Below are 144,179 nucleotides of genomic sequence, written 5' to 3' on the forward strand. Positions count from 1 at the left end.
TTTCAAGCAGTCATAGAAGTGGGATAGTAACACTGACGATAGCGTCATCAGTGCTTGACTTGTCGGTGGAGTACTCGAAGCAGCGCAACACGGCACACATGTCACACCTGGAGGGTCACTCGTTGTGGTGAAGTGGTGGTGGTCCGCAGAGCCACTGACCAGTATGTGCTGCAGCTGGAACTTCACTATTGTCTGCTTCTACTTGCATAGTCTCTCCAGCATAAGTAAGATGGAGTTCCACCTAGTGTGTACATTGCATTTGAGGTGGGGAGTGGGAAGGCAAAAGTGATGCTGCAGCGCAGGCAGGCAAGCAGCAGGGTGAGAGAGATGAAAGCTCACAGACTGTCCGCGATTTAAGCAGCAGATCTGACCAGGGGCATACATAGAAATCATGGGTCTCCACAGCAGAAGTTCTATTTACCCCACCCCCAAAAAAAAATATTTGTCAGGGTCACATCCCCCCAAAAAAATATTTGTCAGGGTCACATAAGAGCATATCTTACAACTTTGCAGCCTTTACAAAGAAATTTTTCTCCTACTAAAGTCCTAAATTCCTCTTTCATTGCCCCCATAAAGTATGCCAACCAAAGTGCTCCCCAAACACAGAACGATACCTATATGGTGAAATCCTCCACATTAGTCTCCACATGCACATTTTAATGACCCCCACTCAGCTCTCCATGCAGTGTTATGAGCCAACATACAGTATAATAGCCCCACACCTCTACACACTGTTTAATGGCCCACACTATCTATCCATACAATATAATGGCCCCCATACAGTTTGATGGACCCTACACAAACATTCACACTGTATAATGACTTGCATAAAGTATCATGGCCCCCAAAGAACCCTCCAAATATTATAATGGCCCCCACATAGCAATCCAAATACTATACTGTCCTCACATACACTTCCATATAATAAAATGGGCCCCATATAGTCCTTAATACAGTGTAATGTGCCCCCCATAATCCTCCATATAGTATAATGCACTCTCCATAGTCTCTATATAGTATTATGCACTTCCCATGATGCTCTATAGAATATAATGCTCTCCCCATATTCCACCATAGAATATAATGCACCCCCCATGGTCCTCTATAGAACATAATGCACTTCCCATGGTCCTCCATGGAATATAATGCTCTCCCCATGGTCCTCCATAGAATATAATAATTACAATTTACCAAAGGCAACTAGACCCTAACTAAAGGTTAAGATAAATCAAAACTTTTAATTCAACTATTAGGCTAGGTTCACATTGCGTTAGGGCAATCCGTTTAGCACTAGCGCTAGCGGATTGCGCTAACGCAATGTTTATTTAGGGGCCACGTTAGGGGTCGCGTTAACGTCCCCGCTCTCGCAGATCCCCGATCTGCGAGAGCGGGAAAGGACCTCGGGCGCGCCGCGGACGCTGCAAGCAGCGTCCGAGGTGCGCCACAGAAGAACGGCACATCGCTAGCGCGAGCCGAAAAAGGCAAGCGCTAGCGATGCGCTGCAGGTGAAATTTACATTGCTGTCAATGGGTGCGCTAACGGACCCGTTGCACGGCGTTAATTGTGACATTTTCGCCGTGCAACGCTGTCCGTTAGCGTGCACACATTAACGCAATGTGAACCTAGCCTTATAGAATAAATTTAAAATTTCCTAAACCAGTGGGTATCCAATATTGGGATATTATTATATGAATTCTCAAATCCTCAAAATGTTACTCCAATATTTTATCTATTATGATTTCCCTAGTGTTGGTGCGGCCGCTACCACTACTCTCCTTGGGAGTTTATGCGCACTCCACTGTCTAGCTCCTAAAAGCAATTCATAGGCCTCCCCTACATGTTTAGTTGCCTTTGGCAAATTGTAATTATTGTGTTTACCCTATGCTGGTTTTCTGAACAGCAATTGTTGTGTATTTGTCCATAGAATATAATGCACTCCCCATGGTCCTCCATAAAATGTAATGCACTCCCCATGGTCCTCCATAGAATATAATGCTGTCCGCATGGTCCTCCATGTGATATAATGCACTTCCCATTGCACTCCATATAGTATAATGCACTCCCCATGGTCTTCCGTAGAATATAAAGCTCTCCCCATGGTGCTCTGTGAAATATAATGCATGCAACATGGTTTTCCATAGACTATAATGCATTCTCCATGGTCCTCCATACAATATGATGCACTCCTCAAGGTCCTCCATAATTATAATGTACTCCCCATGGTCCTGCATAGAATATAACGAACTCCTCATGGTCTTCCATGGTATATAATGCATTCACCATGGTCCTCCATAGAATATAAAGCACTCCCCATCATCTTCCAAAGAATATAATGAGCTCCCTATGGTCCTCCATAGAAAATAATGCACTCTCCATGTTTCTTCTTAATATAAAATGCACTCACCATGGTCCCTCATAGAAAATAATGCACTCCTCATGTTTCTTCTTAATATATAATGCACTCACCATGGTCCTCCATAGAATATAATGCACTCCCCATGTTTCTTCTTAATATATAATGCACTTCCCATGGTCCTCCATAGAATATAATGCACTCCCCATGGTCCTCCGTAGAATATAATGCACTCCCTATGGCCCTCCATAGAATATAATGCACTCACCTTAGTCCACATGTGAAGAAGACTTGGGTATACTAATAGATCACAGACTGCACATGAGTCAACAGTGTGATGCAGCAGCAAAAAGGCAAAAAACTGTACAAGGATGTATCAAGAGAAGCATAGAGTCTAGATAATGTGCAGTAATTATCCCCCTCTACTCCTCCTTCGTCAGACCTCATCTGTGACCAATTCTTGGCATCACATTTTAAAAAGGACAAACTCACATTTAGTGGCCAGTGTCAGGCAGCTGCTACAAAGGCAAATAAAATAATGGGATGCATCAAAAGAGGCATAGATGCTCATGAGGAGAGCATAATTTTACCTCTATACAAGTCACTAGTGCGACCACTCTTAGAATACTGTGTACAGTTCTGGTCTCCGGTGTATAAGAAAGACATAGCTGAACTAGAGCGGGTGCAGAGAAGAGCAACCAAGGTTATTAGAGGACTGGGGGGTCTGCAATACCAAGATAGGTTATTACACTTGGGGCTGTTTAGTTTGGAAAACCGAAGGCTAAGGGGTGATCTTATTTTAATGTATAAATATATGAGGGGACAGTACAAAGACCTTTCTGATGATCTTTTTAATCATAGACCTGAGACAGGGACAAGGGGGCATCCTCTACGTCTGGAGGAAAGAAGGTTTAAGCATAATAACAGACGTGGATTCTTTACTGTAAGAGCAGTGAGACTATGGAACTCTCTGCCGTATGATGTTGTAATGAGTGATTCATTACTTACATTTAAGAGGGGACTGGACACCTTTCTGGAAAGGTATAATGTTACAGGGTATATACACTAGATTTATTGATCGGGCTTTGATCCAGGGAACTAGTCTGATTGCCGTATGTGGAGTTGGGAAGAAATTTTTTCCCCAATGTGGAGCTTACTCTTTGCCACATGGTTTTTTTTGCCTTCCTCTGGATCAACATGTTAGGGCATGTTAGGTTAGGTTATGGGTTGAACTAGATGGACTTAAAGTTTTCCTTCAACCTTAATAACTATGTTACTGAATTGGTGATAGCTATATTCACAAGGGGTTAATTTAGGGTGGGGGCTCATAATTAAGGGTTTATAAGGGGCAGCTGGTTGGGGCCCAAGTCCTTTTTGGGAGTGCATTGAACAGCAAGGTGGATGGCTGCTGAGGGGAAGAAAAAAAAATCTCTTTAAATCTTCAGCTTAGAGTGTGAACGAGCTGAGTGTGACCTGAACGGAGGTAAGTGTGAACGGAGGTAAGTGTGTGACTTGTGATTCAGTGACTTTGGATTCAGGGAGTTTCCAAGGGAGAAATTACTAAATTGCTGTCTGTGTTTTATTAATACTTTGCATTTATGTTTTATTTTAACTTTTCTGTCTGGCGCAATCCCCATTAGGAAATGTGCTCCACTATTGTTAATGCCATCCAGTGCACATCCTGCCACATGTATGCAATCTTTGATCAACCGGTCGAGGGTGCATACTGCTGTGCGAGATGTGAGCACATTGTGCATTTGGAATCCCAGATTCTGAATCTAAATGTGCAGCTGGCAACACTGAGATCCATTGACAATATGGAAAGGAGTCTTCTGCTCACTGAGCAGACACTCAATGGGATAGATGAGGAGGGGGATGGTAGGATGGAGCTGCTGGACAGTGAAGCAGCAAGCTGGGTGACAGAAGGCCGGGTAGAGGCAAGAGTGCCAGGGAGGCTAGTCCTGATCTGGCACACCCCAATAAGTGTGCTAAGTTGGTAGATGAGGGGGGTGCCAGTACAGGGGTAGCACTGCTGCAGCCAGGCATGTCCTCTGAAAGCCGGAGGAGTGACTGCTCCAGTAAGGAGGGAAATAGGAGAGCAGGGCAGGCCAGACAGGTGCTGGTAGTGGGGGACTCAATTATCAGGGGAACAGATAGGGCAATCTGTCACAAAGACAGGGATCGTTGAACGGTGTGCTGTCTACCTGGCGCTCGAGTTCGACACATCGCTGATCGGGTGGACAGATTACTGGGAGGGGCTGGTGAGGACCCAGCGGTCATGGTGCACATTGTCACAAATGACAAAGTTAGAGGTAGGTGGAAGGTCCTTAAAAACGATTTCAGGGAATTAGGCTGCAAGTTTAAAGCAAGGACCTCCAGTGTGGTATTTTCCGAAATACTGCCTGTACCACGTGCCACGCCAGAGAGGCAACGGGAGATTAGGGAGGTTAATAAGTGGCTCAAGAATTGGTGTGGGAAGGAGGAGTTTGGGTTCCTGCAGAACTGGGCCGACATCTCAGTTGGCTACAGGTTCTACTCTAGGGACAGGCTGCACCTCAATGGGGAAGGTGCAGCTGTGCTGAAGGAGAAAATGGCTAGAAGGTTGGAGGAGTGTTTAAACTAGGAATGGGGGGAGTGTATTAATTTTATAGGAGGGGAAGATAGTGCAGATAGAGAGGAAGCTGGGGTGGCGTTGGCATGGGGGGTGGGGTTAGAACAATTAATAATTCGAGAAAGAATAGAGGTACAGAGAGATACATAAAGTGCATGTATACTAATGCCAGAAGCCTCGCCAACAAAATGGACGAATTAGAATTAATGTTCTTGGAGCATAATTATGACATGGTGGGTAGGGTTGAGCGAAACGGGTCGGCCATTTTCAGAAGTCGCTGACTTTTGGCAAAGTCGGGTTTCATGAAACCCGACCCGACCCCTGTGTGGGGTCGGCCATGAGGTCGGCGATCTTCTGAATCTGGTATCGGAATTCTGATACCGAGTTCCGATATGTTTGCGATATCGGAACTCGGTATCGGAATCCACATTTAAGTGTAAAATAAAGAATTAAAATAAAAAATATTGATATACTCACCTCACTGACGCGCCCTGGTAGTAACCGGCATCTTCCGGTCCTAAGAATGGCGCTTGAAAGACCTTTCGAATGCTTCACGGCTTGTGATTGGTCGCGGCGGCCCACGTGACCGCTGAGCGACCAATCACAACAAGCCGTGACGTAATTCTCAGGTCCTAAATTCCTCATTCTAGGAATTTAGGCCATGAGAATTACATCACGGCTTGTGATTGGTCGCTGAGCGGTCACGTGGGCCGCCGCGACCAATCACAAGCCGTGAAGCATTCGAAAGGTCTTTCAAGCGCCATTCTTAGGACCAGAAGATGCCGGTTACTACCAGGGCGCGTCAGAGGGTGAGTATATCAATATTTTTTATTTTAATTCTTTATTTTACACTTAAATATGGATCCCAGGGCCTGAAGGAGAGTTTCCTCATTTAAGGCCCTTCACGCGCTAATTCTTAAGAAGGAAGGCTGCCGGAAAGAAGCCGAGGGTGAGTATATTCCTATTAGGTATATACTCACCCTCGGACGCACCCTGCTTCTTTCCGGCAGCCTTCCTTCTTAAGAATTAGCGCGTGAAGGGCCTTAGATTACGTCATGGCTTTGTGATTGGTCGCGGCGGCCCACGTGACCGCTCAGCGACCAATCACAAGCCGTGATGTAATTCTCATGGCCTAAATTCCTAGAATGAGGAATTTAGGACCTGAGAATTATGTCACGGCTTGTTGTGATTGGTCGCTCAGCGGTCACGTGGGCCGCCGCGACCAATCACAAGCCGTGAAGCATTCGAAAGGTCTTTCAAGCGCCATTCTTAGGACCAGAAGATGCCGGTTACTACCAGGGCGCGTCAGAGGGTGAGTATATCAATATTTTTTATTTTAATTCTTTATTTTACACTTAAATATGGATCCCAGGGCCTGAAGGAGAGTTTCCTCTCCTTCAGACCCTGGGAACCATAGTATCCCATTGCACTGCATTGGGTTTCGCGTTTCGGCCGACCCCGACCCCGACCCCGACTTTTTTATAGGATCGGCCGATTTCACTCGACCCGACTTTTGAGAAAGTCGGGTTTCGTGAAACCCGACCCGATCCTATAAAAATAAAAGTCGCTCAACCCTAATGGTGGGGATATCTGAGACGTGGCTGGATAAGAGCCATGACTGGGCTGTTAACTTGCAGGGCTATAGTCTGTTCAGAAATGACCGAACAAATAAGCGAAGGGGAGGGGTGTGTTTATATGTAAAATCATCCCTAAAACCCATCCGGCGTGATAATATGAAAATGTAGAGTCCCTGTGAGTGGAGATAAGGGGAGCAGGAAAATATAATAAATTACTGATCGGGGTTTGATATAAGTCCCCCCAAATAATGGAAGCGACGGAGAATATCCTCATAAAGCAAATAAATTAAGCTGCGACTCAAGGAGAAGTCATTATTATGGGGGACTTCAACTGCCCTGAAATACATTGGGGAACGGAAATCTGCAGTTCCAGCAAAGGTAAGACACCTGAGACAGGGACAAGGGGGCATCCTCTGCGTCTGGAGGAAAGGTTTACTATGGAACTCTCTGCCGTATGATGTTATGTGAGTGGTTCATTACTTAAATTTCATAGGGGACTGCATGCCTTTCTTGAAAAGTATAATGTTACAGGTTATATACACTCACCGGCCACTTTATTAGGTACACCATGCTAGTAACGGGTTGGACCCCCTTTTGCCTTCAGAACTGCCTCAATTCTTCGTGGCATAGATTCAACAAGGTGCTGGAAGCATTCCTCAGAGATTTTGGTCCATATTGACATGAGGGCATCACACAGTTGCCGCAGATTTGTCGGCTGCACATCCCAAAGATGCTCCATACAAGGCAGGATGGATCCATGCTTTCATGTTGTTTACGCCAAATTCTGACCCTACCATCCGAATGTCGCAGCAGAAATCGAGACTCATCAGACCAAGCAACGTTTTTCCAATCTTCTACTATCCAATTTCGATGAGCTTGTACAAATTGTAGCCTCAGTTTCCTGTTCTTAGCTGAAAGGAGTGGTACCCGGTGTGGTCTTCTGCTGCTGTAGCCTATCTGCCTCAAAGTTCGACGCACTGTGCGTTCAGAGATGCTCTTAGGCCTACCTTGGTTGTAACGGGTGGCGATTTGAGTCACTGTTGCCTTTCTATCAGCTCGAACCAGTCTGCCCATTCTCCTCTGACCTTTGGCATCAACAAGGCATTTCCGCCCACAGAACTGCCGCTCACTGGATTTTTTTTCTTTTTCGGACCATTCTCTGTAAACCCTAGAGATGGTTGTGCGTGAAAATCCCAGTAGATCAGCAGTTTCTGAAATACTCAGACCAGCCCTTCTGGCACCAACAACCATGCCACGTTCAAAGGCACTCAAATCACCTTTCTTCCCCATACTGATGCTCGGTTTGAACTGCAGGAGATTGTCTTGACCATGTCTACATGCCTAAATGCACTGAGTTGCCGCCATGTGATTGGCTGATTAGAAATTAAGTGTTAACAAGAAGTTGGACAGGTGTACCTAATAAAGTGGCCAGTGAGTGTATACTACATTCCTTGAAAGGGCGTTGATCCAGGGAACTAGTCTGCTTGCCATATGTGGAGTCTGGAAGGAATTTTTTTCCCCAATGTGGAGCTTACTCTTTTTGGCACATGGGGTTTTTTGCCTTCCTCTGGAACAACATGTTAGGGCATGTTAGGTTAGGCTACGGGTTGAACTAGATGGACTTAAAGCCTTCCTTCAACTTTAATAACTATGTTACTATGTTACTATGTAAAAACTGGAGCAATTTCAGAGAAGAGCTACAAAGATAGTGAGTGGACTGCAAAGTATGTCCTATGAGGAAAGGTTAAAGGATCTGGAAATGTTCAGCTTGCAAAAAAAAAAGATGAAGAAGAGACGTAATAGCTGTCTACAGATATCGGAAGGGATGTCACATTGTATATAATGCACCCCCCATGGTCCTCCATAGAATATAATGCACCCCCCATGCTCCTCCATAGAATATAATGCACTCCCCATGGTCCTCCATAGAATATAATGCACTCCCCATGGTCCTCCATATAACATAATGCACCCCCCATGGTTCTCTATAGAATATAATGCACCCCCAATGGTTTTCTTCTGAATATAATGCACCCCCATAGTTCTCTATAGGATATAATGCACCCCCATGGTCCTCAATAATATATAATGTGCTCCCCATGCTTGTCCATATAATATAATGCACACCCCCATGGTCCTCCATATTATATAATGCACACCCCCATGGTCCTCCATATAATATAATGCACTGTCCATGGTCCTCCATAGAATATAATGCACTCTCTATGGTCCTCCATAGAATATAATGCACTCCCCATGGTCATACATAGTCTATTATGGCCACCAGTCACTTATTTTAAAAAAAAAATAAAATTCTCACTTTTCCTCATTCCACCCGATGCTCTGGTCTTCTGAGCGTGTGGTTTGAAGCGTTGCACATCTCATCACAACCAACGTGCTGTAGAGGCTTCATCACACCCGCTGCGCTGAAATGTCAGACACCAAGGAAGAATGTTGGGGAGAAAGTGTCAGCTGGTGCTCCCTCCTTCATCATTATTGCTCACGATTGCTGGCACCAGACCCCCTGACTCAAGGGCCCCATAGCAGTCAAGTGGCCTGCTGCCATTGACGGTACGCCACTCTACTGAACAAAGTTGACCATTCCAAGACCAATATACCAATATTACCACATGCAAAATGCAAATACCGCCATACCATGATCATATATTATTACTACTTGATGTCCGAATATAACATCCTTCCTATTAGTGAGAAAAATCCACTCTTCAATATATGCATGGAGAGCCTGTTTGTTGGGCTCTCCATGCATGTGTCATGACTGCTACACTGCTGTGACACATGCAGCTGCGGTGCCAATCAGCTGATCGGTCGACGGGTTCCAGGAAGCCGGGTTTCCTCTGCAGCTTATTCAGCAAGCGCTATAGCTTGCTGAATAAGAGGGAACCTGAGCAAAGTCGTTCATGTCTAGTCATAATTGTTCAGACCCTTTGCTCAGACACTCATATTTAAGTCACATGCTGTACATTTCCTTGTGATCCTCCTTGAGATGGTCCTGCTCCTTCATTGGAGTCCATCTGTGTTTAATTAAACTGATAGGATTTGATTTGGAAAGGCACACACCTGTCTATATAAGACCTCACAGCTCACAGTGCATGTCAGACCAAATGAGAATCATGAGGTCAAAGGAACTGGCAAAGGAGATCAGAGACAGAATCGTAAGAAGGCACAGATCTGGCCAAGGTTACAAAAGAATTTCTGCAGTACTCAAGGTTCCTAAGAGCACAGTGGCCTCCATAATCCTTAAATGGAAGAAGTTTGGGACCACCAGAAGTCTTCCTAGACCTGGCCGTCCAGCCACACTGAGCAATCGTGGGAGAAGAGCCTTGGTGACAGAGGTAAAGAAGAACCCCAAGATCACTGTGGCTGAGCTCCAGAGATGCAGTATCACTGCAGCCCTCCACCAGTTGGGCCTTTATGGCAGAGTGGCCCGACGGAAGCTTTTCCTCAGTGCAAGACATATGAAAGCCCACATAGAGTTTGCTAAGAAACACAAGAAGGACTCCCAGACTATGAGAAATAAGATTCTCTGGTCTGATGAGATGAAGATAGACCTTTTTGGTGATAATTTTAAACAGTATGTGTGGAGAAAACCAGGCACTGCTCATCACCTGCCCAATACAATCCCAACAGTGAAACATGGTGGTGGCAGCATCATGCTATGGGGGTGTTTTTCAGCTGCAGGGACAGGATGACTGGTTTCCATTGAAGGAAACATGAATGCGGCCAAGTACAGAGATATTCTGGATGAAAACCTCTTCCAGAGTGCTCTGGACCTCAGACTTGTCCGAAGGTGCACCTTCCAAAAAGACAATGACCCTTAGCACACAGCTAAAATAACAAAGGAGTGGCTTCAGAACAACTCTGTGACCATTCTTGACTGGCCCAGCCAGAGCCCTTGATCTCAACCCAATTGAGCATCTCTGTTGAGACCTGAAAATGGCTGTCCACCACGTTCACCATCCAGCCTAATGGAACTGGAGAGGATCTGCAAGGAAGAATGGCAGACGATTCCCAAATCCAGGTGTGAAAAACTTTTTGCATCTTTCCCAAAAAGACTCATGGCTGTATTACCTCAAAAGGGTGCTTCTACTCAATCCTGAGCCAAGGGTCTGAATAGTTATGACCATGTGATATTTCAGTTTTTCTTTTTTAATACATTTGCAAAAATTTCTATATTTCTGTATTTTTTTCAGTCAAGATGGGGTGCAGAGTGTACAATAATGATAAAAAAATGAACTTTTTTGAATTTACCAAATCGCTGCAATGAAACAAAGAGTGAAAAATTTTAAGTATGAATGCTTTCTGTACCCACTGTATTATCACCACTCATTCCTAATAATACCAGCATACTAATTCTTAATAAATACCACAGTACTAACATTAATGTTACCCTCATTTATTGATCGTCTGGTCGAAAGTATCAGTATGTACAGTCAGGGCTGCCAACAGGAATTCCAGGGCACCATACTGGCAAAATTTTCGGGCCCCCTTGAGACTCCGCTAAGGCTTTATCCCGCGCACCTTCCACAGTCCCACTGCGCACTCCTGGAAAAACTCCACTTCTGCACCATGTCCTCACCAATCGCACAATAACAGTTCCCATCACCATATCACATACATAGCCAGTAGCTTTTGTTTTGGCCAAAAAAAATTTTAAGCCACCACCATGACAATGTACACTTTTGCCCGGGCCCTACTCTATTCTAACCTATTAAACAGTTTTTAAAATACCTAATCCTCTTTTTAGGTATATTTATATACATTTTTCTTTAAGGGAATGTGTCACATACATATTTTTTTAAATGACCAATAACACTACAAATACTGTCACACAATGGCAAGACCACATATTACCACCACATAGTGACTCAATAATACCCCATACAAGTGACAAATACCATCACACAATAGCAGGATCACATATTACCTCCATATAGAGACTGAGTAATACCACATACAAGAGAGAAATACTGTCACACCATGCCCGTACCACATATTACCACCATATAGTGACCAAATGATACCACATACAAGAAATACTGTTACACCATATCCGGACCACATATTACCACCACAGAGTGACCAAATAATACCAAAAATAAGGAGCAATTATCGTCACACCATGACCAGATCACATTACCACCACATAGTGACTGAATAATACCACATACAAAGAACAAATACTGACACACCATGACCGTGTAATAGGGTGCAGGGTTGAGTATGTCACCACGGAACAGACAGACCAACCGTTGAGAGGAATTTATTAACAGGAGTAAGATTCTCCTCGCAGGGAGTAAACAGGGGGTTAATATAGGTAAATCAAACAGTAAACAGTAAAGCGAAAACAAAAGGGTTAATGAGTGCTCTTGTAACTTATCAGTCCAGGGAGGTCCTGACTGGAGGGTCCTAATTCCAGTGTGGGTACAGTCACCAGCAGAGTCCGCTTTCATGTACTCACAAGATGCAGTCTTTAGCTCTTACAGCACAGCCAGCAATCAGGGGCTCCGCACTGTTAAGTCTCTCACCAAGAATCACAGTCTCTGTACTGATACTGCGGGGACCAGGGGATCGAAGTCTCTTCTCTGTTTCCTGGGAACTGGAAACTCCGGGGTTAAGACTTTTCTCCCAGTGAAGCTGCAAGCAGGAAGTCACACAGCCACTCTGATGCGAGTCTCCGTACACCTGGCTGACAGTCTCTCTCTGCAGCAGAAATACACACACACTGAGCAGTTTCCTTAGTCACACTCAGGGGTCCTGGCTTGTCAGTGCGGTTACTGGGGCTGCGCGCTCAGGTCACTGTAAGGGGATACGTCGTCTCTGATTATGGAGGCTTCCAAGTCCCACTCTCACTCCAGCCTTAGTGCCCTTACAGGGAGCACTCTGTCATGGGGAGTGTTGTGAATTCTGCTCTTGGGCTCCCTCTGGTGGTTATAAGTGGTAGCGCTGCTGTCTTTGGATCGCAGCATTCATCAGGTGTGTCCACTTTTTGCAATTCTGACTGGGCTATTTAGTCTTGCTTGACCCTTTAGTCAGTGCCAGTTGTCCATTGTTCCTGGAGGATTCACATCCCTGCCTGGTCTCTCCTGCTTTGCTGTTCATTTCAACAAAGATAAGTTCTGGCTTTGTTTTTTGCAGTCCACATGCTGTGGGCTTTATTGTTCAGTTCTTTTCCATGTTTTGTCTTGTCCAGCTTGGTCTGTATAAGGATTTGTTCAGCCAAGCTGGTATCTCTGGAGATGCAGATATACCCTCCATATCTTTAGTTAGATGTGGAGATTTTGTATTTTCTGTGGTGGATATTTTCTAGTGTTTTAATACTGACCGCATAGTACTCTGTCCTATCCTTTCTATTTAGCTAGAGCGGCCTCCTTTGCTAAATCCTGATTTCAGTCTGCGTATGTTATTTCCCTCTCCTCTCACAGTCAATATTTGTGGGGGGCTGTCTATCCTTTGGGGATTTTCTCTGAGGCAAGATAGTTTTCCCTTTTCTATCTCTAGGGGTATTTAGTCCTCCGGCTGTGTCGAGATGTCTAGGGAGTGTTAGGTACATTCCACGGCTACTTCTAGTTGCGGTGTTAAGTTCAGGGTCTGCGGTCAGTACAGGTACCACCTTCTCCAGAGTACGTCTCATGCTGCTCCTAGGCCACCAGATCATAACAGGGGAGCGCGGCACTGCAGCCTGCTTTCTCTCTGGCACGCTGTCCCCTCTGTTGTGAATTCTATTTTTGGGCTCCCTCTAGTGGTCACAAGCGGTACTGTGTAGTGTTGTCTTTCTGCAGGTTGGCTGCATCAGCTGGTTCGTTATCCTTGGTTGGTTTCCTATTTAGCTCACCTGGAGACTCAGTTCCTTGCCTGCTATCAATGTATTCAGTGCTCTTCAGATTCCTTGTGTCTACCTTGCTCCCAGTTTGTTATGACCCCAATGGCGAGGGTCTCAGAGGAACGTGGAAGTCTGCAGAATACAAAAATCCAGCTCATAGGGCAGTGGTAACTGGGTTGACCATATATCTACTCCTAACGCCAACACTAGAAGTAGCCGGGGATCATTCCTACGTTGATTCTAGATGACACGCGCCAGCCAGAGAATCTAGCTACCCCTAGTAGAGGAAAACAAAGACCTTTCTTGCCTCCAGAGAAGGGGACCCCAAAGCTGGATAGAAGCCCCCCACAAATAATGACGGTGAGGTAAGAGGAAATGACAAACACAGAAATGAACCAGGTTTAGCACAGAGAGGCCCGCTTACTGATAGCAGAATAAAGAAAGGTAACTTATATGGTCAACAAAAACCCTATCAAAATCCACACTGGAAATTCAAGAACCCCCGAACCGTCTAACGGTCCGGGGGGAGAACACCAGCCCCCCTAGAGCTTCCAGCAAAGGTCAGGATATAGATTTGGAACAAGCTGGACAAAAATGCAAAACCAAAACAAATAGCAAAAAGCAAAAGGCAGACTTAGCTGATATAACTGGAACCAGGATCAGTAGACAAGAGCACAGCAGACTAGCTCTGATAACTACGTTGCCAGGCATTGAACTGAAGGTCCAGGGAGCTTATATAGCAACACCCCTAACTAACGACCCAGGTGCGGATAAAAGGAATGACAGAAAAACCAGAGTCAAAAAACTAGTAACCACTAGAGGGAGCAAAAAGCAAATTCACAACAGTACCCCCCCCCTTAGTGAGGGGTCACCGAACCCTCACCACGACCACCAGGGCGATCAGGATGAGTGGCATGAAAGGCACGAACCAAATCGGCCGCATGAACATCAGAGGCGACCACCCAGGAATTATCCTCCTGACCATAGCCCTTCCACTTGACCAGGTACTGAAGCCTCCGCCTGGAGAGGCGAGAATCCAAGATCTTCTCCACCACGTACTCCAACTCGCCCTCAACCAACACCGGAGCAGGAGGCTCAGCAGAAGGAACTACAGGCACAATGTACCGCCGCAACAAGGACCTATGAAATACATTGTGAATAGCAAACGACACAGGAAGATCCAGACGAAAAGATACAGGATTAAGGATTTCCAATATCTTGTAAGGCCCAATAAAACGAGGTTTAAATTTGGGAGAGGAGACCTTCATAGGAACAAAGCGGGAAGAAAGCCATACCAAATCCCCAACGCGTAGTCGGGGACCCACACCGCGGCGGCGGTTGGCAAAGCGCTGAGCCTTCTCCTGTGACAACTTCAAGTTGTCCACCACATGATTCCAGATCTGCTGCAACCTATCCACCACAGAATCCACCCCAGGACAGTCAGAAGGCTCCACATGACCCGAAGAAAAGCGAGGATGGAAACCAGAGTTGCAGAAAAAAGGCGAAACCAAGGTGGCGGAACTAGCCCGATTATTAAGGGCAAACTCAGCCAACGGCAAGAATGTCACCCAATCGTCCTGATCAGCAGAGACAAAACACCTCAAATAAGCCTCCAAAGTCTGATTGGTTCGCTCCGTCTGTCCATTAGTCTGAGGATGGAAAGCAGACGAAAACGACAAATCAATGCCCATCCTACTACAAAAGGATCGCCAGAACCTGGAAACGAACTGGGATCCTCTGTCTGACACAATATTCTCAGGGATGCCGTGCAACCGAACCACGTTCTGGAAAAACACAGGAACCAGATCGGAAGAGGAAGGCAGCTTAGGCAAAGGAACCAAATGGACCATCTTGGAGAAGCGATCACATATCACCCAGATAACGGACATGCCCTGAGATAGCGGAAGATCAGAAATGAAATCCATGGAGATATGTGTCCAAGGTCTCTTTGGGACAGGCAAGGGCAAGAGCAAACCGCTGGCACGAGAACAGCAAGGCTTAGCTCGAGCACAAGTCCCACAGGACTGCACAAATGACCGCACATCCCTTGACAAGGAAGGCCACCAAAAGGACCTGGCCACCAGATCTCTGGTGCCAAAAATTCCCGGGTGACCTGCCAACACCAAGGAATGAACCTCGGAAATGACTCTGCTGGTCCACTTATCCGGGACAAACAGTCTGTCAGGTGGACAAGACTCAGGCCTATCAGCCTGAAATCTCTGCAACACACGTCGCAGATCCGGAGAAATAGCTGACAAGATAACTCCATCTTTAAGAATACCAACAGGATCAGCGACTCCAGGAGCATCAGGCACAAAGCTCCTAGAAAGAGCATCGGCCTTCACATTCTTTGAACCTGGTAAATACGAGACAACAAAATCAAAGCGGGAGAAAAACAATGACCAGCGGGCCTGTCTCGGATTAAGGCGTTTAGCAGACTCGAGATACATCAGATTTTTGTGATCAGTCAAGACCACCACACGATGCTTAGCACCCTCGAGCCAATGACGCCACTCCTCAAATGCCCATTTCATGGCCAACAACTCCCGATTGCCCACATCATAATTTCGCTCGGCAGGCGAAAACTTCCTAGAGAAAAAGGCACAAGGTTTCATAACAGAGCAACCAGGGCCTCTCTGCGACAAAACGGCCCCTGCCCCAATCTCCGAAGCATCCACCTCAACCTGAAAGGGAAGTGAGACGTCAGGCTGGCACAAAACAGGCGCCGAAGTAAACCGGCGTTTCAACTCCTGGAAAGCCTCCACGGCAGCAGGAGCCCAGTTAGCTACATCGGAGCCCTTCTTGGTCATATCCGTCAAAGGTTTCACAATGCTAGAAAAATTAGCGATAAAACGACGGTAGAAGTTAGCGAAGCCCAAGAACTTCTGAAGACTCTTAACTGACGAGGGCTGAGTCCAATCAAGAATAGCTCGGACCTTGACTGGGTCCATCTCCACAGCAGAAGGGGAAAAAATGAACCCCAAAAAGGGAACCTTCTGTACACCAAAGAGACACTTTGAGCCCTTGACAAACAAAGAATTTTCACGCAAAATTTTAAAGACCAACCTGACCTGCTCCACATGCGAATCCCAATTATCAGAAAAAAACAAAATATCATCCAGATAAACAATCAAAAATTTATCCAGATACTTCCGGAAAATGTCATGCATAAAGGACTGAAAAACTGAAGGCGCATTGGAGAGCCCAAAAGGCATCACCAAGTACTCAAAATGACCTTCGGGCGTATTGAATGCGGTTTTCCATTCATCACCTTGCTTAATGCGGACAAGGTTGTACGCACCACGAAGGTCTATCTTGGTGAACCACTTGGCACCCTTAATCCGGGCAAACAAGTCAGACAACAGCGGTAAAGGATACTGAAATTTGACAGTGATCTTATTTAAAAGCCGATAATCAATACAAGGTCTCAAAGATCCGTCCTTTTTTGCCACAAAAAAGAATCCCGCACCAAGAGGGGAAGAAGACGGACGAATATGTCCTTTCTCCAGAGACTCCTTGATATATGAACGCATAGCGGTATGTTCAGGTACCGACAGATTAAACAGTCTTCCCTTAGGAAATTTACTGCCTGGGATCAAATCTATAGCACAGTCACAGTCCCTATGAGGAGGCAGTGCACTGGACTCAGACTCACTGAAGACATCCTGATAATCAGACAAATACTCCGGAACTTCCGAAGGCGTAGAAGAAGCAATAGACACAGGCAGGGAATCCCCATGAATACCACGACAGCCCCAACTTGAGACTGACATAGCCTTCCAGTCCAGGACTGGATTATGGGTCTGTAACCATGGCAGCCCTAAAACAACCAAATCATGCATTTTATGTAAAACCAGGAAACGTATCACCTCGCGGTGTTCAGGAGTCATGCACATGGTAACCTGTGTCCAATACTGCGGTTTATTTGCTGCCAATGGTGTAGCATCAATACCCCTAAGAGGTATAGGATTTTCTAATGGTTCAAGAGTAAAACCACAGCGCTTAGCAAATGAGAGATCCATGAGACTCAGGGCAGCACCTGAATCTACAAACGCCATGACAGGATAAGATGACAGTGAGCAAATCAAAGTTACAGACAGAATAAATTTAGGTTGCAAATTACCAACGGTGACAGGACTAACAACCTTAGCTATACGTTTAGAGCATGCTGAGATAACATGTGTAGAATCACCACAGTAGTAGCACAAGCCATTCCGGCGTCTATGAATTTTCCGCTCATTTCTAGTCAGGATTCTATCACATTGCATTAAATCAGGTGTCTGTTCAGACAACACCATGAGGGGATTTGCGGTTTTTCTATCACATTGCACCGAATTAGGTGTCTGTTCAGACAACACCATGAGGGAATTTGCGGTTTTGCGCTCCCGCAACCGCCGGTCAATTTGAATAGCCAGTGCCATAGTATCATTCACACCTGTGGGAATGGGAAAACCCACCATAACATTCTTAATGGCTTCAGAAAGGCCATTTCTAAAATTAGCGGCCAGTGCACACTCGTTCCAATGTGTCAGCACGGACCATTTCCGAAATTTTTGACAATACACTTCAGCCTCGTCCTGCCCCTGAGACATAGCCAGCAAGGCCTTTTCTGCCTGAATCTCAAGATTGGGTTCCTCATAAAGTAAACCGAGCGCCAGAAAAAACGCATCAAGATCAGCCAATGCCGGATCTCCTGGCGCCAGCGAAAAAGCCCAATCCTGAGGGTCGCCCCGTAAGAACGAAATAACAATTTTTACTTGCTGAGCAGAATCTCCAGATGAACAGGGTCTCAGGGACAAAAACAATTTACAATTATTCACGAAATTCCTAAACTTAAACCTGTCTCCGGAAAACAGTTCAGGAATCGGTATTTTAGGTTCTGACCTAGGATTTCTGATAACATAGTCTTGTATGCCCTGCACACGAGTAGCCAGCTGGTCCACACTTGTAATCAAGGTCTGGACATTCATGTCTGCAGCAAGCATAGCCACTCTGAGGTAAAGGGGAAGAAGAAAAAAAAAACTCAGAATCTTCTTTCTTATAATCCCTCTTCTGCAATGCATTAAACATTTAATACTGGCCTGGCAAACTGTTATGACCCCAATGGCGAGGGTCTCAGAGGAACGTGGAAGTCTGCAGAATACAAAAATCCAGCTCATAGGGCAGTGGTAACTGGGTTGACCATATATCTACTCCTAACGCCAACACTAGAAGTAGCCGGGGATCATTCCTACGTTGATTCTAGATGACACGCGCCAGCCGGAGAATCTAGCTACCCCTAGTAGAGGAAAACAAAGACCTTTCTTGCCTCCAGAGAAGGGGACCCCAAAGCTGGATAGAAGCCCCCCACAAATAATGACGGTGAGGTAAGAGGAAATGACAAACACAGAAATGAACCAGGTTTAGCACAGAGAGGCCCGCTTACTGATAGCAGAATAAAGAAAGGTAACTTATATGGTCAACAAAAACCCTATCAAAATCCACACTGGAAATTCAAGAACCCCCGAACCGTCTAACGGTCCGGGGGGAGAACACCAGCCCCCCTAGAGCTTCCAGCAAAGGTCAGGATATAGATTTGGAACAAGCTGGACAAAAATGCAAAACCAAAACAAATAGCAAAAAGCAAAAGGCAGACTTAGCTGATATAACTGGAACCAGGATCAGTAGACAAGAGCACAGCAGACTAGCTCTGATAACTACGTTGCCAGGCATTGAACTGAAGGTCCAGGGAGCTTATATAGCAACACCCCTAACTAACGACCCAGGTGCGGATAAAAGGAATGACAGAAAAACCAGAGTCAAAAAACTAGTAACCACTAGAGGGAGCAAAAAGCAAATTCACAACACAGTTTCTCCAAGACAAGCTAAGTTTTTGTTTGATCATTTTTTGATTATCAGTGTTCATTATGTTTTTAGTCCAGCTCGCTAAAATGTGATTTCCTCGCTTGCTGGTTGCTCTAGGGGACTGAGTTTCTCCCCCCACACCGTTAGTTGGTGTGGGGGTTCTTGAAATCTCAGAGTGGATATTTTGTAAGGGTTTTTTACTGACCGCATAGATTCCCTTTTCTATTTTCTGCTATCTAGTATTAGTGGGCCTCATTTGCTGAATCTGCTTTCACCCCTGTGTATGTGCCTTCCTCTTACCTCACCGTTATTATCTGTTGGGGGCTTCTATATCTTTGGGGATTATTTCTCTGGAGGCAAGAGAGGTCTTTTCTTTCTCTCTAGGGGTAGTTAGTTCCTCAGGCTGGCTCGAGACGTCTAGGATTTTTAGGCACGTTCACCGGCTACTTCTAGTGTGTTTGGATAGGTTCAGATTTGCGGTCAGTCCAGTTTGCCACCTCCCTAGAGCTTGTCCTATGTTTGTTACTTAGCTGGAGTAATTTGTGATCCTCAACCACTAAGGATCATAACAGTATAGCAGGCCAAAAAGTGTTTAATGCATCGCAGAAGTGGGATAAAAAGAAGACCTGAGTACATTTTTTTTTTCTTTTTCCTCCCGCTTTTCCTTTGCTGCAGTCTGTTTAGCTTCTTTCATCCCCTTGAACTCTGGGTGGTTTTGAGCTCAGCTGCAGACATGAATGTTCAGACTCTGACTTCTAGTGTGGATCATCTTACTGCACGGGTGCAAAGTATTCAGGATTTTGTTATTCATAGCCCTATGTCAGAACCTAAGATACCCATTCCTGAGTTGTTTTCTGGAGATAGATCTAGGTTTCTAAATTTTAAGAATAATTGTAAGTTATTTCTATCTCTGAGACCTCGTTCCTCTGGTGATTCCGCTCAGCAAGTTAAAATTGTTATCTCCTTGTTGCGTGGCGACCCTCAAGATTGGGCTTTCTCTCTGGCGCCAGGAGATCCTGCATTGCTTAATGTAGATGCATTTTTTCTGGCTCTTGGACTGCTTTATGAGGAGCCTAATCTTGAGAATCAGGCAGAAAAAGCGTTGCTGGCTATCTCTCAGGGTCAGGATGAAGCAGAGGTGTATTGTCAAAAATTTCGGAAATGGTCGGTGCTTACTCGATGGAATGAGTGTGCCCTAGCTGCAAATTTCAGAGAAGGTCTTTCTGAGGCCGTTAAGAATGTTATGGTGGGGTTTCCCACCCCTGCAAGTCTGAGTGATTCTATGGCTTTAGCCATTCAGGTTGATCGGCGTTTGCGGGAGCGCAAATCTGCTCATCCTTTGGCGGTATTTTCCGAACAGAGACCTGAGTCTATGCAATGTGACCGAACTCTGACCAGAATTGAGCGACAAAGTCATAGACGTCAAAATGGGTTGTGCTTTTACTGTGGTGATTCTACTCATGTTATCTCAGCATGCTCTAAACGCTTAAGAAAAAAATCTAAACCTGTCACCATTGGTACTATACAGCCTAAATTTATTTTGTCTGTTACTTTGATTTGTTCTTTGTCGTCCTACCCGGTTATGGCTTTTGTGGATTCGGGTGCTGCCCTGAATCTGATGGATTTGTCGTTTGCCAGGCGCTGTGGTTTTGTCCTGGAGCCTTTGGAATTTCCTATTCCTCTGAGGGGAATTGATGCTACGCCATTGGCTGAGAATAAGCCTCAGTATTGGACGCAAATGACCATGTGCATGACTCCCGTACATCAGGAGGTGATGCGCTTTCTTGTTCTGCATAACTTGCATGATGTTGTCGTTTTGGGTCTGCCATGGCTGCAAGCTCATAATCCAGTTTTAGATTGGAAAGCTATGTCTGTGTCAAGTTGGGGTTGTCAGGGAATTCATGGCGATACTCCGTTGGTGTCTATTGCTTCTTCCACTCCTTCTGAGGTCCCTGAGTTTTTGTCTGACTACCAGGATGTATTTGATGAGCCCAGGTCCTGTGCCCTTCCTCCTCATAGGGATTGTGACTGTGCTATAAATTTAATTCCTGGTAGTAAATTCCCTAAGGGACGACTTTTTAATTTGTCTATACCAGAGCATGCCGCGATGCGGAGTTATATAAAGGAGTCTCTGGAGAAGGGACATATTCGCCCGTCCTCTTCCCCTCTTGGTGCAGTTTTTTTTTTTTTGTGGCCAAGAAGGACGGTTCTTTGAGACCTTGTATAGATTATCGTCTTCTGAATAAAATCACAGTCAAATTTCAGTATCCCTTGCCACTATTGTCTGATTTGTTTGCTCGGATTAAGGGTGCCAGTTGGTTCACCAAGATAGATCTCCGTGGTGCGTATAACCTTGTGCACATTAAGCAGGGAGATGAATGGAAAACAGCATTTAATACGCCCGAAGGCCATTTTGAGTACTTGGTGATGCCTTTTGGACTCTCTAATGCTCCTTCTGTGTTTCAGTCCTTCATGCATGACATCTTCCGAGAATATCTGGATAAATTTATGATTGTTTATCTGGATGACATTTTGGTCTTTTCTGATGATTGGGAGTCCCATGTGAAGCAGGTCAGGATGGTGTTTCAGGTCCTGCGTGCTAATGCTTTATTTGTGAAGGGCTCAAAATGCCTCTTCGGAGTACAGAAGGTCTCCTTTTTGGGTTTTATTTTTTCTCCTTCTACTGTGGAGATGGACCCAGTCAAGGTCCAGGCTATTCATGACTGGACTCAGCCCACGTCTGTTAAGAGTCTTCAGAAGTTCTTGGGTTTTGCTAATTTTTACTGTCGTTTCATCGCTAATTTTTCTAGCGTGGTTAAACCTTTGACAGATTTGACCAAGAAGGGTTCTGATGTGACTAATTGGTCTCCTGCGGCCGTGGAGGCCTTTCGGGAGCTGAAGCACCGGTTTTCTTCAGCTCCAGTCTTATGTCAACCAGATGTCTCTCTCCCCTTCCAGGTCGAGGTTGATGCTTCTGAGATTGGAGCAGGGGCTGTTTTGTCGCAGAGAAGCTCTGATGGCTCTGTGATGAAGCCATGTGCTTTCTTTTCAAGAAAGTTTTCACCTGCCGAGCGGAATTATGATGTTGGTAATCGGGAGTTGTTGGCTATGAACTGGGCATTTGAGGAGTGGCGACATTGGCTCGAAGGAGCTAAACATCGTGTGGTGGTCTTGACTGATCACAAAAATCTGATTTACCTTGAATCTGCCAAGCGCCTGAATCCTAGACAGGCTCGTTGGTCGTTGTTTTTCTCCCGTTTCAACTTCGTGGTCTCATACCTGCCTGGTTCAAAGAACGTGAAAGCTGATGCACTTTCTAGGAGTTTTGTGCCTGACTCTCCGGGAGTTTCTGAGCCGGCTGGTATTCTCAGAGAGGGAGTGATTTTGTCTGCCATTTCCCCAGATTTGCGACGAGTGCTGCAGAAATTTCAGGTGGATAGACCTGACCGTTGTCCACCAGAGAGACTGTTTGTCCCGGATAGATGGACCAGCAGAGTTATTTCCGAGGTTCATTCTTCGGTGTTGGCGGGTCATCCCGGGATTTTTGGTACCAGAGATTTGGTGGCTAGGTCCTTCTGGTGGCCTTCCTTGTCGTGGGATGTGCGTTCCTTTGTGCAGTCTTGTGGGATTTGTGCTCGGGCTAAGCCTTGCTGTTCTCGTGCCAGCGGTTTGCTTTTGCCTTTGCCTGTTCCGAAAAGGCCTTGGACGCACATTTCCATGGATTTTATTTCGGATCTTCCAGTATCTCAGAAAATGTCTGTCATCTGGGTGGTGTGTGATCGTTTTTCCAAGATGGTCCATTTGGTGCCCTTGCCTAAGTTGCCTTCTTCCTCCGATTTGGTTCCTCTATTTTTTCAGAATGTGGTTCGCCTGCACGGCATTCCTGAAAATATTGTGTCTGATAGAGGATCCCAGTTTGTGTCCAGGTTTTGGCTGACTTTTTGTGCTAAGATGGGCATTGATTTGTCTTTTTCGTCGGCCTTCCATCCTCAAACTAATGGCCAAACCGAGCGAACTAATCAGACGTTGGAAACTTATTTGAGATGTTTTGTTTCTGCTGATCAGGATGATTGGGTGACTTTTTTGCCATTGGCCGAGTTTGCCCTTAATAATCGGGCTAGTTCTGCTACTTTGGTTTCGCCTTTTTTCTGCAATTCTGGTTTCCATCCTCGTTTTTCCTCGGGTCAGGTTGAGCCTTCTGACTGTCCTGGGGTGGATTCTGTGGTGGATAGGTTGCAGCAGATTTGGAACCATGTGGTGGACAATTTGAGGTTGTCACAGGAGAAGGCTCAGCGCTTTGCCAACCGCCGCAGCGGTGTGGGTCCCCGACTTCGTGTTGGGGATTTGGTGTGGCTGTCTTCTCGGTATGTTCCTATGAAGGTCTCCTCTCCTAAATTTAAGCCTCGCTTCATCGGTCCTTATAAGATCTTGGAAATCCTTAACCCGGTGTCTTTTCGTTTGGATCTCCCAGCATCGTTTGCCATTCATAATGTGTTCCATAGGTCTTTGTTGCGGAGGTATGTGGTACATGTGGTTCCTTCTGTTGAGCCTCCTGCTCCGGTGCTGGTCGAGGGCGAATTGGAGTACGTGGTGGAGAAGATTTTGGATTCTCGTATCTCTAGACGGAGGCTTCAGTATTTGGTTAAGTGGAAGGGCTATGGTCAGGAGGATAATTCCTGGGTTGTCGCCTCTGATGTTCATGCGGCCGATTTGGTTCGTGCCTTCCACGCGGCTCATCCTGATCGCCCTGGGGGTCTTGATGAGGGTTTGGTGACCCCTCCTCAAGGGGGGGGTACTGTTGTGAATTCTATTTTTGGGCTCCCTCTAGTGGTCACAAGCGGTACTGTGTAGTGTCTTTCTGCAGGTTGGCTGCATCAGCTGGTTCGTTATCCTTGGGTGGTTTCCTATTTAGCTCACCTGGAGACTCAGTTCCTTGCCTGCTATCAATGTATTCAGTGCTCTTCAGATTCCTTGTGTCTACCTTGCTCCCAGTCTCTCCAAGACAAGCTAAGTTTTTGTTTGATCATTTTTTGATTATCAGTGTTCATTATGTTTTTAGTCCAGCTCGCTAAAATGTGATTTCCTCGCTTGCTGGTTGCTCTACGGGACTGAGTTTCTCCCCCCACACCGTTAGTTTGTGTGGGGGTTCTTGAAATCTCAGAGTGGATATTTTGTAAGGGTTTTTTACTGACCGCATAGATTCCCTTTTCTATTTTCTGCTATCTAGTATTAGTGGGCCTCATTTGCTGAATCTGCTTTCACCCCTGTGTATGTGCCTTCCTCTTACCTCACCGTTATTATCTGTTGGGGGCTTCTATATCTTTGGGGATTATTTCTCTGGAGGCAAGAGAGGTCTTATCTTTCTCTCTAGGGGTAGTTAGTTCCTCAGGCTGGCTCGAGACGTCTAGGATTTTTAGGCACGTTCACCGGCTACTTCTAGTGTGTTTGGATAGGTTCAGATTTGCGGTCAGTCCAGTTTGCCACCTCCCTAGAGCTTGTCCTATGTTTGTTACTTAGCTGGAGTAATTTGTGATCCTCAACCACTAAGGATCATAACAGTATAGCAGGCCAAAAAGTGTTTAATGCATCGCAGAAGTGGGATAAAAAGAAGACCTGAGTACATTTTTTTTTTCTTTTTCCTCCCGCTTTTCCTTTGCTGCAGTCTGTTTAGCTTCTTTCATCCCCTTGAACTCTGGGTGGTTTTGAGCTCAGCTGCAGACATGAATGTTCAGACTCTGACTTCTAGTGTGGATCATCTTACTGCACGGGTGCAAAGTATTCAGGATTTTGTTATTCATAGCCCTATGTCAGAACCTAAGATACCCATTCCTGAGTTGTTTTCTGGAGATAGATCTAGGTTTCTAAATTTTAAGAATAATTGTAAGTTATTTCTATCTCTGAGACCTCGTTCCTCTGGTGATTCCGCTCAGCAAGTTAAAATTGTTATCTCCTTGTTGCGTGGCGACCCTCAAGATTGGGCTTTCTCTCTGGCGCCAGGAGATCCTGCATTGCTTAATGTAGATGCGTTTTTTCTGGCTCTTGGACTGCTTTATGAGGAGCCTAATCTTGAGAATCAGGCAGAAAAAGCGTTGCTGGCTTTCTCTCAGGGTCAGGATGAAGCAGAGGTGTATTGTCAAAAATTTCGGAAATGGTCGGTGCTTACTCGATGGAATGAGTGTGCCCTAGCTGCAAATTTCAGAGAAGGTCTTTCTGAGGCCGTTAAGAATGTTATGGTGGGGTTTTCCACCCCTGCAAGTCTGAGTGATTCTATGGCTTTAGCCATTCAGGTTGATCGGCGTTTGCGGGAGCGCAAATCTGCTCATCCTTTGGCGGTATTTTCCGAACAGAGACCTGAGTCTATGCAATGTGACCGAACTCTGACCAGAATTGAGCGACAAAGTCATAGACGTCAAAATGGGTTGTGCTTTTACTGTGGTGATTCTACTCATGTTATCTCAGCATGCTCTAAACGCTTAAGAAAAAAATCTAAACCTGTCACCATTGGTACTATACAGCCTAAATTTATTTTGTCTGTTACTTTGATTTGTTCTTTGTCGTCCTACCCGGTTATGGCTTTTGTGGATTCGGGTGCTGCCCTGAATCTGATGGATTTGTCGTTTGCCAGGCGCTGTGGTTTTGTCCTGGAGCCTTTGGAATTTCCTATTCCTCTGAGGGGAATTGATGCTACGCCATTGGCTGAGAATAAGCCTCAGTATTGGACGCAAATGACCATGTGCATGACTCCCGTACATCAGGAGGTGATGCGCTTTCTTGTTCTGCATAACTTGCATGATGTTGTCGTTTTGGGTCTGCCATGGCTGCAAGCTCATAATCCAGTTTTAGATTGGAAAGCTATGTCTGTGTCAAGTTGGGGTTGTCAGGGAATTCATGGCGATACTCCGTTGGTGTCTATTGCTTCTTCCACTCCTTCTGAGGTCCCTGAGTTTTTGTCTGACTACCAGGATGTATTTGATGAGCCCAGGTCCTGTGCCCTTCCTCCTCATAGGGATTGTGACTGTGCTATAAATTTAATTCCTGGTAGTAAATTCCCTAAGGGACGACTTTTTAATTTGTCTATACCAGAGCATGCCGCGATGCGGAGTTATATAAAGGAGTCTCTGGAGAAGGGACATATTCGCCCGTCCTCTTCCCCTCTTGGTGCAGTTTTTTTTTTTTTGTGGCCAAGAAGGACGGTTCTTTGAGACCTTGTATAGATTATCGTCTTCTGAATAAAATCACAGTCAAATTTCAGTATCCCTTGCCACTATTGTCTGATTTGTTTGCTCGGATTAAGGGTGCCAGTTGGTTCACCAAGATAGATCTCCGTGGTGCGTATAACCTTGTGCACATTAAGCAGGGAGATGAATGGAAAACAGCATTTAATACGCCCGAAGGCCATTTTGAGTACTTGGTGATGCCTTTTGGACTCTCTAATGCTCCTTCTGTGTTTCAGTCCTTCATGCATGACATCTTCCGAGAATATCTGGATAAATTTATGATTGTTTATCTGGATGACATTTTGGTCTTTTCTGATGATTGGGAGTCCCATGTGAAGCAGGTCAGGATGGTGTTTCAGGTCCTGCGTGCTAATGCTTTATTTGTGAAGGGCTCAAAATGCCTCTTCGGAGTACAGAAGGTCTCCTTTTTGGGTTTTATTTTTTCTCCTTCTACTGTGGAGATGGACCCAGTCAAGGTCCAGGCTATTCATGACTGGACTCAGCCCACGTCTGTTAAGAGTCTTCAGAAGTTCTTGGGTTTTGCTAATTTTTACTGTCGTTTCATCGCTAATTTTTCTAGCGTGGTTAAACCTTTGACAGATTTGACCAAGAAGGGTTCTGATGTGACTAATTGGTCTCCTGCGGCCGTGGAGGCCTTTCGGGAGCTGAAGCACCGGTTTTCTTCAGCTCCAGTCTTATGTCAACCAGATGTCTCTCTCCCCTTCCAGGTCGAGGTTGATGCTTCTGAGATTGGAGCAGGGGCTGTTTTGTCGCAGAGAAGCTCTGATGGCTCTGTGATGAAGCCATGTGCTTTCTTTTCAAGAAAGTTTTCACCTGCCGAGCGGAATTATGATGTTGGTAATCGGGAGTTGTTGGCTATGAACTGGGCATTTGAGGAGTGGCGACATTGGCTCGAAGGAGCTAAACATCGTGTGGTGGTCTTGACTGATCACAAAAATCTGATTTACCTTGAATCTGCCAAGCGCCTGAATCCTAGACAGGCTCGTTGGTCGTTGTTTTTCTCCCGTTTCAACTTCGTGGTCTCATACCTGCCTGGTTCGAAGAACGTGAAAGCTGATGCACTTTCTAGGACTTTTGTGCCTGACTCTCCGGGAGTTTCTGAGCCGGCTGGTATTCTCAGAGAAGGAGTGATTTTGTCTGCCATTTCCCCAGATTTGCGACGAGTGCTGCAGAAATTTCAGGCGGATAGACCTGACCGTTGTCCACCAGAGAGACTGTTTGTCCCGGATAGATGGACCAGCAGAGTTATTTCCGAGGTTCATTCTTCGGTGTTGGCGGGTCATCCTGGGATTTTTGGTACCAGAGATTTGGTGGCTAGGTCCTTCTGGTGGCCTTCCTTGTCGCGGGATGTGCGTTCCTTTGTGCAGTCTTGTGGGATTTGTGCTCGGGCTAAGCCTTGCTGTTCTCGTGCCAGCGGTTTGCTTTTGCCTTTGCCTGTTCCGAAAAGGCCTTGGACGCACATTTCCATGGATTTTATTTCGGATCTTCCAGTATCTCAGAAAATGTCTGTCATCTGGGTGGTGTGTGATCGTTTTTCCAAGATGGTCCATTTGGTGCCCTTGCCTAAGTTGCCTTCTTCCTCCGATTTGGTTCCTCTATTTTTTCAGAATGTGGTTCGCCTGCACGGCATTCCTGAAAATATTGTGTCTGATAGAGGATCCCAGTTTGTGTCCAGGTTTTGGCGAACTTTTTGTGCTAAGATGTGCCTTCCACGTGGCTCATCCTGATCGCCCTGGGGGTCTTGATGAGGGTTCGGTGACCCCTCCTCAAGGGGGGGGTACTGTTGTGAATTCTATATTTGGTCTCCCTCTAGTGGTCACAAGCGGTACTGTGTAGTTTTGTCGTTCTGCAGGTTGGCTGCATCAGCTGGTTCGTTATCCTTGGTTGGTTTCCTATTTAGCTCACCTGGAGACTCAGTTCCTTGCCTGCTATCAATGTATTCAGTGCTCTTCAGATTCCTTGTGTCTACCTTGCTCCCAGTCTCTCCAAGACAAGCTAAGTTTTTGTTTGATCATTTTTTGATTATCAGTGTTCATTATGTTTTTAGTCCAGCTCGCTAAAATGTGATTTCCTCGCTTGCTGGTTGCTCTAGGGGACTGAGTTTCTCCCCCCACAACGTTAGTTGGTGTGGGGGTTCTTGAAATCTCAGAGTGGATATTTTGTAAGGGTTTTTTACTGACCGCATAGATTCCCTTTTCTATTTTCTGCTATCTAGTATTAGTGGGCCTCATTTGCTGAATCTGCTTTCACCCCTGTGTATGTGCCTTCCTCTTACCTCACCGTTATTATCTGTTGGGGGCTTCTATATCTTTGGGGATTATTTATCTGGAGGCAAGAGAGGTCTTTTCTTTCTCTCTAGGGGTAGTTAGTTCCTCAGGCTGGCTCGAGACGTCTAGGATTTTTAGGCACGTTCACCGGCTACTTCTAGTGTGTTTGGATAGGTTCAGATTTGCGGTCAGTCCAGTTTGCCACCTCCCTAGAGCTTGTCCTATGTTTGTTACTTAGCTGGAGTAATTTGTGATCCTCAACCACTAAGGATCATAACACCCCTCTGTCTGGTGCGCTCTGCTCTCCCGCTCTTTTCTGACCACACCCCACTCTCTTCCTCTCTGCCTCCAGCCGTCACATGGTCCCTTCTGTCCAGGGCAGAAAGTCTTCCCCCCGACAACCCAGCTGTCTGACTAAGTGGTTCCAGGTAAGGAGCAGGGAAAGCAACCTCCTTACATTCATACCACATATTACCACCACATAGCGACTGAATACTTCAATACTGATCATTAATTAAAAAAAACTCAATACTAATATTATCATATGTGCCATTGTATACAGAAACTCTGTACATAGTATTCAGTGTCAGTGTACAGGTAATAGTGACTCATCAGTGACATATAGAAACCGAATAATACCACATACAAGAGAGAAATACTGTCGCACCATGGCCGGACCACATATTGCCACCATATAGTGACCGAATAATACTACATACAAGGAACAAATACTGACACACCATGGCCAGACCACATATTACCACCACATGTCGATCGAATCATATCACATACAGGCACAAATACCACCACACCATGACCACACCACATATAACCACAACATAGTGACTGAATGCTGCAATGCTGATCATTTATAAAAATAATAACACAATACTAATCTTACCACGTGTGCCATTATATGCAGGAGCTCTGTACATAGTATACAGTGTCGATGTACAGGTAATAGTGACTTACCAGTGACACTATACACAGGAGCTCTGTATATAGCGTATAGTGTACAGGTTATACAAGGATCATCAATAACATTATACACAGGAGCTCTGCATATAGTGTCAGTGTACAGGTAATACAGTAATCACCAATGACATTATACACAGGAGCTCTGTAGTGTCAGTGTACAGGTAACACAGGGATCACCGGTGACATTACACACAGGAGCTCTGTATATAGTATATAGTGTTAGTGTAAGTGTAGAAGTAACACACTGACTTACAAGTGATGTCTCTAGTTGAAGATATTCATCTTCGCTTTGCTTCTCCATCCAGTGCAGACAACCATCACTTCTACCAGCCAGAACTCGTCTCTGCAGAAAACAGCACAGTTATCTAGGGCACATGCCCCAATTTTGCCCCAACTTCTACACTATGCCAGATGAAGTAAAAAAAAACACCTTCTCCAGAGTACGTCTCATGCTGCTCCTAGGCCACCAGATCATAACAGTACAACTGGCCAACAATGAGTTAATCACATCTCAGAAGAAGGGAAGGAAAGTGCTGAGCCACTTTTTTTTTCTGTAGTCTGTTGTGTCTTTTTTTCCCTCTTTTCCTCTGGGTGGCTCAGGAGTTTGGCGCTGGCATGTATGTTCAGGGATTGGCTTCTCGTGTGGATCAACTTGCTGCTAGAGTATTTCCGATTATATCGTTCAGACTCCGATTTTAGAGCCTAGAATTCCAACTCCTGATTTGTTTTTTGGGGACAGGTCCAAGTTTTTGAGCTTTAAAAATAACTGTAAATTGTTTTTTGCTCTGAAACCCCGTTCCTCTGGTGATCCCATCCAGCAGGTTAAAATTGTCATCTCTCTGCTGCGTGGTGATCCTCAGGATTGGGCATTTTCCCTGGAATCTGGGAATCCGGCTTTGCTTAATGTAGACACCTTTTTTCAGGCGCTAGGGTTATTGTATGATGAACCTAATTCAGTGGATCATGCTGAGAAGACCTTGTTGGCCCTGTGTCATTGTCAAGAAGCGGCAGAATCGTATTGCCAGAAATTTAGAAAATGGTCTGTGCTGACTAAATGGAATGAGGATGCCTTGGCGGCAATTTTCAGAAAGGGTCTTTCTGAATCCGTTAAAGATGTTATGGTGGGGTTCCCCACGCCTGCTGGTCTGAATGATTCTATGTCTCTGGCCATTCAGATTGATCGGCGCTTGCGCGAGCGCAGAGTTGTGCACACTATGGCATTGTCTTCTGAGCGGAGTCCTGAGCCTATGCAGTGTGATAGGCTTGTGTCTAGAGCTGAACGACAAGGATTCAGACGTCAGAATAGGTTGTGTTTTTACTGCGGCGATTCTGCTCATGTTATTTCTGATTGCCCTAAGCGTACCAAGAGAATCGCTAGTTCCGTTACCATCAGTACTGTACAATCTAAATTTCTGTTATCTGTGACCCTGATCTGCTCATTATCGTCATTTTCTGTCATGGCATTTGTGGATTCAGGCGCCGCTTTAAACTTAATGGACTTAGAATTTGCCAGACGTTGTGGTTTCCCCTTGCAGCCTTTGCAGAGTCCTATTCCTTTGAGGGGCATTGATGCTACACCGTTGGCTAAAAATAAACCTCAGTTTTGGACACAGCTGACCATGTGCATGGCGCCAGCCCATCAGGAAGATTGTCGTTTTCTGGTGTTGCATAATTTGCATGATGCTATTGTGCTGGGTTTCCCATGGTTACAGGTGCATAATCCGGTATTGGATTGGAAATCTATGTCTGTGACTAGTTGGGGTTGTCAGGGGGTTCATGGTGACGTTCCTTTGAAGTCAATTTCCTCCTCCCCCTCTTCTGAAATTCCTGAGTTTTTGTCAGATTTCCAGGATGTATTCGATGAGCCCAAATCCAGTTCCCTTCCACCGCATAGGGACTGTGATTGTGCTATTGACTTGATTCCAGGCTGTAAGTTCCCTAAGGGCCGACTTTTCAACCTGTCTGTGCCAGAACATGCCGCCATGCGGAGTTATGTTAAGGAGTCTTTGGAGAATGGGCATATTCGGCCATCTTCTTCACCATTGGGAGCAGGTTTTTTTTTTGTTGCCAAGAAGGATGGCTCCTTGAGACCCTGTATTGATTATCGCCTCTTGAATAAGATCACGGTCAAATTCCAATACCCTTTGCCTTTGCTTTCTGATTTGTTTGCTAGGATTAAGGGGGCTAGTTGGTTTACTAAGATTGACCTTCGAGGGGCATATAATCTTGTTCGTATTAAACAGGGTGACGAATGGAAAACTGCGTTTAATACACCCGAAGGCCATTTTGAATACCTTGTGATGCCATTCGGGCTCTCTAATGCTCCATCTGTGTTTCAGTCCTTCATGCATGATATATTTCGGAATTATCTTGATAAATTCATGATTGTATATTTGGATGATATTTTGATTTTTTTCAGATGATTGGGAGTCTCATGTGAAACAAGTCAGGATGGTATTTCAGATCCTTCGTGATAATGCTTTGTTTGTGAAGGGGTCTAAGTGCCTCTTTGGAGTACAGAAGGTTTCTTTTTTGGGCTTCATTTTTTCTCCCTCATCTATAGAAATGGATCCGGTTAAGGTTCAGGCCATTCATGATTGGATCCAGCCCACATCCGTGAAGAGCCTTCAGAAATTTTTGGGCTTTGCTAATTTTTATCGCCGTTTCATTGCCAACTTCTCCAGTGTGGTTAAACCCCTGACCGATTTGACGAAGAAAGGCGCTGATGTGACGAATTGGTCCTCTGCGGCTGTTTCTGCCTTTCAGGAGCTTAAACGCCGATTTACTTCTGCCCCTGTGTTGCGTCAGCCGGATGTTTCTCTTCCATTTCAGGTTAAGGTTGACGCTTCTGAGATTGGGGCAGGGGCCGTTTTGTCTCAGAGGAATTCTGATGGTTCCTTGATGAAACCGTGTGCCTTCTTTTCTCGAAAGTTTTCGCCTGCGGAACGCAATTATGATGTCGGCAATCGTGAGTTGTTGGCTATGAAGTGGGCATTTGAGGAGTGGCGACATTGGCTTGAGGGGGCCAAGCACCGTATTGTGGTCTTGACCGATCATAAGAATCTGATTTACCTCGAGTCTGCCAAACGGCTGAATCCTAGACAGGCCCGATGGTCCCTGTTTTTCTCCCGTTTTGATTTTGTGGTCTCGTATCTTCCGGGTTCTAAGAATGTTAAGGCTGATGCCCTCTCTAGGAGCTTTTTGCCTGATTCTCCTGAGGGGAGACCATTTTTTCTTATACACAGTATCTCGGCATACAGAGAGGTCATACCCTGCCACTGCAGGTGACTTCGTTCGGTTTTCTTTAGCCCGGTTAAACTTCCCCTGATGAACCCCCCAAACGGGTGGGGAAACGCGTAGGGAAGATACACACTTTTGTTCAGGGAGGCTATATCTGACCAGGGGCACTGAAAAATAGGCTCACACTTGGGTACTGCCCTTGTAAGGGCGGGAGCTGATTGCAGAGGGCACGACAGGGTAAAAGAGGCCCCCGTGTTCCCCACTCCCCCCCTATGTCGTTTATTTGGTCTTGATGTCCTTTCTCCCCATCATCTGGTCTCTTGGTATATGGAGCAGTATCTGAGGGCCAGCTAACAATTTGGGTGAGATTGTGCCATTTTTTATCTAGTGCACTGTTAATCATGAGCACTTTATGTATACAATTTTGAATTATGTTTTTATTTTTAGGTGTATTAATAAATGCTAAGTTTTACTAGGATTTAAAGGGCTGACTTTGCTGTTAATTGATTCTCCTGAGGTCCTTGAGCCGGTCGGCATTCTGAAGGAAGGGGTGATTCTTTCTGCCATCTCCCCTGATTTACGACGGGTTCTTCAGGAATTTCAGGCTGATAAACCTGACCGCTGTCCAGTGGGGAAAACTGTTTGTTCCTGACAGATGGACTAGTAAAGTGATTTCTGAGGTTCATTGTTCTGTGTTGGCTGGTCATCCTGGGATTTTTGGTACCAGAGATTTGGTTGGTAGGTCCTTTTGGTGGCCTTCTTTGTCACGGGATGTGTGTTCTTTTGTGCAGTCCTGTGGGACTTGTGCGCGGGCCATGCCTTGCTGTTCCCGCGCTAGTGGGTTGCTTTTGCCTTTGCCGGTCCCTGAGAGGCCTTGGACGCATATTTCTATGGATTTTATTTCAGATCTTCCGGTTTCCCAGAGGATGTCGGTTATCTGGATGGTTTGTGACCGGTTTTCTAAGATGGTTCATTTGGTACCTTTGCCTAAATTGCCTTCCTCTTCTGATTTGGTTCTGTTGTTTTTTCAGCATGTGGTTCGTTTGCATGGCATTCCGGAGAATATTGTGTCCGACAGAGGTTCTCAGTTTGTTTCTAGGTTTTGGCAAGCCTTTTGTGCTAGGCTGGGCATTGATTTGTCTTTTTCTTCCGCGTTTCATCCTCAGACAAATGGCCAAACCGAGCGAACTAATCAGACTTTGGAAACTTATTTTGAGATGCTTTGTGTCTGCTGATCAGGACGATTGGGTGGCTTTCTTGCCATTGGCCGAGTTTGCTCTTAATAATCGGGCTAGTTCTGCTACCTTGGTTTCACCCTTCTTTTGTAATTCTGGTTTTCATCCTCGTTTTTCTTCAGGGCAGGTTGAGCCTTCTGATTGTCCTGGGGTGGACTCTGTGGTTGACAGGTTGCAGCAGATTTGGGCTCATGTTGTGGACAATTTGGTGTTGTCTCAGGAGGAGGCTCAGCGTTTTGCTAACCGTCGTCGGTGTGTTGGTTCCCGGCTTCGGGTTGGGGATTTGGTCTGGTTGTCTTCCCGTCATGTTCCTATGAAGGTTTCTTCCCCTAAGTTCAAGCCTCAGTTTATTGGTCCTTATAGGATTTCTGAGATTGTCAATCCGGTGTCTTTTCGTTTGGCCCTTCCGGCCTCTTTTTCCATCCATAATTTTTTTCGTAGTTCTTTGTTGCGGAAATATGTGGTGCCTGTTGTTCCCTCTGTTGATCCTCCTGCCTCGGTGTTGGTTGATGGGGAGTTGGAGTATGTGGTTGAGAAGATTTTGGATTCTCGTTTTTCGAGGCGGAGGCTTCAGTATCTTGTCAAATGGAAGGGTTATGGCCAGGAGGATAATTCTTGGGTTGTTGCGTCCGATGTTCATGCTGACGATTTGGTTCGGGCCTTTCATTTGGCTTGTCCTGATCGGCCTGGGGGCTCTGGTGAGGGTTTGGTGACCCCTCCTCAAGGGGGGGGTACTGTTGTGAATTCTGCTCTTGGGCTCCCTCCGATGGTTATAAGTGGCGCTGCTGTCTTTGGATCGCAGCATTCATCAGGTGTGTCCACTTATTGCAATTCTGACTGGGCTATTTAGTCTTGCTTTACCCTTTAGTTAGTGCCAGTTGTCCATTGTTTCCTGGAGGATTCACTTCCCTGCCTGGTCTCTCTTGCTTGCTGTTCATTTCAACAAAGATAAGTTCTGGCTTTGTTTTTTGCAGTCCACATGCTGTGGGCCTGATCATTCAAGTTATTTTCCATGTTTTGTTTTGTCCAGCTTGGTCTGTATAAGGATTTGTTCAGCCAAGCTGGTATCTCTGTAGATGCAGATATACCCTCCATATCTTTAGTTAGATGTGGAGATTTTGTATTTTCTGTGGTGGATATTTTCTAGTGTTTTAATACTGACCGCATAGTGCTCTGTCCTATCCTTTCTTTTTAGCTAGAAGTGGCCTCCTTTGCTAAATTCTGATTTCAGTCTGCGTATGTTATTTCCCTCTCCTCTCACAGTCAATATTTGTGGGGGGCTGTCTATCCTTTGGGGATTTTCTCTGAGGCAAGATAGTTTTCCCTTTTCTATCTCTAGGGGTAATTAGTCCTCCAGCTGTGTCGAGATGTCCAGGGAGTGTTAGGTACATTCCACGGCTACTTCTAGTTGCGGTGTTAAGTTCAGGGTCTGCGGTCAGTACAAGTACCACCTTCTCCAGAGTATGTCCCATGCTGCTCCTAGGCCACCAGATCATAACACTGGACTGTGAAAGAATCCACGACCATCTGGTGAGTGACCGCTGTACATAAAGGACTCTTATATATCAGTTCATTGTATCTGATGTTATATAGCGGAATGGTTCATTATAAAGACCATTCCCCTAATGTAACTGAAGATCTGGTAGGTAGAAGATTTCCAGTCTTCCTCTTATGTCTTGCAGGATGAGCCCGTGCCAACTGCTCAGAACTTCATGCCTCCTCACCCGTGCCTCATGTCTCTGCTGCTGTATGACACCTCGGCTGCCCTTCAACATCATCTCTCTATACCATCTTCATGCCGGACCACTGCCATTGCTGCCCCAGACCCTTGACCTCCTGGGCTGGCATCTAACATCCCTCCAGCCCGAAGATCTTCTACCCCAGGAGCGGCCTGTGCTAAGTTTCCATCTGGTGAGTTCAGGAACAATAGTCTCACCTTTCAGTCCTGGGGCCGCTGAGCAGCAGAATGTAAGGAGCGGCCATTATCCCTGAACTCACCGTAGTACAGGCCTGGTAAGTATCGCACCCATCACACATCACCCACACTACATGATCAGTGCAGGTCCCCACACTACATCATCAGTACAGGCACACACATAGCACACAGTACATATCAGCACATAGATGTAGGACATAGATCGGCTTCTGATCCTGGGATTTAATCCGATCGCCATATTTGGGGTCAGGAAGGAAGTTTTCCCCCTAATATGAGGACAATTGGTTTTCGCCTTCCTCTGGATCTACAAGGCCATAAATAGGTTTAGAATAAAAGATCAATAAGTAGAATCACACACTAGTAGCGTAAGAAACAAGTTATAATAAAATAAACATACCTTAGTTTAAAATAAAAATTAGATCCAATGAATATAAACAATAATTAGACTAAGGAAATAAAACATTTTTTTTTACTGGACAGTTACATTACACAGGTTAGGTACATTACACAGGTTAGGTACATTACACAGGTTAGGTACATTACACAGGTTAGGTATCAGCCTTTGATCTTGGGATTCATTCTGATCGCCATATTTGGGGTCAGGAAGGAATTTTCCCCCTGATATTAGGATAATTGGCCGATTCCTCACAGGGGTTTTTCGCCTTCCTCTGGATCAACACGGCTCATAAATACATTTAGTGTGATACATTAATAAATAGGTGCATACTTTCAGAACATAAGCAAAAAAGTACAAAATAACCAAAATAAAAATAAAATAAAAATAAATAATAATAATAACTAGATGGGCATTTCCTGAAGGAAATACATGGTGCTTGAACAGCGCTGCCAGCTTTACAACAGCACTTTTCACACACGGGACCAGGGGGGCCACTTACTTTTCTACACCCGGGACCAGGGGAGCACTTACTTTTCCACACCCGGGACCGGGGCGCACTTACTTTTGCACACCCGGGACCGGGGCGCACTTACTTTTGCACACGGGGCCGGGGGCGCACTTACTTTTGCACACGGGGCCGGGGGCGCACTTACTTTTGCACTCGGGGCCGGGGGCGCACTTACTTTTGCACACGGGGTCGGGGGCGCACTTACTTTTGCACACGGGGCCGGGGGCGCACTTACTTTTGCACACGGGGCCGGGGGCGCACTTACTTTTGCACACGGGGCCGGGGGTGCACTTACTTTTGCACACGGGGCCGGGGGCGCATTTACTTTTGCACACGGGGCCGGGGGCGCACTTACTTTTGCACACGGGGCCGGGGGCGCACTTACTTTTGCACACGGGGCCGGGGGCGCACTTTTGCACACGGGGCCGGGGGCGCACTTACTTTTGCACTCGGGGCCGGGGCGCACTTACTTTTGCACACGGGGCCGGGGGCGCACTTACATTTGCACACGGGGCCGGGGGCGCACTTACTTTTGCACACGGGGCCGGGGGCGCACTTACTTTTGCACACGGGGCCGGGGGCGCACTTACTTTTGCACACGGGGCCGGGGGCGCATTTACATTTGCACACGGGGCCGGGGGCGCACTTACTTTTGCACACGGGGCCGGGGGCGCACTTACTTTTGCACACGGGGCCGGGGGCGCATTTACTTTTGCACACGGGGCCGGGGCGCACTTACTTTTGCACTCGGGGCAGGGGCGCACTTACTTTTGCACACGGGGCCAGGGGCGCACTTACTTTTGCACACGGGGCCGGGGGCGCACTTACTTTTGCACACGGGGCCGGGGGCGCACTTACTTTTGCACACGGGGCCGGGGGCGCACTTACTTTTGCACACGGGGCCGGGGGCGCACTTACTTTTGCACACGGGGCCGGGGGCGCACTTACTTTTGCACATGGGGCCGGGGGCGCACTTACTTTTGCACACGGGGCCGAAGGCGCACTTACTATTTCACACGGGGCCGGGGGAGCACTTACTTTTGCACACGGGGCCGGGGGCGCACTTACTATTGCACACGGGACCGGGGGCGCACTTACTATTGCACACGGGGCCGGGGGCGCACTTACTTTTGCACACGGGGCCGGGGGCGCACTTACTTTTGCACACGGGGCCGGGGGCGCACTTATTTTTGCACACGGGGCCGGGGGCGCACTTACTTTTGCACACGGGGCCGGGGGCGCACTTACTTTTGCACACGGGGCTGGGGGCGCACTTACTTTTGCACACGGGGCCGGGGGTGCACTTACTTTTGCACACGGGGCCGGGGGCGCACTTACTTTTGCACACGGGGCCGGGGGCGCACTTTTGCACACGGGGCCGGGGGCGCACTTACTTTTGCACACGGGGCCGGGGGGCACTTACTTTTCACACACGGGGCCGGGGGGCACTTACTTTTCACACACGGGGCTGGGGGGGCACTTACTTTCGCACACGGGGCCGGGGGCGCACTTACTTTCGCACACGGGGCCGGGGGTGCACTTACTTTCGCACACGGGGCCGGGGGCGCACTTACTTTTCACACACGGGGCCGGGGGGCACTTACTTTTCACACACGGGGCCGGGGGGGGCACTTACTTTTCACACACGGGGCCGGGGGGGCACTTACTTTTAACACACGGGGCCGGGGGGGCACTTACTTTTCACACACGGGGCCGGGGGGGCACTTACTTTTAACACACGGGGCCGGGGGGGCACTTACTTTTCACACACGGGGCCGGGGGGGCACTTACTTTTCACACACGGGGCCGGGGGGGGCACTTACTTTTCACACATGGGACGAGAGGGTGTCGTAGTCACTTTATTCTGATGTTTGACTTTGATAAATGATCATGTCCTAAAATGGACACCGTACATTTGCATAGCTGCCATCTTTGGAAGGTCAAGTTGGGGGTAATGGAAAGTTCCCCATTATTTCCTATGGGAATTTTTTTTTTTTAAATGCGATTTTTAAAAAAAACTACAAATCGGATCGACTATAAAAGTCATAGCACACCTGTCCCCACCGAGGCCTTCGAAACGCCGCCTGAACGGGGTCTCTGCGCCGAGCGGTTCGGGCCGCATTAATTGCGGAAAACGCGGAGAAGAAGAAGAAGAATAACATATAAGAAATCGGATTACAATATGTTGCTTGAACCTAGAGGGTTCAAGCACCATAATTATTAATAGAATATTTATTTGTTAATGAAAAAGTTAGTTAAGGCAAATATAGGCATACATTAGTTTAAAGTCAATTAAAAGAAATAGTAAAATACTATATAATTTTTACTTTAATCTCATCTCTTCAGTATCAGCCATTGATCCTGGGATTTATTCTGACCGCCATATTTTATTTGGGGTCAGGAAGGAATTTTCCCCCCTGATATGAGGATAATTGGCCGATTCCACACAGGGGGTTTTCGCCTTCCTCTGGACCAATGCGGCCCATAAATAGGTTTAGTCTGATAGATGAATAATTTACACATATACATGATATACAGTTAGGTCCATATATATTTGGACAGAGACAACCTTTTTCTAATTTTGGTTATAGACATTACCACAATGAATTTTAAACAAAACAATTCCGATGCAGTTGAAGTTCAGACTTTCAGCTTTCATTTGAGGGTATCCACATTAAAATTGGATGAAGGGTTTAGGAGTTTCAGCTCCTTAACATGTGCCACCCTGTTTTTAAAGGGACCAAAAGTAATTGGACAATTGACTCCAAGGCTATTTCATGGACAGTTGTGGGCAATCCCTTCATTATGTCATTCTGAATTAAGCAGATAAAAGGCCTGGAGTTGATTTGAGGTGTGGTGCTTGCATTTGGAAGGTTTTGCTGTGAAGTAAACATGCGGTCAAAGGAGCTCTATATGCAGATGAAATAAGCCATCCTTAAGCTGCGAAAACAGAAAAAAACCCATCTGAAAAATTGCTACAATATTAGGAGTGGCAAAATCTACAGTTTGGTACATCCTGAGAAAGAAAGACAGCACTGGTGAACTCATCAATGCAAAAAGACCTGGGTGCCCACGGAAGACAGCAGTGGTGGATGATCGCAAAATAATCTCCATGGTGAAGAGAAGCCCCTTCACAACAGCCAACCAAGTGACCAACACTCTCCAGGAGGTCGGCGTATCAATATCCAAATCTACCATAAAGAGAAGACTGCATGAAAGTAAATACAGAGGGTTCACTGCACGGTGCAAGCCACTCATAAGCATCAAGAATCAAAAGGCTAGACTGGACTTTGCTAAAAAACATCTAAAAAAGCCAGCACAGTTCTGGAAGAACATTCTTTGGACAGATGAAACCAAGATCAACCTCTACCAGAATGATGGAAAGAGAAATGTATGGCGAAGGCGTGGTACAGCTCATGATCCAAAGCATACCACATCATCTGTAAAACACGGCGGAGGCAGTGTGATGGCTTGGGCATGCATGGCTGCCAGTGGCACTGGGTCACTAGTGTTTATTGATGATGTAACACAGGACAGAAGCAGCCGAATGAATTCTGAGGTGTTCAGAGCCGCCATACTGTGTGCTCAGAGCCAGGCAAATGCAGCCATACTGATTGGTTGTCGTTTCATACTACAGGTGGACAATGACCCAAAACATAAAGCCAAAGCAACCCAGGAGTTTATTAAAGCAAAGAAGTGGAATATTCTTGAATGGCCAAGTCAGTCACCTGATCTGAACCCAATTGAGCATGCATTTCACTTGTTAAAGACTAAACTTCAGACAGAAAGGCCCACAAACAAACAGCAACTGAAAACCACCGCAGTGAAGGCCTGGCAGAGCATCAAAAAGGAGGAAACACAGCGTCTGGTGATGTCCATGAGTTCAAGACTTCAGGCAGTCATTGCCAACAAAGGATTTTCAACCAAGTACTAGAAATGAACATTTTATTTACAATTATTTAATCTGTCCAATTACTTTTGGTCCCTTTAAAAACAGGGTGGCACATATTAAGGAGCTGAAACTCCTAAACCCTTCATCCAATTTTAATGTGGATACCCTCAAATGAAAGCTGAAAGTCTGAACTTCAACTGCATCTGAATCGTTTTGTTTAAAATTTATTGTGGTAATGTCTAGAACCAAAATTAGAATAATGTTGTCTCTGTCCAAATATATATGGACCTAAATGTATAATATATAATAACCTTATCTATAAATAAAATCTTCTTTTTACCCCTATATCTTTGTGTTGTCTTTACTCCATTGCTCGTCCATGTAGTCATTATTATACTGCCCCCTATGTCTTGTGGGCGCATACAGCAGTGTCCCCCACACTCCAGGCCTCACGGCCCCAACACATCATGGTGTCAGGATTTCCTTCATATTTCTCGGGGGAGAGAACCTGCGGCAGCTTCTGAGGCCTCGATAATAATTTCATCCTCAGTGCAAAACAGAGGAAATCCTGACACCATGATGTGTTGGGGCCATGAGGACTGGAGTTTGGGGATCACTGTCACACATGAGATAAAGCTGGATAACCCCCGATATCATTATATCTTATGGGGATAAATCAGCTAATTGCTCTGATTCCTGGGAGAGTCGGGTCCGGAGCAGGAGACATTGGGGCCTTCCTCCATTTCTGGTAGTAAATGAGAACACTGAGTCGCTCCGTCCTCTATTACCTCAGAACTTCCTAACAAGACAGAGAAGAATGGGTTTCCTAAACCAGACAACAGTTATTATATAATAGAGAAGAGGGTTTGTTACAGTGTGTAAGTGCAGCTGGGAACTAATCAGCTCACAGAGCATTGCCTGAACTGGATACAGTGGGGGATGTGGCTATGCCTTCTGCAGTCAAGACCCCCATGGACACCCCGTGATCAGTTCCTCTAGAGAACATTCATGAAAAAGGAGAATCCCCTATAGGCCCCCAGATTCGAGCTCCCCCTTCTGGCATGGAGTCAGAACAGTGTTGCATGTACTGGTTACCTGTTAAAGGGATCCTTCCTCACTTCCAAGCATGGCATAACCCTTCTCGAAAGGAAAGCAATGCCACTGTAACAACCGGTTACCTCAGGTGTTACATATTGAGATGCGAGTCTCGTGCGAGTTTCTCGCAAGTGTGATCCCGGCTGTAGAAAGGCGTCCACAGGGAGAAATGTGGTAGGAGCAGTTATTGTGTCATTTCCTAGTGATCTGCATCTGGGAATGCAGAATGACAACCAATATGGCGGCCATCATGGGCGTCACTAGGCACATAGATCTATAGCTCCCATCACATCACAGCTCTTCTCCCGGCTTCTATACTCACCTCTCTGACACATCTTAATCTCTTTCTCCATAGTGCCTCCTCTTCGGGGGGTGAGGCTGCTCTCTTCATAACTTAAATTACTCGACTCTTCTTTCTCCTGTGATGCATAATGTTTGGATAACTGTCTTGATCCAATATTTGGGCAAAAATACTCTCATCTGGGTGTTATTTATTATTGTTATTTATTATATATTTTTGTTCATTTTTCCCAGATGGTACTTTATAGACATTGTTTGCCTTTGGTTACCCCTATTTTTCTTCTCCTATGTGAGGGCTACATTATACCCTTTTGGGGGGCTACATTATATTCCAAGGGTGGGCTGAATTAAACCCTATTAGAGGGCTGCATTATACCCTGAGGGGGCCACATGATATTCTATAGGGGTTGCATTATACTATATGAGGGAGGCTGCATCACACTCTATGTGGGTATCATTATTTGCAGCGTTTTTTTCTGCAGAAAAGTCAGGGCATTAGCATGGAGAAAGAGACACAAAAAATGCACCAAAACTGCACCTAAACCTGCGTTTTTGCCGCAGCTTCTTTCCTGCCAAGAAATCAGGTTTTGCTGCAGAAAAAAAGGAGCAAAAACGCCCCGTGTGAACTTACCCTAACTTGTACGCAAGTGGCGCCCCCACTGAATGAAGACTCCCCCTCACTATCCCTTTAACCTTTCCCTCCAAAAATCTCCCAAACGATAGAATTTACATATGGAGAGGGGGAGAGTATTGTATATAGATAATACAGTGATTATCTTGGAGTAAGTCTTATTTGTGGAGAGTGTAAGGTTTCTCTTATTGAGAGTGTTGGGGGACACTCACTTGGCCGCGATATTCAAGCACACGGGCACGGGTTTATAAAACCAAAGCAGTCCATGCGGTTTATTAAGCCTCATAAACCGGGTTACGCACAGTTCATAACATGAAACACAACAGGCACCAACTGGTGATATTTACTTGCAGCTTCAAACACTTCAGTGTACGGCTTTGCCTCACGGACACTAACGTGCTGGGCCTCTCACTTCGCCCAGTTACCAGGGTGTCCGTACGCCGTACACTACACCAACGTCCCAAGTCACAGACAGCACATGTGACTCCGGGTTGTCGTCTCTAAACACGCTGGTCCTCCCTTAACCAGTTCCCAAGGGAGACCACATAGTTCATAGAACTTCACAAGCACTACCGGCCTGTACGATACCTGACGGGAGCTCCGGCTCCACCTGCTGACTCCTTGCCAGTCCACACCTCCGGGTAAGCTGCCTTACAGGGATCACCAACTTGCCTGGCCGGCACACACTAGTTAGTCCAGAGCCACTGAAGGATTGTAGCTTCCCCAGTTCCACTGTGCACTGCTCTGGGATCCGGTCCTCCTACTAGGACCTCCCACGCCAGCAGGTGCTTTCCAGGAAGCCTCCTCTCAGGCTTCCAACACAGGAACACACCGAGCCCTCAGGTACTCCCTCAGGGATTTTGCACTTGGACCCTTCAGGTCCAAACACTGGAACCACACAGGAACATGTGACCCACACCCTGGTCACGTTATGTACCTGTAACCACACCCACAGTAATGGATCACATGGGCTGGTCACGTGATCCTGACATCACTGCAGGTCAATTCTCACGGCCTCAATACAACTCCGTGCACATCCCGGGGAGACCATGCAGCGCCCCCTACCTGTTACAGGGGTTACTGCATCACATATATCACAAGAGCTCAAAGGACTAACTCCTCAAACACATTCTCAATGAACAGGGGACTTCCATGGCATTCTACTTCTAGAGGAGTCAATAAGGTGCAATGTGCCAAAAAGCCACTGATTTCTGCAGGTCTAGAAAAAGAATTGTCCCTGGTGTCTCAGAGTCTGACACAATGATATCAATATGCAGCAATATGTATGGAGCACTAGGACTTGGTTTCAGCGATTATTGCAGCTACAATTTATCAGAATCCAAGCCTATTAAAAGATTTCAAGGTTAGATTTCATAAAGGCAGATTTTAAGGGACTTAGAAAGAAAATCGGAGGGATCCAATGGCTGGATATCCTTAAGGACAAAAATGTCTAGGAAGGACGGGAAATCTTGAAAAATGAGATTCTCAAAGCACAATCATTAACAATTCCGACAAGAGGGAAGAATAGGAAGCATTTAAGGAAACCAGGATGGATGAACACAGAACTTAAACACATGCTAAAAAGGAAGAAATAAATATTTATCAAATGGAAAGAGGGAGGCATATCTAAAGAAGAATATAATGCCGTCTTCAGAAGCTGCAGGGCACAAATCAGATTATGTAAAGCGGACAATGAATTAAGGCTTGCAAGAGACATCAAAAGCAATAAAAAAGGATTTTGGGGATATGTCAAAAGTAAAAGAAAAGTCAAAGATGCTATAGGATTTTTACAGGATGAAAACGATGAAATGGGAAGAAAGGATGTTGAGAAGGCTGAACTTTTAAATTCCTATTTTGCAGCTGTTTTCTCTTAGAAAGGAAATGTAACATCAACTGATCTTCACTGTCCTATTAAAGGAATAGAAGAATCCAGGATATCTATAAACAGAAAGATAGTGAGGAAACACTTAGCTAACATAAATGAATTCAAGTCTCCAGGTCCAGATGAATTACACCCCAGAGTACTGAATGAGATAGCAGAAGAAATTTTTGAACCACTCTTCATAATCTTTGAAAATTCTTGGAGAACAGGAGAAGTCCCAGAAGACTAGAGAAGAGCAAATGTTGTTCCTATCTTCAAAAAGGGGAAGAAGGTGGACCCAGGGAACTATAGGCTGGTGAGTCTGACGTCTATACCAGGAAAGATCTTTGAACAAATTATTAAACAACATGTATGTAAGTACCTGGATAAGAATGAAGTGATTATACAGAGTCAGCATAGGTTTGTAACTAATAAGTCATGTCAGACTAACTTAATTTCCTTCTATGACAGAATCACTGACTGGGTGGATCAGGGAAATGCTGTAGATATAGTATATCTGGACTTCAGCAAAGCATTTGACAAAGTATCTCACAAAATCACAATCCTTATTGAAAAAATGGCTAAGTATGGAATGGACAAGGCAACTGTTATTTGGATTCATAACTGGCTTAGTGATCGGACCCAAGGAGTGGTCGTAAATGGCTGCACATCCAGTTGGAAGAATGTCTCAAGTGGGGTACCACAGGGCTCTGTCCTGGGCCCTGTAATGTTCAACGTCTTTATCAATGATTTAGATCAGGGGTCCCCAACCTGTAGCTCGGGAGCCACATGTGGCTCGTAGTCCCATGAATTGTGGCTCGCGGCTGTCTGCCAACTTGGTGCATTAGCTACAGATTTAGTAAACTGGTATGAAGAGCACATCTCAAAATGGTGAACGTTGTGAGTAGTCCTACAGAGAAGAGCAGACCTTGGTACACATCTACTGGTCTTGGGGGTTTAGAGATAATTTAAGTATGGTGTGCTGGAGACAGGATGATACTACCAGTCAGAGGAGGTGCTTGAAGATGGATGTGACTTTGTTGGGAGTGCGTGATGGGAGAATGCTGAATGTGGTGGGGTGTGGTGGGAACCCCTGAATCTTGGTATACTGCTTCGGGGTGATTTGTGTGGAAAAGCTATGCTTTTCATTATACCCTTAGGCCGGCTTCCCATTGCGTTAATGCAGTCCGTTCAATGCATAGCATACACGCTATTCATCTGCGCTAGCGGTGACGGACCCGGAAACGCTGCATGCAGCGTCCGAGGGTCTGTCACAGAATGACGGCACATCGCTAGCGCATGCGTTGGCGATGCGCCCGACAATAGGGGTTAATGGCAGCGTTAACGGACTGCGTTACACAGCGTTATGCCGTGGTGTAACACAGTCCGTCTAACGGACTGCATTAACGCAATAGCAACCCGGCCTTAATGGGGGCTTTGGTTGCCACTACTGTGAGGGGGGCAGTAGCTGGATGTGACTCACAACCCTCTTGCAAAGCAGAATGTGGCTCTCAAGGTCAGAAAGGTTGGAGACCACTGCTCTACATATATTTCATGTTCATTCCCCACCTATCAGGGAATATAATATACACCTGTTTATATGGGATATGTTCATTCTCCTATTATCTACATATATTTCATGTTCATTCCCCACCTATCAGGGAATATAATATACACCTGTTTATATGGGATATGTTCATTCTCCTATTATCTACATATATTTCATGTTCATTCCCCACCTATCAGGCACAGGGAATATAATATACACCTGTTTTTATGGGATATGTGTTGATTTCCTAATTTTCTACATATATTTTATGTTCAGTTCATATCCAAGATGCATAAGAAATCTATAACACCTATCCATCTCTTTGGACCTAAATGTTATTATGTTCATTCTTTTTATTTATTCCTTTTCTTCATTCTTTTTAGTATGTCCCCATACAGTCTAGCATCTTCAGTAGTGAGCCGGCTAGAGTGTATGGGCTGCAGTCAGGCACCTGGAAGGAGCCCATACAGTCTAGGCTCAAGCATGAAATCTCTCCGTACGGAAACAAGCGCAGCAAAAAAAAAAACGTTCCTACAATGCTTGGACGCACGAGTGTACTCTGATGGCAGTGCGCAGGCGTCAGCTCTAGGTTCCAAGCGCCTGCGCTTGGGTTGTAAATGACACTAGCTGTGCGCATGTGCGTCGCCTCTCCATAGAAAGTTACAGAGCTGTGCTAGAAGCAGTGGGATCGCGGGGGTGAGCGGCTGATTGTCACTGGGGCTGTTGTCATTCGGCGGCGCCGGGCGGCCGCGGTGTGCTGCGGATTGTGCAGGTATTAGCTTCATGCAATCTGATTTATGACATTTTATTTCCCATCGTGCTCTGCGTGGGCTAGTGGTCGCCACCAGCTCTAGTGGGATAGATAACTAAAGTTGTTTTGTGATGAATGGCCAAGAATTTGTATTGGGAATGCCCCCCCCTGCTGGTTAGTGTGCCGAACTGCACTGCAAGTGTCCAGGTAGTAATGTAATAGGGGGTCCGCACACTGCCCAAATATATGACGGGCTCCGCACACTGCCCAAATATATGACGGGCTCCGCACACTGCCCAAATATATGACGGGCTCCGCACACTGCCCAAATATATGACAGGGGCTCCGCACACTGCCCAAATATATGACAGGGGCTCCGCACACTGCCCAAATATATGACAGGGGCTCCGCACACCGCCCAAATATATGACAGGGGGTCCGCACACTGCCCAAATATATGACAGGGGGTCCGCACACTGCCCAAATATATGACAGGGGGTCCGCACACTGCCCAAATATATGACGGGCTCCGCACACTGCCCAAATATATGACGGGCTCCGCACACTGCCCAAATATATGACGGGCTCCGCACACTGCCCAAATATATGACAGGGGCTCCGCACACTGCCCAAATATATGACGGGCTCCGCACACTGCCCAAATATATGACAGGGGCTCCGCACACTGCCCAAATATATGACGGGCTCCGCACACTGCCCAAATATATGACGGGCTCCGCACACTGCCCAAATATATGACGGGCTCCGCACACTGCCCAAATATATGACAGGGGCTCCGCACACTGCCCAAATATATGACGGGCTCCGCACACTGCCCAAATATATGACAGGGGCTCCGCACACTGCCCAAATATATGACAGGGGCTCCGCACACTGCCCAAATATATGACAGGGGCTCCGCACACCGCCCAAATATATGACAGGGGCTCCGCACACTGCGCAAATATATGACAGGGGGTCCGCACACTGCCCAAATATATGACGGGCTCCGCACACTGCCCAAATATATGACAGGGGCTCCGCACACCGCCCAAATATATGACAGGGGGTCCGCACACTGCGCAAATATATGACAGGGGGTCCGCACACTGCCCAAATATATGACAGGGGGTCCGCACGCTGCCCAAATATATGACGGGCTCCGCACACTGCCCAAATATATGACAGGGGCTCCGCACACTGCCCAAATATATGACAGGGGCTCCTCACACTGCCCAAATATATGACAGGGGCTCCTCACACTGCCCAAATATATGACAGGGGGTCCGCACACTGCCCAAATATATGACGGGCTCCGCACGCTGCCCAAATATATGACGGGCTCCGCACACTGCCCAAATATATGACGGGCTCCGCACACTGCCCAAATATATGACATGGGGTCCGCACACTGCCCAAATATATGACGGGCTCCGCACGCTGCCCAAATATATGACGGGCTCCGCACGCTGCCCAAATATATGACGGGCTCCGCACACTGCCCAAATATATGACAGGGGCTCCGCACACTGCCCAAATATATGACAGAAAGGTCCGCACACTGCCCAAATATATGACAGGGGCTCCGCACGCTGCCCAAATATATGACAGGGGCTCCGCACGCTGCCCAAATATATGACAGGGGGTCCGCGCACTGCCCAAATATATGACAGGGGGTCCGCGCAGTGCCCAGATATATGACAGGGGGTCCGCACACTGCCCAGATATATGACAGGGGGTCCGCACACTGCCCAGATATATGACGGGGTCCGCACGCTGCCCAAATATATGACAGGGGGTCCGCACACTGCCCAAATATATGACAGAGAGGTCCGCACACTGCCCAAATATATGACAGGGGTCTGCAGGGAGGTCAGATGTGTTATCAGGACATCCATTCAGTGCTTTCCCTCCTAATCCAGCACAGACCGTATATATTGGATGAAGACAGTGCGTCCTAAAATCAGATCTGCCCTGTGTACACTGCGGGGTCCTGGCAGAGTGCTGCCCACCAAGCTGCTGGCAGAAAGCCTTTGGCGGCAGGTGTCTGGTGACATTGAGATCTCAGTGTCACACTGTAACGTTGCATGTAATGATTGTGTTGTTACATTGTGTCCTGTGACCTTCCGCGACCCGGAGCCGCCAATGTTTCCACATGAGTTGGACTTTCAGTCGCTGGTGGCAGGGTGCCCGTGACTCGCTTGCTATTTTCTTCTACACTATCCACATGACTGCAGCTTGTCTACAATATTGCTGTTTTTTTTGCAGTGAAATATAAATTCTAAAATAGTTGTTAGTTGCGCTAAGAATCGCTGCTGTGTGATGTCGTCATGTACTCTGATATTCCCAAGATAATAACTTATCTGTTTGGCTTTGTCTCACATTATTCCATAGACAGTGAGTGAAACGGATGGCAAGCAAGGGCTCACGGGGGGCCTCTAGCAATGAGTACGTTGCCCCCTATTGTATGGATGAGAGATAACTTACTATCTGGGATTAACGCATTAATGAGGATAATTAGGCCTTGTGCGCACGTTGTGGATTTGTGTGCGGATTTTTCCGCCCAGATTCAGAAAAATCTGCAGGTAAAACGCCCTGCGTTTTACCTGTGGATTTAGTGCAGTTTTTGTGCGGATTTCACCTGCGTTTTTACACCTACAGATTCCTATTAAGGAATAAGTGTAAAACGCTGCGGAATCCACACAAAGAATTGACATGCTGCAGAAAATAAACTGTTTTCCGCAGCATGTGCACAGCGGATTTGGTTTTCCATAGCTTTACATGCTACTGTAAAACGCATGGAAAACAGCTGCAGATCCGCAGCCAAATCCACAACATGTGCACATACCCTTAAAGGGAACCTGTCAGAATCTTCTGCACCCCCAAACCATTTGTGTCTGTATAGCCCTTCAAAAGATAAACTGATCTCTGAATGACAATGCTCCACCAGTGAGAAATCCCATTTTAGGATTTTGCATGTATGTGTTAGGCAGGGCATTGGGGCGGGACGATGCACTTAAGGCTCCTCATCTCACGCTGGGTTCATGCCTGGGGCCACTATCCTCTGGTTGATTGACAGGTCGTTGGCTCTGACGCACACCCGTAATTACAGCGTGAGGATCCGTCGCTGTTAGTTCATCGTCATGCCCCAATGCGATACCAGACACGCAGCTTCAAATCGCACTTTCTCGCTGGTGGTGCATCGCTTTGGGGTCAAGAGATCAACTCGCTTATCTTCTAAAGGGGCTACACAGACCTAAGTGGATTGGCGGTGTAGACGTCACTGCTGGTTCCCCTTCAGGTAATTATTCACATCTTGGTTTACGTTTTTGTTATCTGTTCTTTCATTGGAACAGAAAACTGATCAAATACTGATTGTGTGAACGTGGCCTGAGACGCTGTGCACACAAAGAGTGTTTGATGAGTTTTAGATACATTTTTGATGCTGCATATTTTCTCTTCCTTAAAAATGCATAAATGCAATGAAAAAAAATGCAATAAAACTATTTTCCATAACCGATTCTGAAAATCGGCAACATCAAAAACTTACCACATACTCATCTGGGAACGTAGCCTAAAGGGTGTAATGCCAGTTGTTTTGACCCTGCAAACCTGCTGACAGCGCTAGATCACTGAGGTTAGCAGCATGAATGAGAAAAGTAGGTTTTATGCCAGCACGTACCCTACTGCAAGTGTTCCAAGGTCTGTCCCTACCACAGAAGTGTTTTGGGGGCTTCACAGCCCCAGACAGGATTGTGAATCACATTCATAGACTGGTTTTGAACATGATTATCTCTGTATAGTGTTGATGTGCTCTTGATTTTCTGTGTCATTTTTTTATATCATGTGTTCTCACTTGTAGGACTGTCGATAGATGAGATGATCGCCTGTCCGCACACTACATCTATGAAGGCTTAGCGAGCTACAGACAATCCATTCCCAACAATTCCCTTATACCTCGGCAGCCCCATTTTTCCCACAATGAGTTCTGCACTGTACACATACAAAAAATGTGCCCCCAAAGCAGCTCAGATCCTTCTTCTCTCAGTGACCTGGTTTTGTAGTGCTGGAGGGATTGACTCTGTCATCAATGAGTCCCCAAAAATAGCCTCTTTTTTTGGGACCAAGACCAGATATGAAGAAGTCAATCCCTTTCTCCTGCAAAATCCTTTGATGGTTACAAGGAAAAACGATCTTCTACCAAATACTTGCACTCCTCTCCAAATAGTCTCCGTGATCAGGCATGGGACACGATACCCCACCAGAAAGCAAATTAAGAAATTGAAGAAAATGTACAGCCTTATCGAAGAAAGTGCGAGCAGCTCTGAGCTGGTGAAGGAGCTACAGAGCTGGAACATGTGGTATGATGACTGGATGGATGGACAGCTGGTGAAGAAAGGAGAGGAGGACATGAAGAACCTGGCCTATAGACTCGCCTCTCTGTTTCCCGCCCTGTTTACTTCTGACAAGTTCCATAAATGTAAAATGTCTTTTATTACCAGTTCTAAGCACAGATGCGTTGACAGCACAAAAGCTTTTATTCACGGACTGGCACACGCTTACCTCAAGCTCCCGCTACCGAATGAGGAGGAATTAGAAAGTAAGTCTGAGAGCTTGAAAGTACACACACACAACGTATAAAAATATGGTCAGTATTTTTACAGACCAAATACGCAGAAATGTTCCCTGAACAGTGATCCGTATGTCATCCGTAGGCAAGGTGTGGCTGCGTATTTTGCGCATGTAAACCTCTGGATGGCAGGCTTGCAAAAATTGCAAAATGGACATAGAATAGATCTATGTATATATATGATATATATATATTACAGAGCTAGATAGCAGAAAAGCCGGTGATTCAATTGCCGGCTTTTGCCATCTCCTTATCAAACCCGACAGGATATGAGACATGGTTTACATACAGTAAACCATTTCATATCCCTTAGTTTTTGCATGTTCCTCACTACTAATGTTTGAAGTGTCTGTGTGCAAAATTTGGGAGCTCTAGGTGTTAAAATAAAGGGTTAAATTATGGAAAAAGTGTGGAAAGCCAGTGACTGAGGGCAGATATTAATAGCCTAGAGAGGGACCATGGTTATCCCCCCCCCCCCCCCTCGGCTAAAAACATCTGCCTCCAGCCACCCCAGAAAAGGCACGTCTGTAGGATGCGCCTACTCTGGCACTTAGCCTCTCTCTTCCCACTCCCCTGTAGCGATGGGATATGGGGTTTTATATATATATATATATATATATATATATATATCAGTACAGAGCAAAAGTTTGGACACACCTTCTCATTTAAAGATTTTTCTGTATTTCCATGACTATGAAAATTATACATTCACACTGAGGGCATCAAAAAAATGTATTAACACATGTGGAATTATATACTTAACAAAAAAGGGTGAAACAACTGGAAATATGTCTTATATTCTAGGTTCTTCAAAGTAGCCACCTTTTGCTTTGATTGCTTTGCACACTCTATGCATTCTCTTGATGAGCTTCAAGAGGTAGTCACCAGGAATGGTCTTCCAACAATCTTCAAGGAGTTCCCAGAGATGCTTAGCACTTGGCTCTTTTGCCTTCACTCTGCCGTTCAGCTCACCCCAAACCATCTCGATTGGGATCAAGTCTGGTGACTGTGGAGGCCAGGTCATCTGGCGTAGCACCCCATCACTCTCCTCCTTGGTCAAATAGCCCTTACACAGCCTGGAGGTGTGTTTAGGGTCATTGTCCTGTTGAAAAATAAATGATGGTCCAACTAAACGCAAACCGGATGGAATAGCATGCCGCTGCAAGATGCTGTGGTAGCCATGCTGGTTCAGTATGCCTTCAATTTTGAATAAATCCCCAACAGTGTCACCAGCAAAGCAACAACCCCACACCATCACACCTCCTCCTCCATGCTTCACGGTGGGAACCAGGCATGTAGAGTCCATCCGTTCACCTCTTCTGCGTCGCACAAAGACACGGTGGTTGGAACTAAAGATCTCAAATTTGGACTCATCAGACCAAAGCACAGATTTCCACTGGTCTAATGTCCATTCCTTGTGTTCTTTCGCTCAAACGAGTCTCTTCTGGTTGTTGCCTGTCCTTAGCAGTGGTTTCCTGGCAGCTATTTTACCATGAACGCCTACTGCACAAAGTGTTCTCTTAACAGTTGTTGTAGAGATGTCTGCTGCTAGAACTCTGTGTGGCATTGACCTGGTCTCTAATCTGAGCTGCTGTTAACCTGCGATTTCTGAGGCTGGTGACTCGGATAAACTTATCCTCAGAAGCAGAGGTGACTCTTGGTCTTCCTTTCCTGGGGCGGTCCTCATGTGAGCCAGTTTCGTTGTAGCGCTTGATGGTTTTTGCCACTGCACTTGGGGACACTTTCAAAGTTTTCCCAATTTTTTGGACTGACTGACCTTCATTTCTTAAAGGGAACTCGTCACCCCCAAAATCGTAGATGAGCTAAGCCCACCGGCATCAGGGGCTTATCTACAGCATTCTGTAATGCTGTAGATAAGTCCCCGATGTATCCTGAAAGATGAGAAAAAGAGGTTAGATTATAGTCACCCAGGTTAGTCCCGCTGCAGTCCGGTCCGATGGGCGTTTCTGTCCGGTCCGATGGGCGTTTCTGTCCGGTCCGGGGCCTCCAATCTTCTTACGATGACATCCTCTTCTTGTCTTCACGCTGCTGCTCCGGCGCAGGCGTACTTTGCCTGCCCTGTTGAGGGCAGAGGAAATACTGCAGTGCGCAGGTGCTGGGAAAGGTTAGAGAGGCAGGGCGCCTGCGCACTGCAGTACTTTGCAGACAAAGTACACCTGCGCCGGAGCTGCAGAATGAAGAAAAGAAGAGGAAGTCATCGTAAGAAGATGGGAGGCCCTGGACTGGACTGCGACGCCCACCGCAGTGGGACCGCCCCTGGGTGAGTATAATCTAACCTCTTTTTCTCATCTTTCAGGATACATGGGGGGGGCTTATCTACGGCATTACAGAATGCTGTAGATAAGCCCCTGATGCCGGTGGGCTTAGCTCATCTATGATTTTGGGGGTGACAGGTTCCCTTTAAAGTAATGATGGCCACTCGTTTTTCTTTGCTTAGCTGCTTTTTTCTTGCCATAATACAAATTCTAACAGTCTATTCAGTAGGACTATCAGCTGTGTATCCACCAGACTTCTGCACAACACAACTGATGGTCCCAACCCCATTTATAAGGCAAGAAATCCCACTTATTAAACCTGACAGGGCACACCTGTGAAGTGAAAACCATTCCTGGTGACTACCTCTTGAAGCTCATCAAGAGAATGCCAAGCGTGTGCAAAGCAGTCATCAAAGCAAAAGATGGCTACTTTGAAGAACCTAGAATATAAGACATATTTTCAGTTGTTTCACACTTTTTTGTTAAGTATATAATTCCACATGTGTTAATTCATAGTTTTGATGCCTTCAGTGTGAATGTACAATTTTCATAGTCATGAAAATGCAGAAAAATCTTTAAATGAGGTGTGTCCAGACTTTTGGTCAGTACTGTATATAAGTATATATATATATCTCCCTATACTATGTGCAGACATTTATTCTATTCTATTCTGTCAGTGTGATTTTACTGTACACCTCGCTGAATTACCGGCTTTTCTATAGAACACCGCTGTGTATTTCTCGCAAGTCACACGCATGGTCCGTGTGTAATCCGTATTTTTCTCGCCCCCATGGACTTTCATTGGTGTATTTTTGTAGGAATACGCTGACAATTGCAGCATGCTGTGATTTTCTTAGCCTGTAAAATACGGCTGAGAAATATACGGCTGATGGGAGCTGCCCCATAGAGAATCATTGGTCCGTGTGCAATGCGTTGTTTTTGCGCCTCTCCCTCGTCCGTATTCCTCTCGTGTGACCCCGGCCTAAGTGTGATGTCTGATCGGCTGGGACTGCCATCATTCTGAGAACTCCATGTATCTGTCCATTTCACTGGATGACCTGCACTAATATCCCTGCAGTATATAGTAGTTCTAGACTTTAAAGGGGTTGTCCTCTACCTGGATTACCCTCATACTTGCCTCCCACACTGGCGCATTTCGAGTGATGTCAGCCCCAGGGTTTGCATGCCATTTTTATGCCACATGAGCACTGCAGACAATCCGTGGCTTCTGTTGGGCTGCTGTGCACTCACTTTTTTCTCTTGTCCGAGGTTCATCTGAGGGAAATAAGAGCTTACCTGCTCAATAACATCCACATGGCAGAACAATGTCACGTAGTCTCGGCGCTGACATGGAATGGCGCCATTGTTGTTTTACATTGGGAACTACTTCATTTTAAAGGGGGCTGTGCAAAAATATCATGGAAAATAATCGAAACACAAAAAAGGGGCCACTACAGGTAATAGACAAGCCTGTTAACAGTATAATTACATGTTTTAACTTTTTTTGTATGTGTTTTATACTGTATTTGGATACTAGTTTTTATGGTGTTCAGTCTTCAAGGTTGTTCTTGTTCAGTCATTAAAAAAAAAAATTGGAAGTAATCCACCTCAAACGGAAAAAAAAAACTGAGTGCACATGTATCAACGTAAATTCAGTTCTATTGTACTTACCCCCTTATTCTAGCATTTAGACATCACATTATAGTAGGAAAAGCCGAGTATGTAATTTAATAAATACCGTATGTGATCATGTATGAAAAGGTCTTCATGGAATAAACCGAACAGAACTGAAGTCACCATCGGTTATTACTAGCGTAATTGCTTTTACCAGTGAAAGTCCTTCCTATTGGGGATTAAGCAAATTAGTAAGATGTCTCCATTTCTGTCTTTTTACAGCTGTATGGTGCAGAGAGCCTGTGGTCAATGATACTTTAATGCGTTTCTTTGATCACTGTGAGAAGTTTGTGGCCCAAGTAGAAGATAATGACACAGCAATGCATGAAGTGGACAAGTTTAAGGAAGGACCAGAAATGAGGAGAGTGCTGCACAAAATCTCCAACCTCCTAAGCATTCCAGAGCATGAGCTGAACGCAGGTAGGAGCTGACTACTAACCCCGGAGGGAACCATTCACTTAGCTGTAATGTATCACATACAATAGTATGATCCCCTGTCACTGGCTGAAATACAGTCAAAAGGCTACAGTCAGATGTTGGGGGCGGATGGGATATGTCTACAGGAGCAAACTACATTAGGTTTGCTTTCTGTCATCATGGAGACGCAAGGGTCTGCCTAGCCGATTAACTGTTACATAACTTTTGGTATGCATGTCTACCAGTAATATAAGCTGGATGTGAGATTTGCACATATCTCAGTAATATAGGCTGGGTGTGAGGTTTGCATGTCTCTCTCAGTAATATAGGCTGGATGTAAGGTTTGCATGTCTCTCTCTGTCATATAGGCTGGATGTAAGGTTTGCATGTCTCTCCCAGTAATATAGGCTGGATGCGAGATTTGCATGTCTCTCCCAGTAATGTAGGCTGGATGCGAGATTTGCATGTCTCTCCCAGTAATATAGGCTGTATGCAAGGTTTGTGTGTCTCTCTCGGTAATATAGACTGGTTGTGAGATTTGCATTTCTCTCCCGGTAATATAGGCTGGATGTGAGATTTGCATTTCTCTCCCAGTAATATAGGCTGGATGCGAGATTTGCATGTCTCTCCCGGTAATATAGGCTGGATGCGAGATTTGCATGTCTCTCAGTAATATAGGCTGGATGCGAGATTTGCATGTCTCCCAGTAATATAGGCTGGATGCAAGATTTGCATTTCTCTCCCGGTAATATAGGCTGGATGCGAGATTTGGATGTCACTTTCAGTAATATAGGCTGGATGCGAGATTTGCATTTCTCTCCCTGTAATGTAGGCTGGATGCGAGATTTGGATGTCACTCAGTAATATAGGCTGGATGCGAGATTTGCATGTCTCCCAGTAATATAGGCTGGATGCAAGATTTGCATTTCTCTCCCGGTAATATAGGCTGGATGCGAGATTTGCATGTCTCTCCCAGTAATATAGGCTGGATGCAAGATTTGCATTTCTCTCCCGGTAATATAGGCTGGATGCGAGATTTGGATGTCACTTTCAGTAATATAGGCTGGATGCGAGATTTGCATTTCTCTCCCTGTAATGTAGGCTGGATGCGAGATTTGGATGTCACTTTCAGTAATATAGGCTGGATGCGAGATTTGCATTTCTCTCCCTGTAATATAGGCTGGATGCGAGATTTGCATATCTCTCCCAGTAATATAGACTGGATGCGAGATTTGCATGTCTCTCCCAGTAATATAGGCTGGATGCGAGATTTGGATGTCACTCCCAGTAATATAGGCTGGATGCGAGATTTGCATTTCTCTCCCTGTAATATAGGCTGGATGCGAGATTTGCATTTCTCTCCCTGTAATATAGGCTGGATGCGAGATTTGCATGTCTCTCCCAGTAATATAGGCTGGATGCGAGATTTGCATGTCTCTCCCAGTAATATAGGCTGGATGCGAGATTTGGATGTCACTCCCAGTAATATAGGCTGGATGCGAGATTTGGATGTCACTCCCATTAATATAGACTGGATGCGAGATTTGGATGTCACTCCCAGTACTATAGGCTGGATGCAAGGTTTGCGTGTCTCTCTCAGTAATATAGGCTGAATGCGAGGTAGTTGTAATGAAGATTATTTAGAGAGTTACTTAACTTTGCATTTTAGAAAGCAAATGAGAAATATAACAATTCTGTGTATTGTAGAAAAACAAATATTTGCTATCATTTCAGTGATTTCAGACAGCAGATCTTATGTCCATGTATACACTAATTATTTATTACACTACATATTTTTACTTCTCACAGAGGATATATAAGGTATTGGGAGTATGGCCAAATTTCATCCCTGGATATTGGTGTCATTCTGGTGGGTGTGCACCCACTCTGCCATAGACTGGACTTACCCTGGAGCGGCCTGACTAAGCGACTACCTGGTTCTTCATTAGTGCCTCTGATGGTGAGATTAGGCTTGGCCGCAAGTAGCCGCCAGGTGCCACTCCAGGGCAGTTCCTGGTATGGCAGCAGCTGCCCCCCCCCCCCCCCCCCCCCCCAGGGATGCAGGTATTGACTCGGACAGGATCAGGATCACTGGCAATATGGATTCTGGTACTGGTTCTGACAGAATGGCTGGTTCAGGCAGGACAGGCTCAGGATCACTGGCAATATGGATTCTGGTACAGGTTCTGACGGAATGGCTGGTTCAGACAGGACGGGCTCAGGATCACTGGACAAACACTGGTGCAGAATCACAGAACAGGTTCAGGAACTGACAACGGACTAGTAGGTTGGAGACACACGAGGTACTGAAGTTGCTCACACACCTCCCTACGGGGTGTCTTAAATGCCTAATGCCTCCCAGCTGTAGGCTGGGGACACTTCTGGAGTGCGCACACTGCCCCTATTTTGCCAGAAGACCTGTGCAACATTTGTATGCCTAGGAGCCAGAACAGGAGATGCCGCTGAGCGGCCGTGGCAGTTAGCATGCTGACGTTCCTGCCAAGGGGGAAGGAGAGGACCCATACAGGGACGCCGGTGTAACTGGATTGTTAAACACTTACCAAAAAGTTTGGTAAATTTTCTGTTTTTATTTTTAAAAAGAATAATAATAAACAAGGCTGTGGAGTCAGAGCCCATTTTTGTGGAGTTGGTGTCATGGAAATTGAGGAGTCTGAGGTTTGGCTCCACAGCCCTGATAATAAAAAAAACTTTTACGCCCGAATTCCAAGTGTATTTGGAAGAGAATGGGATGGAATATAGCAGCTACAAAGAGCATGGGGAGGACATACCATACCATGTACTATTCTCGCTCAGGGGCCCTCTTTTGTATGTCTTCCCCCAATCTTCAGACCCAGCTTGTATGCACTGCATTGACAGTTAATTGATTTAATGTGGCCTGCATTGTCTCTGTGTCACCTGCGGGGGCACTGCAGGAGAATTGCACAGTTAAGGCCCCGTCACACATAGCGATTTACCAACGATCACGGCCAGCGATACGACCTGGCCGTGATCGTTGGTAAGTCGCTGTGTGGTCGCTGGGGAGCTGTCACACAGACAGCTCTCTCCAGCGACCAACGATCAGGGGAACGACTTCGGCATTGTTGAAACTGTCTTCAACGATGCCGAAGTCCCCCTGCAGCACCCGGGTAACCAGGGTAAACATCGGGTTACTAAGCGCAGGGCCGCGCTTAGTAACCCGATGTTTACCCTGGTTACCAAAAAAACCAAACAGTACATACTCACATTCCGGTGTCCGTAACGTCCCCCGGCGTCTGCTTCCTGCTCTGACTGAGCCGCCGTACAGTGAGAGCGCAGCGGTGACGTCACTGCTGTGCTGCGCTCTCACTGTACGGCGGCACTCAGAGCAGGAAGCAGACGCCGGGGGACGTTACGGACACCGGAATGTGAGTATGTACTGTTTGGTTTTTTTTACATTTACGCTGGTAACCAGGGTAAACATCGGGTTACTAAGCGCGGCCCTGCGCTTAGTAACCCGATGTTTACCCTGGTTACCAGTGAAGACATCGCTGGATCGGTGTCACACACACCGATTCAGTGATGTCAGCGGGGCCTCAATGACCAAAAAAAGGTCCAGGCCATTCCGACACGACCAGCGATCTCACAGCAGGGGCCTGATCGCTGGTACGTGTCACACATAGCGAGATCGCTACTGAGGTCGCTGTTGCGTCACAAAACTAGTGACTCAGCAGCGATCTCGCTAGCGATCTCGCTATGTGAGACGGGGCCTTTACTTTAGAATTCATAGCAGGTTACAGCCAATTGCTGATCGTCATTGTTTTCTTGTTTATCCTTCAGCGCCCAAAGCGGAAAACTCCTTTACTATTTTAGTTTAGCTTTATGCCTTTAGAACTGCAGAAAAATCCTGTTGGCCCTTACTGTCCTTTCTGCTGACCCACTTCTGTCACAACATAAATGTCTTTCTCTTTATTACAGATTTGATACAAGTGGCCTTTTTTACCTGCTCATTTGAACTCGCCATCAACAATGTAGTGAACTCTCCCTGGTGTAGGCTGTTTGATGAGGAAGATGCCAAGGTATGTTACATGGCAGCACCAATAACCAGGCTGGCACTGATTCTGTGCTATTTTATATGTATATTATAATGCTCTGCACCACTGAAAAAATATATACACGCTTATAACCTCTTCATAACGATGTACATTTATGTCATATGTCGTGTCACACACAGAGCCTTCATCTTTCCCGGCAGATGATGGCTGAAGTATTAAGCCATCATCTGCCTCTTACAGCTATGGGCGGAGTGGAGGTCCGCACATAGCTGTTACCATGTTAATTGGCGCTGTCAATCTCTGACCGCAGCATTTAACATGTGCCAGTATGGGGGTGCATCATTCCACGCTCCCTTCAGTGCGTTGTGACGTGAACATGAAGCGCCAATGGGTTTCCATAACAGCCAGGGATCTGCTGAAGGCCCCCGTGCCTGCCATTATGATACTCCTGTGCAAGCCAACATTTAGCTGACGTTCATAGGAGATCATGATTTTCACTATACATAACAGTGCTGATGGGAAAGGGACTATCAAGTACAGTAAAAAGTGAGAAAAAAAAATGTATTCAAAAGTTGAAATCGCCCCCCCCCCCCCTTTTTTGAAACATTAAAAATAAAACAGAAAAAAATGCACATATTTGGTATTGCCGTATTCAGAAAAGTCCGATCTATCAAAATATGAAATAAATGAATCCGATTGGTTACGTATTTTGGCTGCCGCAACATTCAATAAGGTAACGGAACCCCGACGCGCGCTTTGGACCAAACCAGACCTTCGTCAGGGTAAGCGATTAAAACATTGTATCTACCCCAAAATCGTATCAGTAAAAACATCAGCTCAGGGGGCAAAAAATAAAAATGGAAATTGTTAAGGCGACAAAAGCAAATTTGTTTAAACTTTTTTTTTTTTTTTTTAATACAAATTTTCACACTTTTTTTTTTTCAACATTTTAAAGAAAACCTATACGTTAGGTGTCTATTTAATTGTGCTGACCTGGAGAATCATATTGCCAGGTTAGTTTTACTATATAGTGAACATGGTATGTAAAAAAAAAAAATTGTCTTTGCACTTTTTTTTTTTGCAATTTCAACACACTTGGAATTTTTTTCCGCTTTCCAGAGCATCACATGATAAAATGAATGCAAAAAAACAAGACCTCATACGGATTTGTGGAAGGAAAATAAAAATATTCTGGCTTTTGGAAGAAGGGGAGGGAAAAAACCCAAAATGAAAATAGACCGGTCGTGAAGGGGTTAAAGATGTTTTCTGAGACTGTGATATGATGGTCTATCCTTAGGCAGGTGTCCATTAGTATCAGATTAGTAGGGCTGTGTGTCTCCTCGTTTTCTGTACAGCCACTTCAAAGGGCAAACATCTGTTACTGGCAAATGATGAATTTTGGTCCCTCGCCCATCTAATACGGACAGCTTATCCCAAAGATAAATCCAGAGAACCAGATGCCATATTGGTGTACCCGCTGCATAGATGGGCCACTGAGAAACCATGTATTGGACCTTACTTTATTGCAATATTAATGTGCCTTTATCTGTGTAATATAAATAAATGGGCTGAAAATAACAATATTGGCCACCAACTAATATATATTATGAGAATGAGCTAATATGATAAATGGCCCTCCGGTGTAGATAGATGAGGTGCATGAGTAGGGCTCCAGTCCATACTAGTAGAAGTAGGAAAACTCGGCACGCAAGAAGATATGTTGTAAAATATGTTGAATTTATTTACAATGAATCAGTCCCCAGATAACGGCTGGTAGATATAACGTTTCGGTCCTCATGGACCTTTATCAGATAAATGCTGTATTGTTGTGGTGGAGAGTGAGTAATAGATATTCACTAAGGCCAGTGAAAAATATATGGACTGAATTTAGGAAAAGGTGTAGGTGAGCCTACGCTTGTGTATGGTGGCAGAGCCACTGTCACCGGCCCTAGTGAGCATCTATTACTCTCCACCACCACCATAGACATTTATCTGATAAAGGTCCATGCAGACCGAAGCGTTATATCTACCAGCTGTTATCTAAGGATTGATTTATTGACAATGAGCGAATAGCGTTGTGGCCAGTGGTCCCATGAGAGTGGATATAATTTACTGATATCCATCTAAATAAGACAATGAGCCCAATTCATCACAGCTTTTATCCCAGTATTGTGGGGTTAAAAGTTTTAAAAAGTGACACAATTTTGGCACAACTCGAGGCTGCGCTAAACTTTTGAGCTTATTGACGTTCTCACACCATTTTTTGTCCCCAAGAGGTTGGGACAGGGACATGGTGATCAACGCTCATCAGATTCATTATGAGCTCCGGCTTTCACTATGTCACAAAGTTTACTCCAGCAGGGACTGGAGTAGGATTTGTGACAAGGTGCACACGGAGGTGCAGTACACTTGTCTGATGCGGTTTCATTTTTAACCCACTCCTGGTTTTGACTTACAAATGCGGATGTAAAATACTGAATGTGTGAATGTGGCCTAAGCAGTCCATAGTTGTCAGCTGCACATTGCCCGAGTGTGTGATTTAAAAAAAAAAAAAAATAGCATTTACCCATCGATCCTCTGCCATAGACACTGTCAGCGCCTGACTGCTGCAGCCAGTTGGTGTTACATCCGCATCAGTCATAAACTAGTTAAGTCAGATGAGAAGGAGATGAGACCAGCAGGGGACCTGAGATGGAGCAGCAGAGGATCGATGTGTATGTTCTATAAGGCAGAGGATCGATGGGTCTATTCTGTAAGGCAGAGGATCGATGGGTATGTGCTATAAGGCAGAGGATCTATGGGTATGTGCTATATGGCAGAGGATCTATGGGTATGTGCTATATGGCAGAGGATCTATGGGTATGTGCTATATGGCAGAGGATCTATGGGTATGTGCTATATGGCAGAGGATCTATGGGTATGTGCTATATGGCAGAGGATCGATGAGTCTATTCTATAAGGCAGAGGATCGATGTGTATGTTCTATAAGGCAGAGGATCGATGGGTATGTGCTATATGGCAGAGGATCTATGGGTATGTGCTATATGGCAGAGGATCGATGAGTCTATTCTATAAGGCAGAGGATCGATGTGTATGTTCTATAAGGCAGAGGATCGATGGGTATGTGCTATATGGCAGAGGATCTATGGGTATGTGCTATATGGCAGAGGATCGATGAGTCTATTCTATAAGGCAGAGGATCGATGTGTATGTTCTATAAGGCAGAGGATCGATGTGTATGTTCTATAAGGCAGAGGATCGATGTGTATGTTCTATAAGGCAGAGGATCTATGGGTATGTGCTATATGGCAGAGGATCTATGGGTATGTGCTATATGGCAGAGGATCGATGAGTCTATTCTATAAGGCAGAGGATCGATGTGTATGTTCTATAAGGCAGAGGATCGATGTGTATGTTCTATAAGGCAGAGGATCGATGTGTATGTGCTATATGGCAGAGGATCTATGGGTATGTGCTATATGGCAGAGGATCGATGGGTATGTGCTATATATTTTTATCACATTCGGTCCATATGTTAATTAATAGAAATGGGTAGAAAACCCCTTTAATGATTGCTCTGTCCCCATACAGCTTGCATCGGTCCTTGTGTATGAATGCGGAGTTACCTTGTTTTACAGTGGTCTTTATGGGCAGAAATATGCCTGTATGAAAGAGATTCTAGGGTACGTGCACTCCGCTTTTATACATCAGAATTCCTTCATCATTTTTGAAGCAGAAGACGCTTCATGAAAACACCAACAGTGTTTTTCTCGGTGTCTTTTTTGATGTTTTTGTGGCTGCTTTGCCATGGTGTCTTTTTTATTTAATAAATAAGATGGTGGTGGCTGGCAGAGTATTCAGATCACTCCTCCTCTTCACAACTTTCAAAGCCTGAAAGAGTAAAAAAAAGTGACAAAAGACGGCACATATGCACAGTAAATTGTTTAGACATTGCTTTGCATATATTTATTCTTTGTTATTTATCACTTTTTCAGGCGGTTTAAAGATTTGATGAATCGGCCCCATTGTGGGCACAACCCCTTCGGCTTGTTGGCTACCTTCGCTGTCTGCACACGGTCTTGTTTTTTTGGACTGGTGCAACTTATGTTAAAATGGTTCTTCACAGGACTGTAGTTATCAGAAACTCCTACCCTTTATAAGATAACAAAGCAATGCTAGTCCTGTGCTAATAAGTCAAATGCAACGTTTAGTGTGAAGTAGGAACATGTTCACAACTGACAAGAAGAAAACCATTGTATTATGGCTATCACAGTGGGGCAGAAATCTAAGGTATTTATACATTTATTGCTAGGAACAGTGGCATAAACCGTGAACAGCGCTTGTAGCTGTGCTGAGATCTTGCCATTGAAAAGGCGCTCTGGTCTCGTCATCAGACACTGATCAGTGGGGTTGGAGTTGTAAGTTGACCCTCTTGGTAATTGGGCTCCTGGCTGCCATGTGCTATGGTTCATGGTTGGTTGCGAAGGGGCTTCCTCGGGCTCTGGGCTCTGGTACTGACTGCTTTCAGTGCTCTCTCCATGGTTGTATCCTTGTTGGGCTCCCACTAATGACTCTTGCTCTGCTCCTCACAATTGTGCCACTTCTTCCCATGGTCACTAGCCATTGAGTTGCCGTATTCCGGCATTGCTGAATATGGAGTCGCCTTCTGTACACGTTGCATTTACCCGTGCTGTCTCTCTTCTCCCACGTAGATCCTGGAATACCTCAATGACCTGAAGCAATATTGGAAGCGGGGCTATGGGTATGATATCAACAGCCGCTCCAGCTGTCACCTATTCCAGCATATCTTCCAGCACTTGGACAATGCGGTCTCGGAAAGTAAAAGGTATTGTCTTGTTTCCGGCAGCTGTTTTCTTGTCCTAACCGCGGGGTGTAATGTCCTTTACAACGCCGTTTAGATAACTTCCTAATTTGTTTTCCTCCTTTTTCCTAGATTACAGATTCTTTTTTACTTTACGCATTGGATAAACATCCCTTATACTGATCTCTGATTACTGTTTCTCTTGGCTTATTTCTATTACTAACCCTCTGATTATACCTTATTAGCATGATATTTCTTGGCAGACACCAGGCATGGATTAATGACATGTGCCATTAGCGGAGCTGCATTTCTCAAGACGCAGGTATCCATCAGCATACTTTTTGTTTTGTTTTTTACTTTTAGAGGAAAGATAGTAGACAGTTTTTTTTCTATACAGTGGTACGATGGAAATATAATGCCCTGGATATGTTTTGTAATATTGGAGACGTACAATATGTCACTATATTACTGCAATTCAGTGCTGTGTGTCCGGAGGTGTACATTGGAAATACTCCAGAAGTATATATCTGTAAGGGTATGTGCACACGTAGAAATGGTCCACTGCGGATTTTTCCGCAGCAGATTTTATAAATCCGCAGGGCAAAAACACTGCGGTTTTCCTGCGGATTTATCTCGGATTTACCGTGGTTTTTGTGCAGATTCCACTGCGGTTTTCTTCTATGGAGCAGGTGCCAAACCGCTGCGGATTCCGCACAAAGAATTGACATGCTGTGGAATGTAAACCGCTGAGTTTCCGCGCATTTTTTTCCGCAGCATGTGCACTGCGGATTGCATTTCCCATAGGTTTACATTGTACTGTAAACGCATGGGAAACAGCTGCGGATCCGCATCAATATCCGCAGCGTGTGCACATAGCCTAAGAAAAGATGACGTGACATTAAAGTAGTTCTTCCTGCTTAAAGAAACTGAATGATGGCCTCATTCAGATATCCGTGTTGCACGTACTTGTGGCATCTGCTTTTTTTTTTTCACAGATACAACACATACCCATTATAATCTGTGGAACTGTTCACATGGCCATGTTTTTCACAGACCGTGCGTCCATGCCAAACACACCGAGACATGTTAGTATTTATTATAGCAACACGGATAAAAAGGCCTATACAATTCTACTAGTTTGTGAAAACCGCCTGCAGAACACATGTATCAAAAAGAGGACATAGAAGCAAATGGCCATACAATTACCAAATGTTATTAGAACATTCAAAAAATAATAATAGTACATGCAGTAATAAATGGAAAAAAGTGAGGAAAGACTATGCAGAAAACGCCAACCACCGCATAGGCAATACAAGAAGTTTTTGCTGTCAAAAGCTCAACAATAAATAGTAGATTCCTATAGTAGGTGCATATCATGCGTCAAATATTTTACACTGTAGATGAAATACAATTAGCAGAGCTCAAAAAAAGAGCTTCTCACTGCATGATTAGTGTCAAAAAGTGACAAGGAATATAAATACAAGTATAAATAACAAAGTAGTAATGCACGCATGAAATTTTAGATGCTCACCAAAAAATGCATGTGTCCTTGAAAAAAAGTGATGTATTAATACCCATAAAGAGTGAAAAAATATAAGTTAAAAGGCTTTCGGGTTAATAAACAAGGATGAGGGAAAATGACCCTATGTGCTGAGTAGCATAGAACCCTGTGGTTCAAATTAATGGATAATATCCTGGGTATTTGACAGCCTACATATGGGATGATGCACATATGAAAGTTGTTCAGGACGGCACTAAGAGGAAAGCATACTATGTTATTACCTGCGGGCGGTGGCGGTAACCCGACGCACGTTTCGCATGTAGCTTCATCTGCGGGGAAGTGTGTACTGAATGGGGTGTTTTGGTTGCTTGACCTAATTGCAAATGGCAGCAGTTTGATGACGGCGCTTCCGTCGGCTGTACTGCATGACGCCGCTGCTGATCGGCGTCATGTGACCCCCGGCCAGTCCCCTGCCCGACGCGTCAGAGCGGGGGGTGGATCAGGTGCCAGCTGAGACGCGTCTCCACAGCAACATCAAAACAGAAAGCCGACGCAAGCGCACACTGCCCTGGTAGGTGCTTACAGAGCTGAAATGCTTCTAATGACATGGACGCTATAGAAATGGCGCTATGCTAAAAAAGTGCCTATATTGAAATACAATTATTTTTGAAAGAAAGGGGGGTGTGGAGGTGAGGGAATAGAGAATAAGAAAAAAAATATATATATGTATGAAAATAAACCCTAATGGTAATGGATAATTTTTATGCCTCCATTACACTTTTAAAGTCAGTGCAAATTTGAGTAAAAAAAGGGGGAGGAATAAATCAACGCATGAGGCTAAAAGGGAATGAAAAATTATACAAGGCGAGGACGTGCAAACTCCATATATATAAAAAAAAAATGGTGAGATGCCTATTAATAGAGAAATTATATAGTGCAAATTATGTATAAAAATAAATATATATAAACCAATATATATATAAAAAAATTGGCGCATTCTAGTGAAATAATTCTTGATACAAATGTGCAAGTGCCTGTGCCTTTAAAAGATTATACATGTCATGTAATTAACTAAATAAGGCATCTATATAAAATAAATTACCATTCATAAGTCCAATGAGCCATAGGGAATATAAAATGGTTGTAAAATCCATTCGTGGAAAAAATTTACATAAACATTATATGGCAAAAATATGACGTAAATATGCATCATTATGATTAAATTCGTTTTGAGTAAACAACAGTATGAAAAATAGTTCATATTAAGATAGCGATTCCCATGCTGTAGCTTCCTACGCAGGTAGACATGATTCAATGCAGATGGAGAAGACAATAGCACCAAGAGAACACAGGGCTAGATGAAATAAGGCCGAAGGTTAGTCAACGCGTCACAGATTCATCAAAAGATATGTTACGTACTGAAAAGAGATTAAAAACAAAATGTATTAAAAACACCGCAATAAGTGATAAAAGCATACGTACAAATGATACCACTATGAGACTACAGAAAGGGGGCAAAGCTTAGGACTTCGTTAAGACCCGACGGCTGGACGGAACCCACCCTGAAGATCCATTGGGCCTCTAGCTGGGCTAATCTTTTTCTCCAGTTTCCTCCTCAGGTGTCTGTGTACTTTGTCGATGCCGATCACAGATAACAGCGTGGCGTCACAACAATGATATTTCTTGAAGTGCCTTGGTATAGGCTTCAAGAGTGACATGTCATCCATATCAAGTGCATTCATGATGTCTCGGAAATGTTCCCTTGTCCTAACCTTAAGAGGCCTAGATGTAAGTCCTACGTACAGCTTAGGGCATGTGCAAGACGCAAGTTAAACCACCCCTATGGTATTGCACGTGATGTGTTGTGTGATGGTGAATGTTTTCTTACCGTCACTGGATTTGAATTCACTTGCACGTTGCATATTGGGACAAGCAATACATTTGCCACAGGGGTAACAGCCCCATTTAAGACCTTTTGAAGTGAAGGCTTTTCCCAATTGCGCACCTTGATAGTAGCTGTGAACGAGTTGGTCCTTCAAATTGGGTGATCGGCGAAAAGTAATTGACGGTTGTTGTGGAAAATGCTTAACAAGAGTACGGTCAGTTGTGAGAATAGGCCAGCATTTTTTCAAGGCTTCTTTCATCTCAAACCATTTACCGTTATACGTAGAGATAAATCTCACGGTGGATTCAGTTGTGGTTTTTTTGCATAGCTGTAGTAAGTCAGAACGTTTAGCCTCTTTGGCCTTCCTAAATCCCTTCTTGATGCTTCTTTTAGAGTAGCCTCGCCCTTCAAATATGGTTGTGAGTGTATTGGCTTGCTTTTGAAAAGACACGTCGTCTGAGCAAATTCTTCTTGCTCTCAAAAATTGTCCCGTAGGGATACCGTTTATAAGAGGTTTAGGATGCGATGATGTGGCATGAAGTAAAGTATTCACAGCTGTCTCCTTTCGGTGGACATCAGTTTCTAAGGTTCTTCCTTTTCCTCCTGCAATTTGAATATCCAGAAAGTCAATGCTGGTCTGGACTTTAAAAGTGTAATGAAGGCATAAAAATTATCCATTACCATTAGGGTTTATTTTCATACATATATATATATTTTTTTCTTATTCTCTATTCCCTCACCTCTGCAACCCCCCTTTCTTTCAAAAATAATTGTCTTTCAATATAGGCACTTTTTTAGCATAGCGGCATTTCTATAGCGTCCATGTCATTAGAAGCATTTCAGCTCCGTAAGCACCTACCAGGGCAGTGTGCGCTTGCGTCGGCTTTCTGTTTTGATGTTGCTGTGGAGACGCGTCTCAGCTGGCACCTGATCCACCCCCTGCTCTGACGCATCGGGCGGGGGAGTGGCCGGGGCTTACATGACGCCGATCAGCAGCGGCTTCATGCAGTACAGCCGACTGAAGCGCTGTCATCAAACTGCCGCCATTTGCAATTAGGTCAACGCTACTTAAAGGGACTCTGTCACCCCCTCCAGCCGTTATAAACTAAAAGAGCCACCTTGTGCAGCAGTAATGCTGCATTCTAACAAGGTGGCTCTTTTAGTTATTGGTGAAGTCAAAGCAGGAATAAAGCGTTTTATAATTTCGCAAAAATACCTGTCTTTAGCCCTGGAGGCAGGTCTCAACCCCCCTGCTGCACACGCCACACTGCTGCCACTCAAGGCTTCTTCGGCGCCGGGCGCCACCCCCTCCGCGCTGTTTTCAAATCAAATCCGGCACCTGCGCTGTTTTGTTCTGCCTGGCGCAGTGAGCTCGTGCCGTCTGACCTCACATGCAGTCTCGCAGACTGCGCCTGTGCGGCCACCCAGCTTGTGAATCCCAGCCCCGCACTGTGTTATGCATTATGCACAGCCCATCTATATACAGTATGAGCCCCCTATATAGTGTGAGCCAACGCTTAGCCTCTCTGTATACCAAATGAGCCCCTATACACAATGGGGGAGCCCACGAAGCCTCCTATATACAGTATGAGCCCCCACATAGCATCGCTATATACTGTATGAGACCACACATCCCATACACAGATGAAAAAATCCAAAAACAACACATACTCACTCCGGTGTCCGGTGCACAGACTCTCTGCACAGCAGATGTGATGTAATGATGTCAGCGCTGTCTGCATCCTGAGGGTGTAGATAACAGTGATATTGGGACACTGGCTGCGGGCGGGTAAGGGCAATGATGCGGCCCACACGTTTTCAGCCCTTAGGCTGTCTCGGCCCGTGTAAGGACATCGGTCCATGTTAGGACGTGTAGGAATTTGCTGAGTGCAATTTTTTAGTAAATTAAATGTTGGATACATTAACATCCCTGCACATCAGAAGTATAATTACAGCCTAAGGTGTAAGCATTTTGATACCTAACATTCTTATCGAGTGATGCCTACTGACTATGCCATCAGAGGGTCGCACTGTATTTTGGATATCTGGATATAAGTATTTCTCCTGGGAGCCACCAGTTCATTCAGGCATAACAAAGCTACTACAGACAGACACCAATCATAGCATTGTCAGCGGCGGCTGAAAACAGGCACCAGCACTTTGATTAACAGCTTGCTTTTCACAGATGTATTGCAGAGTGAGCTGACAATCCAAGTGTGATTGTAGTCGCTCTGGGCACGCCGGTATGACCGAAAACCGGCATCTCAAGAGAGGAATAAAATAACATTTTCTCCTAAGAGCTGCACATTCAGTAAGGGGGACGATCAGTATTACATCGCCACTAACCTGCAGAGTAACTCTATACCTGCAGGTTTATAGCATTTGGGGACACGATATAGAAACACAGAACATCAAAGACCAAGAATCTCTCAGACCTGACACATTTGGGGAACACTCTGTATCATGAGCTCACATGTTGTTATGAGGGACAAGAGAGTAAGAATGATAAGCTAGAAAATAATGGGACGTCTGATAAATCGCATATCTAGAGATAAAGATTATCCAAAATCTTATTTTCCCTGCAGTAGCCCGGCTGTCAGAGGTTACACAGTAGAAGGCATAATGAATCATTCAGGAATACAGTACATAGTGATAAACAGATGTTGGTAACTCGTTTTCATCCTTCCTAACTGTAAGTTAATGAGCTAAAGCTGAAATGTAACCGGTGTGTGGCTAGGGCATACAATAATCCCATATTCTGCTTCTGAAATCCTAGCTGTCTGAACAAAGCAGACCGCATGGTTTGGATCCACAGGGGGTCTTCCTGTAGGAGCTGGATTTTAGCTAGCTGGTGGAGGTATAAATTCTCACTTTGCAGTTGAAAGGCCGACCACCTGCAGCGCCAGGTGTCTTGTTACAGCTACAAATGCTTACAGGACAATTGTAAGCTTCCATTACATCCCCCCAACCTTCACGGGATCCAATTAGCATATGAAGAAGTGGGGCTTTGGGCAAAAAATTGTTGGACATGCAAAGTTGTTTCGGCCACCATGAGATTTATGAAGTTGTCAGAGCTGAAGACTTTGAAAAAGTCCTTTTCTATGAGTCCTTTGGTGTCAAATTGAATTCCTGATTGGGCTACAAAATCAGGACTCGGGTCCATAAGGGGTCACTAACGGTGGGTGCTGGTTCGTTTGCTGTCCTGGGACATCTCGTGGGGGAGGGTCATTATCAATGGAGGAAGAAGAGGAGGGAAAAAAAATAGCAAGATGGAATCGTATGCCTCATCCACTGAATACCTTCTTTGGGAAAAGCGGAACTTTTATTACTTTATTAAATTTAGAATAAAAGAAAGAAAAGAAAAAAACTAGAAAAGAATCAAGAAATAAAAAGGAAAATATACAAATTTGGTAAAATAAAAAAAAACTTACTAATTGGACTACAGTAAAAACAAATACTGAACTCCCGCAACTAAATAAAAATTACACTAACCGTAATTCTAAGCAGTAGAAAAACACTGTAAAAAAAAAAAGTTGAAACAACTATAGTATAATTACAACAATAATTTTCCACTAAAATCCATAAACTACTGTTACTAAACAGACGTCAGTAAAAAAAAAAATTACTGAGCGCCCGCAACTATCTGACGCTAATTCTGATTTTATATGTTAGTAGAAACAAACTGTTATAATTACTAACAATTTTTCACTAAAATTCTGAAACTACATTAGCTAATCTGACGTCAGTAAAAAAAAAAAAAAGATTAGTAGAAAAATTCTGTAGTAGAAGCGGATTGCTATAGTATATTTTTACTGTGGATTACACTGTCCCTAATCTAGCTCTATCAACTGATCGAAATTATTTTTTTTTACACTTTACTATCTGAGGCTAATTTTTATTTATAAGTAAAAATGCTGTTGTATAAGCAAATTACTGCAGTATTTACTGTCCCTAATCTAGCTATAGCTACTCATTTAAATTATTTTTATTTGATTTTTTTTTACACTTGTTGGGGAAAAAAAAACCCCGGATGCCGATAGATGATGTACGTCAATGGTCAGCGCTCAGCGGCTGCAGGACGCATGCACGAAGGTAGTGCACGCGGGGGAAAAAAATGGACAGGAAGAAAAAAATTTGTAAGCTGAAACAGATGCCAATCGGGTAAATGCGTCACTGATCAGCACCTCAGCAGCTGCAGGATGCATGCACGGAGGTGGTCAAAAGGGGAAAAAATGCCAGCTATGAAGTACTGATCAGCGCTTGGTGGCAGAAGAGGGGTTGGGTAAGGGGTGGGAAAGGCGGCAAAGAGGGATTGGGATGGATTAGAAAAAAGCAGGGCACAGGAACAGATCTTCTAGTCGGCTCTTCAGTCCGCATCAGCAGAAGTGGTGACACTGGCTAAAATAGTCTGTGGCACCACAAGGCGCAGCAGAACAACAGAGGTCATACTGTGCTCCTGTTCACTGATCGGTGTGATTGTGACAACCTTTCTTTAATAATTATGTAGAAATATTGCAAACACTACAGAATAGTAATATTTACTATGGCCATGGTAACTTTTACATTTAATTTAACAGTTGTAATTTGTTTTCTATAGGGCGCAGTTTGTTCCTTATGGTGTCTTCCTGGACCCCTGACAGATGGCGCCCTCCTCACACATTGCTGCACTACCATTCACTTATATTTCCCCCATCATTAATTCCAAGGCCTATATATGTTCTTGCCATCCATTTGTCTTACTATTAAATGGATTGTATTGTTATAGAATGTCATATGTCATATGGATTTCTGTTTTTCTTTTTGATTGTGGGTTTATTTTATTTTATTTTTTATTTTTTTTACACATTTTCATTTTTCTATTCAAATGACCTTTCCACTTAGTTTCCTTTGTCTGATAACCGCAGGGTGGCAGCATGTTCCTTGAGATATGATTCATTTTTATTATGCAAGTTCTTAGCTTTCACAAGCAGTTGTAGAACTCCCTCTAATGTTCTTGGTACGAGATTCCAGTGTAATCTATCTATATAACAGTTTAGCTATATGCAGAAGAAGCCCTAAAATATTCATTTAGGTCCATGGCCATATCCCATCTGTATGTGGCTGCCTTAAAGGGGTGTGCACAAACTCATCCAGCCCACATTCCCTTTAGTACCTGAAGACTAATTTCTTAGCAAATATTAAGTTTTGTTTTGTTTTGCTTTAGACATCTTTTTATTGATTTTAGCAAATATTAAGTTTATGCTTCTTTTACCTTTTGTTAATTATTTTTTATCGCTAGCAAATCTGCCTAAAAATATATGATTACAATTGACGAGACTTCTCTTTCTGTGAAGTAACACGGAGGACCCTTTCTATATCACTTATTCCCAGAAGCTGCTGTGTTCTTATATTGTTGATCTGATATGGTAGCTGCTTGGCACATGATGTCTCTTGTTATCTTTAGCAGAAACTGTTGCATAAAAGGCTGCAGTATACAGATAAGTATAAACCACACAGGAAAGCTGTGATAGGATCAAATACACAACATAGACCAACTTAAATAAGCCCTCCCCCTCTTCCCATCAAAGTTTGTATCCTCTTAATATATTGCAGTCACCATATTATATAGCACTGTGTGCTTACAATTGCTCATTTTGCCCTTCTACCCAGCTAATTCTTCTCTTTTCTCTATAAAGAAACAGGAGGTCTCTTTTTCCCTGCATGCATCATCTCCCTCTGACCCAGCTGCTCCCTCCTCCCCCTGCCAGGACTTTTGCAGTGACTTATGAGTCATGCAGGGAAAATTGACCTCCTGTTTCTACGTAGAGCTGAGCGCCATCCAGGAGAGGGAGCCCTCTTTGCCACAGGAAGTACATTCATTGCTACTAGTGTCAATTACCAACATGAGGGGCTACTCATGTACACCAGCAACTGATGTGCTTACCATGTGGTAATGTTAACCCTTTCCACCATCACACTCTCCATGTTATCCTCCAGTATTATGTTTACATGTGCTTACATTATGGACTAGTAGAGATAATCCTTATAGCTATTTTACACTGTGCACTTTACAGCTATTTCTAATACTCCTAATAAACCTTCAATTGTGCGATAGAATTATGGTACTACTAATCTACTTTATTACGCTTTGCACTGTGACTTACAAGTCACCTAATTATGTGTTTCTCCCTTGCTCCCTCTTGACTACTGTATTTGGTACATCTGGGTGTGCACCCCTGTTTTTTTAACACAGTCTTATTAACCCCTTCAGGACTTGCGCCGTACTAGTACAGCGCATGTCGTGTCCCTCCCTTTGATGTGGGCTCCGGCGCTGAGCCCACATCTGTCCCGGCACATGTGGGCTGTTTTAAACAGCTGACATGTGCCCCTAGCAGCCACGTTGGAATTGTGATCCACCTGTGGCTGTGACTGCAACTTCTAGGCTCCCATGGAGACTTTTGAAGCATGCAAAAAGTAAAAAAAAAATGAATTTAAAAATATAAAAAAATATATAAAAGTTTAAATCACCTTTTATGTGTCTGTGTGTGTGTGTGTGTGTATGTATGTATGTGTGTATATATATATATATATATATATATATATATATATATATATATATATATATATATATATATATATATATATATTATAGCTCAAAGAAATAAAGGAAACACTTAAACAACAGAAAATAACAGTAAATCAAACTTCTGTGAAATCAAACTGTCCACTTAGGAACTTAGGAAGCAACACTGATTGAAAATCAATTTCACATGCTGCTGTGCAAATGGAATAGACAACAGATGGAAATTATTAGCTGGCAATTATCAATACACCCTCAATACTGGAGTGGTTCTGCAGGTGGGGACCACAGACCACATCTTAGTACTAATGCTTTCTGGCTGATGCTTTGGTCACTTTTGAATGTTGGTTGTGCTTTCACATTTGAGGTAGCATGAGATAGACTCTGCAACCCACACAAGTGGCTCAGGTAGTGCAGCTCATCCAGGATGGCACATTATTATTATTATTATTATTATTTACTTATATAGCACCATTAATTCCATGGTGCTGTACATGAGAAAGGGGTTACATACAGAGTTATAGATATCGTTTACAGTAAACAAGTTTACAGTGACAGACTGGTACAGAGGGGAGAGGACCCTGTCCTTGCGGACTTACATTCTATGGGATAGTGGGGAAGAGGGAGAAGGTAGGGGGCGAGGCGGCGGCTCTGGTGATGGCGAGGCGGCAGAATGGTTATTGCAGGCTGTAGGCTTTCTTGAAGAGATGGGTTTTCAATTTCCGTCTGAAGGATCCGAGGGTGGTGGATAATCGGACGTGTTGAGGCATGGAATTCCAGAGGATGGGGGATATTCGGGAGACATCTTGGAGGCGGTTGTGTGAGGAACGAATAAGTGTGGAGAAGAGTAGGAGGTCTTGGGAGGATCAGAGATTATGTGAGGGAAGATATTGGGAGATTAGTTCAGAGATATAGGGAGGGGACAGGTTGTGGATGGCTTTGTAGATCAGTGTTAGTAGTTTGAACTGGATTCGTTAGGGAATTGGGAGCCAGTGAAGGGATTTGCAGAGGGGAGTAGCGAGGAGAGAGGTGGATTAGCCGGGCGGCAGAGTTGAGGACAGACTGGAGTGGTGCACGAGAGTTAGCGGGGAGGCCACAGAGGAGGATGTTGCAGTAGTCGAGGCGGGAGATGATGAGGGCATGCACAAGAGTTTTGGTAGATTGTGGGCTGAGGAAGGAACGGATTCTGGCAATATTTGGCACATCAATGCGAGCTGTGGCAAGAAGGTTTGCTGTCTGTCAGCATAGTGTCCAGAGGCTGGAGGACCTACCAGTTGACAGGCCAGTAGACCAGGAGACGTGGAGGGGGCCGTAGGAGGGCAACAACCCAGCAGCAGGACCGCTACCTCAGCCTTTGTGCAAGGAGGAACAGGAGGAGCACTGCCAGAGACCTGCAAAATCACCTCCAGCAGGCCACAAATGTGCATGTGTCTGCACAAACGGTTAGAAACCGACTCCATGAGGATGGTCTAAGTGCCCGACGTCCACAGATAAGGGTTGTGCTCACAGCCCAACACCGTGCAGGACACTTGGCATTTGCCACAGAACACCAGGATTGGCAAATTCACCATTGGCGCCCTGTGCTCTTCACAGATGAAAGCAGGTTCATACTAAGCACATGTGACAGACGTGACAGAGTCTGGAGATGCCGTGGAGAGCGATCTGCTGCCTGCAACATCCTTTAGCATGACCGATTTGGCAGTGGGTCAGTAATGGTGTGGGGTGGCATTTCTTTGGAGGGCCACACAGCCCTCCATGTGCTCGCCAGAGGTAGCCTGACTACCATTAGGTGCCGAGATGAGATCCTCAGACCCCATGTGAGACCATATGCTGGTGTGGTTGGCCCTGGGTTCCTCCTAATGCAGGACAATGCCTGACCTCATGTGGCTGGAGTATGTCAGCTGTTCCTGCAAGATGAAGGCATTGAAGCTATGGACTGGCCCGCCCATTCCCCAGACCTGAATCCGATTGAACACATCTGGGACATCATGTCTCGCACCATCCACCAACGTCACGATGCACCACAGACTGTCCAGGAGTTGACGGACGCTTTAGTCCAGGTCTGGGAGGAGATCCCTCAGGAGACCATCCGTCGCCTCATCAGGAGCATGCCCAGGCGTTGTAGGGAGGTCATACAGGCACGTGGAGGCCACACACACTACTGCGCATCATTTCCTTGTCTTGAGGTATTTCCACTGAAGTTGGATCAGCCTGTAACTTCATTTTCTACTTTGATTTTGAGCATCATTCCAACTCCAGACCTCCGTGTGATATTAGTTGTGATTTATGTTGATCATTTTTAGGTTTTATTGTTCCCAACACATTCCACTATGTAATGAATAAAGATTTACAACTGGAATATTTCATCCAGTGATATCTAGGAAGTGGGATTTCAGTGTTCCCTTTGTTTTATTGAGCAGTGTGTGTGTGTGTGTGTGTGTGTGTATGTATTTGTGTGTATGTATGTATGTATATATATATATATATATATATATATATATATATATATATATACAATAGTTAGGTCCATATATATTTGGACAGAGACAACATTTTTCTAATTTTGGTTATAGACATTACCACAATGAATTTTAAACAAAGCAATTCAGATGCAGTTAAAGTTCAGACTTTCAGCTTTCATTTGAGGGTATCTACATTAAAATTGGATGAAGGGTTTAGGAGTTTCAACTCCTTAACCTGTGCCACCCTGTTTTTAAAGGGACCAAAAGTAATTGGACAGATTCAATAATTTTAAATAAAATGTTCATTTTTAGTACTTGGTTAAAAACCCTTTGTTGGCAATGACTGCCTGAAGGCTTGAACTCATTGACATCACCAGACGCTGTGTTTCCTCCTTTTTGATGCTCTGCCAGGCCTTCACTGCGGTGGTTTTCAGTTGCTGTTTGTTTGTCGGCCTTTCTGTCTGAAGTTTAGCCTTTAACAAGTGAAATGCATGCTCAATTGGGTTGAGATCAGGTGACTGACTTGGCCATTCAAGAATATTCCACTTCTTTGCTTTAATAAACTCCTGGGTTGCTTTGGCTTTATGTTTTGGGCCATTGTCCATCTGTAGTATGAAACGACGACCAATCAGTTTTGCTGCATTTGGCTGGATCTGAGCACACAGTATGGCGGCTCTGAAGACCTCAGAATTCATTCGGCTGCTTCAGTCCTGTGTCACATCATCAATAAACACTAGTGACCCAGTGCCACTGGCAGCCATGCATGCCCACACCATCACACTGCCTCCGCCGTGTTTTACAGATGATGTGGTATGCTTTCGATCATGAGCTGTACCACGCCTTCGCCATACATTTCTCTTTCCATCATTCTGGTAGAGGTTGATCTTGGTTTCATCTGTCCAAAGAATGTTCTTCCAGAACTGTGCTGGCTTTTTTAGATGTTTTTTAGCAAAGTCCAGTTTAGCCTTTTTATTCTTGATGCTTATGAGTGGCTTGCACCGTGCAGTGAACCCTCTGTATTTACTTTCATGCAGTCTTCTCTTTATGGTAGATTTGGATATTGATACGCCGACCTCCGGGAGAGTGTTGGTCACTTGGTTGGCTGTTGTGAAGGGGTTTCTCTTCACCATGGAGATTATTCTGCAATCATCCACCACTGTTGTCTTCCGTGGGCGCCCAGGTATTTTTGCATTGATAGTTCACCAGTGCTTTCTTTCTTTCTCAGGATGTACCAAACTGTAGATTTTGCCACTCCTAATATTGTAGCAATTTCTCGGATGGGTTTTTTCTGTTTTCGCAGCTTAAGGATGGCTTGTTTCACCTGCATGGAGAGCTTCTTTGACCACATGTTTACTTCACAGCAAAACTTTCCAAATGCAAGCACCACACCTCAAATCAACTCCAGGCCTTTTATCTGCTTAATTGAGAATGACATAACGAAGGGCTTGCCCACACCTGTCCATGAAATAGCCTTGGAGTCAATTGTCCAATTACTTCTGATCCCTTTAAAAACAGGGTGGCACATGTTAAGGAGCTGAAACTCCTAAACCCTTCATCCAATTTTAATGTGGATACCCTCAAATGAAAGCTGAAAGTCTGAACTTCAACTGCACCTGAATTGTTTTGTTTAAAATTCATTGTGGTAATGTCTATAACCAAAATGAGAAAAATGTTGTCTCTGTCCAAATATATATGGACCTAACTGTATATATATATATTTTCCCTAGCAACCAGGCAACCACTACATGTACTTATGCTGGCTACCAGATGTGAATCATTCAGCTGCGGTAATAAAAACTAAATCTCCGAGCACTGAAAAAATACTTCGAGGACCCCCGAGCGTGCTCGAGAAATCTCGAGTAACGAGTATATTCGCTCATCACTAGTTAAGAGGATAAAAATTTAAAGAAGCACAAGAACTACACCCCGTAAAAGTTTTTAGTATTGGAACACTCTTCCTCTGTCATACTCCTTAGATGGCACAGTTCTTATAGTCCGCAGAATCTGAGGGAGGTTACACTGGGATCAGAGATAGTCCCAATAATTTTAGATTAGGTTGGATGTTTATTACTGCTGCTGAGGCTGAAACAAGCACAACTTCTGTGCCTGCCACATCCTGGTGACTTACAGTGGCGAAAATAAGTATATGATACACTAACAATTTTGCAAGTTTTCCCACCTACAAAGAATGGAGAGGTCTGTATTTTTTATTGTAGATACACTTCAACTGTGAGAGATGTAATCTTAAAAAAAGAAAAAAAAAATCAGAAAATCACATTGAATGATTTTTACATATTTAATTTGCATTTTATTGCATGAAATAAGTATTTGATACAGTAAAAAAACAGAACTTAAGATTTGGTACAGAAACCTTTGTTTGCAATTAGAGGTCAGACGTTTTCTGTAGTTCTTGACCAAGTAGCTGCAGGGTTCACATTACAGGGACACCAAGTGTTGATGTCGCTCGTACGGCACCGACACTGGAGGTGAATAAAGGCTGTGATTTTATACGGAGTAATATAGCAATTGAGAAGAGGTTGACCTAGTAGTGGACAACTCCTTTAAGCCTGAACCAGTATTACTGTATATACTCATGTATAAGCCGAGTTTTTCAGCACATTTTCCCTTTGCATGAATGTTCATTTCTCTTATAGCATGCACAGTGACACCCGCAGCCGCCGGCTTCCAGAAGACATCCTACTCGCCCTCCTGCGCGCCCTCGCAGCATCTCGTTGGTCCCGGTGCCCTTGCAGCATCTCAGTTCAGGCGCCTGCAGCTCTTCCTGTGCCAAGCGATCACGTGGCCCCGCTCATTAAGGTAATGAATATGCACTCCTCTCCATTCCCATAGGCGTGGAGGGAATATTCATTACCTTAATGAGCGGGGCCACGTGATCGCTAAACACAGTAAGTGCTGCTGGCGCCGTAACCAATGAGATGCTGCAAGGGCGCCTGGACCAACGAGATGCTGCGAAGGGGCGTGGAAGGTGAGTAGGATGGGTTTTTTTTTTTTTTTTTTTTTTTTTTTTTTTAATAGGAACCATTCATACAAGGATAGGGGATTAGGAGCCATGCACACCAGGACAGCGATGGGGGAGCCATGCATACCAGCAGGACAGGATGGGGGAGCCATGCATACCGGGACAGGGATGAGGGGACAATGCATACTCGGCTTATACTCGAGTCAATAAGCTTACCCAGTTTTCCTTGGCCAAATTAGGTGACTCGGCTTATACTTGGGTCGGCTTATACTCGAGTATATATGGTATATTTAGAAAAAAAAGGAAAGGCTTAAACCTATCCTCGTTTTTGATTCAATCCCAATTTTAGCTTATAAAAATTCACGGTGACAAATAAATTAGTCATGTAGAAAATTTTCTGCTGAAAACTATCACATTTACAGTTTATTTATATTTTGAGCAGATGAATGTATACTCTCTAATACTATGAAATGGAAAATATGTTATCCCCCCCCATGCTTCTGGAGGCAAAGAATGGAGGATCTGATTGATAATGGGGCAGATTTAGCACACCAGGCATTTTGCATGCTAGTCTAAAAAAATAATTGGTGTAAATTTTGGAAAATGTATTAAAAAGTACATATACTTAATAAACGTGTGACCGTTTTAGATTATCCAAATCAAATTTAGACCTCCTATGTGCCGATGTGCACCAAAAACGGAGACCTTTTATGGCATGAAATCAATTATCGTTTTATCTGTTTAAAACCTGTTTCCCTCATCCGCTCTTGGCGCACCACACCCATTTCTTCAACTTTTGTTGAGCTTGGTACAGATATCTAGAATTTGCGCAATTTACAACATTTTGTAGCTGAAGTAAACCCCAAAAACTGGAGTGATTGCCTAAAAAATGTGATCCAGTGTGCTACATAGCAAATAACTCGGTTCCCTTAAAGGAAATTCTCGTCCATGTACATCCTGATGGTGAGACGCTTACGGCATTACAATGTGCATGTACAGTGGGGAAAATACGGATTTGATACACTGATGATTTTGCAAGTTTTCCCGCCTACAAAGAATGGAGAGGAGTGTAATTTTTATCAAATGCTTTCTCCACGACCGTAGGAATGCAAATTGCTGTAAGATTTAGGACAATCTGCATTGCTGACCTGTCTTTACCCCCAGTGATTTCTGCCGGTACTAACCAGTCATATTTCAGGCTATATCTTATTTGTCATCCATTGTTTTGTGTATCAAAGAATAAAGATTTCGACATCAAATTAAACACCAGATTTTTTTTTTTTTGCAAGATTGGACTGATATTAGTCAGTATAATGTATTAGATATTTTATTTTTTACATTAGTATAATTGATTTTGAAGGGATTTATATTGATTGGTGGGGTCCTACCCCCAGAAGCCCCACATATTAGCGAAACCACATCCGTGTTAGTTTGGTGGTGGCTGGTAACGCAGCTCAGCCCATTCTGGTGAGCAAGGTCAAGCTGTGGTAGAATCACTTACAGGTGCCAGGTACGGCAGTGAACTGACCCTTCCTTTTGCTGATCAGCGCAAGTCTCAAAGGTTTCACCTCAACGATTACAATACATTTAATGTGAGATCCTGGATAATGATGCAAAGATCAATGTTACACTGTATGTCATCCTGTATCCGCTCTCACAATCAATAATCATTACAGGCATGTCGCGTGATATCTTTCCTCTCTTTATTGCTCTCATAGCCTAATTGAAGTCAAGGATTTGATTTTCCTATTTGCAAGGAAACCCAGAAAGCCATATTGATTTTTATTTTTTTGTTTTCACCAGTTAATTGTACAAAGCAACCAACTATCTATAAGATAACGCTGTGCTAGTGAGTGCAAGGAAGCAATGTAAGTAATGTATTCCTCCACTGGTTGCTGCAAAGCTCTGACATAAAGAGGTTATTTTGGTGCTAAATCTTCTTTACAATGAACCGTCACTATGAATGAGCAAGTTGATCTGTTTATGCGCGTTTTAGAAGAATCCTGTCACCATGATACTTGTGTTTTAAACATTGAGGCCACGTTCACACATTCAGTATTTGGTCAGTATTTTACCTCATCTAACACTCATTGTGTACACAGTGTCTCAGGCCACGTTCACACGTTCAGTATTTGGTCAGTATTTTACCTCAGTATTTGTAAGCCAAAACCTGGAGTGGAACAGTCAGAGGAAACGTATAATAGAAACATATGCACCACTTCTGTATTTATCACCCACTCCTGGTTTTGGCTTACAAATACTGAGGTAAAATACTGACCAAATACTGAACGTGTGAACGTGGCCTGAGACACTGTGCACACAATGAGTGTTTGATGAGGTAAAATACTGACCGTGTGAACTTGGCCTTAATTCTCTGTTCTTTCTGGGGTTCTATTGCCCAATGCACTGATGGGACCACCCACTGGACTGGAAGTCAGAGAAAGCAGAGGATTAAATGATGAAAACACGAGTTATACTGATTAATTTCTCACAAAACTATCTGCCTGCAGATTGGACTGAATTTGCACGGTTATGGGTTCTCTTCAAGGATCTGTTCGCACGTCATATTTTGGCCACATTTTTTCAGCATTTTTGCCTAAAAAAAAATGCAACATTTTACTCTCCCAATAAAGTGAATGAGATTTTTGAAATTTCATGCAAATGTTGCTTATTTCTTCATTGCATATTTTGAAGCAGTTTCAAACCTGCATCATGTAAATGTTTTCATCGTTTTTTTTAACCATTCTAAAGCTACTGTAAAGGTACCGTCACACTAAGCGACGCTGCAGCGATACAGACAACGATGCCGATCGCTGCAGCGTTGCTGTTTGGTCGCTGGAGAGCTGTCACACAGACCGCTCTCCAGCGACCAACGATGCCGAAGTCCCCGGGTAACCAGGGTAAACATCGGGTTGCTAAGCGCAGGGCCGCGCTTAGTAACCCGATGTTTACCCTGGTTACCAGTGTAAAATGTAAAATAACAAACAGTACATACTCACCTTCGCGTCCCCCGGCGTCCGCTTCCTGCACTGACTGAGCGCCGGCCCTAACAGCAGAGCGGTGACGTCAGTCAGTCAGTGCAGGAAGCGGACGCCGGGGGACGCGAAGGTGAGTATGTACTGTTTGTTTTTTTATATTTTACACTGGTAACCAGGGTAAACATCGGGTTACTAAGCACGGCCCTGCGCTTAGTAACCCGATATTTACCCTGGTTACCATTGTAAAACATCGCTGGTATCATTGCTTTTGCTGTCAAACACAACGATACACGGCGATCTGACGACCAAATAAAGTTCTGGACTTTAATCAACGACCAGCGATATCACAGCAGGATCCTGATCGCTGCTGCGTGTCAAACACAACGATATCGCTATCCAGGACGCTGCAACGTCACGGATCGCTAGCGATATCGTTTAGTGTGACGGTACCTTAAATTAAGTTGAAGCCAAAACCTGATCTCTTGGCAGTAAAAAACGCTGCGATCAAAACACCTATTTTTCTAAATTTTTGGCACGTTTTTTGCAGCGTTTTTTTTGGGTGCGGATTACCTTCATGCATTGTCTACAGTACTTATTACTAATAAAGTCAAATTTATTCACCAAAAACTCTTCAGAAAATGCCATGAAAACAGCATTTTTTCACTTACTCATTGCTTTCTGTGTGTGAAAAAATGCTGAAAGAATTGACATACCGAAGATTAAAAAAAAACACTGCAGTTTTCCAATTCATTCATGGAAAAGAAAAAGCATGTGCATGAGATATCTGAAAGTTTAAATCTTTTGCTGGTACTGTAAGCTTTTAATTTGCATTAAAAAAGCCGAAAAAGTGCAACATGTGAACATAGCCTAATGATTGAGAAGAAAGGCATTTAAATAAATGGCAAAAAACACTTTCTGCAGTGTTTTTCCAGCCAAGAGACACATTTTTGATGCAGAAATGTCTGCAGCAGATACTTAACATGTGCACATACATTAAAACTATATGTGACATAGTATCGGCTATGGCAGAATTCCGATTTTGGCACCTAACGGAAGCCACAGACCATCATGTTACCCTTAGGCTACTTTCACACTAGCGTCGGTACGGGTCCGTCGCTATGCGTCGGTGCGACGTACCAACGTACGTTGTGAAAATTATGCACGACGTGGGCAGCGGATGCAGTTTTTCAACGCATCTGCTGCCCAGTCTAAAGTCCGGGGAGGAGGGGGCGGAGTTCCGGCCACGCATATGCGGTAGAAAATGGCTGACGTGATGTACGAAAAATGTTCCCTTGAACGTTTTTTCGTGCCGACGGTCCACCAAAACACGACGCATTCAGTGCACGACAGACGCGGCGTATGGCCATACGTCGCGATCCGTCGGCAATTCAAGTCTATGGGCAAAAAACGCATCCTGCGGGCACATTTGCAGGATCCGTTTTTTGCCCATAACGACGGATTGAAAAAAAACCTAGTGTAAAAGTAGCCTTAGGATCAATCATCAGTGTTTGATGCTGCTGCCTCCACCTTTATCCTTGGGGCTTGCTGCATCTAGTAGTGCTTTAGTATTGTGACCAGCTGTTGGTACATATGGCTTCCTTTTTCTTCTGTGATTTTTTTTTTTTTTTACTATTCCGACAGTCATCAGTATGGAGAGCTTGTACTTGCCCAATAGCTCACATGAATGGCATTATTAGTGTGATGTCTACCCATGAAAAGCCTATTTCCAGGCAATAATATGTCTGATTCATAAAATATTAATATTATCATTGTTTAATCATAATTTCTGTTGGAAGATCTTGAACAATTTCTAACTGCTTCTAATATCACAAAGGCACAGTCCCCAATGGACTCCTTCTGTCTGTGACCAGGACCAGTGGCCACGTTGTCCATTTTGCTATTTGCAGGGTGAGATGTGTGCTGCGCTGTACCGCTCAGTGCCATTGCATAATGTTATTGATTAACCGTAGTAATATAAATTACCCGGGTTACATAATTTGTAACAAAATCAATACTGTAAAGGTAAATCATCCACAATGAGTATAAATCGATACTCCTGTACAAAGAACCGCAGCGGTACGATATGGTAAGTTTGCAGGATCTCTGTTGTACCCGGCTGAACCTTTATAGATTCCCCATTAAGAAAATGTTATCATATTCCAATATGTTGGGCTAATTGAACCATTACGCGCTGGAGTGGTGGTCCTATCCCAAGATCCTAATGTTATACTCTCCACTCGTCGTGTTCAGCTCTTCCCTGTGCCCCTCCGCCAGTCCCACTCTACCATCGTGTTACTGCAGATACTGACTGGACCGGAAGTGAGAAGTAACAGTGATAAGATCTCAATGCTGAGATCCAGAACCAGTATCTCATAGACTTGCATTGAGGAGCAGCAATCACTGGTGTGATCCGGCGAGTCACAAACTGCTGGAGACCGACGGGAGCGGTAATAGAAGATGAAGACGCCGGGAGGTAAGTGTGAGCGTAAGGGCAGGGGACTTATATTAGTAGCACCAATCCAGCGGTAAAATATAACAAGACTCTGGAGTGGTGCTTTAAGGAGAAAAGACTGATGACAGTGGCATCCCCTTACTGTTGTCTTGCACCTTGAAACTTCATGATTTCTTAGGCAAGTTTCAGTCAATTGTGCGGTTGGCTAAAAAGTGTAACCTAATGCACACCTTTAGGAAAACACTTGTGCAGGCACATGGAGGTACCTCGGCAGGATGACGCACCTCAGGCCACAGAGTAAGCTACATATGATAACAAAGGTAGAAGTAAGAATAGGTTCTTTAAAGGGAATCTGTCGCCAGGTTTTTGATACCCCATCTGAGTGCAGCATAATATAGGGGCAGAGAACCTGATTCTAGCGATGTGTTATTTACTGAGCTGCTTGCTGCAGTTTTGATGCAATCACTTTTCTCTACTGCAGATCTCCCAATTCTCTGGGAGAATGCTGAGCCCTTTATAACCCCACCCACTGGCCACTTTCTGCCTATGCGCAGTGTACACAGAAATCTTCCAAACAGGGGTGGGGGCAGAGTTATAAAGAGTTCATGAATATGGAGGACTAAATGCAGCAGGATTAATAGTTCTCTAGTAATTATTTGGTCTTGGTAATGCAATGATTTTATCAAACCTGCAGCAAGCAGCCCAATTATTGGCATATCACTGGAATCGGGGTCTCTGCCCCTACGTTATGCTGTTCTCAGATTGGGTGACAAAACCCGATGACAGATTTCCTTTAGTGATTGGTTTTATTATTTATACACATACTGTGTCTGTGTGTGTGTGTGTGTGTGTGTGTGTGTGTGTGTGTGTGTGTGTGTGTGTGCTCTTATCTCTCACCTGTCAGCGTTGTGCAGAAAGTGGCAGCTACAGACAAGATAGGGGATCAGAGGGTCCCGCACATGCTGACGTTGTGTGAGCTACCTGGGGGACGGATGGAGGATTCACTCACGCTTTTGAGAGTGGTGTCAATGATCCCAAGGAGAGGGACGCCTGATGGTTGTTGATGGGGCAGAATGGTGCCCCGATCACTTGGCCAAGCCAAATGGTGTCATTTCTGTTTTCTGGGTAGACGGACTACCTTATAAGCCTTATTTGAGCACGTTCACATCCAATGGATGTACTTCGCCTTAGAGCCAGACTGTCCATGTTTCACAGGTATGCTAGTTCTTTCAATAGTAAGTTTGGGCCCTGATTCATGTAGACTGGTATTTTGGACATAGTCCTGATGAACAGTGCCTAATATACAGCAAATTAAGAGTTGTTTCCTAATGGCAGGCACCGCACTGAATAAGAATGGTGCCTCTGACTGCGGTGCCTCTTGTCCTCACTGGTTTCCATGTTATTGAGTGTTGTCCCTACACACAGTTTAATAGTTATAAGGGGGCGGTGCTTTGACATGGTTGCGGGCCAATCATTATGAGTGACTCACTATCCCTTCCCCCCCCCCTTCATGTTAATGGGCTATATAACGCTGGGTTATTTTCCTCTCCCCCTCCTTCCCTCATTTTCAGTGGGTCCCGGAGGTGCTTTTCCCACCCTCCCTCCCCTTTTTAATGTTTGTTTTGTAACATTGGTATTTTATTTATTTTAGATGCAAGTCACAGCGGGATTTAAAGAAAGGACACATGGGTACGGCTCGTCGGCTGACGTGCCTGTGAATTGACAACAGGGCATTTGGCGGCGAGCGTGGTTAATTAATTTTATGTGCCTTTCTAAGTGGTTAAAAAATATGTTGACAGTTATAAGAAATGAATTAATAAAAGCTGTGACCGACCTTCACCCATCAATTATTGTGTTCTTGTCTTATTCGTATGTTTTAAGGGTTATGTGTGGAGGGATCATGGGTATGCTGGGTGGGGTCTCCGCAGTCTAGTTGTACCGCATCTGTACTTTCATCTGCAGCGCACCACTGTAAGAAGCGTTCTCCATCCAGAGACGGGAATACATTTTAGTCTGAATTTATGTATCTTGCATTAAATAATGATGAATTTACCAGTAGCGCTCGCCCTTGCCCACTCACAGCTTAACTCCTCCAACTATTGATGTTGGCAGAGAGGACGAGGACTGGAATAAACATATTAAGGCTGTGTTGCGTTTTTTATGCGTTTCTGCCGTGTTTTTTGCTGCAGTGGAAACACTTAAAAACTGCATTCCCATGCAATCCTATGGGATTCCGCATTTGCAGTGCCCATACTGCGTTTTTTCCCGCTGCGTAATCGCATGGTGGTAAAATCCGCAGCATGTTCACTATTTCTGCGGAATCGCGGCGATTCCGCTGCCATAGGATTGCATTGAAACGCTCACTTTACGCATGTGGCTATGCCGACCATGCGTAAAGTGATCTCTTCATGTGCGGCTTGTACCCGGGGGGGGGGGGAGGAGACAAGACTCCTGGGACCCATATTTCTGTAAAAAAAATAATTAAAATAAAAAATATTGACATACTTACCTTCTGATGGCCCCCCTAGTCCTTCCGGCTCTCAGCGGTGCATGCGGCAGCTTCCGTTCCCAGGGATGCATTGCGCGAATCACCTGAGATGACGTTGCGGTCATGCGACTGTGACGTCACAAAGGTCCTTCGCGCAAAGCATCCCTGTGAACGAAACATAACGGAAGCACCGCTGAGGCGATCGGGGCCGTCAGAAGGTGAGAATAACCATATTTTTAATTTTTTTATATAACATTCTATCTTTAGGCAGCATCAATAGTAAAAAGTTGGTCACACTTGTCAAGCACTATGCTTGACAAGTGTGACCAACCTGTCAATCACTTTTCCAAGTGATGCTTCAAATCGCTTGGAAAACGCTAGCATTCTGCAAGCTAAAAACGCTTGCAAAATGCTTGTGTTTTGCGGGAAAACGCATGCGAATTCAACATGTGTTTTACCCGCGGCAGGGAGTTACGGAAATGCTGCGGACATTTCCTCAGCATTTCTGCAATGTGGGCACATAGCCTTAAAGTCACAACGTTTTGTGTAGTTACAAGTAGCCCAAAACTATTACATCACATCCAACAGTTTTACGGCAAAATTCTGTTGGTCTTTGTTGAATCGAGGCCTTCACCAGTATGGCTAGCTGTCTGACCAGTTGCATCGTCCCCTGAGTGTTGGGGACTTCTGAAACTCAGTGATGATCTGATTGCCAGACAGGCATCCGCATAGTAAACGTTGCCGGTCTTCTAATGCTATTGATCGGTGCACATGACAGTACTGCAGTGGAGTCGGGTGTAAGAGTACACTTACATTTTGGTGTAAACTACTAACTGCATAGTTTGGTAACCGTTTACATAGTCTGATCTCGGCTAAGTATTTGGCATCCCGTGTGACCTGGTCTGAAGGAAGGAGAGCAGTAGAAATACTCGTTTGGCTGGAAAAACCCAAAAGGCATTCTTTCTTTTATCATTCTTATGAATGGTGTTTGAGTTTCTAGAAACAATTAAACTTGATTGATTTAATTACTGAACTTTAGATTGAAAGAATTCAATGGCAAAAACCGTCAAAAGAAGCTGGAACACTGTGGCAGTCCTCATGTATGGCCACCATTGTAGAGGAGCTTTACATAGGCGGACTTCTGCCGATTACGAGCTTTGTCTGACAATAAAATTAATGAACTAGAGCTCTTTCATAGCCTTTTTATTTATTTATTTTTTTACACGGGGCCAATGACAACAGTCCAGGGAGGAAAAAATGTTTGTAGAATTGTTCGGTCCCCATACAGTTTGCATAATATCATCTATGCAAATTGCCTCTTCAGAGGGAAAGAGGACTTGAACTTTATAGCGCCACCTGTTGGAAGTAGCTATCCTACAAGTCACAATCTACCCTTTAACGAGTCTTGCCGTATGACTTGGGATAAAAGCTTTTAAGGATTGTTTTGGTTTTTATCCTAAGTCGTATTTCAAGACTCATTAAAGGGTTGATTGTGACATGTAGGATCGCTACTTCCAACAGGTGGCGCTATAGAGTTCAAGTCCTCTTTCCCTCTGAAGAGGCAATTTGCATATTTCCCAGAGGAGCATTGCATGGCGAATAAGCCTCCTTACCTTGACAAGTCACAGCTGGTATGTCACTCTCCACAAGGAGAAGCCTTAGACCATGATATCATCAGCATTTTCCCTGTTTACAACCAGAGATTTGTTGGCGACTTATTATTTCATAGACCACAGCCCATAAACTTGGCAATAAATCTGGAATATTTGGTGTCCTCTTCCATTAGTGTAATCCAACTCTTACATTGTGTCATGAAGTCCTCCCTTTGCTTTACTTTTCTGCTCCTATCACTTCAGACCCACCCCTCTTCCATAAGGCCTTGGCAAATAGGCAAAACTTAGGGAAAAACCTAGTAAGACGCTCCAAGATGTACAGTCTTCTGTTTAACCCCCCAATACTTCTGCTGACCATAAACACATTTTCCCCAACCCTACAATTAAACATGTTGAACATTTCTATTGTGAAATTATGGAAAGCAACTAACTGGAAATTTCAGACTGGTTGAATCTCTTAGATAGATGTCTGGTGACCGTAGATGTGAGATTGTTGCTGGATTGTGCCCGCCTCCTGGGGTCGTCCGGCTCCAGCATCCTTCTCGCCAGGGTCCACCTCTCCTCACATGCACATGATGGCACTCTGCTACTTAAAGAAAGTTCGTCATCCCAAACTGACAGTATAAGCGCGTAGGTCATAATTAATTAAACTGCTTATGCCAGAAATCTGTTGTAAGACACTTTAGAAAAGTTGCAAAATGTTTTGCAACCTCGGAGGTTGTAGAAAAATCATGTGAATTTTGTTTGTTTTTTTTTACCTCCAGTTTTGTCCAGCTTTGCCAAAACGATAGAAGCTTGGACGGGGGCAGGACAGGCGTGTGGACACTCGCTCATTTAATTCCTGGCAAAATGTGGCATACCATATACCGCATCTTACTCTAGTATGTGCCTGGAGTAAGATTTGTGGCGAGGTGCCTCTTAGGCCTCTTTCACACTTCCGTCTTTCACCTCCCGTCACAATCCGTCGTTTTTTGGGAATGCAGGATCCCGCATTTTCCCATAGACTTGTATTAGCACTGGATCCGTCGGAAAATAGCTTTCCGTCGTGCGGAGAAAATGTTCAGAGGAATGTTTTTTCTGCACGTCGGAAAATCGGTCAGCGATGGGTCCTGCGCTGTCCGTCGTCGGCTATAATGGAAGCCTTTGGACGCAGGATCCGTCACACACAGGAATCCAGCGACGTATCACGTTTTTCCCCTGTGAGCATGGCCGGAAGGATTTTCAGATCCGGGAATCACTCACTCACTCTCTCTTGTCCCCGGACATTTGATTCCTGGAAATTTCTCCATTGACATTGTGGCAACAACACAAATGACGCATCCGTCATTACACTGGATGCGTCACACAAGTTTTTCACTATTTTCGTGACGTCCGTCGATACGTCATTTTACTGCACAACGACGCACAGCAGAAGACGGAAGTGTGAAAGAAGCCTTAGTAATTCAGTTGTCAAACAGAAATCAGTCCCAGGAGCACTGAAGGAAACTCAGACAACATATGTAGTTTACCACAACGCGTTTCGACGGTAAACACCGTCTTCTTCAGGTGGGAGTTTTTAAAAACTCCCACCTGAAGAAGACGGTGTTTACCGTCGAAACGCGTTGTGGTAAACTACATATGTTGTCTGAGTTTCCTTCAGCGCTCCTGGGACTGATTTCTGTTTGACATATGCTCTTATCCTCCCTTGGAGGTATTCAGCTGGAGCTGCGGTGGTGCTCGACATCTCGCCTTCCCTGGGTTGATTCCTCTGCGCTCCCCTGTGGCTGCTTTCACTTATTTTTATTCTTAGTAATTCAGTTGACTCTGACTTCACCATGCCCTCTCATCATTACTGGATTGAACAATGCCCATCTTGATGAATCGGGGCCATGTAGGGGATAAAAGCACTATAGACATGGCACCTTTAGGGTATGTGCACACGTCAGGATTTCTTGCAGAAATTTTCCTGACCAAAACTGGACATTTCTGCCAGAAATCCGCATGCGTTTTTTTCGCATTTTTGACGCATTTTTTGTGCGTTTTTTTCCAAATGCATAGAATTGTGGGAAAAACGAGGAAAATCCGCAAAATTAATGAACATGCTGTTTTTTTTACCGCGATGCGTTTTTTTCGCGGAAAAAAACGCATCATGTGCACAAAACATGCAGAATGCATTCTAAATGATAGGATGCATAATGTATGCGTTCTTAATGAGTTTTTATAGCGTTTTTATCACGGAAAAAACGCAAAAAAACCTGAACGTGTGCACGTACCCTTACTGTTCTAATCACTGCCTTTGTCCTGCTGAAGAAACTGATCTTTAATCAGATATGCCAATTTGGCTGCTCAGTGCACTTTTCGGGGTGGCAGGAGGCGTAGTGCACCTTTTCGCCCACTGGGTTTTCATGTCCCCTCCTCCCTCATGATGATTGACGGCACTGGCTTGCCTTGAATGTGCACTCTGCAGAGAAATCTCAAGCAAGCCAGCTCTGTCAGCAGTCAGTGAGATCTTTTTAGACCTGCTGAGGCTGATGAATTTGCTTTAAAGACCCATGTCATAATAGATGGACAATCCTGTAATAAGATGAGCATTTTATGAGTCCAGCTCAAAATACTAATTTTAATATCAGATGGAAAGACTTCTTAAAAGATAGTCATTCTTACATGGATTTTCAAAGTAATTGCACCAGTCTTATCAGATCGAGGAGATCTTAATGATGTTTACGGTTTATGTTGTGAAATATGGTGACAGATCCCATCTAGGGGCTCTTTCCCCAGCGTTCCACTGCCTGAGCGGTAGATCCTTAAATCTTCCAGTACTGCACTAAGGTATTTTTCCTGATTTTGACTCTCCTAGTTCTTGACTTATATCCCTGTGTGCTGCCTTGTGTGACCTCTGCCTGACTACCATGATGGTAAGGGCCCCTTTCCACTTGCGAGGAAAACGGACGAGTGCAATCCGATAAAAAATCGGATTGCACTCGGACCAATGTTATTTAATAGGTGTCTTTTCATTTGCGATTTTTTTCTCAGCCGAAATCGGACTGAGAAAAATCTGGATCGGCTGAGAAAAAAATCGCAGCATGCTACGTATTGCTGCGATTCTCGGACGAGACTCGCCAATGCAAGTCAAAGGGTGCGAGAAAAAAATCGCACAGCACTCACACCATGCGAGTTCTGTCCGATTTTTACGCACCGGTGTCCTTTGAAAAGCCAGTAATTCAGCGCAGTATACAGTAAAATCACACTGACAGGTTAGAATAGAGTAGATATATACACATAGTATAGGTATATATACATATATATATGTCAGTGAGACACATATATGTATATTTACAATGGTGTTCAAAAGTCTTGCATAGGCGTGAAGAAAACTATTTGTTTCATACTTCTGAATCTCTACAGTGAAACTGGTGGAACATATATGTTTTTGTAATCCCTCATTGTATGCCATACTCATTTTTGAATGTCCCAAGTGTATAAATTGTTATGGTATGCGCATTTTTGATATTTTTTTTTACAGCATAACCATACCTACACCAGTACAGTGTGTAGAATGGTGAACAGGTTTCTAAGTTCATTAACTTCCAATGCAAGTTCACACAGACTTAAATTTTACTTTTTAAGATTTATTATTTTTTATTTAATTCAGAGTGCTGAAAAGGGCCTTTTGAGTGCATCTGTAGCTTCTAATACTTCATTGGCCAGCCTTTGCTCTTGAGCACCAGCTTGCATCTCTGTGGCATTGAGTGAACAAGCTTCTGCAGATGTTCACGAGTGATGATGTGGTTCCAGGCCTGTATCAGAGCCTCAATCAACTCACTCTTGGTCCTTGGCTGTTTTCTAGATATCTCAAATGATACCTTGTGCCACAAATTTTCAATTGGATTGAGGTCCGGGGACTGAGCTGGCCAGTCAATAGTAGCCACCTTGTTCTTCCAACACCATTGGCTGCCATACAGCCCCAGACCATTACTTTCATCGGATGTTTCACAGAGAAGCTCAAACACTCTGGCTTGTACTCTTCATGTGGGAACCTTCTCACATAACACTTGCCCTCATTTCCTAAAATGCAAAAAGTGCTTTCATCACTAAATAGCACTTTTTCCCACTCCTCCTTCCTCCATTTTAAATATTTCAATGCCCACAGTTTTCGCCTTTGTCTTTGTATGGCTGTCATCAATGGCTTCTTTCGGGCTTTGCACCCTCTCAATCCTGCTTCCAAACATCTCTTCCTAACAGTTGATGTTGCCACCTCAATATTGCACTTTTCTTGCCATTCTCGCAGAAGCTGAGGAGAGGTGAGCTTTCAATTGGCAAGGGATGTTCTTATCTGTACTCTATCCTCCCTTTTAGTTGACTTTCTGGGCCGACCAGATCTGGGCCTGTCCTGGGTAATTCCAAGCTGCTTATGTTTCTGCAAAATTCTTACGACTGTACTCTGATTACAGCCGACCTTCCTTGCAATCTGGGGGCCAGTATAACCCTCTTCATGTAGCACCACAACTCGCACACGATCCTCCGTTGACAAAAATCTGAAGGCTCCCATCATAAAACTCTACAGTATGATTCACTAGATAGACCAATAGATAAAACAAACAAACAAAGCAGCAGATGTGATGCAATGTAATGCAATGTGATTGGCTGCCATATCCAGGTTATGATTGGTCACAAGAACCTCATCTGTGATTGGCTAATTTTGGATCTGAAGCTGTACAATATTTAGTTGTGCTTTCAATTCCCATATTGTTGCAATAAATTCAGGCATAACTGCTTCAAAAGCTAAAAATATTACAGGGAGAGAATGCAAAATTGTATTCTGAACAAAACCATATATAATATGTTGTATTAGCATCGAAGATATTAGACAGAAAACGTTTAAAACTTGGAAAATCAATTTATCCTATGCAGGACTTTTGAACACCACTGTATATTTAATGCAGCGCTAGATAGCATAAAAGCCCCTAATTCAATTGCCGGCTTTTTCTTTCTCTTTCACAAACCCGACAGGATATGAGACATGGTTTACATACAGTAAACCATCTCATATCCCTTCTTTTATTACATATTCCTCTTCACTAATGTAAGAAGTGTCTGTGTGTCAAATTTGGGGCTCTAGCTATTAAATTAAAGGGTTAAATCGTGGAAAAAATTGGCGTGGGCTCCCGCACAATTTTCTCCGCCAGAGTGGTAAAGCCAGTGACTGAGGGCAGATATTAGTAGCCTAGAAAGGGTCCATGGTTATTGGCCCCCCCTGGCTACAAACATCTGCCCCCAGCCACCGCAGAAAAGGCACATCTGGAAGATGCGCCTATTCTGGCACTTGGCCACTTTCTTCCCACTCCCGTGTAGCGGTGGGATATGGGGTAATGAAGGGTTAATGTCACCTTGCTATTGTAAGGTGACATTAAGCCAGATTAATAATGGAGAGGCGTCAATTATGACACCTATCCATTATTAATCAAATAGTATGAAATGGTTAATAAAACACACACACATTATTTAAAAGTATTTTAATGAAATAAACACACAGGATGTTGTAATATTTTATTAGACTCTTAATCCACCTGAAGACCATCATCCTGAAACAAAGTTAACAAAACAAACAACAATATTCCATACCTTCCGTCGTTATGTCCCACGATGTAAATCCATCTGAAGGGGTTAAATCATTTTACAGCCAGGAGCTGTGCTAATGCACTCGCTCGTGCCTGTAAAACCCCGGGTACTGAATGGAAAGCAGGGGATTGTCCTGTACTTACCTTGAGTTGCGGTGATGAGCCCTCTGCTGGATGTCCTCATATGAACTCGAGCGTGGGAACTTTTCCAAGGCTCCAGTTCATGAGGACATCCAGCAGAGGGCCCATCACCGCAACTCAAGGTAACTACAGGTCATTGACCTACATTACCTTTATTCCCCGGGGTTTACAGGCACAAGCACAGCTGCATTATAGCAGAGCTCCTGCCTGTAAAATATTTTAACCCCTTCAGATGGATTTACATCGTGGGACGTTACCGATCTACGGAAGGTATGTATATTGTTGGTTTATTATTTTGAATTTGTTACAGAACGAGGGTCTTCAGGTGGATTGAGAGAGCAATAAAATATTACAACAACCTGTGTGTTTATTTCAGTAAAATACTTTGCAATATTGTGTGTGTGTTTTTTTTTTTTTTTTTTAACCATTTCGTACTATTGGATTAATAACGGATAGGTGTCATAATTGACGCCTCTCCATTATTAATCTGGCTTAATGTCACCTTACAATAGCAAGGTGACATTAACCCTTCATTACCCCATATCCCACCGCTACACGGGAGTGGGAAGAGAGTGGCCAAGTGCCAGAATAGGCGCATCTTCCAGATGTGCCTTTTCTGGGGTGGCTGGGGGCAGATGTTTGTAGCCAGGGGGGGCCAATAACCATGGACCCTCTCTAGGCTATTAATATCTGCCCTCAGTCACTGGCTTTACCACTCTGGCGGAGAAAATTGCGCGGGAGCCCACGCCAATTTTTTCCGTGATTTAACCCTTTAATTTAATAGCTAGAGGCCCCAAATTTGACACACAGACACTTGTTACATTAGTGAAGAGGAATATGTAAAAAAAGAAGGGATATGAGATGGTTTACTGTATGTAAACCATGTCTCATATCCTGTCGGGTTTGTGAAGGAGAGAGCAAAAGCCGGCAATTGAATTAGCGGCTTTTATGCTATCTAGCGCTGCATTAAATATAAATATAGATATATAGGTGTCTCACTGACATATATATATGTATATATACCTATTCTATGTATATATATCTACTCTATTCTAACCTGTCAGTGTGATTTTACTGTACACAGCACTGATTTGCCGGCTTTTCAAAGGACACCGGTGCGTAAAAATCGGACAGTAATACGGATGTCATACGGATGATGCGATTACAAAAAATGGATGATGCGATTAAAAATCGCATTGCACTCGCATGACACTCGCATGACAATCGCATACGTTACATCCGTTTTTTTGGTCCAGATTACGGACCATTTTTTCTCTCGCAAGTGGAAAGGGACCCTAATACTTTGCCTGCCTTCACCTCTGCTCCAACTGTTGTGTTCTGCTTGGCACTGTCTCCTGGTATCTTGTGCTCTGATTACGCCAACTGTTGGTAGTACAGATTCCTGTATAGGGTAAAAGTGTTCATACTGGGGAATCCCTTAGACTTTGGCTTTGGGATAAACCCAGGAGTAAATTCATGACGACCCTCTGGGTCCACATCTTCTCCAGTAGGCTGTGTGACACTGGTTGACACTGGCTCAGTCCTGGGATGACCCAGTACTCTTCCTTCTGCAGTGAGGAGTCAGATGGCTCTGAATCCTCTTGTGCACTCGCTTTCCTGTACAGTAATGTCCATGTCTATATGTTGAAGTGTGAGGCTATGTGCACACGTAGCAGAATTGCCGCGGAAATTTCCGTGGCAATTCTGCGCCTCCTGCCGTGGGTATATCGCATGCAGAATTTGCATGCATATACCCGCAGAAAACTATTGTTTTGCAAGCATAATTAGCTTGCAGAATGCTAGCGTTTCCCAAGCGATCTGTAGCATCGCTTGGAAAACTGTTTGACAGGTTGGTCACACTTGTCAAACATAGTGTTTGACAAGTGTGACCAACCTTTTTATAGTAAAAGGTAGAATGTTAAAAATAATAAAAAAAAAAAGGTTATACTCACCTCAGCGGCGTCCGTTCCTAATGCTGTGTGTTCAGGACCTTCCATTGACGTAGCGGTCACGTGACCGCGGGTCATGTGACCGTGACGTCATCGCAGGTCCTTCACACACACCTTGGAAGCCGCTGAGAAGGTCGGGCCGCCAGAAGGTGAGTATATCGCTATTTTTTTATTTTAATTCTTTTTTTTTTTTTTACCACTTATATGGTGCCCAGTCCGTGGAGGAGAGTCTCCTCTCCTCCACCCTGGGTACCAACCGCACTTGATCTGCTTACTTCCCGCATGGTGTGCACAGCCCCGTGCGGGAAGTAAGCAGATCAATGCACTCCTATGTGTGCAGAATCGCCGCGATTCCACAATTTTAATGAACATGCTGCGTTTTTTTCTGGATTGCGATTCCGCTCAGGAAAAAAATGCAGCATGTGCACAAAAAATGCGGGTTGCATTCTGTTACATAGGATGCTTAATGTTAGCGTTTTTTTCGCGGTTTTATAGCGTTTTTATAGCGAAAAACCGCAAAAAAAATGCAAAAAATCTGCTACGTGTGCACACAGCCTTAGCCACAGGCCGCTGTGTATTATCCGTGCAAACAGCTGAGTCACAATGTCGGAGCATTTAGCTGGAGCCAGTGAACTTTGAAACAAATCTATAGAAAGCGAGAAGAGCGATGAAAGCCTCTTTTATAGAGATTAACTCCAGCACTTCACAACAAACTGTTTATTGCCTTGTTTAAAGTCAAGTCCCGGCTTGTGTGCCGAGCTTGTAATGCCGCTGCAAGAATCACTGTTCCAGAGCCTGGTAATAAGCAGAACAAAGGCCACGCGGCTGTAATGTGTGCGATACACGGGACACCAGTACCGTAACTGGCTCTCATACACCAGCTGGTGCAATGTGCATGAAAATGTAGGGCGTAGACGTAAAAATGTCTCTGCATATATGGAATCTGACACTTGCTTCTGTGGTCTACCTTAATGTAGTTTGTGCAAGTATTGGAAATGTTGCTATCACGTTAGAAATGTCAAACATGTAGGCTACTTTCACACATCCGTTTTTTACAGTCAGGCACAATCCGGCGAATTTTCAAAAAAACATCCGGCGAATGACACAGCCGGAACCGTTTTTTCCCATAGACTTGTATTAGCGCCGGATTGGGCCGGATGGCCTTCCGTTTTGTCCGTTTTTGGATCTGGCGGCCGGACAAAACGGACAGATGAACGTTTTTTGTGTCCGGCGAAAAATTGGACAGCGCCTGACCCGGCGCTGTCCGGCTTTTCCTATAATGGAAGCGTAGTATTTTTAATGGAAGCCTAGTATTTTTCCACTCTGGGGTCTCTCTCTTTCTCCCTCTCCCTCTTTCTCCCTCTTTCTCTCTCTCTCTCTCTCTCTCTCTCTCTCTCTCTCTCTCTCTTTCTCTTTCTCTTTCTCTTTCTCTCTTTTCTCTCTTTCTCTCTCTCTTACTCTCTCTTTCTCTCTCTCACTTTCTCTTTCTTTCTCTCTCTCTCTTTTTCTCTCTCTCACTTTCTCTTTCTTTCTCTCTCTCTCTTTCTCTCTCTTTCTCTCTCTCTCTCTCTCTTTCTTTCTCTCTCTCTCTCGTTCCAAACTCTAACCCCGGAGTTAAAAAAAAAAAAAAAAAAAAAAAAAACTGATCCGTTACATCAGTTTTTCACAATTTCCAACGGATCCGTTTTTTCAAAAATTCGCCGGATCCTGCCTGACGGCAAAGAACTGATGTGTGAAAGTAGCATAAGTAATCAATTTCAGCCTTAAACTGAATACTTCAAGGCATGCCTGTATTTATTCCTGTGTCCCCGGTTAAGCTTCTTTCACACTTCAGTTGTTTGGCGTCAGTCAGCTCCGACATAGTGACGGATCCGTCACAATTGTTGAGAAAACGGTTCTAACGGATCCGTTTTTTTGACGGATCCGTTACTTGGGGGTTGTTTGGGAAAAGTATCCACTTTTTGGAGCATGCGCAATTGAAAAAGCGGATTGGGGCGACGGATCCGCCGAAATGACGGTCGCGACGGATCCGTCGCCCATAGGCGGCCATTCTATGGAATGGCGGACGCGACGGATCCGTCGCGAACCGCCATTTCGGCGCAGACAAAAAACGTTACAATGTCCGTCAATGTTTAGATGACGTCCGCCAAATCTCGACCGATCAGTCGCATGGCGGATGGAACAGACGACCATCCGCCACAATCCGTCGCTAATGCATGTCTATGGGAAAATAGCGGATCCGCAAAAAAAAATGGCGGATCCGCTATTTGACGAAAATGGCGGTTTCAAACTGACGCCAAAAGACTGAAGTGTGAAAGAGGCCTTAGATGACCACTAAATAGTTAGAAAGATAAAAGTCTGTATTTTTATCAGTGTCTTGTAAGTCCCTTTAATGATTAGAGAATGAACCATGGCGGCCAACTTTACTCCCTGTAAATACACAGCTTTCTCACTGACTAATATACCGCTGTTACCAGAGGGGGAATGGATGGGATTACTGCTTCCATAGGGAGTGGAGGAAAGACTGTACTTGTGGAAATGGGCACAGGGGGCACTGTTGAGTCTTCTGTCTTTGGGGGATTCCTATGAATGCGGGTGGAATGGAAAGAGACAATATTTCTTGTTGTAGAGGAGACGCTGTACTGTGACTGCTAGAGGACAGTTGACACATGGTGAGATGGTGCCTAGTGAGAATGGAAGAAGCTCTGCTGTGACTACTGGTAAAAGTAGGGGAATAAGGTTTGGTTAAAAAAAATTGTGGATTAGTGATGAGCGAACATGCTCACATAACGTGTTATCCCAGCATGCTCGGGTGTTATCCGAGCATCTGGACATGCTCTTATATTATGTTCGAGTTCCTGCAGCTGCATGATTTGCGGCTGTTGAGGAATCCCCACATGTGCTGAGGCTGTCTAATAGCCTCAAATTATGCAGCCACGGGGACTGGAACATAATAAATGAGCACTCCCAGATACTGGATAACACCCAAGCACATTCACTCATCACTAGTATGGATGGATCTGTTGTGACTTTGGAAGGTGAAACTTCTTTGAATGCTGGGAAAGGAGAGAAGGAGCATTGCCATAAATTCTTTCAAGGGACACTTTGAGAATATATTTGATGAGGCATTTACATTTAAGGCCTGGCTCGCACACCCTGGTTATACTCCGAACACTCTAGTAGATTGGGTAGTGTGAAATCGGCATCTTAACCTATATCTAGATCTGCATAAAGGAATTGTCCACAAGTATAAATATTCATAATAAAGTCCCATTTTAAAAAAGCAACTTTTGAGTTTACTATTCCCAAAAATACTGTGCAATTTCTCCGATGTCGCTGTGCCTAGGCCTGATATTTGGCCTTAGCTTTTAGGCACTCCCAAGCCCTGTAGATTTTGGTCTCCGAGAGGCTGTACAAAAAGCTGTCGGAGGCCAGACGGTGTCTAAAGTGTCTAGGTCAGCTTTATCGAAGTGAATTGCACCGTTTGTCTCTGTTAGGCTGTTTTCGTCGGAATACTTTCTTATTGATGAGTTCAACAGAAACGTCGACCTAATAATGCTCCGCGGAGAGTTCTGTACGTGTGTGAACCGAGCCTAACAAGACTTGACTGAAGGCAACACTTCCATTATGGTAAATCAAGGCTGTCCCAGAGTTGGGGTGGACTGTGGATGTCCCCTTTGGTAGCGTACATTGTGTACAATATGAAAGGAGTAGGAATCATTTTTGTACATCCTATTGGGCAATCAGAGACCCAAACCTAAAGGGCTTGGAAGTGCCTCAAGGTAAGGCTAAATACCAGACCTCTGTCAGGGCTTCCATTGGAATCCAGTTTTTCAGTGATTTTGTCATAAATCGTGACGTAGAGCTTTGTGTAGAGCACAGTGTGTGAACCTTGCCTTAAGGTGTGTTTGTTTTGTTTTTTTCATATATTTATGTCAAAAGAAAATTTCAATTTGATGTAAATGTAGTTTAACGCTCTACCCTTATCCCCTGGCAAATATGCCAAGTACCTCCTTACCCACGTAATAAGACAAGGTGCGTAGTTCCTAGAAAAGAGTATTGGTTTCTAATATTTATTGATATTTTTCTTTTATCTCCCTATTATTGATTGGTAGAATGACGTGGCTGTAAAAATGGCAAAACGGATAATGGTTATTATAAGTATTAACTGAGTGAGAACTGCATAATCTTTTATAATTCTGAAAAGGGTCACTGGGTCTCATAGAAAAGAAGGAATTACTAATGACAGGTTTTTATGGCTCATTTAAATCTCATCATCTAATACGCAGCTTTTTAACCTAAGTTACTCAGCGAAGCATTATTATATGTTGTACGATACATTGCAATAATTTATGAAACTTGCATCAAGGCTCTGAAAATGCAGAAGTGAAAGAAAGTAATAGCTGAACTCTAGTTTTGGCGGATACCTAGGAAAGCTCCCTTCACACGCATTGAACATATCTTCGGGGCTTCATTGACACAGCATATGCCAACAGCATGTTCTTTACTCAGGTATTTCTTACAGAGGCATCCAGTAAAAGATGTATACTGCATTTCTTAAATACTTTATACGTACACTTTAATGACAACATGACATCATAATGCACAGTTCCATCTACTTTGGAGGTAATAGTCGGCCCCCTTACCTCTTAGGCCGTGGCGCCAATGGTATATTAGCTCTTGGACTAAAAAGTCTGTGCTGCAAAGAAAGAGACGCTGCTCTGCCGTTAGTCAGTTGTTAAACCCAGAATTAGGGCTCATTACTGAAGTGGAAAGAGCTCCTGGGTTCAAACCCCACCAGGGACAACATCTACAAGGAGGTTGTATGTTCTCCCTGTGTTTGCGTGGGTTTCCTCCGGGTTCTCCGGTTTCCTCTCACATTCCAAAGACATACTGATAGGGATTCTAGATCGTGAGCCCCAATAGGGACAGTGCCAATAATGTTTGTAAAGCGTTATATAAGTGAGTAAAATAAATAAATAAAATGTGTGAGCTGCCACTCCATATAGACGGTACTGGCTCTCTAGATGGGAGAGATCCTAAAATAGTGTGTGAGCTTTTCATGTAAGGCTCCTAGTATCGTGAAGACGGCCATCGCAGGCCTGCAAAAGCCATCATGCTAAATGGTATGAGCAATGTTGTATTTTGAGGTGCCTGGCATAATCATAAAGGACACTTTGTCTTTAGTTAGTGGTCAGATGGGTTAGGATTTATTTTTAAACTATGTAATGTGAAAATTACTGTAACTCTGATATGCAAGAGAATAAAGCTGGCTGAGGGCGCTCTGAGAGAACATCATATATTGAGGAGTACAATTCTATGTGTGCCAACCTTCTTACTCCAAAGATGGTGATCCCAGTTATCTTCATTCCAGGTGCACTAACAGTTCAGTGTCATGTTGATTTGATCATGGAGCCATTTTTAAGCATGATAATTCTAGGCCACATATTGTCCGTGCTACTGTGAGCAGCCCGCGTGGCCTAAACCTGCTTCCATGGCCACCAGCGTCTCCGGACTCGTGTCCCATCCAGCACACCTGGAACATCATTGGTGTGTAATTGCACAGGGAGCTGCCAGCAGCGAATCTTGATAATTTGCCCAAGTGCATTTAGCATGGCAGAATATACCTCAGACAGCCATTGAACGGAACCTGTCTCATGGAAAGAACACTATTAACCTGCAGATATGGGGTTGATCTGCAGGTTAATAGTGCTCTGAATCTGCCCGCCACCAGCACTTAGAACCAGGCTCCTGGGAGGAAATTTAGTTTTTTCCCCCTGGCAGCCTCGCTCTTTCAGTCATAGGGATGGCGCCGGCACGGTTTAATTCACTGCTCTGTGTATAGAGAGCGGCAGCTGTGACCACACTACTGGCACTGACTGACAGCAGCTCAGCATTAGGGCTGGCAGTCAGTCAGTGTCGATGTTGCGGTTACAGCTGCCGCTCCCTATACACTGAGTGGTGACTGAACCCGTGCCAACGCCATCCCTGTGACTGGAGGCTGAATGCTGCCGGGAGGAATAAAATTCATTTCCTCCTGGAAGGGGCTCTAAGTGTGGTCGCTGGGCAGGTCCAGAACGCTATTAAGATGCAGATTAACCCCATATCTGCAGGTTAATAGCGGTCTCTCACCTGACAGGTTCCCATTAAGATTAGAAGTAGTCCACTATTATTGAAGTCTTCAGTTCCTACCCACTCTTTACAATGATCAGGGACCATTATAAAATAAAGTAGCTTTACTTACCACTACAAAAGACCACCACTCCAGGTGACTGACGGACGGTGACCTCAATACTTCCATTAAGATGACTCCTATCCATACAGCAAATTGATGGCCTCTGTGATTGGGTGACTGAACGTCCAGAATTAGAGATTGGAGAATCTGGTCCATTAGCCATAGGAGTAATCTGTCACTGCTGGACCGAGGCCTGCGCATCTCCTTGCCTCTCAGCATTTCCAGCTACTGTTTTACTTGTGCGGTGTTGTGTGGGCATTACGCCACAATAATGGCGTCATGCCAGTCCTAGCTGAAGGTGAGTCTGAGAATGCCAGGAGGTAAGGAGGTTTTGCAGTTCTCCCACCCAGCAGTTACGGAGTACTAACCTGGCCGATGGACCTGAGTTCTGCTCATCAATTCTCCCATCTTTAGACAGGATATCATCCCTTTCTATTCTCGAGGGGATTAGAAGAGCAGTGGTGACTGACAAGTAGTGGATTACATTTGTAAGAAAGAATGAAACCTAGAAATGTATTGTGTGTGATAATCTGGTAATAAAATGTGGTGTGAATGGTACGATGATGAGAGAGCATTGCTGAAGGGAAGTCAGCAGGTTCATGTCACTCATTCTAACTGATTATAAGCTTTATTGCAAGCAATTATATATTTGATCAATTACATAATCCATATCTGTCCATTATATTTCATATCATTTAGTTTTAACTGTTCTTGATGTGAGAGTTGGGAGGAGACTAGATAGAAGTAAATGCAGCCATATATCACATATCGGTAAGCTATAGACTGATTACTTTGAACACTTACATTATATCCTCTACTTGTAATCCAATCTATTAGGCAGGCATAATCTCCTTCAGTCTTGCATGCTTTACACAAGGACGTACTTTGTTGTTTCAATAGTTAAGACCTATTAAAAAGTGGATCGGCATTCGTTTATTGACCCTTTCACAGCGGGCAACACAAACTGCTGAGGACAGAAACCTCATTAACCCGATACAGCACCCCTTCCAATGTTTATATGGGGCATTGTTCTGCCAACGACGTTAATATTCATATCAACATACAAGATCAGATGTAGACCAAGCTTGTAAACGGGCCGATGATCGGGAACGAGTTCTTAGGAACACTCGTTTCTCAGTTATTCGCATGTATAATTTGGAATTTAGACTTATTTTTTACTGTGGTTATATTCAGGTGTCCTAATTTATCAGTATACTGTGTAAATCAGTGCAGTGGCGAAACAAGTTTTGAGTTCGAGTGGCCACATAACTCCATTCAGTGCAATAGATGATGTACTGTAATACCAGCCTGGGCTTATAAATGCGGATTCTGATGCCTATTTCTATTGGTGTGGACTATAAAGGGTCAAAATTATTGGGTAGTTGTGCCCCTTTGCCCCTTATATTATATAGCCCTGCTTATTGTAGTCTCTGTGCAGTACAAGTGTTGTTACCATTATGGATGTATCCACAATTATAGCTATACTGGTCCCTCAGGATTTGTAGCTAAAGGTTTTCCCTTTGTTTAGAAGCGATCACCAGTGATGAGCGAACGTGCTCGAATAACATTTTATCACACCCCCCTGAAGGAGAAGACGCGAAACGCGCGTTGGGGTCTGTCCTTGCCCAGCACTAGGTAATAGTTATCACACTCTTGTGTGCTCTGCTATTGGAACTGGACTGGAACATAATATATGAGCACACTCAGATGCTCACATAACACCCAAGCATGCTCTAAGACATTATCCCAGCACGTACAATCATCACTTGCTAATTTGTCATGTTCCAACTGCTGGGACCCCCATCTATCCCAAGACTCAAGCTCTGCAGAGCTGTGGCCAGGCATGCACATCACCACTCCATTCATTCTCTATGGGACCGACGAAAAAAATCTGAGTACCGTACTTGGCTATCTTTGGTAGTCCCATGGAGAATTAACTTGTAAATACTGATAAGCAAATTCCGAGCAACATATACAGCGTTTTTATGATTGTTTGTTGTGTGTATTTTAGGCAGAGTAATTACAATATATCCCCTACTGAGCACCGGGACTATGTAATACGCTGGTGCTATATAAGCAGCCAGAATAAATAAATATTCCAAAACTACAAATCTGAGCCGGTTATTTGATGCATTTCAGTTGTCTTATGCATTGTTTGTCAAAAGATTGTCTGAAAACACAAATCCATACAAATCTAAGTATTGCAATCCACATTCAGAGTTGGTCTATAAATCCATTCCAGTATGAGGTAAGCGTAACATGCACGTTACCTGTGCCGTGATGGCAAGATATGTAAAGTGATCTTCTGTGAGAATAATGCACATCCTTTGTGAAAGAGTGTAAGCTCCTTATTATTTGTATTACGGGTATTATTTTTCTTTATGTGGATGCACGAAAAAAAGGCAGTGGAACTTATTTATTAAGGGTGGTGGGTGTCAATACCCCTCTGTATTGCCATTCCTCCCCCCAGGGTGGAAAAGACAGAAGGTATTAAGGACAACATGGATGCCTAGGCAGTAACACACCTCATTGTCAATATATGCTTCTTATCAAGTTTAAGCTCGTAATCATACATGATGAGCTTTAAAGTTGTTGTTTGTAATGAGGGGGGGGGGGAGTATACTCAGCATTTAACCTTATTCTAAAATAGTGCTTATGATAAAGCGCATTGTGCGAAACGTGCATCGGGCATAATGGACATCTGGATTCATTTCTTTCTTTCTTGCTTTTACTTTCTTCACAGTATTATGCTTTATTCTAATTCTGATTGGTAATTTTGCAGGTATTACTCAAGAGCAAGCCTGCCAGGACTGGAGCATTTATATATAGTTAATCTTGACGTCTGAGCTAATGTTTTAGGTTTAGCTTGGCAAGTATTCTTAGAGATCCTCGTAGTTCTACCTTTTTCAATTATGTGGATTTAATTTTTTTTTTTTTTTCTGTCTCTCCATTATTATATGGAGGATGATTGGTCACTTTCATGGTCTCTTTATAGGGTTTATTATACTCTGAAATAAGTCGGTGCTACAAAGTCATGAGGCAACTCTTCTTGTCATTTAGACACGCCCCTCAAAAACGCATTAAAAGGGGAAAAAGGCATAAAAGAGCCAAAACATTTAACACGTAAAAACAAGATGTACATCTTAATCTTGAAGAATAAATTTTAGTATAGGCTATAGTGTATTTGGATCTAGTATTTGGTTTTATTGCCTAAGATTCCATACTGACCAAAAAACGTCATATTTGGGAAGTTTGTCCTCTGATGTTACTTATCCTTTTAAACTGTTGACTTTGTGGCTTTTTGTTAGAGCTCTTTGAATGGGCATATTTTCTGCGATGTTCATCGGACAGCGAAATGTCTGTAGGAGACGATTGTGTGTATTTTGAGTCCTACTATGTCAGGCTGACCATGAGGACAGTTGGATAGTTGTTTTAGATGATTATGTGCTTAATCCTTTACCAGTGAGACTATAGTCCACCATACACATTAGATGGCCGTTCACTGAACAATGGTTCAGTCATTCGTTTGGCCGGCGGCTATTTCGATTTCTCCCGCGCACAGCTGTGCTTGGCCAAGTGCTCCTGTATTCTCCATCTCCATGAGAGAGCTGCTGCTAGACGTGTCTAGTGGCGGCTTATTTTGAAGAGAACAAAAGGATCGGCGGTCTGAAAAGGGCCATGTCAAATTTATAACTTCTATGACCATCGTCTTGGGGTCCCATACACATTGGACTGTGTGCTAAAACTGCCGTTATTGGTGTGTTCATCCGACTTCCATCTGTGTATGGGATTGGGGAAGGGGTACGAGCTAAGTATGAAGCCAAGTATGAGCTAAGGCACGAGCCTCCTCACAGTTAGAGAAACATACAGCTCTGGCAAAAATTAAGAGACCACTGCAAAATGTTCAGTTTGTCTGATTTTTCTCTTTATAGGTATAGTTTTGAGTAAAATGTAAATTCTTCTTTTATTCTATAAACGTCTGAGATGTCTCCAAATTTCCAAGCAATAAATTTTGTAATTTTTTTTTCTGAAAAGGAGAAATGGTCAAAAAAAAACAACAAAAAAAAAACAGACGTCAAATAATGCAAAGAAAACAAGTTCATAATAATTTAGAAACAACAATACTAATGTTTTAACTTTGGAAGAGTTCAGAAATCAATATTTTGTGGAATAACCATGATTTTTAATCACAGCTTTCATGTGTCTTGGCATGCTTTCCACCATTCTTTCACACTGCTTCTGGCGCAAAAATTTAAGCAGTTCTTCTTTGTTAGATGGCTTGTGACTATCCATCATCCTCTTGATTACATTCCAGAGGTTTTCAGTGGGGTTCAGGTCTGGAGATTGGGCTGCCCGTGACAGGGTTTTTATGTGGTGGTCTCTTAATTTTGGCCAGAGCTGTATGTGAGGGTGAGAAGAGGCAGCGTATTACGATGGTTCTGTTTTAATATTTGTTGATGGGTACAGGTCTGTAGGAGAAAGAACATCATGCCAGTAACCTGATTATTTATGTTAATTCTTTGTGGAAATCTCACTTTAGGGGTCATTAAACTAATTACATTTGTAGATGGGTTAGAAAATGACAAGTTCATGCATAATTTTATCAGCTAGGGAAATTCTGGAAACTAACTTTGACTTTTTATGTAAAGGAGACTGAAAGTTCATTGAGGGAAAGGCTGATTCCAGTCTACTGCATCGATTATTTGCATTATTTGCTCACTATACTAGGTCTAGTGATGATTTTGTCAATGTAAATCCATTTTGTGATAGAATGGTGTGCTTTCTTTTACTACCTGCCCCTATTGTCACCCTAAAGCTCTTTTATGGGATCCCTGATTTTGAATGCAAAATTATTGCTTGACTGAAAATTAATAGCTTTTTTTATGGTTTTGTACATTTCAGATCTCAGCAAATCTCCACTCCTGTGGTTATGCAGTTCGGACATGCGGAGACTCTCTTGCCATTGTTGGCTCTAATGGGACTGTTCAAGGATGAGAAACCTTTGATGGCCGATAACTTCTCCACACACCTGGAGCAGAGGTTTCGCAGCGGCCGAATCGTGCCTTATGCTTCCAACCTGGTGTTTGTCTTGTACCATTGTGACTTTACAGAGAATCCTAGAGAAGAGTACCAAGTTCAGATGCTGCTTAATGAGAGCCTTCTTCCTTTTCCCCACTCTCAAGAGTCGGTCTGTGTTTTTGAGGATTTGAAGAAGCAGTACAGCCACCTTCTTAACAGATGCCATGTAAAAGATGAATGTCAACTTACAAACTTAACTCGTACCTCTGAGGATGAGCTGTGAGATAATGATTAAGTAAGGTGGGCTTCTTAGCTTTTGGGGACGCAAACAACCCAAAAGTAGGATTTCTAGTCCACCAGCTGCTGATAGGAGATGGGTACTGTTCTTCAGCTTTAAGGTAGATTCCTTTGTATCAGCAATGACTTGTGTTTCCTCCATCTCGGGTGAAAATGGTTAACCATAAGCTTGAGTGGGCTGGTATGCATTCAGTATTATGACAATGTGACAATAATTGCTGTGTAATTATGGTGCTCTGTGGGAGGTTATGTGCAATATTTAGAGAGAGCTTTTTTTTTTTTTTTTTTTTTTTTGCTTGCTTGCTTTCCAAATGGATTTTAGTTACCGGTATATGGATTTTATGGTGTCATATTTTTTTTTTTTTTTTAATTCAATAATTTTCTTTTCCAATGTTCCAGGATGTAGCTGACATTAAATATGGACCTGACCGTAGATAGGAAAGGCTCACTTTCTCGATAATGGACCATTACCAATGGTCGATGGAGGACCAGCCATTCTTAGATTCACTATCACTTCAACTAGGAGAAGCGAATTCATTGGGCTCCATTCTCGTCAGCTTTCACGTTTAAATTACGAGGTTAGCCCATGCTTGAAGAATTCGTGACTACATATTTGACTGGATAAGAGCCTTGTGTGGGTGGTAACAGTCAAGATAGGAATTAGTAGCCTGAATGAGAGTTATTTTTCTAGCATGCTACTTTATTCATGAACTTTCAGGAGATGGTTTGGTTTTTGAATTGTGATTTTTGCTCAATGCACTTTGCATGTTTCACTCAACTGTAAGACAACTAAACTGACACACTGGTTCCTTTCTATGAGTAACTGACATAAAGATCTTCCGTGTATACAAGCAGCAGAGTAGTTCAGGGATGCTGTGAATCAGGGTGTCTGCAGAGATGCTGTCACAGGGCATAATAATTTTAAGGCTGTGTGCACACGTTCCAGATTTTTCACTTTTTTCGCGCTTTTTTTCGCTATGAAAACGCGATAAAACCGAGAAAAAAAACGCTCACATTAAGCATCCTATTAAAAGAATGCAATCTGCATTTTGTATGCACATACTGCGTTTTTTTCCTGAGCGGAAACTCATTCCGGAAAACAACGCAGCATGTTAATTAATTTGCGGAATCGCCTGGATTCCGCACACATAGGAATGCATTGATCCGCTTACTTCCCGCACGGTGGGCATGATAGGGGATCATGTGTGGATGGTACCCAGGGTGGAGGAGAGGAGACTCTCCTCCACGGACTGGGCACCATATAATTGTAAAAAAAAAAAAAAAGAATTAAAATAAAAAATAGTGATATACTTACCTTCCGATGGCCGCCGGTGTCCTCCCGCCTCTCAACGGTGCACGTGGCGGCTGAGATGCTGTGGAGCTGTGTGCTGTGGGATGACGTCATCGTCCCAGGTTCTTTGCACACAGCATCCCAGCCGCAACGTGCACCGCTGTGGAGATCGTGTGACGTCGGAAGGTGAGTAACTATTTTTTTTTTTTTTCTTATTTTTAACATTAGATCTTTTTACTATTGATGCTGCATAGGCAGCATCAATAGTAAAAAGTTGGTCACACTTGTCAAACACTGTTTGACAAGTGTGACCAACCTGTCAATCAGTTTTCCAAGCGATGCTACAGATCGCTTGCAAAACGCTAGTGTTTAGCGGGAATACGCATGCCAATTCCGCATGCGATATACCCGCGGCAGGAGTCGCTGAATTGCCGCGGAAATTTCCGCAGTAATTTCGCAACGTGTGCATTTAGCCTAAAAAATTAGATACAGCATAAATATCCCCCACAAAATCTTTATATTTATACTATACAGTTGCGTGAAAAAGTGTTTGCCCCCGTTCCTGATTTTCTATTCTTTTGCATGTTTGTCACACTTAAATGTTTCAGATCTCCAAACAAATTTAAATATTACACAAAGATAACACAAGTAATCTCAAAATGCAGTTTTTAAATGAAGGGCTTTATTATTAAGGGAAAAAGAAATCCAAACTTGCTGGTCCCTGTGTGAAAAAGTGATTGATTGCTCCCCCTTAAAACATAAATTAACTGTGGTTTATCACATCTTTGGGAAGCTGATTTCAAATTCCATAGCCACACCCAGACCTGATTACTGCCACATCTGTTCTCAATCAAGAAATCACTTAAATAGGACCTGCCTGAGAAGGTGAAGTAGACCAAAAGATTCTCAAAAGCTAGACATCATACGGGATGCAGAGAAATTCTGGAACAAATGAGAAACAAAGAAATTGAGATCTATTCGTCTCGAAAAGTTCATGAATCCATTTCTATAGCTTTGCTTTGGGACTCCAGTGAGCCACAGTGAGAGCCATTATCCACAAATGGCAAAAACATGGAACACTGGTGATCCTTCCCAGGAGTGGCTTTCTGACCAAAATTACCCCAAGAGCGCAGCTTTGACTAATCGAAGAGGTCACAAGAGACCCCACAACAACATCCAAAGAACTGCAGGCATCACTTGCCTCAATTAACGTCAGTGTTCATGACTCCACCATTCGAAAGAGACTGGTCAAAAATGACCTGTATGGCAGAGTTCCAATACCAAAACCACTGCTGAGCAATAAGAACATAAAGGCTCCTCTCCACTTTACCAGAAAACATCTTGATGATCCCCAAGACTTTTGGGAGAATACTCTGTGGACTGACGAGACAAAAGTTGAAATTTTTGGAAGGCATATATCCTATTACATCTGGCGTAGAAGTAACACAGCATTTCAGAAAATGAACATCATACCAACAGTAAAATATGGTGGTGGTAGTGTGATGGTCTGGGTCTGTTTTGTTGCTTCAGGACCTGGAAGACTTGCTGTGGTAAATGAAATCATGAATTCTGCTGTCTACCAAAAAATGTTAAAGGAGAATGTCCAGCCATCTGTTCATGACTTCAAGTTGAAGTGCACTTGGGTTAAAAAGCATGACAATGATCGAAAATACACCAGTAAGTCCATCTCTGAATGGCTTAAGAAAAACAAAATTAACACTTTGGAGTAGCATAGTCAAAGTCCTGACTGTAATCTGATTGAAATGCTGTGGCATGACCTTTGAAAAGGCGGATCATGCTTGGAAACGTTCCAATGTGGCTAAATTACAACAATTTTGCAAAGATGAGTGGGTCAAAATTTCTCCAAAGCATTGTAAAAGATTCATTGCCAATTATAGCAAATACTTGATTGCAGTTGTTGGTTCTAAGAGTGGCCCATCCAGTTATAGTTAGGTGTAGAGGGCAATCATTTTTTCACACAGGGCCCCCAGGTTTGGATTTCGTTTTCTCTTAATAATGAAGAACTTAATTTAAAAACTGATTTTGAGATCACTTGTGTTATCTTTGTATAATATTTCAATTTAGTTTGTGATGTGAAACATTTAAGTGTGACAAACATGCAAACGAATAGGAAATCAGGAAGGGGTCAAACAGTTTTTCACACAACTGTATATGCATCACATATAATGAGTCTGTTTAAGTTCAAGTCTGAGATTTCCATGCTTTCTCAAAATCATTAAAGATGTGTATATCGACGAGTAGCTATCGCACTAACTTGGAGAGTTGTTGAGACATCTGCAAGAATGTTGGGTAACACTGGGTTTGTGTATCTTAAACTGGCCATACACTTACAGGGAATCTGGCAGCAGATTTTTGCTATATCTGAGAGCAGCATGATGAGGGGCAGAGACCCTGCGTTAGGCACCTGTCATGAATCCAGGCTTTGCTTCCCTCACTCTGGTCTGCTAAACTTTGTTGTGCTCCACCTTGGGCTTTGCAGATGGCCCCATGTGATCAGCTGTCTGGACCTATGTAAGGCTCACCGATTTACACACTTGTGTCTTCATATTTAGACTTTGTTTGTCTGTGTACAGTTATTCTGTCTGACTGCGGCTTCCAGTACCGCAGCTACCTGTCTGCCTGCAGCTTCCAGTACCTCAGCTACCTGTCTGCCCGCAGCTTCCAGTACCTCAGCTACCTGTCTGCCCGCAGCTTCCAGTATCTCAGCTACCTGTCTGCCTGCAGCTTCCAGTACCTCAGCTACCTGTCTGCCCGCAGCATCCAGTACCTCAGCTACCTGTCTGCCTGCAGCTTCCAGTACCTCACCTGCATGTCTGCCTAAGGCTTCCAGTACCTCACCTGCATGTCTGCCTAAGGCTTCCAGTACCTCAGCTACCTGTCTGTCTGCGACTTCCGGTACCTCAGCTACCTGTCTGCCTGTGGCTTCCAGTACCTCAGCTACCTGTCTGCCTGTGGCTTCCAGTACCTCAGCTACCTGTCTGCGACTTCCAGTACTTCAGCTATTTGTTTGCCTGTGACTTCCAGTACCTCAGCTACCTGTCCGCCTGCAGCATCCAGTACCTCAGCTACTTGTCTGCCTGCGACTTCCAGTACCTCCGCTACTTGTGTCCTGCATACCTCACCCATGTGCTACACCAACACTCATGGCCCATGCGCCCACCCAGACCGTGGACTTGGAGGATCTACCTCACCAGGTGAGCCTAACACCCTGTTTCCAGTGATGTCACTCACTGGGCTGCTTCCTGTCATTTTGATAAATTAATTGTTTTTATTAGTAGGAGATTATCTGTAGTGGACTAGTAAACTTGTTGCCATGTTCTCCTTCATATTCATGAGCTCTGTATAAATCATCCCTGATTAGCAGCTTTCTGCCTATGCACAGTGTACACAGAAAGTTGACAATCAGTCGTGTGGACGGTTATACAGAGCTCAGCATTCGGAGAACTGATAGATCTGCAGCAGGGAAACCTACTTTTTTCAGATACATTAAGCAGCCCAGTAAGTGACACATCGCAGGAATCAGGGTTTCTGTCTCTCTACATCATGCTGATCACAGATGGGTTAACAAATACCTGCTGACAGATCAGGAATGTGCAAAGTGACAAATGATCAGTCGTAATTGGCCAGTCAACCATGATTATGCAATGTCCGTAGCCGAGCGCTGAGAAACAGCCAACATAATCATTGCTTTTTCAGCAAACAGCAATTGGTCACTGGCATTTGAAAACTGTTGATTTGGGTGAACTGGTCAAAATTAATCATTTTGGTCACGTTTGCATGGCCAATGCTGAACAATGTGCAGTGAACACAATACCTGTGTTTTCATTCAGTGTGAAAAGATCAGCCGCAAATTCAAGATACAAAAAAAATATTCAGAAGACCTCCTTATATCCCCTCTGATGGCAGACCAAGACCTGGGCCAGACATGCAGGTTATAAATTAAATGTCTATTTGTGTTGAAATGTGTATGGGCAGAAAAAGAACAACTAAATTTCGAAACAAAAAAAATGTTCCACTTCGCTGAGAGCAAGCAGAGATATTAAAATTTTAAAGATCTGAAAACCAAAGTAAAATACATATTTTTGTGGGTGGATGCATTATTATTCTTATTTATTAATGACCAAGCTTTATTTAGCTAAAATTGGGGATTAAAAAAAATAAAGAAACCTATTTGCATGATATTGGTTGCAATAATTTATTACTTGCTCCAGTGATGACCTCGCCTCCATCATTTATGTGACCGCTCTGTGCCAATGTCATCACTTAAGCTGGTGATCGGCTGCTGCGGTCACATGAATGATGAACGTGACATAATTGCTGCAGGACCAACGTGGCCCACCTGTGCGAGGGGGGATTGAATGAATAAGTAATCATTATTCGAACACATTTCCTACGCTGAAGTCATTCTTTTTTTAATCCCAGACAACCCCATTTATCATTCCATGCACCAGATGTGAGGATTATAATGTGAAAATCTGTAGAAAAATACTGTTCTGTTATTTGCAGTTACATTATAAGAAAATCAACTTCCTTCATCTTATTGTAGATGCCCTGGATATAAAGTTTGTGTCACTGTAACTTTTTTAGAACAATGAAACTATTGGACCAAATCATACACGTAACAAAATATTTATTATAGATTGTGCAGCTGGAAGGAACAAAACTATAGTCACACTACTGTCTGTGAGCAAAGGCCTGGCACATACTGTATTTTACATAATATTTTATTTGCTAAGTTTGTGTTATGCAAAGTTTAATTATAAGGACCTACAGTGAAGGAAATAAGTATTTGATCCCTTGCTGATTTTGTAAGTTTGCCCACTGACAAAGACCTGAACAGTCTATAATTTTAAGGGTAGGTTAATTTTAACATTAAGAGATAGAATATCAAAAATAAAATCCAGAAAATCACATTGTATAAATTATATAAATTTATTTGCAGTTTGCAGTGAGAAATAAGTATTTGATTCCTCTGGCAAACAGCTGTGACACATGCAGCTGCGGAGCCGAACAGCTGACCTGCCGGCGTGCTCCAGGTATCCGGGTTCCCGCTGTAGGTTATTCGGTAAGCCCTATAGGTTGCCAAATAAGCAGGGACCCGATCAAATTAGCTCATCTCTACTCAGCAACTCATCATCCTATGTAAACAGGTGTCCACTGAAGCCAATTAAATGTCTGACTTTAGATCAATATTATGTAGTTACAGAGAAAGAATTAACAGCAACTAAATAATCATTTCCATACACTCAATACATTCAAACTCATACACAACACCCAATCATACCGGTCCCCATGCCTATCAGCTCCCCCTCAAAATGTCATTGAAGAAGCACTCCTCCCATCAGTTTTATCCTCTTAATATATTGCAGTCGTCATATTATATAGCACTGCACCCTTACAATTGCTCATTTTGCCTTTCTACCCAGCTAATTTTTCTGTTTTCCATTAGGTCTATGACATCACATGATTAAATCTGACTAGCTGAATCCTTCTAAGCTCTATGTAGAAATGAGAGGTCAATTTTCTCTGCGCAAGTCATGAGTCACCGCAAAGTATATGGCAGGAGGAATAGCAGAGCAGCTTGGTCAGGAGGTGAAGAGAGGAAGATAGCATATAGGGACAAGAGACTTGCTGTTTCTTCATAGAAAAGAGAAGAATTAATTGGGTAGAAAGGCAAAATGAGCAATTGTAAGTACACAGTGCTATATAATATGATGACTGCAATATATGAAGAGGATAAACACTTTTATGGGAGGAGTGCTTCTTTAAGTATCACCTTTTGCAGAGATATGATGGAACTAAATATACAGAAGGCTCAGCTGGGAATCTTATTGGGCAGTGTCTGTTATTGCTATCCACCATCGTGCACAGATCGATCTATTACAGACAGTTCAGTGCACATCTGAATCCGAGTTGGCCTGTGGAAATATGCTATTAATTGATCAATGACCGGCAAACCTCTGACACTGAGCATTACACAGGGTTAACTCACCTTAAGATTACAACCCCAAGCAAGCAATCGCCTGCGATCAACACTTTGGATAATATGCAAGGTGGAGGTAGAGCATGCACACTTGTGCTCCCTTTAAGATGGATCTGCAGAGCTCCTTTTTCATGATTCCAGAGCCTCCATCTTGAGATCACTGGGGTCCCAGCAGTTGGGCCCCCAATGATCAGCAAGTTTTACTCCCTATCATCAAGTCTGTTTACACATGTATATTTCTTGCAAAATATTCTGTTACTACAAATTTTGTTTAATAAATCTAAGAGCGGTTATATCTGCTGTGTGTGCAAAGCAAACATCTATAGACAAGATATAGACAGCAATGCCAGTACAGCCTTGACCCGGATACTTTGTAGCTAATCCTTGGAGGTGATATATCACAAAATGGAAAAATCCCAACACTCTTTTACAGCGAATTTTAAGACTTTACTCTAAAAATCCTTTAAAACTTGTTGTGATTCACAGGGAATAGTCCTTAGGATCACTAAGGCTCCATATTTTGACAGTTACTGGTTCTACTTTCCAGTACATGGATTTCTGCAATCCAGCTAAATGAGATAAAGCAGAAATGTCTGCAATAAATCAGCTGCTTGTGAACATAGCCAAAAAGGTAAGCAACATGTGGTTTGGTTGCTCTGTGTAATGACACACATTTTTCTGTGCAATAGCTGCAATTTATGAGCTACAATATAAAGTGTTACCAAGTTTATCGTTAACATGGATCAATATTTTGTAATTAAAAAAATAAATAAACTGACTATACAGTGTGAAAACAATGCTTTAAAGTACGTGAAGGTAAAATCTTGTTTTTATTGGTGTGAGCTTATATTTTTTCATGTGTGATTATTTTATGAAATGAATAAATATAATCAATAATTATTCTGTGGTTTTTAATTATCTTAAGATGAAAATGTCTTATAGAAAAATACAAAGAAGGGTTGATGTTGCGTTGTGCAGTGGGTTTACCGTCATGCTAGAACACAAAATGGCCCTTTTTATTTACAATAAGCTCTGGAAGCAGAGTCTCAGGAAGATCTTTAACATCTGAGTTGGATTTCCTTGGAATAAGACATCGCATTGCAGATATAAAGTTATTATTTTATTCAACGATCTAAGAATTGTATGCCCACAAATACTATTTAAGGGAGAGTTGATCCTACTGACAGATTCCATTTAAGACAGGAGTTCTGACTTAACAACATGTGCCTAATTCATTAAGAGGCGCACACCACTTGGCAAATTAGGCAAATCTTACAACTGGTGTGCGCCTTTGACAGAAATTATATGCCACTAGCTGGCGTAACTTTTTTTGCCAAATTTTCCGACCAAGCTTCGCCGTATTCTGGCATGGCCCAGATCTACCCACTTTGGCAAAGCTGGCAAAAACTGGTGTAAAAACAGTAAAAGTTGGCAAACACTTAGCAACATTTCAACATTCTGCCGTATTAACCATTCCCTATATGTCTTAACACTTATGACCTCGTTCTATAACCTTAATTGATCTCCACTTTGCGGATGTGTTTTCTGTGGTTCATAAATGTTACTGCTTTTCAATAATACCATTCACAGTTAATTGTAGAATATTTAGATGAGAAAATATTTAATCCACTGACTTTTTATAAAGGTGCCATTTTCTTACAGTACCATGCTAGAATCCATTGACCTCTTTAGAACAACTCTTTCAAATCTGAATTCAATGACTTGGTGGTCAGCACTTTTGGTTTGCAGCTCTCGAGTCCTGTGTATAAATTCCACCAAGGACAACATATGCAAGGAGTTTATATGTTTTCCCCGTAATTGGATGGATTTCCCCCAGGTACTCCTATTTCCTCCCATTCTCCAAATACAGTTGAAACTAGAAGTTTACAAACACTATATAAAGACACATATGCATGTTTTTCTCAATATCTGACATAAAATCAGAATAAACCTTTCCCGTTTGAGGTCAATTAGGATTACCAATTTGGCAAATATTAATAATTATGGTAATCCTAATTGACCTAAAACTGGAAAGATTTATTCTGATTTTATGTCAGATTTTGAGAAAAACATGCATGTGTCTTTTTATTTACATGTGGTCAAAATTGTTGGTACCCCTCGTTTAATGACAGAAAAACCCACAATGGTCACAGAAATAACTTGAATCTGACAAAAGTAATAATAAATGAAAGATCTATGAAAATGAACAAATGAAAGTCAGACATTGCTTTTCAATCATGCTTCCACAACATTTTTTTAAAAATAACTCCTGAAATAGGCCTGGACAGAAATGATGGCACCCTTAACTTAATATTTTGTTGCACAACCTTTTGAGGCAATCACTGCAATCAAACGATTCCTGTAACTGTCAATGAGACTTCTGCACCTCTCGACAGGTATTGCTCCAGTTGTCTCATGTTTGGAGGTTGCCTTTTCCAGACGGCATGTTTCGGCTCTTTCCAAAGATGCTCAATAGGATTTAGTTCAGGGCTCATAGAAGGCCACTTCAGAATAGTCCAACGTTTTCCTCTTAGCCATTCTTAGGTGTTTTTAGCTGTGTTTTTGGTCATTATCCTGTTACAAGACCCATGACCTGCGACTGATACCAAGCTTTCTGACACTGGGCAGCACATTTCTCTCTAGAATCCCTTGATAGTCTTGAGATTTAATTGCACCCTGCACAGATTCTAGACACCTTGTGCCAGATGCAGCAAAGCAGCCCCAAAACATAAGAGCCTCCTCCATGTTTCATTGTAGGGGCAGTGTTATTTTGTTGATATGCTTCATTTTTCTGTCTGTGAACATAGAGTTGATGTGTGTTGCCAAATAGTTCCATTTTGTCTCATCTGTCCATAAAACATTCTCCCAGAAGCTTTGTGGCTTCTCAACATGTAGTTAGGAAAATTCCGCCTGGCTTTATGTTTTTTTTTTTCATCACTGGTGTCCTCCTTGGTGGTCTCCCATGAAGTCCACTTTGAATGGTTCGATCTGACACTGATGTTCCTTGAGCTTGAAGTTCACCTTTATTCTGTTTAGAAGCTTTTCTGGGCTCTTTTGTTACCATTCATATTATCCTTCTCTTCAATTTGTCATAAATTTTCCTCCTGCGACCCTGTCCAGGGAGGTTGGCTACAGTCCCATGGATCTTAAATTTCTGAATAATATGTGCAACTGTAGTCCCAAGAACCTCAAGCTGCTTGGAGATCGTCTTATAACTTTTACCTTTTAACATGTTTCTCTATAATTTTCTTTCTAATCTCCTGAGACAACACTTTCCTTCGCCTCCTCTGGTCCATGTTGAGTGTGATACACACCATGTCCCCAAACAGCACAGTGAGTATCTGTAGCCCTATATACAGGCCCACTCATTCCAAGATTGTAGACACCTGTGATTCTAGTTAGACCTCTTTCACACTTCCGTTTTTTACAATCGGTCACAATCCGTCAAAATGTTGAAAAGACGGATCCTGTGCAGTTTGTAAAAAGCGGATGCACTGGGTCCCTTTTTTGTGACGGATCCGTCGAGGCTATGTGCACACGTTGTGTATGCGTCTTTGCCACGTTTTTCCTCTGCGAAAACGCATACACAACCTAGGTTAAAAATAATAATAATAAAAAATCGTGATATTCTTACTTTCCGGGGTCCCCCGCGGCCTTCGCGATGCTGTCGGCAGCTCCTGTTCCCAGTAATGCACTGCGAAATGACCTGATGACGTAGCGGTCTCGAGAGACTGCTACGTCATCACAGGTCATTGTCTCGCAATGCATAGGCAGCATCAATAGTAAAAAGAAAGAGAGCGCGAGAGAGAATTTCTCTGAGCGATTTTCCGACGTACAGAAAAAAGTTCCTTTGTGCGATGTCTCCTCCCGACGGACAGCGATTTTACAATGGATCCAGTGCACGCAGGATGAAACGGAAGGCCATCCGTCACAATCTGTCGCTAATACAAGTTTATGAGAAAAACATTTGATGGATCCGTTTTTTTCACAAAACGACGCATTGTGACGGAAACAGAAAGACGGAAGTGTGAAAGAGGCCTTTGTGGACACAGTGATTTAACCCCTTCACCCCGAAGCCTGTTTTCACCTAAGTGACAGGGCCAATTTTTACAATTCTGACCACTGTCACTTTGAGGTCATAACTCTGAAACGCTTCAACGGATCCTGGTGATTCTGACATTGTTTTCTCGTGACATATTGTACTTCATGATAGTTGTAAAACTTCTTCGATATGACTTGCATTTATTTGTGAAAAAAACAAAAATTTGTCAAATTATAAAAATTTAGCAATTTTCAAACTTTTAGTTTTTATGCCCTTAAATTAAGAGAGTTATATCACATAATATAGTTAATAAACAACATTTCCCACATGTCTGCTTTACATCAGCACAATTTTGGAAACATAATTTTTTTTTGTTAGGGAGTTAGGGTTAAAAGTTGACCAGCGATTTCTCATTTTTGCAACAAAATTTGCAAAACCATTTTTTTTAGAGACCACCTCACACTTGAAGTGACTTTGAGGGGTCTATATGACAGAAAATGCCCAAAAGTGACACCATTCTAAAAACTGCACCCCTCAAGGTACTCAAAACCACATTCAAAAAGTTTATTAACCCTTCAGGTGCTTCACAGGAATTTTTGGAATGTTTAAAAAAAATTGAATATTTAACTTTTTTTTTACAAAATTTTTACTTCAGATCCAATTTGTTTTATCTTACCAAGGGTAACAGGAGAAATTGGACCACGAAAGTCGTTGTACAATTTGTCCTGAGTACGCCAATACCCCACATGTTGGGGAAAACTAATGTTTGGGCACATGGCAGAGCTCGGAAGGGAAGGAGCGCCATTTGACTTTTCAATGCAAGATTTGCTGGAATTGAGATCGGAACCCATGTCGCGATTGGAGAGCCCCTGACGTGCCTAAACAATGGAAACCCCCACAATTGACACCATTTTGGAAAGTAGACCCCCTAAGGAACTTATCTAGATGTGTGGTGAGCACTTTTAACCTCCAAGTGCTTCACAGAAGTTTATAATGTAGAGCCATAAAAAAAAAATTTATTTTCCCAAGGGTAACAGGATAAATTGGACCCCAAAAGTTGTTGTGCAATTTGTCCTGAGTACGCCGATACCCCACATGTTGGGGTAAACCAATGTTTGGGCACATGTCAGAGCTCGGAAGGGAAGGAGCGCCATTTGACTTTTCAATGCAAAATTGGCTGGAATTGAGATCGGAACCCATGTCGTGTTTGGAGAGCCCCTGAAGTGCCTAAACAGTAGAAACACCCCACAAGTGAACCCATTTTGGAAAGAAGACCCCCTAAGGAACTTATCTAGATGTGTGGTGAGCATTTTTAACCCCCAATTGTTTCACTAAAGTTTAGAATGTAGCGCCGTGAAAATTTAAAAATCATTTTTTCTTTCCACAAAATGTTTTAGCCCGCAATTTTTTTTCCCAAGGGTAACAGGAGAAATTGGACCACAAAAGTTATTGTCCAATTTGTCCTGAGTACACTGATACCCCATACATTGGGGGTAACCACTGTTTGGGCGCACGGCAGAGCTCGGAAGGGAAGGAGCGCCGTTTGAAATGCAGATTTAGATGGATTGGTCTGCAGGCGTCATGTTGCATTTGCAGAGTCCCTGATGTACCTAAACAGTAGAAACCCCCCACAAGTGACACCATATTGGAAACTAGACCCCCCCGAGGAACTTATCTAGATGTGTTGTGAGAACTTTGAACCAACAAGTGTTTCACTACAGTTTATAACGCGGAGCCATGAAAATAACAAATATTTTTTTTTTCCACGAAAATGATATTTTAGCCCCCACGTTTTTATTTTCCTAAAGGTAACAGGACAAATTGGACACCAAAAGTTGTTGTCCAACTTGTCCTGAGAACGCTGATACCCCATATGTTGGGGGGGACCACTGTTTGGGCGCACAGGAGAACTCGGAAGGGAAGGAGCACTGTTTTAGTTTTTCAAAGCAGAATTGGCTGGAATTGAGATCGGACGCCATGTTGCGTTTGGAGAGCCCCTGATGTGCCTAAACAGTGGAAACCCCCAATTCTAACTGAAATCCTAACCCCAACCTTAGCCCCAGCCCTAACCCTAGCCCTAACTCTAGCCCTAACCCTAATGGGAAAATGGAAATACATACATTTTTAAAAATTTTATTATTTTTCCCTAACTAAGGGGGTGATGAAGGGGGATTTGATTTACTTTTATAAAGTTTTTTTAGCGGATTTTTATGATTGGCAGCCGTCACACACTAAAAGACGCTTTTTATTACAAAAAATAGTTTTTGCATCACCACATTTTGAGAGCTATAATTTATCCATATTTTGGTCCACAGAGTCATGTGAGATCTTGTTTTTTGTGGGACGAGTTGACGTTTTTATTGGTACCATTTTCGGGCACATGACATTTTTTGATCGCTTTTTATTCCGATTTTTGGGAGGCGGAATGAACAAAAACCAGCAATTCCTGAAATTCTTTTAGGGGGGGCGTTTATACCGTTCCACGTGTGGTAAAATTGATAAAGCAGCTTTATTCTTCAGGTCAGTACAATTACAGCGATACCTCATTTATGTAATTTTTTTATGTTTTGGTGCTTTTACACAATAAAAACTATTTTATATAAAAAAATAATTGTTTTTGCATCGCTTTATTCTGAGAGCTATAACTTTTTTATTTTTCTGTTGATGATGCTGTACGGCGGCTTTTTTTTGCGGGACAAGATGACGTTTTCAGCAGTACCATGGTTATTTATATCCGTCTTTTTGATCACGTGTTATTCCACTTTTTGTTCGCCTGTATGATAATAAAGCGTTGTTTTTTGCCTTGTTTTTTTTTTTTTTTTTTTTTTGCGGTGTTCACTGAAGGGGTTAACTAGTGGGATAGTTTTATAGAGCGGGTCGTTACGGACGCGGCGATACCAAATATGTGTACTTTTATTGTTTTTTTTTTTATTTACAAAAATAAATGGAATTACTGGGAAATGTTGTTTTTTTCTTTATTTGGGGATTTTTTTATTTTATTTTTTATACATTGTATTTTTTTTTTTTTTTACTTTTTACCATTGTCCCAGGGTGGGACATCACTGTTTTAGATCAGATCGTTGATCTGACAGTGTGCATAGCACTCTGTCAGATCAACGATCTGACAGGCACGTCACAGAGGCTTGCCGGCGCCTGCTCTCAGCAGCTCTCAGCAGGCACCGGCAAGCCAGGTCAGTAAATGACCCGGAAGGAGTCCCGCGGCCATCTTGGATCCGGGGACTCCTTCCAGGTCACCGGAGCAGCGTGATCTCATCGCGTTGCTCCGGTGGGAGAGCGCAGGGAGCCCCCGTCCCTGCGCGATCCACCTCTATGCCGCTGTCACTATTGACAGCGGCATCAGAGGGGTTTAATGCCCGCGATCGGCGCTAGCGCCGATCGTGGGCATTGCTGCGGGGTGTCAGCTGTCATATACAGCTGACACCCGCACCCGATCACCGCGGCGCTCAGCGTGAGACCGCGGTGATCGGGGCGCCGTACTAGTACTGCTGCTGGCACAAATGCAGTGCCGGCAGCGCAGTACTAGTACGGTGCGTGGCGCGAAGGGGTTAACATGTCCCTTTTGTCACATTATTTTCAGGGGTACCATCATTTCTGTCCAAGGCCAATTTCATGAGTTGTTGTTTTTTTTTTTTTTTTTTTAATTCTGTGGAAGCATGGTTGAAAAGCAATGTCTGACTTTCATTTGTTCATGCCCATAGATTTTTTTATTTATCACTTTTGTCAGATTCAAGTTATTTCTGTGACCATTGGGTTTTTTTTTCTGTCATTAAACGAGAGGTACCAACAGTTTTGACCACGTGTGTATAGTGTATGTAAACTTCTGGTTTCAACTCTACCTACTGATAGGGAATTTAGATAGTGATCCCCAATGGAGGCAAGGATAATGTCTGTAAAGAACGGATTGGCGCTACATAAGCAAGTATAATAACTGATTAAGAGGTGCTGTTATCCATATCATGTACTGTATATTCATATAGTGAAAACATTTTTCTAAATGTTTTCACGATGTGGACAAAAACTACACTATTTTTAATGACTGCAACATGCTTTTTTTTTGGTATGATATTTGCCACAATGTATGTATATGTGTATGTATATATATATATATATATGTGTGTATATATATATATATATACACAGTTGGGTCCATATATATTTGGACAGAGACAACATTTTTCTCATTTTGGTTATAGACATTACCACAATGAATTTTAAACAAAACAATTCAGATGCAGTTGAAGTTCAGACTTTCAGCTTTCATTTGAGGGTATCCACATTAAAATTGGATGAAGGGTTTAGGAGTTTCAGCTCCTTAACATGTGCCACCCTGTTTTTAAAGGGACCAAAAGTAATTGGACAGATTCAATAATTTTAAATAAAATGTTCATTTCTAGTACTTGGTTGAAAACCCTTTGTTGGCAATGACTGCCTGAAGTCTTGAACTCATGGACATCACCAGACGCTGTGTTTCCTCCTTTTTGATGCTCTGCCAGGCCTTCACTGCGGTGGTTTTCAGTTGCTGTTTGCTTGTGGGCCTTTCTGTCTGAAGTTTAGTCTTTAACAAGTGAAATGCATGCTCAATTGGGTTGAGATCAGGTGACTGACTTGGCCATTCGAGAATATTCCACTTCATTGCTTTAATAAACTCCTGGGTTGCTTTGGCTTTATGTTTTGGGTCATTGTCCATCTGTAGTATGAAGCAACGACCAATCAGTTTTGCTGCATTTGGCTGGATCTGAGCACACAGTATGGCTCTAAATACCTCAGAATTCATTCGGCTGCTTCTGTCCTGTGTCACATCAGCCATAAACACTAGTGACCCAGTGCCACTGGCAGCCATGCATGCCCAAGCCATCACACTGCCTCCGCCGTGTTTTACAGATGAGGTGGTATGCTTTGGGTCATGAGCTGTACCACGCCTTCGCCATACTTTTCTCTTTCCATCATTCTGGTAGAGGTTGATCTTGGTTTCATCTGTCCAAAGAATGTTCTTCCAGAACTGTGCTGGCTTTTTTAGATGTTTTATAGCAAAGTCCAGTCTAGCCTTTTTATTCTTGACACTTATGAGTGGCTCGCACCGTGCAGTGAACCCTCTGTATTTACTTTCCTGCAGTCTTCTCTTTATGGTAGATTTGGATATTGATACACCTACCTCCTGGAGAGTGTTGGTCACTTTGGTTGGCTGTTGTGAAGGGGTTTCTCTTCACCATGGAGATTATTCTGCGATCATCCACCACTGTTGTCTTCCGTGGGCGCCCAGATCTTTTTGCATTGATGAGATCACCAGTGCTTTCTTTCCTTCTCAGGATGTACCAAACTGTACATTTTGCCACTCCTAATATTGTAGCAATTTCTCGGATGGGTTTTTTAGATGTTTTTTTAGCAAAGTCCAGTCTAGCCTTTTTATTCTTGATGCTTATGAGTGGCTCGCACCGTGCAGTGAACCCTCTGTATTTACTTTCATGCAGTCTTCTCTTTATGGTAGATTTGGATATTGATACGTCGACCTCCTGGAGAGTGTTGTTCACTTGGTTGGCTGTTGTGAAGGGGTTTCTCTTCACCATGGAGATTATTCTGCGATCATCCACCACTGTTGTCTTCCGTGGGCGCCCAGATCTTTTTGCATTGATGAGATCACCAGTGCTTTCTTTCCTTCTCAGGATGTACCAAACTGTACATTTTGCCACTCCTAATATTGTAGCAATTTCTCGGATGGGTTTTTTCTCTGTTTTCACAGCTTAAGGATGGCTTGTTTCACCTTCATGGAGAGCACTTTTGACCGCATGTTTAATTCATAGGAAAACCTTCCAAATGCAAGCACCACACCTCAAATCAACTCCAGGCCTTTTATCTGCTTAGTTGAGAATGACATAATGAAGGGATTGCCCACACCTGTCCATGAAATAGCCTTGGAGTCAATTGTCCAATTACTTTTGGTCCCTTTAAAAAACAGGGTGGCACAGGTTAAGGAGCTGAAACTCCTAAACTCTTCATCCAATTTTAATATGGATACCCTCAAATGAAAGCTAAAAGTCTGAACTTCAACTGCATCTGAATTGTTTTGTTTAAAATTAAATTGTGGTAATGTCTATAACCAAAATGAGAAAAATGTTGTCTCTGTCCAAATATATATGGACCTAACTGTATATAATATATACTAGATGGTGGCCCGATTCGAACGCATCGGGTATTCTAGAATATGTATGCGTAGTGTATAGCGCAGGCCACTCGGTACATTGCGCAGCCCACGCAGTACATTGAGCAGACCACGCAGTACATTGCGCAGACTACACAGTACATTGCGCAGCCTACGTTGTACATTGCACTGCCCACGTAGTAAATTGCGCAGCCCACGTTGTACAGTGCGCAGCCCACGTTGTATATTGCGCAGCCCACATTGTATAGCCACGTAGTATATTGCCCAGCCACGTAGTATATTGCCCAGCGCATGTAGTATATTGCCCAGCCCACGCAGTATATAGCAATGTGGGCATCATATCCCTGTTAAAAAAATAAAGAAATAAAATAAAAAATAGTTATATACTCACTTTCCGGAGCTCCCGGATCCAAGCGAGGCCTTTACCGACGCTCCTCGCCCGCTCCGGTCCCAGGAGTGCATTGCGGTCTTGCGAGATGATGAAGTAGCGGTCTCGCGAGACCCCTACTTCATCATCTCGCGAGATCGCAGCATGGAACGGTCACCAGAGCGTTGGGCAGGCCTGTTGTCGATCAAGGGGCCGACGGACGGTGAGTATATAACGATTTTTAATTTTTTTTAACATTAGATCGTTTTACTATTCATGCCGCATAGGCAGCATGAATAGTAAAAAGGTGGTCACACAGGGTTAATAGCAGCGGTAACGGAGTGCGTTACCCGCGGCATAACACGGTCCATTACCGCCGGCATTAACCCTGTGTGAGTGGTGAGCAGAGGGGTGTATGCGGGCGCCGGACAGTGAGTGCGGGAAGTAAGGAGCGGCCATTTTCTTCCGGACTGCGCGTCACTGATTGGTCGCGGCAGCCATGACAGGCAGCTGCCGAAACCAATCAGCGAACGAATAACCGCAACAGAAAGAAAGACAGACAGAAAGACGGAAGTACCCCTTAGACAATTATATAGTAGATATATTTTTTTTAATATATATATTTTTTCTTATAGGGGAAACTACAGGGTGTTTCACTCTACTTTTGCTGGACAAATAGCTGTAACTTCTAAAAGAGATGGTAAAATATACTGAAATTTGAATTGTTTCATGAGAAACATGTTTTAAAGTAGGTGTTGAAAATGTCCACCGTTGACATCCAACCATTCCTGCACACGCCGTTCTATTTTGTTGAATATAGTCTGTAGGATGTCTGGGGTCATAGCCTGAATTTCTGACTGTATGTTCTCTGCGAGCCTATAGAGTTCATGACTTGTTACTGTATACCCGACCTTTCAAATGGCCCCAAAGGAATAAATGACATGCAATACAACATGCCTGTCTCCTGGGAAAGTCTATGCAACAGTTTACCTGCAGATGCCAGAAGTCACTGTTCCAGATCTTGAATAATTTCTTCAGACATTTTCGGATGTCCTCCGTCATGCCTATCCAGTATTGTTCCTGTCATGACTCTGTTGTTGGGTGACCTGGGACCAGGGGCTCCTTCCCTTTCCCTAACGCTAGTGGGCACCATAGCTTGCCCTATTCCCCGGGTTACTTCTGAAGGTGAAGATGCTGGGCCCACATACCTTGCCTAATCTCCTGTATCCACCCTCCGTTCCCTTCCCCCACCCAGGGAAGAGGGGAGTAACAGTTCACTGCAGTACACCAATCAAAGGAACAAGGCACTATGAACAGGGGCAGCTGAAAATGCCAGGCATAGAGTGGACACGGAAAGTATTCAGACCCCTTTAAATTTTTCACTTTGTTTCATTGCAGCTATTTGGTAAATTAAAAAAAAAACATTTTTTTTCACATTAATGTACACTCTGCACCCCATCTTGACCGAAAAAACCCCCAGAAATTTTTGCAAATTTATTTAAAAAAAACCTGAAATATCACATGGTCATAAGTATTCAGACCCTTTGATCAGTATTGAGTAGAAGCACCTTTTGAGCTAGTACAGCCAGGAGTCTTCTTGGGAATGATGCAACAAGTTTTTCACAATGCAAACCTGCTCCTCCAAACTGTATCTGTACATTGTTAATGAATGGAGAAGGAATTATGCGGGAGTGAAATGCAAGCATCACAGATAAACTAGCGATGTGCAGAAAGGCATGCAGCAAGTCTATCTCATAGGGGAGACCACTAAACCCGAGGATATTTCACGTCGCTGTCGCTGGGGCTGATTGCACTCGCACTTCTCATGAACCAAAGTATGTGCAGTACAAATTTCCGTACAGTCGACTGTTTTAAAACTTACAGCAATTTTTCTGGGTAATGTAAGAAAGTATTTCTTGGTTCTTGGCGCATGCTGTTAGCTGTAAACACTGTATGCATATTTCCTGTTGGCCTCATACAGAACTCCTGGTAACTTGCAAGCTCAAAGTCCTTAATTAGAAAGTGATTTTTATCTTTGCAACCCCTATGAATAGAACATGAGACGAAAAGTCTTCAAATAAAGCGATAATGTTTCTGTGTGATCCAAGCTCATACTTTCATTAAATGTGAAAATAAAATATTTATGCATCACTGGAGAATGGATTATATTGGGCTCGATTTTCTGGTCAGGGAGAGATTTCTTATAAAGTAATTTATAGGGTTACCATGGTGCAATACCAAACGACCATGAAATTCTAAAAGCACCTGGACATGTTGCTGTGACAAGTCCATGCTATATGTAAATGGCACCATTGGCAATAAAATGTAAGATAAAGGAAGATTCTACATTTAAGTCAATTGTCATGAGTGTCATGTCCTCCTGGAAGACTTAGACGGTCACATCAGGTAATGAAACGCAGTCCTCTTTAGAGATGGTGTGATTGATGTCCTAATTTAAATGGATTTCGCTTTCCTTCAATGTTGAGAGGGTTAAGGACTCTTTCCATGGTGGCTGAGACCATACAGCCTGGTTGTAATTAGCTGCAACTGCTTATCCTTTATTCCTTCTAGATATTCAGGCTCTGGGCGTTTAGTCCCTGCTGGTGAAAGATTCGTCTTCCTGTGTGCTAAAGCTAAGTAGCTGAAGTTTGGAGTTGGAGTGTTCTGCAGTTTACTGTTGTACATGTGTGCTTATCTCCTTGTCATGTTTCCCATTTAGTTATTCCTTCCTGTCCCTATCCTCCTCCCTATTGTTGGTTAGTGCTTTTGTATGATAGAGGTTTTTTGTTATCCCTGTTTTGTCGTAGAGCATCTGGTTACCTTTCATTTGTGTCCCATGCCTGATCGTGATCGGGTGAGTGAGGGGACAGATTAGAGTTTTTACAGGAGCATAGTAAGGTCAGATACTCCGTCCTCTCTACCTTTTAAGTGTATCCCCAGGACAGGGATAGTTCCCTTACAGAAGACCATCACAGCTTGACACCAATAGTCTGAGTCTATCATGATTTTATCTAAAATAATAGTTTCCTCATAACCGCCTCAAAAAGCATGTATATTTCTTCTACAGCCATTTTCAAAACTTGTAATTTATTTTCTTCTGACTTGTTTTATTAATGGATACATCTTTTATTTTCCATAAAAGCGAATAATTGAGGCCTTGAATCATCCTCAGATTGACTACTAATGGAGAAAGTGATATGTCATGATTTATCATCTTATTTTTTATTAGTGGGGGCTGTAGACTTGTTAGTCCTCACATCATGCTCACTGTGTACTATCTGCATACTCCCGGCCACATTCCAGCTAGACGTGCGCAACCTCATTCAATGCAAGTGTGTTGAGCAAGGTTAGATACAGTCTAGTTGGAATGTGGCCGGGAGGATGCATATTGCCTACTTGCAGTCACATGACTGCTGTTGCCAGCACTGGAGAATCCTAACAGTGCGTGATGTGAGGATTCACAATCGTCTGTAGTCATATACTTGTAGCTTAAGACCGGACAACCCCTTTAATGAAGGAACCCACAATCACAGCACTTCTTCAATGACCATATTCTTCCAGGGAGAAAAAACTTCTGAAGTAATGCATAGGCTGAATATAACAGGGTATCTGTATGTCATGGTAGACACTGAAGATGCAGATTACTTATTCCCTGTATAAACAAAGTTATTTCCCTATCTTCCACAGGCAGCATATGAAAGGTTAATACTCCTCCTCCTGGCTAGGACAGAAGAAAGGAGAGCATCAGACTCCTACATCACTAATTACTTACTCGTTCTCCACATACATAGAAACACCCGAAACAATGATACGTGTTTTTCTTCCATCCCAGTGGGACTGTATATTTTATTTTTTCTATTAGGTTTTATTTTTTATTGACACCATGGAGGAATCCCAGGAGGATTTCCATCACACTTCCCTTGCTCCCTCTTCTATAGCTCTGTGGTATATTGTCAGGTATATCTATGTTGCTAATTGGAAGCTCTATTTGTCCTGCTATGGTGACACTTTCTTAGTGTGCCAGGTGATTTTGGCACACATGCAGCAGTCCAGTATAGGGGTTGGGTGCCATTGATTACGAGACTTCCTGTTTAACCCCTTAATGACAGCCAATACGTCTTTTAACTGACCTGAGATATAAGAGAATAGCCTCCCCATACAGGTGACAATCCAGCAGCTGTCGGTTGTGCACTATAGCTGACACCTTGCTGCATCAGCCACGATCAGTGTTTGCACTGTCCAAATTTGTTTAACCCCTCAGATGCTGCTGTCAATAGTGACTACATCATTATAAATGGTTAACAGAGTGTGGGGGCTTCCTCTTCATCCCAATTGGTGCCCTCAGATCATGATTTTGTGGTCCTGATGTTTGCCATGGCAAGTCATGACCAAATAGCGGCCTTAGAGTATGACGGCTGTAATATTCTGTTCAGAAGTTAGAGGCATTTAGGTGGTAAAAATACACATTTTCATTTCTGTCATGCCACCTTGCATTAATTCCTGAAAAGCACCTGAAGGGTTAATAAACTACCTGACAGCAGTTTTCAATATGTCAGGGCGTGCGATTTTTAAAATGGTATAATTTGGGTGTGTTTCCCAACATATGGGACCCCTAAAGGCACTTCAAACATGGATTAGCTCCCTAAAAAAAAAAAAAATTGTAACTTTCCTTGAAAAAATGAATTATTACTGCTACATTTTTAAACCTCCTAAAATGCTAACAAAATAATAGAACATTTTACAAATAGTGCTGATGTAAAGCCGACATGTGGGAAATGTTATTTATAAATGTCTTGTGTGGTATGATTATCTGAATTAAAGGGATAATCATTAAAAGTTTGAAAATTGCTAATTTTTTAACATGTTTCTCAAATTTTGATATTTTTTTTTATCAACAAACACAAAACATATCGACCTAAATTTACCAATATCATAAAGTATAATGTGTCAGGAAAAAACACTCTCGAAATCACTGGGATTTGTTGAAGCATTCCAGAGTTATTACCACATAAAGTGACACTGGTCAGATTTCAAACATTTGGCTCCGTCACTAAGGGGTTAAAAGGTGCCCAACGTCCAGCCTTGGCACCTGTACCTGCCAGGCTGCGCCTCTCCCCAGCTCACAAGGTAGGACATCTAACTCACCCTTTACTCAGCAATGAAGTTTTTTTTCTGCTGCTAACATGGCGCTATGTTTGACTGCCTAGGCTTTAAAGTGTAACCATAGTTTTAATTATTATTTCATAAATCAATAGTACACATGAAAATAAGCAACTTTGTGATATATCTTATCAGAGAAATCTGCTTCTTTCCCTGCCAGAATTGATCAGTCATTATCAAAATTATCAATTCACAGGTAAAATCTGTATTCAGTGAAGACAGATTGCTACATTACTGAGATAGGAGATGGCGGCTGCTAGTGATAAGATTCTGTATAGACCAGAGGGTGGAGGAGTTCTGCCTCTGACTCCCTCCTCCTCTCTTTACATAACATCTTCTCAGTAGAAGCCGCCATCTCCTATCTCAGCAATGTAACAATTTGTATTCACTGAATACAGATTTTACCTGTGAATTGAGAATGAAAGATCATTCCTGGCGGAGATACAAGGAGATTTATCCGATAAAATATATTACAAAGTTAAGGTACCTTCACACGAAACGACTTTGTAACGATATCGCTAGCGATCCGTGACGTTGCAGCGTCCTCGCTAGCGATATCGTTTCGTTTGACACGCAGCAGCGATCAGGATCCTGCTGTGATGTCGCTGGTCGCTGAATAAAGTCCAGAACTTTATTTGGTCGTCCGATCGCCGTGTATCGTTGTGTTTGAAAGCAAAAGCAACGATACCAGCGATATTTTACACTGGTAACCAGGGTAAACATCGGGTTACCAAGCGCAGGGCCGCGCTTAGTAACCCGATGTTTACCCTGGTTACCAGCGTAAAAGTAAAAAAAACAAACAGTACATACTCACCTGCGCGTCCCCCAGCGTCTGCTTCCTGACACTTACTGAGCGCCGGCCCTAAAGTGAAAGTGAAAGCACAGCGGTGACGTCACCGCTGTGCTGTTAGGGCCGGAGCTCAGTCAGTGTCAGGAAGCAGACGCTGGGGGACGCGCAGGTGAGTATGTACTGTTAGTTTTTTTTACTTTTACGCTGGTAACCAGGGTAAACATCGGGTTACTAAGCGCGGCCCTGCGCTTGGTAACCCGATGTTTACCCTGGTTACCCGGGGACCTCGGCATCGTTGGTCGCTGGAGAGCGGTCTGTGTGACAGCTCCCCAGCGATCAAACAGCGACGCTGCAGCGATCGGCATCGTTGTCGCTATCGCTGCAGCGTCGCTTCATGTGAAGGTACCTTTACTGTTTTGGCTTTCTCAATGCTTTTTAGAAGAACATTGTGGCAGAATGGTCATTAATGTACCCTCTAAAAATCATTTCTGTAGTCTGCCTTTTCACCCAATCTTTCACTTTGGGCTTGAGCAAATCCTGTAAACCAATCACTGATGAAAAAGGAGCTTATTTTCTTCAACAACCAAAAGTTCAAGCCTTTTTGTCAGAGAACAAGAAGGTCTCCTGGAGATAGAAGATTTGCACCATCACAAAATAGATCCAGGTTCAGTCAGACTAGAAATGTCTCTCCATTTTGAAGACCTCAAAATTCAGATTCCAAACGAGGAGGTATGATGTCAGAAGCAATCAGTGTGTGGTAAAGTGCCTGTCAAATTTTGCTCTAGAATGGGTGAAGTATTACTTCAGTCAAATGGTTATTGTCCATAATTTCAAGAGGACACCCTATGGAGTTTGGGTCTTCATCTCCATGTTTTTTTTTTCCCTAAACCCAGGCTCAAGTTCAATGATTCTTTGGCGTCTTTAAGAATTTGTCAAAAAAGTGGCTTTGAAGGATGTCCTTCTCCATCAAAGAGGTTCTGGAGTCTACACAAGGGGATTAAGCACGTTCACAGCTGTAGGCTGGTTAAATGCTTGACTTTTCTCAACAAATTCTTAAAATGACTTAGAGTATTTCAAGATGGAATCAATAGGAACCGGAACCATGATTTCCATCTTACAGCAAGACAATTGTAGGGTGAAAATAGATTTCAAGGATGGATGTCTACATGTATCAGTTCTTCAGTCGCAAAGGAAGTTCCTTAGGGTGGCCATAAAGTGGAGTTTGAGCACCAGACATCTCCAATTCACAGGCCTTACCTTCAGGTTTTCATTCTCGACAAGAATCTTCACAAAGATTTTGGTAATGATGGCAGCGTTCCTTAAATTGAAGGGAAATTTCTGATGTATCTAGATTACTTGTTTTTCAGAGCCCTTTTCAAGTCTCTTCGACCGGTTCATTTGGAAACCACCATCCAGACTCTGCCCTCTCAAGGCATTATAGTACATTTCAGGAAATCTGATACAAGTTTTATCTCTTTCATTCATTGTAAGTTCAGTAATATGTGCCAGGCCTTTTCTCAGAGGGTTTAGAATTTTAAAGCAAATTAGGTTTATTATAACTAAAGAATCAGATCTGAGAAACCATGTTAGTCTTAAGTCTTCAACATTGGATGCCCTACTTTGGGCAAAGACCCACTTCAAATTCTATTTAAATTCTATCCCAATGGAAAAAGTCCCTAAAGAGTCTGGACGAAAAGTTAAGGATATTTTCTTTTACAAGGAGGTACAGGGTTTGGTGGCTTCATCCAATAACACGCTTTCACTTTCTATCGAGACCACTTGCTCTCTCACCTCATATAGATGTTTCCAATATAAGGTGGGGTGGCAATCTAGGGAGCTCTAAGGTCCAGGGCAGATGATCCACGGAAGAGATATGGATTAATGGAGACTGAATATGGAACTTTTCAAGCAAATAACAGCCCTGTTTGAAAGTCCTCAATTAGATGCTGTGATGACGGATCAGAACGTGAAAGTACAGAAGTTATGCTCTGTGATTAGGGAAGGGAATTGGGTGGCCTTTCCATAAGCTGGAAGAATCTCCTATAGGTTGCCACACCTGCCACTTATTTTGAAGGTTCTCCAGAAGATGAAATCACTTTTCTGTGATCAATTCTATTTCGATCAATTCTATTTCCAAAAGTGTTTTTTTTTCTGGTCAACCTCTCCTAAGTAAATGTTTTTCAAAGCATCAAGGATCTGAGAAAACCTTTTTTTAATCCAATTTCCCCCTAGGATCTATCCTAAAGGTACCGTCACATTAAGCGACGCTGCAGCGATAGCGACAACGATGCCGATCGCTGCAGCGTCGCTGTTTGATCGCTGGAGAGCTGTCACACAGACCGCTCTCCAGCGACCAACGATGCCAAGGTCCCCGGGTAACCAGGGTAAACATCGGGTTGCTAAGCGCAGGGCCGCGCTTAGTAACCCGATGTTTACCCTGGTTACCAGCGTAAAAGTAAAAAAAACAAACAGTACATACTCACCCAGCGTCCCCCAGTTTCTGCTTCCTGACACTGACTGAGCTCCGGCCCTAACAGCAGAGCGGCTTTCACTTTCACTTTAGGGCCGGAGCTCAGTCAGTGTCAGGAAGCAGACGCTGGGGGACGCGCAGGTGAGTATGTACTGTTTGTTTTTTTTACTTTTACGCTGGTAACCAGGGTAAACATCGGGTTACTAAGCGCGGCCCTGCGCTTGGTAACCCGATGTTTACCCTGGTTACCAGTGTAAAACATCGCTGGTATCGTTGCTTTTGCTTTCAAACACAACGATACACGGCGATCGGACGACCAAATAAAGTTCTGGACTTTATTCAGCGACCAGCGACATCACAGCAGGATCCTGATCGCTGCTGCGTGTCAAACTAAACGATATCGCTAGCGAGGACGCTGCAACGTCACGGATCGCTAGCGATATCGTTTAGTGTGACGGTACCTTTAGTTTTGTATCAATTGAGTGCTTCTCCATTTGAGCCACTTCATGATTGCAGCTTACATTTTATATAATAGAGGACCCTTTTTCAGTTGGCAATTACGGTACTTCTCCAAAATGGGTTGGGAGCTGTAAATAGAGTTGAGCGAATATGTTCGGATTCGGTCGCCAAATCTGAATTTGCCATATTCGTTCCATATTGGTACCCTCTCTGACCTTTCAGGCACCTGCGCACTGCAGTACTTTGCTCTGCCCTCAACAGGACAGACAAAATACACCTGCGCCGGAGCCGCGGCGTGAAGACCAGAAGAGGACATCATGGAATGAAGATGGGAGGCCCCGGACTGGACCGTGACGCCCATCGGAGCGGGACCGCCCCTGGGTGAGTATAATCTAACGTCTTTTTCTCCTCTTTCAGGTAATATCGGCGGCTTATCTACAGCATTACAGAATGCTGTAGATAAGCCCCTGATGACGGTGAGCTTACCTCACCATCCATTTTGGGAGTGACAGGTTCCCTTTAAAGACTGTCTCATACTAACAACGGTTCCTGATTTCCTTCCTAAAGTAGCTTCATTTAGCAACATTAATCAAAAAACACACTTACTTTCTCTGTCTGCTGAATCCGGTACTCAGTGTTTTCATTAACCTAAAGTGAGGAGTACTCTTCAAATCTATCCGGAAAGAATTTAGGAGATCAGGAAGTCTAAGATCTTCTCTTAAGGCCCCGTCTCACTTAGCGACGCTAAAGCGATCCCGACAACGATACGACCTGTCAGGGATCGTTGCTGCGTCTCTATGTGGTCGCTGGTGAGATGTCAAACAGTGAGATCTTCCAACGATCGCAGCTGCGATCTCACTGTTTGACATCTCACCAGCGACCTGTAGCGACCTGTACAACGATGTCACATGGGAGCTATTATGACGATTCAGTGTCTGAGTCGTCAACGAGGTCGTTGGTAAGGTGTCAAACACAGCGATGTGTGCTACCCAGCGGGACCTCAACGACCAAAAAAAGGTCCAGGCCATTCCGACACGACCAGCGATCTCACAGCAGGGGCCTGGTCGCTGCTACGTGTCACACATAGCGAGATCGCTACTGAGGTCGCTGTTGCGTCACAAAACTTGTGACTCAGCAGCGATCTTGCTAGCGATCTCGCTTAGTGAGACGGGGCCTTAAAGGCCCCGTCTCACACAGCGACGCTGCAGCGATACAGACAACGATGCTGATCGCTGCAGCGTCGCTGTTTTGTCGCTGTGTGGTCGCTGGGGAGCTGTCACACAGACAGCTCTCTCCAGCGACCAACGATCAGGGGAACGACTTCGGCATCGTTGAAACTGTCATCAACGATGCCGAAGTCCCCCTGCAGCACCCGGTAACCAGGGTAAACATCGGGTTACTAAGCGCAGGGCCGCGCTTAGTAACCCGATGTTTACCCTGGTTACCAAAAAAAACAAACAGTACATACTCGCCTTTCGGTGTCCAGGTCCCTTGCCGTCTGCTTCCTGCTCTGACAGTGCCGCTGTACACTGAGAGCAGAGCGCAGCGGTGACGTCACTGCTGTGATCTGCTCTCACTTTCCGGCCGGCAGTCAGAGCAGGAAGCGGACGGCAAGGGACCTGGACACCGAAAGGCGAGTATGTACTGTTTGTTTTTTTGGTAACCAGGGTAAACATCGGGTTACTAAGCGCGGCCCTGCGCTTAGTAACCCGATGTTTACCCTGGTTACCAGTGAAGACATCGCTGGATCGGTGTCACACACACCGATTCAGCGATGTCAGCGGGACCTCAACGACCAAAAAAAGGTCCAGGCCATTCCGACACGACCAGCGATCTCACAGCAGGGGCCTGATCGCTGGTACGTGTCACACATAGCGAGATCGCTACTGAGGTCGCTGTTGCGTCACAAAACTTGTGACTCAGCAGCGATCTCGCTAGCGATCTCGCTATGTGAGACGGGGCCTTTAGTCATTGGATTCAAGATACTATTGATAAGATCGGCCAGTTCCTTTCTTCTATTTGCCCAAAAGGGGCAGCACAATTCCTTCATCCCCTCTATTACATTTTATTGCAGCATACCTACATGTCTAGTTGTTGTCTCAAGGGCAGCTCTTATGGATGCAGACAATGATTAAGTCATCAATTAGTGATGTTTGAGGATGTCTTCTGTCCTAGTTGAGATGAGCAGGAATATTAACCCTTCATGTGCTGCTTCAGGCTCATGACAAGAAAAAAAATATAAGTAAATTTGAGCTGTGCACATTTCATATTCATTATTTGTAGATAAGTCTTGTATGGTAATGCTATGCAGAATAGCAGAAATCCTGAGTACATAGCTTTGTTAGTAGTTGTAAATTCTATTTTCATCTAACTCCTAGAATAGATGGACAATATTTGACTGGTAGTGTCTGAATGTGGGGACATCACTGATCAGCGCGATGAGGGTGCTCCATCAAGCTATCCCACCCTCATTATTGACACACACGGCATCTGTCATTCTGGTAAGCTGTGCCTGATACAGGAGCTTAGTCTAATTTGACCATAGATCAATAATGGCCTATCCTATCCATTGTAATAAATTATTATGAACACTGGAGTTTTGTATTATAAAGTATTTGCTTATAAATCCCATACGAAATAAGTTATTTGTCTCTTTATTAGGCTGGGTTCACATTTGCGTCTGTGTTCGCAGCGTACGATCTGCATGCGTCATGCGTACATATGTTTAACATTGTGTACGCAGGGACATGTTTTTGCATGTGTTCGCTTGTGAATGCGTACGCATGCATCGTTTTCAGGTGTGCGGCGGGGTATGGCAAACGCAACATGTTGCATTTTTTTGAGGCGCCAAATATTGCGCAATGATGCGGATGATTGCGTAAAAACAACGCATTACTGTCTATGGGAACGCATTGGTATGCAATGACATGCGTACAAATGCGTTTGATACGCATGCGTACTTTAGATTGCGCATGTCCAAAAAATGATGTCACTGCCCCACCATGCGCATAAAAAATGCAAACGCATTGCTAAACGCATGCACACGTAGCGTTTTTGTTTGCATCATGCGCAAGATGATGCGCAGGTGTAAGCATGCTTTTGCATTCGTTTTGGCATGCGTTTGCGCATGCAGGTGATACGCTGCGCACAGAAACGCTAATGTGAACTTAGCCTTAGTATTGCATTTTTGTTTTACCACTACTGTTACATAATTAATCTATTTAATATTAAATATTACGATCTTTGAACCTTTATGTTCTTATTAGATTAACATTTATTATTCACTTACGGTAATTACCCTTTACAATCATGAGTCTCCCTAATCCTCTGAATTTTATATCTTTTAATATTTTTTTTTCTTATAGCCTTGTTTGTAATAAATATATTTCTTTTTATTTACTAAAATAATGTTTTTTATTTTGAATACATATTTTGGTTCTATGCCTATAGGTAAATCTAACTTGTGATACAATATTTTTCTACTTTATATACATATTACCTTAAAACCCCTGTCCGACAACGGCGTACATTTACCTCTGATGTGGGCTCTGGCACTGAGCCCACATCTTTTCCAGCACATGTCCACTATTTCGAACAGCCGCTGGAGGAATCACGATCCTCTCGTAGCTATTAACCCATTAAATGCCGCTGTCAAACAGCATTTAACACGCGCTTCCGGCTAGCATGCGGGAAATCCGCCCACCAGTGACTCCTGTCATGTGATCGCAGGTCAACGATGGGTTGGCATGACAACCAGAGGTCTCCTCCAGACCTCTTTGGTTGTCACTGCTGGCTTGCTGTGAGCGCCACCCAATGGTCGGCGCTCATAGCAAGTGAGTAATTCTGCCACATACAGGCGATCTGATCATCTTCTGTATGTAGCAGAGGCGATCAGATTATGGCAGCTTCTAGTCTCCCATGGAGGCTATTGAAGCATGCCAAAAGTTAAAAAAAAAAAAAAAGAAACAAAAAAAAGTTTTTAAAAATATACAAAATATATAAAAGTTCAAATTGCCTCCTTTTTCCCCATTCAAAATAAAACAATAAAAAAAATCAAACCTATACATATTTGGTATCGCCACGTTCAGAATCGCCGTATCTATCAATTAAAAAAAAAAAAAAAGGATTAACCTGATCGCTAAACGGCGTAATGAGAAAAAAGTCAAAACACCAGAATTTTGTTTTTTTGGTCGCCGCAAGATTGCATCAAAATGCAATAACGGGAGATCAAAAGATTTTATCTGCACCAAAATGGTATCATTAACCCCTTAGTGACAGAGCCAATTTGGTACTTAATGACCGAGCCAATTTTTACAATTCTGACCAGTGTCACTTTATGAGGTTATAACTCTGGAACGCTTTATCGGATCCCGCTGATTCTGAGATTGTTTTTTCGTGACATGTTGTACTTCAAGTTAGTGGTAACATTTCTTCGATATTACTTGCGATTATTTATGAAAAAAATGGAAATATGGCGAAAATTTTTAAAATTTTGCAATTTTCAAACTTTGTATTTTTATGCCCTTAAATCAGAGAGATATGTCACAAAAAATAGTTAATAAATAACATTTCTCACATGTCTACTTTACATCAGCACAATTTTGGAAACAATTTTTTTTTTTGTTAGGGAGTTATAAGGGTTAAAAGTTGACCAGCAATTTCTCATTTTTACAACACCATGTTTTTTTTAGGGACCACATCACCTTTGAAGTGATTTTGAGGGGTCTATATGATAGAAAATAACCAAGTGTGACACCATTCTAAAAACTGCACCCCTCAAGCTGCTCAAAACCACATTCAAGAAGTTTATTAACCCTTTACGTACTTCACAGGAACTAAAACAATGTGGAAGAAAAAAATGAACATTTTACTTTTTTTTGCAAACATTTTATTTCAGAACCATTTTTTTTAATTTTCACAAGTGTAAAAACAGAAATTTAACCACAAATTTTGTTGTGTAATTTTTCCTGAGTACACCGATACCCCATATGTGGAGGTAAACCACTGTTTGGGCGCACCGCAGAGCTTGGAAGTGAAGGAGCACCGTTTGACTGTTTCAATGCAGAATTGGCTGGAATTGAGATCGGACGCCATGTCGCGTTTGGAGAGCCCCTAATGTGCCTAAACAGTGGAAACCCCCCACAAGTGACACCATTTTGGAAACTAGACCCCCCAAGGAACTTATCTAGATGTGTGGTGAGCACTTTGAACCCCCAAGTGCTTCACAGAAGTTTATAACGTAGAGCCGTGAAAATAAAAAATCGCATTTGTTTTCACAAAAATGATTTTTTCGCCCACAAATTCTTATTTTCACAAGGGTAACAGGAGAAATTAGACCACAAAAGTTGTTGTGCAATTTCTCCTGAGTACGTCGATACCCCATATGTGGAGGTAAACCACTGTTTGGGCGCACCGCAGAGCTTGGAAGTGAAGGAGCACCGTTTGACTTTTTCAATGCAGAATTGGCTGGAATTGAGATCGGATGCCATGTCGCGTTTGGAGAGTCCCTGATGTGCCTAAACAGTGGAAACCCCCCACAAGTGATACCATTTTGGAAACTAGACCCCTTAAGGAACTTATCTAGATGTGTGGTGAGTAGTGTTGAGCGATACCGTCCGATACTTGAAAGTATCGGTATCGGAAAGTATCGGCCGATACCGGCAAAGTATCGGATCCAATCCGATACCGATACCCGATACCAATACAAGTCAATGGGACTCAAGTATCGGACGGTATTCCTGATGGTTCCCAGGGTCTGAAGGAGAGGAAACTCTCCTTCAGGCCCTGGGAACCATATTAATGTGTAAAATAAAGAATTAAAATAAAAAATATTGCTATACTCACCTCTCCGAGGGAACCGGCAGCGTTGTTTGCTTAAAATTCGCGCTTTTCTTTCCTTACGTGAAGTCCCGGCTTGTGATTGGTTGCGTGCCGCCCATGTGACCGCAACGCAACCAATCACAGCAAGCCGTGACGTAATTTCAGGTCATTCAGTATTTTAAAATTACGCTCCGGCTTTGTGATTGGTTGCGTCGCAGTCACATGGGCGACGCAACCAATCACAGCAAGCCGTGACGTAATTTCAGGTCCTTAAGGATTTTAAAATTACGTCCCGGCTTTGTGATTGGATGCGTCGCAGTCACATGGGCGACGCAACCAATCACAAGCCGTGACGTCACGGGAGGCTGGACACGCGCGCATTTTAAAATGCGCGCGAGTCCAGCCTCCCGTGACGTCCCGGCTTGTGATTGGTTGCGTCGCTGTCAACCAATCACAAGCCGGGAGGCTGGACACGCGCGCATTTTAAAATTCGCGCGAGTCCAGCCTCCCGTGACGTCCCGGCTTGTGATTGGTTGCGTCGCTGTCAACCAATCACAAGCCGGGAAGCCATTTTAAAATGCGCGCGTGTCCAGCCTCCCGGCTTGTGATTGGTTGACAGCGACGCAACCAATCACAAGCCGGGACGTCACGGGAGGCTGGACACGCGCGCATTTTAAAATGCGCGCGTGTCCAGCCTCCCGTGACGTCACGGCTTGTGATTGGTTGCGTCGTCCATGTGACTGCGACGCAACCAATCACAAAGCCGGGACGTAATTTTAAAATACTGAATGACCTGAAATTACGTTACGGCTTGCTGTGATTGGTTGCGTCGCCCATGTGACTGCGACACAACCAATCACATAGCCGGAGCGTAATTTTAAAATACTGAATGACCTGAAATTACGTCACGGCTTGCTGTGATTGGTTGCGTTGCGGTCACATGGGCGGCACGCAACCAATCACAAGCCGGGACTTCACGTAAGGAAAGAAAAGCGCGAATTTTAAATAAAGAACGCTGCCGCTTCCCTCGGTAAGGTGCAGGCTGTGTCGGAGAGGTGAGTATAGCAATATTTTTTATTTTAATTCTCTCTTTTACACATTTTTACATTAATGTTGTTTCGATACCGATACCCGATACCACAAAAGTATCGGATCTCGGTATCGGAATTCCGATACCCGCAAGTATCGGCCGATACCCGATACTTGCGGTATCGGAATGCTCAACACTAGTGGTGAGCACTTTGAACCCCCAAGTGCTTCACAGAAGTTTATGACGTAGAGCCGTGAAAATAAAAAATCTCATTTTTTCTACAAAAATGATCTTTTTGCCCCCAAATTTTTATTTTCACAAGGGTAACAGGAGAAATTAGACCACAAAAGTTGTTGTGCAATTTCTCCTGAGTACGTCGATACCCCATATATGGGGGTAAACCACTGTTTGGGCGCACCGCAGAGCATGGAAGAGAAGGAGTGTCGTTTTACTTTTTCAATGTAGAATTGGCTGGAATTGAGATCGGACGCCATGTCACGTTTGGAGAGCCGCTGATGTGCCTAAACAGTAGAGACCCCCCACATATGACACCATTTTGGAAACTAGACCCCTTAAGGAACTTATCTAGATGTGTGGTGAGCACTTTAAACCCCCAGGTGCTTCACAGAAGTTTATAACGTAGAGCCGTGAAAATAAAAAAATCGCATTTTTTCTACAAAAATGATCTTTTTGCCTCCAAATTTTTATTTTACCAAGGGTAACAGGAGAAAATGGACCCCAGAAGCTGTTGTACAATTTGTCTTGAGTACGCCGACACCCCATATGTGGGGGTAAACCACTGTTTGGGCGCATGGCTGAGCTCGGAAGCAAAGGAGCGCCATTTGACTTTTCAATGCAAAATTGACTGGAATTGAGATCGGACGCCATGTCGCGTTTGGAGAGCCCCTGATGTGCCTAAACAGCAGAAACCCCCCAAAAGTGACCCCATTTTGGAAACTAGACCCCCCATGGAACTTATCTAGATGTGTAGTGAGAACTTTGAATTCCCAAGTGCATCACAGAAGTTTATAATGCAGAGTCGTGAAAATAAAAAATATATATTTTTTAACAATAAAGATTTTTTAGCCCCCAAGTTTTTATTTTCACAAGGGTAACAAGAGAAATTGGACCGCAAAAGTTGTTGTCCAATTTGTCCTGAGTATGCTGGTACCCCATATGTGGGGGTAAACCACTGTTTGGGCGCACGGCAGAGCTCGGAAGGGAAGGAGTGCCATTTTGGAATGCAGACTTTGATAGAATTGTCTGCGGGCGTTATGTTGCCTTTGCAGACCCCTAATGTACCTAAACAGTAGAAACCCCCAACAAGTGACCCCATTTTGGAAAATAGACCCCCCAAGGAACTTATCTAGATATGTGGTGAGAACTTTGAATGCCCAAGTGCTTCACAGAAGTTTATAATGCAGAGTAGTGAAAATAAAAAATATTTTTTTTCCC

The 144,179-nt window shown here is 43.7% G+C and overlaps 1 protein-coding gene across 1 annotated transcript; it reads left to right on the forward strand.

The window, feature by feature from the left end:
- The first annotated feature begins 46,997 nt into the window (after nt 1–46,997).
- On the forward strand, nt 46,998–110,382 carry MINPP1 (multiple inositol-polyphosphate phosphatase 1). The gene is made up of 6 exons (XM_077258899.1): nt 46,998–47,128; nt 50,970–51,707; nt 55,910–56,107; nt 60,059–60,159; nt 64,848–64,981; nt 108,700–110,382. The coding sequence occupies exons 2-6, from the start codon at nt 51,089–51,091 to the stop codon at nt 109,097–109,099; spliced, it is 1,452 nt and encodes a 483-aa protein (XP_077115014.1). The 5' UTR covers nt 46,998–47,128; nt 50,970–51,088; the 3' UTR covers nt 109,100–110,382.
- The last annotated feature ends 33,797 nt before the right edge of the window (nt 110,383–144,179 follow it).

This window comes from Ranitomeya variabilis, chromosome 4 (assembly GCF_051348905.1).
Source record: "Ranitomeya variabilis isolate aRanVar5 chromosome 4, aRanVar5.hap1, whole genome shotgun sequence".
NCBI classification, from domain to species: domain Eukaryota; kingdom Metazoa; phylum Chordata; class Amphibia; order Anura; family Dendrobatidae; genus Ranitomeya; species Ranitomeya variabilis.

Bases quoted from the DNA above. Each gene is read 5' to 3' on its own strand.
- MINPP1 (XM_077258899.1), top strand. From the start codon at position 51,089: ATGAGTTCTGCACTGTACACATACAAAAAATGTGCCCCCAAAGCAGCT. The intron at 56,108-60,058 runs GTAGGAGCTGAC...TCTTTATTACAG, and splicing joins AGAGCATGAGCTGAACGCAG to ATTTGATACAAGTGGCCTTT. The intron at 60,160-64,847 runs GTATGTTACATG...TCTCCCACGTAG, and splicing joins TTGATGAGGAAGATGCCAAG to ATCCTGGAATACCTCAATGA.